General features: G+C 37.4%; 2 protein-coding genes across 2 annotated transcripts; both read left to right on the top strand.

Moving 5' to 3' along the window:
* The first annotated feature begins 13582 nt into the window (after window positions 1-13582).
* Window positions 13583-14377, top strand: LOC141648515 (uncharacterized). Its single transcript, XM_074457242.1, has one exon. The coding sequence runs from the start codon at window positions 13583-13585 to the stop codon at window positions 14375-14377; it is 795 nt and encodes a 264-aa protein (XP_074313343.1).
* A 48163-nt stretch (window positions 14378-62540) lies between these two features.
* Window positions 62541-87283, top strand: LOC141648506 (uncharacterized). The gene is made up of 9 exons (XM_074457216.1): window positions 62541-62952; window positions 82983-83057; window positions 83166-83362; window positions 83417-83989; window positions 84331-84866; window positions 84993-85542; window positions 85741-86505; window positions 86591-87099; window positions 87253-87283. The coding sequence occupies exons 1-9, from the start codon at window positions 62541-62543 to the stop codon at window positions 87281-87283; spliced, it is 3648 nt and encodes a 1215-aa protein (XP_074313317.1).
* Window positions 87284-144179: the final 56896 nt, after the last annotated feature.

Genomic DNA, 144179 nt, shown 5'->3' with positions numbered 1-144179 from the left:
TTTAAATGATGTGCCTACTAACTCTTTTACGTGCATGAAAGTTACTCTTGATGATCCATGTTTGTGGCACAAACGGTTCGGCCACATTAGCTCACTAACCTTGAACAAACTCAAAAAGTGGGACTTGGTTGAAGGGTTACCTAAGATCAAGTTCGACCAAGAAAAAATGTGTGACGCGTGTGCTAGGTGCAAACAAGTGATTTCATCTTTCAAACCTAAAAGAGTAGTGAGCACAAATCAAGCGTTGGAATTGGTACACATGGATCTATGTGGTCCTATGAAGGTAAGGAGTTGAGGAGGATCTAGGTATGTCTTTGTCCTCATAGATGACTACTCAAGGTAAGTATGGCCTATCTTTCTTCATTCAAAAGATGAGACTTTTGATTAATTTGATTGTCTTATGAAACTTGTTCAAAATAAATATAAGACTAACCTTGTGTCTATTCGTACGGATCATGGCACTGAATTTGATAATCAAGCCTTTATAGAATATTGTAGAGTTAATGGTGTAGGACATAACTTTTCCGCACCAAGAACTCCTCAACAAAACGGTGTCGTTGAACGTATGAATAGAACATTAGAAGATATGGCTCGTACAATGCTTTTGTGTAGTGGTCTACCTCGTAACTTTTGGGCTGAAGCCATTAGTACTTCTTGTTATATCCATAATCGTGCTAGGATAAGACCTATTCGTAAGAAAACCCCCTATGAACTCCTAAGAGGTCGTAAACCTAACATCTCCCATCTTCGTTGTTTTGGGAGTATGTGTTTTGTTCACAATATGGTAAAAATAGGTTAAGCAAATTCGACCCTAGGAGTGATGAGGCGATTTTCATAGGATACTCGGATCATAGCAAGGCTTACAAAGTCTTCAACAAAAGAACACTCTGTATTGAAGAAAGTGTTCACGTTATTTTTGATGAAGATAATGTGTTTGATAAGCCCTTACAGGATGAGGAAGAAGACTTGGACGAACCTGACTTTTGTCTTTCTAGAGACGATCCCCCAGAATTAGAATTGGAGGACAATGAGAAGGAATAAGTGATGAACTTGATCATTCTTCAAAGGACAAGAAGGAGAAAACCAAAGTTATAGTTGATGATACTATAACATTGACTCAAAATAAGGATTCCCAATCCAATGTTATAGGTGATGCTACTATAACATTGAATCCAAATCAAGGTACAGAGTCCAAAGTTATAAACGGCTCTACTACAACATCTGGATTGGATTCAGGGGGAACTTCCTCCAATTCTGAGCCAAATGAAGTTGGGTCAAGATCAAATAATGATGAAGAGCCAAGTACTTCAACCAAATGGAAATACAAGAGTCACATCCAATGGACTATATTCTCAGAAATATTAAGAAGGGAGTTCAAACGAGACGAACCTTGAATAATTTCTGCTCATTCTACTCATTCCTATCCAAATCGAACCAACAAATATCAATGAAGCTCTTGCAGAATCGGATTGGATTATAGCCATGCAAGAAGAACTTCAACAGTTCAAACGGAACAAAGTTTGGCACTTAGTTCCTAGACCTAAGGATCGATCTGTTATTGGAACAAGATGGGTATTTAGGATTAAACTAGATGATGCCGGAATCATTGTTCGAAACAAAGCAAGATTGGTGGTCCAAGGTTATAATCAACAAGAAGGAATAGATTATGACGAGACCTTCGCACCTGTTGCACGTCTTGAAGCTATTAGACTCCTAATAGCATTCGCAGCACATAAAGGTATGAAGCTTTTTCAAATGGACGTCAAGACAACATTTTTAAATGGGTATCTACAGGAAGAAGTCTTCATAGAACAACCCCATGGATTTAAGGATAGCAAATTTGAAGACCATGTCTTTAAATTAAACAAAGCCCCGTATGGATTGAAGTAAGCACCTAGGGCTTGGTATGACAGATTGTCAAAATTTCTACTTGACAGTGGATTTAAGAGAGGATTTGTCGATAAAATCCTATTCCTAAAATCCGAGGGTACTGACCTTTTGGTTCAAATCTACGTCGACGATATTATTTTTGGATCTACCAACCGCGGTCTATGCAAGTTTTTTTCGGAGTTGATGACTTCCGAATTCGAGATGAGTATGATAGGAGAATTGAAATTCTTCTTAGGTCTACAAATTCAACAAACTGAGGAAGGCATTAAAATCCATCAACAAAAATATATCAAGGAATTAATTCGAAAGTTCGGTATGGAAAATTCTCATCCTATGCCTACTCCGATGGTTGCAGATAAGCAGTTAACTTTAGATGAAGATGGTAAACCTGTTGATGAAACAACTTACCGTGGGATGATAGGGTCGTTACTATATTTAACTGCAAGTCGACCAGATATCATGTTTAGCGTATGTGTTTGTGCGAGATATCAGTCATCTCCCAAAGAGTCGCAAATGACGGCCGTAAAAAGGATTTTACGATACTTAATTGGAATTGCTAAGCTATATTTATGGTATCCAATGGAGTGTAATTTCGACTTGGTCGGTTATTCTGATACCGACTACGCAAGATGTTCTCTAAACAGAAAAAGTACGTCAGGTGTTGCCACATTCGTTGGACCTTGCATTATTACGTGGGGTTCAAAGAAGCAGAATTCAGTTGCCCTTTCAACTGCTGAAGCCGAGTATATCGCTGCAGGACTGGTATGTACTCAATTATTATGGCTTACGTGTGACACCCTCATTCATTGCGGAAAAGTAAACACGTAATTCTAGAATAAAACTGCATGGATATGTTTGTAATAGGTTCATTTGGGTAAAAACCTGTAATTTTTAAAACCTGAACCTGTTGTAAAGATATCCAAATTGAAAGGTGTCAAAACATACAAGGTCTAAATAGAAGTTTTATAACGTAACCATCGCTAAAGTCGCGAATAGCAAAGTTATACAACCAAATGTAAAGAGGGAGACATATGTCCCTAAAATGTATGTGACATAAAAACTCGTATAAGAGTCTCTACAAACAAAACCAAATCTAAGTAAGTCCCTAGGTTACTTTGCTCGCTAGCTCGTCCATGAACCCCATATAAGCATCACCATACCTGTCGATCGCATCTTACACAAATACGAAAGCCACAGTCAGTGAGGAGTAACTCCGAGTTCTCCCAGCCACGAAATGTCATAATTAATATTACATGTAAACATAAGAATATGAATATGAATAACACATAGCCTTAGCATATAGATGCTAGACAATCGTGCCTATCATGTGAACAACAATATAACAACACATAGTCCTAGCATGTGAATACTAGAGCGACTCATACTACACTATCATGTGAATCACATAACATCCAGGAATCCAAACTCTATCAACCATAGCCGGCTTGCATCTCACCTTCTATGATTCATAGAATCATCAAACAAGAAAGGACAATATATCTAGAGACAGGCATAAGTTCCTAGTACAGTCAATAGTCACTCTGCAACTCGAGTCTATACCACGAGGTAAGGTAAACACCCTAGTCCTAAACCTGCACAGACCTAGCGACATGCGGAAAACTACCGCATCCAAGACCCATGATAACAACACATGAGTACCCCTAAGGAGTCCACCAAAGGGTTGGCTAGTACTTAAGCTGACTACATACATCTAAGAGTACGTCAGGAAGTCATACCCTAACTTGGATATAAACCCACCAAGCTAAGACACAAAGGCCATTAAGCGGTGAACATATACTCGTCAAAGACTATAATGGCCTATCTATGACGAAGGCCGAAATACTCACCTAGGACCTAGTCCCAGCTTGAATACTTTAGCCCACGCCACACAAGACAAGTGGGACACCCAATTAACCATAAGAGGGGCAAAGAGTCCAAACTTGCACACACAACTGATCATACACACCCTAGCATATAAAAGGCTACGCAAGGGCATATTCAGCTGACAATCCAACAATATCTCCAATATCAATAATAACCCAAATTCCAGCTAACCAACAGTACCATAATCCATGAGAACAAGCTAAAATGGCAAAGAGGCAACAAGACTCAAGTATAAGGCAACCAATTCATCCAACAACCAACATATGAAAAGGCAATCGTACTCAAAGACAAATCCTCGACCCTAGTCCCGCGACGGGTCATCGGTCAAATCGAGGCTGACCGGTTTAAACCTAGCTTGACCAAACTCATTTGGTCAAATTGGCCCAGCTCAGAGTCTTGGCCTACTTTGGCCCAAATCACAAAATTTACCACAATGTCATACTCTTGCCATTTTTAATTTCTATCATGTGAAAACTATTGACATAGAGAAAATATGCCAACTCATAAAATAACCAACTCAACGGAAATATTAGCTTAAACAATCTCCTACATGCCAAAATACAACCATACTTCAAAACATGAACCATAGGCCCAAAACATCAAACAATAGACCCAAGACCCGACCCAAAGTGACGGGTCAAAGTCCGGGCCGGACCCACCGGGCCTGCCGGGTTAGCCGCGCCCTTTTCCGGGCTGTTTTGGGCGGTTTTTCCCCCTTTTTCCTTTTTCCCACCAAAGTCCGTTTCAAGTTCAATTTAATACCGTCTCAAGCAACAATCAACAATATTCATTCCGTTTCAACACTTAAACATGTGAAAAACAACATATTTAACAAACTTTAACAACAACAATTCATGTGAAAATTAAAGTTAACATGTTATTAATCACATAAGCATCCAACACATCATAAACAACACTAATGTGACATTAAATCGTCGAGTAACTCGGAATAGTTACCTTAAGCTAGCAAAGAGACAAGTAATAACTTGAGAAAGCTTCTGAAACCCAAAATTACTCTTCATCTTCAACAACATAGGAGTCACCAAACTCGTCTTCAAAATCTTCACCTATAAGAACAACAAATACACAATTATTAAGCTTAAATTCGAAACCCTAGAAAGAAAAGACCCGAAACGAAATTTGGGAAATGAAAATAAAGCTTACTAGTAGATGAGGATTGAAGAGAGGATTCCAAATATATAAGTTTTATGCAAATTGGTGGAGAAATGAAGGAATTGTGAAGGATTTAGGGTTTGTAAGGAGGATTTTTGGTAGGTTTTTGGTGTTGGAGAGAAGGAGGAGATAGATTGAGAATGGAGGAAATGAAAGTTGAAAGAGGAGGCAAATGGGGGGGGGGGGGATAGGGCCGGTCCAAATGGGCATGGGGAGGTGGTCAATTGTTTACGTTTTGGGTTTTTTTCGACGGTAATTAGAAATATTCGTCGAACGCGATTTCCGAGAATATTAAAGTTCTTAAACACGGTTTTACTAAAAGATTAAGTACTCATATGCCCAATATCCAAACTTGTTTAGCCAACGACCGTAAGAAATGGGAAAATCCCAATATTACGACTTTTATCAGAAATCTATTTTATCTAAGTAAAAGGTTTAAATATAGTTTAAATTACATTTAAACATTTCTAAACTATCAAAAGTGATTACATTACTTCAAACTAAAATAAAATTATATTTTATCAAATTATTATTATTTCAAATAAATTAATATTAAATTAAAATGGATTAAAATATTACTTTTAAAATATAATAAAGGCCTTCAAATTTACGAGGTGTTACAATCATTCCTCCTTTTAAGAAGTTTCGTCCCCGAAACTTAGAAGAAGGAACATTGTATATATGTAGGTCTTTCTCTTTAAATCAATTAATCAACATCTTCAAAACATGAACTTATGAAAATATACGTGTCCTTTCAATGGAACGGAAATATCCTCGTCGGTCGCCTGAGAACACCAACATTCCAAATAAGAACAAAAATACATTTTTACGCCAACAACTGAGAAAACTAATTATCGGACGTCTCCAATAACGAGCCTTAACACTCATTGACGTTAAAACCAGTGGGAAAACATTAAAACATTTTCAATAACCTTTAGTTCGAAACTCTTCAATAAGGATAATGACTCCACTAATCATGACTAAACTCTAACTACGGCTCTTATACAACTGAGCAATGACTACTAACGCGGAGAATATTCCAGGGAAGGAGAGGAACACTCAAAGGATAGCTGAAACTCACAAGGATTAGCTAAAGGAACGAAAAGTACCTCACGAGAAGAGTTCGGGATATTTAGCTAACATAGAAGATTCAGGCTCCCAAGTTTCTTCTTCGACATTTCCACAACGCCAAAGGATACGAACTAGGGGCATGATGTGACCATAATTGGCGCATATTTAGCCCCCGAATTAGCCTTGTTTCCATGCTTTTTAGTGCTTATTTGGGTCATTTCTTATCTTTAGTTCTTTGTTTTGCATATTCTTTGAGATTTTGATCCCTTGGTAGGAAAGGAGTAAGAATCTTGCATTTTCATGGCAAAACAAGACTAAATTGATCGAATTCAATGACCAAGCATCAAGGAGAGACAAGATTAGAAGGCCTTTGTACATATCATAGTAGAAGAGCAATGTTGAGGAAAGATCCTTGAGTCCCCAGGGAAATCCCCAAGGAATTTATGAAGAAAAGGGAAGAAAAGAAGAAGTTACTATGCTGACTGACAATCCGCCCGTCCAGCCTCTGCACAATCCGAGCGTCCCGTGCCAGAATCCGCTCGGATTCCCCCTCAACAATCCGACCGGATTCCCCAGAATCCGCTCGGATTCCACCGCCCAAATCCGGCCGTCCCGACCTTATTCCGCCCGTATTTCTTCACAGCACGGATTGTCTTCTTCAAGCTACGAAAAGAGAAGCCCTTCTATCAGAAAATACCGGGTCCTCCTTGCTCAACTTAAAAAGTGTAATTACTAGTTTAGCCCTTAGTTAACCCTAATGCATCCTCCCTAATTTTCACTATAAATACCCCATTAGGCTAATTAGAGGAGCATGTTCTTCTTATCAATAATTAGTGTAGTTAATATCAATCAAATCTCTCTTCAATATTGTAATCAAGTATTAATCAAGTTTTAATCCAAGTTTTAGTTCTTTAATCTCTCTTTTGTTCATCCTTTATTTTGGGTAATTGAAGATTATTTGGGTTATTATTGGGAGATTGACAACCTCTCAATCTAGCATTCAAGTACTTCTATTATTATTGCTTTATTATTGAAATCATTAGTAGGTATAATCTCTTAATCTCTTTTTAATTATTGTTAATTACTTTCATTTATTCATCATGTTTCATATTGTTGGTATGATTGACAACCTTGCTAGCATGATCAACATGATAATGAGTGAGTAGTCTCTTAGCTAGGTTTAATGGGTGATTAGGGGAAACCAACATGGGGAATGATTCATGCTTAAATTAATATGCTTTCATGTTTTATTTGCTTGCTTGTTTTGATCTCAACTCATGCACATGTTATATTTGATGAAATGCTAAGCCTATGAATCCTTGCATTTACTATCATCTCCTATCTTTTCAATGAGACTTGTAAGACATAACCCAACCCGAGTCTCATTAGACCATGCATGTTGTTGAGTAGGGAAGATTAAGTCGACTTGTAGGTGTTGTACAATCTAATCGATTCGGCTCCGGGACCCAAACTTTCCTAGGATTGAAAGATATAACCCAACTCAATCCATCACAACAATAATTGCTTGCTTATAATTTGAGAACATGTTTGTATGATCATATCCCATGATTCCCCTATGATCCCATGACACCCTAGTGCCTTTAATCAATTGTTTACACCCCTTTTTATTCATCTTGCTTGTTTATTTACATTGTTATTCTAGTTTAGTAACCTTCTAAATCAACCCAATTTGTGACACCCCTTAGACACCACTAGTTACAATGGAAATCTCATTTCAACTCCCGTCCCTTGGGATCCAACCTTTACTTGCCTCTTTACTAATTGTAGAGTTGCTTGTTAAGCTATAAATTGTGTTTTGATTCGACCGTGACCAACGACCACATCTTAATTTGTGACCACCTAGCGGGATCGCATCAGGGCACCACTTTGTTTCTAAGTTGCTTGTTTGCCCTTTCGAGGATTCAGATCGGCCTTTCTTCCAAAGCCAAGTTAGGTTCCAAATCTGGGATTTCTTCTTGAATAACATGGCTCGGATCACTAATGTACTTCCTCAAGTGAGATACATGGAAGACATAATGAACCTTGCTCAAATTCGGGGGCACTCTAAACGGTAAGTAACGGGACCAATCTTCTCAAGCACACGGAAAGGTCCAATGTATTTGGGACTCAGCTTTCCTTTCACACCAAAACGTTTCACCCCTTTCATAAGTGACACCTTAAGGAATACTCGATCATCAACCTCAAAGGCAAGTGGTCGACGACGGGCATCAGCATACGGTTTCTGTCGGTCTTGAGCGACTTTCATACGCTCTCGAATGATCTGAACCAGATTGATGGTCTCAGTCACCAAATCGGGTCCCAACACGTGAGCATCTTGGACTTGATCCCAACAGACCGGACTACGGCACTTCCTACCATACAAAGCTTCATAAGGTGACATCTTGATAGAAGTATGATAGCTATTGTTGTAGGAGAATTCAACAAGAGGTAAGCACTTCTCCCAAGAAGTGTGGAAGTCTAAAGCACAAGCACGGAGGAGGTCCTCTAAAGTCTGGATAGTCCTCTCAGTCTGTCCATCTGTAGCGGCATGAAAAGCGGTACTCATCAGTAGCTTACTACCCATGGCTTCTTGCAAAGCAGTCCAGAAACGGGAATAGAATCTCGGGTCACGATCTGAAACTATATCCTTAGGCACTCCATGGTAGCGTACTATCTCCTTCACGTAGGCACCGGCTAGGACATCTAATCTCCATGTCTCCTTGATAGGTATAAACCTAGCACATTTGGTCAATCGATCTACAACCACCCAAACCGCATCTTTTCTGCTAGCAGTCTTAGGTAAAGCCATCACAAAGTCCATGGAGATGGACTCCCATTTCCAAAGGGGAACATCCAAAGGTTGTAGCAAACCCCGGGTTTCGATGCTCAATCTTCACTTTCTGACAGGTAAGACACTTGCTAACATACTCTAGGACATCAATCTTCATCCTAGGCCACCAAAACTGTAATCTCAAGTCTTTATACATCTTGTCACCACCAGGATGAATAGAGTAAGGAGAAAGGTGAGCTTCATCAAGTATCTTCTTCCTCAACTCGGCTACTCTCGGAACATACATCCTACCTTGGTAACGAAGATATCCATCACTATCCACCACACAATCCTTAGCTTGCCCAAGTTGGATTTTTGCTTGAATGGACTTGAAAGTAGCATCCTCAGGTAGGCAAGTACGGATCTCACGGTAAAAGTCGGGTTCTGCACTCACGGCACTAAGATAGTCAAAGCCCTTCCCAACAAGGCTTATCCCTAACTTTTGAAATTTCGTGGTAAGTTCATCAGGTAACACACGGATAGTGCTCAAAGAGTGACTAGTCTTCCTACTCAAAGCATCGGCCACCACATTTGCTTTCCCTTCATGATAAATCAACTCGGCATCATAATCATTCACCAACTCTAGCCATCTTCTTTGCCTCATATTCAATTCTTTCTGGGTAAAGATACACCTCAAACTCTTATGATCGGTATAAATGCGGAAATGAAATCCAATAAGGTAATGCCTCCATGTCTTCAAGGCATGTACCACGGCGGCTAATTCAAGATCATGAGTCGGATAGTTCACCTCGTGAACCCTCAGATGTCGAGAAGCATAAGCAATAACCCTTCGGTTTTGCATCAAGACACAACCTAGGCCATGCTTTGAGGCATCACAATAAACATCGTAGTCTACACCATCCTCAGGTAACGTCAACACCGGAGCGGTAGTCAACCTAGTCTTCAACTCTAAGAAGGCATTCTCACACTCATCGGTCCACACATACTTAGACTCCTTCTTCAACAATTGAGTCATCGGTCTAGCTAACTTAGAGAAATCTTTCACGAATCGACGGTAATAACCCGCCAAACCGAGAAAGCTTCGAATCTCAGTCACATTTTTCGGACTCTTCCAATCAACAACGGCCTCAATCTTAGAAGGATCTACCATAACACCATCTTTGGATATGACATGTCCAAGAAAAGTTACTTGATGCAATCAAAATTCACATTTCAAGAACTTAGCATACCAATTTTGACGATGTAGAATGTCTAAGATGATACGGAGGTGTAGGGCATGTTCTTCATCATTCTTTGAGAAAAATCAAGATATCATCAATGAACACCACCACAAACTTATCGAGGTACTCACTAAAGGTACGATTCATTTGATCCATGAAGATAGCCGGAGCATTAGTCAATCCGAAAGGCATCACTTTAAATTCGAAATGACCATATCTCGTGCTGAAAGCAGTCTTAGGAATATCGGACTCACGCACCGGAATTTGATGATAAATCGATCGGAGGTCAATCTTGGAAAAAGTAGAAGCACCACGTAATTGGTCAAAGAGCTCATCAATTCGTGGAAGAGGATACTTGTTCTTGATTGTCACACGATTGAGTTCACGATAATCAATGCAAAGTCGCATAGATCCATCCTTTTTCCTCACAAAGAGGACGGGGGAACCCCAAGGAGAAGCACTAGGCCTAATAAAGCCTTTCTCAATCAAGTCATCAAGTTGAACTCTCAACTCCTTCAATTCGGAAGGTGCCATACGATAAGGAGCTTTAGCAATAGGACCGGTTCCGGGAACTAGGTCAATAGAAAATTCAACATCTCTTTCAGGAGGAATCCCGGGTAATTCATCGGGAAATACATCCAGAAATTCACAAACAATGGGAACATCCTTCAAGGGAGGAAGAGAAGGAGAATTAGAAGTAGTCACTACACATAGGAATGCTTGATGACCCTTCTTCAAAGCATTCACCATCCTCATAGCTGAGATCAACTTCACAACTGTTTGCTTTTTAACCCCTTGATAAGATACGCGAGTACCCAAAGGGATTTTAAGAACAATCTTTTGATCTCGACATTCAAATCGAGCATGATAAGTAGATAACCAATCCATGCCGAAAATAACATCAAACTCCTCAAGTGGAAATCGAAGGAGATTAGCCGGGAAAATAGATTCCGCTATCGATATAGGGACATCCGAATAAAAATAAGAACAAGAGAAGATGTCACCGGAGGGTAAAGATATTGATGTACTATCTCCTAGTGAAGGTTCAAGAGGTAACTTGTCGGAGAATTTCATCGATATAAATGACAAAGAAGCACCGGTATCAAATAAAACCAAACAAGGGACATCAAATATTAAGAACGTACCAGTGACTATGTCTGGGTGTGCCTCAGCCTCAGCACGGCTCATCACAAAGATGCGACCTCTCGGCCTCTCAGGAACAACAGGAGTAGTAGTAGTCTTCCTCTCAGGACACTCATTAGCCTTGTGTCCAGGCTTGTTGCAGGAGAAACACACAAATTGCTTATCAAAGCAACCAATTCCGGGATGCAAAGGCTTCTTACAATGATAGCACATACGACCCTTAGGATTTTTGTCGTTGCTAGGAGATAGAACACGAGCACCTTGATTTGCTTGTGCACTCGGAACAAACCTCTTCTTGTTAGGATAAGAGGGGGAATAAGTAGGCACAAAGGGTCTAGAAGGAGCAACATAAGGCCTAGAAGTGGAGTAGAGTGGCCTCTTGCCAAGGGAAGTACGAGAAGCACGAGCCTCTTCATCAATAGCCCGAATAGAGCTCTCGGCCCATAATGCATCATCATAGATTGAGACAAAGGAAGTAGAATCCCTACGGATCAAGCTCTTAAGCTTTGGAGTAAGCTTGTCAAGGTAAAAGAAAGCCTTTTCTTCTTCATTTTTGACAAGTCTAGAAGCATAGTGAGCAAGTTCATTGAACTTGTCGGTAAAGGCTTGGACAGAAAGGCTTCCTTGCTTCAAATTCATAAACTCTTTAAGCCTTTGTTGTTTCAGCTCTTTAGGATAGAACCTAGTCTCAACTAGATCCTTAAAGTGATCCCAACCAAAACCAGGCTCAAGAGTGGAAGTAGGACTAGTCATGGTCCACCATCTATCAGCTTCTTTCACAAGGAAGTGAGAAGCCAATTTCACCTTGTCCTCTTCACGAACATCATACAAGACAAAGCGCTTCTCCAATTCCCGAAACCACTCGGTGAGTGCCACCGGGTCTACTTCACCACCATAAGTTTGAGTCTTGTTTCGAGTCAATTGACTTGCCACTCAAATGTAAGAACCGGGTCTATCACCTTCTGGAAACTGAGGAGGGGGAGGAGGAGCTGGTTGGTTTTGCTGATTCTGAAGAATCTGAGTAAGAGCTAGCAAGATTGCATTATCTACGGATCTCGGAGGAGCCATCTTGCAAAAGAGAACATTGATTAGCACCTAACAAATAGCAATCACAAAGAGACTACAACATAAGGTCCTAAATCTACCCATCCTACCCATCTCTCAAGTTTATTATTTTAAGGTCAAGTTATTTATATTGGGGGTGCACAAACGTGCGTCGGGAGCAAATATGCTCTGATACCAACTGTGACACCCTCATTCATTGCGGAAAAGTAAACACGTAATTCTAGAATAAAACTGCATGGATATGTTTGTAATAGGTTCATTTGGGTAAAAAAACCCGTAATTTTAAAACCGAACTCGTTATAAAGATATCCAAATTGAAAGGTGTCAAAACATACAAGGTCTAAATAGAAGTTTCATAACGTAACCATCGCTAAAGTCGCGAATAGCAAAGTTATACAACCAAATGTAAAGAGGGAGATGTTGGAATATGTGTCCTCCGACAATAATGCGATCACAACTGTCGATCATGATGATCACATGTTTAAGTCGCATTTTAAAGAATACAATTGGGAAGTAATATTTTACTGTCAACTGGTTCACACATATCGGTAATGATTGGTTGACTAGAGTTTGACATTACTGTCGTGCGATGGTGGTGATCAGTTGATCCCCTTAGGTCATACCTAAAGGGTAACACTCTTAATTGATTATTTAATTGATCGTATGACGATACGGGTTAATTAAATTACTTAAAATTGACGGACGATTTTGGAAGTAATATTTACGTATCTCATTATAATTTGATTAAATAAGATACGGTCTAAGTGATCGAATTGTTTTATTACTTAGATGAAATTATTGTTTAAGAAAACAATTGCATTTGAATGAATAATTTATTATAAATGCAAGATGTAGTGATTTATAATTGGTAAAATATTTTGGTACAAGTAATTATGAATTACTAAGTCAATTTTGTATATGACGTATCTTTATTAATGCATTGATTTTTAATATGTTAAAAATACATAACAATTTTACATGACATGTGACATGTGACAAATTGACAAATTGACAAAGATAAAATGGAATCCATTTTATCTTAATATGGACCGAAATTAGTGGGAGTATTAGGAAAATATTATGTTAATTAACTAAGTGGTAAACATAATCATTTTTTTTTAAAAAACAACAAACGCAGAGAGAGATGAGAGACAAAATAGAGAGAGAAAATCCTCCAATTTTCTAGGGATTCACCTGATTACGCAGCAATGGCTCGATCAAGGAAATCTAATAAAAATCTTTCATAAATTTAGGAGAAAAATCACAAAAAACTCAAAAAAATGGTTCGTCGTCGTCATTCAAAGGTAAAGGAAAAGCTGTTGCGAGGCATATCAAATTTTCATCGATGGAGTTTGAGTCTGATTTGGATTCCATCCTAGAGGAAGAAGAGGAACAGGAACTACCTATCCAGGAACCGGAGGAACCAGTTGTTTCTGCTCCAACAATCCGTCTTATGAAAGAGGATGTTGCTGGTGAGATTTCATACTGGTCTTCTTCAATCTATTGTTTTATATTAGGTGCAAACCCTCCTAGAAATGTGATCAATGGCTTTGTTAAGAGGGTATGGGCGGCTAATGGGGTTGATAGGGTTTATTTTCTCCCGAATGGGATTTTCCTGGTTAGATTCAAAACAAAAGAGCAACAGAAAGCTGTGCTACAGAATGGTCACTTGTTGTTTGATAATAAGCCCGTAATCATAAATGAATGGACTCCTGATTCAGAATTGCATAAGCATGATGTGTCGAAGATTCCATTATGGATGAAAGTATATGGGCTAGACATCAAATTCTGGAGTGAAAAGAGTTTGAGGAAAATTTGTGGGTCTGTGGGTCAATTCATTAAATGTGATGAGGCTACATGCAATAGAACTTATCTGGGCTTTGCAAGGGTAATGGTAGAAGTCACTATAGGTCAACAGTTCCCTAATGCTGTTCAATTCATTGATAAAAATGGACATAATCAGAGGGCTAGAATTGTATATGACTGGCTGCCTACTACTTGTACTAGCTGTAAGGGCATGGGGCATACTACTGAAGTATGTTGGAAAGGGACTGGTGTTCAGAAAGTGTGGAAACCAAAGGCTCCCGCACAGAAAGTTCAACAAACTAGACCTGCTCCTCCAAAACAGCAGCAGCCTTAGAAGAAGAGAATGGAGAAACCTCCACAGGCTAATCCACCAGTTACTCCTGCTCAGCAGCTCCTTCCAAGGGTTACCTCTCCAGTACCTGAGCAGGATGCATCAGTGGTGACTCAGTCAATGCCTAGGAGATTTATCTCTAAACTGCTGAAAGGTGATAATGGAAAGAAGAAGGTGTTTACTCCTGGTAGCATCTCTTTCATGGAAGCTCTAACTCTGTCTATCCAAAAATCTAAGGCTGGACTGATTGAGAGGGTTCTGTATGAGAAAGGGGAGACTTGCAGACAGACACCTGATAATGGTTAACTGTGGGTTTTGGAACATCCGTGGTATGAATAATGTTGATAAACAAAATGAAATAAAGTGGTTTTTAAACCAGAATAAAGTAGGTTTATTTAGGTTATTAGAAACTAAAATTAGGAGTAGCACGTGGCTCAAGGTGAAGAATAATATTTGTGAGCAATGGTCCATCTGTACTAACTCTAGTACGCATAAAGGAGGGAGGATATGGGTGATTTGGGACCCCAACTCTTTCTGGGTGGATGTGCAGGATATTACTTCTCAGTGTATTCATGTGAAAGTGTTTGATAAAGGAAGGAGGGTTACTTTTTGGATGACTGTGGTTTATGGGTTGAATAAAGCAGCTGAGAGAGAGAGATACTTTGGCAGAAATTGAGACTCTATTGCAGGACCTGCCAGGGGCCTTGGGTAGTGTTTGGAGATTTCAATGCAATCATGGCACCTATTGAGAGAATTGGTGGGGCTGCAGTTTCAAATGCTGATATACAGCCCATGTCACAAATGGTTAAGGCTTGTGATCTCCATGAATTGAAAAGTTGTGGTTCATACTACACTTGGAATAACAAGCATGAAGTTGATGGAAAAGTTTATAGCAAAATTGATAGGGTGTTACATAATGAGGATTGGCTAGCCCAATTTCCTTCTAGCTATGCTAATATCCTTCCTGAAGGCCTGTTTGATCATTGCCCATGCCTTCTGCACTTTGAGGAGACTAGGGAGAGGAGTAAAGCTCCTTTTAAATATTTTAACATGTGGTCAATGGCTGAAGGTTTTATGGACACTGTCATGAGGGGTTGGGAAAAGAATGTACCAGGGACACCTATGTTCAATGTGGTCTCTAAATTAAAGGGCTTGAAGAAGGAGTTGAGGCAGCTGAATAATGATCAATTTAGTGATATTGAAAATCTCACCAGAATCACTGAGTTATCGTTGCAGCACTTCCAGACCAAGCTGAGGGAGGATCCTCTTAATGAGGCTATGTGCCATGCTGAGAATGTTTGTTCAGAGGAGCTTGAGTTTTTATCAAAAGCAAAAATGAAGTTTCTGAGGCAAAAGTCCAAAGAAGCTTGGTTAAAAGAGGGAGATGACAATACTTCTTTTTTCCATGCTAGCATCAAAAGGAGAAGAGCTCATAATAAGGTGTACCAGGTGACTGATGTAAGGGGTAAGCTTTGCACCCAGGTTGATGATATCAAAGCTGCTTTTGTGGAATACTATGAATCTCTTCTAGGTTCCTCAAAACCTGTTGAACATGTCAAGGTTAATGTGATGAGGCAAGGACCTTGGTTGAATAATTCCCATGTTCTGAGTTTAATGGCTCCTGTTACTGCTGCAGAAATCAGGGAAGCTATGTTTTCTATCCCTGGTACTAAGGCACCTGGCCCTGATGGTTTCCGCAGTCAATTCTTTAAGGACAGTTGGAACATTGTGGGCCAGGAGGTGGTTGAGGCCATCCAGTCAGTGTTCAAGAGTGGGCAGCTGCTTAAGCAATGTAACAATACTGTCATAACTATGGTTCCTAAGATTGCTATGCCTGACAATGTGATGCAGTTCAGGCCTATAGCATGCTGCAACACACTCTATAAATGCTTGTCTAAAGTTATCTGCAATAGATTGAGTAATATTCTGCCTGATGTCATCAACCCATCTCAGAGTGCATTCATCAAAGGTAGAGATATTGTAGGGAACATATTAATCTGTCAGGATTTGATACGACTTTATAAAAGAAAATCATGCTCCCCCAGAATGTTGATGAAACTGGATATGCAAAAAGCATATGATTCCATAGAGTGGACTTTTGTGGAAGAAGTTTTAAGAGCTCTGAGGTTTCATGATAAGATGGTGCAAATACTTAAGCAATGTATTAGTACACCTTCTTATTCCATTGCTCTAAATGGAGAGGTATTTGGTTTTTTTAAGGGACAAAGGGGCCTTAGACAGGGGGACCCCCTCTCCCCTCTCATCTTCACCCTTTGTCTTGAATATCTCAGTAGAATACTACAAACTGTTCAGAAACATCCTAAGTTCAGATTCCACCCTTTATGCAAGAGGATTGGCCTTTCCCATCTCTGTTTTGCTGATGATCTGATCCTGTTCTGCAAAGGAGACAGAGCTTCAATTGAGCTAATGGTGAATGCTTTCAATTTTTTCTCCAAAGCTTCAGGGTTGCAGCTGAATAGAGGTAAATCCAATTTTTACTATAATGGTGTTGATGAAGGACTGGTAAAGGAAGTTGAGAGAGCTACGGGCATGTGTAGGGGTAATGTTCCTTTTAGGTATCTTGGGGTTAGTGTCTCTCCCAAGAGGCTATCTATTTTGGATTGCACTTGCCTTGTGGATAAAGTTGTTGACAGAATACGGGGTCTGGGTTCAAAGCAGCTTTCATATGCTGGGAGGGTGATACTTATACAATCTGTACTTAGTACCCTTCACAACTATTGGGCACGAATTTTTATCCTCCCAAAAACGGTGATCAAACAGATTGAAGCCATTTGCAGAGATTTTCTTTGGCAAGGCAAGGATTCTGGGAGTAGACCTGCCATGGTGGCTTGGGATAAGGTTTGCAGAGCTGATAAACAAGGAGGATTAGGCATCAAGAATCTTCAAATCTGGAACTGTGCTGCCATAGCTAAGTATGTGTGGTGGATTGAGAAGAAAGAAGATCACCTTTGGGTGAAATGGGTGCATGCAATTTATATTAAGGGTGATCTTTGGAAAAATTATTAACCACCTATAAATTCCAGCTGGGCATGGCGAAAAATTTGTCAAATTAAGACTCTGATGAAGGATTGCCTTTGGGCTCAGAATGTTCAATACTCTATTAATTATGGTTACAGATGGCTGCTACCAGATACTGAAACTGTTGAATGGCATTCATGGCATCTGAACAGATGGGTTTTACATAAGCACAGATTTATTTGTTGGTTGATTGTTCAAAATAGGCTTCTCACTCAAGACAGACTGGTGACTATGGGGATTGCTCAACAGAATGTTTGCTATCTTTGTGGAATTCTGCCTGAGGATCACAAACATCTTTTCTTTGAGTGTGTCTACAGTGCTATTTGTTGCAGGATGGTTTCTGACTGGTGTTCGTTTCAGATACCACTGGCAAATTGTATACAGTGGTGGATAGGGTTGCGGTCTAGGACCCTTACTCAGAAGAAGGCACTTGGAATCATTGTATCCTCACTGATGTATCATATCTGGATGGGCCGTAACAAGAGTAGGGTGGATTTGTTTTTGTTACGACCTGAAACACTGGTGGAGCAGGTGAAGTGTGATGTTGTTCATAGGTTAAAGAATTGTCGAATTAAGTGTCAAAATGTTCGTACCTTAGCATGGTTGAATGTAATTAGGGGTCATTAAGGAACAAAGGTCCATTGGACTTTGCCTTGAAAGAAGTTTGTATGGAGATTATGATTTTAATGATAAGACTAACATTTTCCCAAAAAAAAAAAACATAATCATTTTTACCTAAACCTAGCCATGCAAACCTAGAGCCTCTTGTGAGAGCACCTTGCTCATGCATTGGCCCTAAGAACTCCTCCCTCTACCCGGTTTTGTGAAAGAGAAAACCATGGGTTTTTCCTCTAATTTTTACCTAATACACTACTAAAAAGATTAGTGGATTATTCATTCATTCATCCACCTAAAATAAGAGTTTTAGAGAGATAAAATCCTTCCTCTTTCTCCCTTCTCTTAGCCGAAAATTAAGAGAACAAAATAATATTTTTGTCAATTTTATTCAAGTTAATATTGTTCTAGTATCAATAATATTAATTTTATTTAGAGGTTACCTTGGGTATTAATCCTTGGGAGGGATTCTACACTTGAATCCTTGTTCATCCAATATTTGGAGAGCTCAAGAATAAGTGAGTAGGAGAACTCACTTGTGCCCAATAATCCGAAATATCAATGTAAGGGTTGATGATTTCTTCCTTATTCTTATTATTGTTTGCATGCATAAGATCAACATTTAATTTTATGACCAAATTAATTTGAAACATATATGAATATGTTAAGTTATGAGATATAGATTTCCAACAAGCGGTATCATGAGCCTTAGGTTGTTTGCATGCAAATCGGTTATAGTTTTTCCGAGTTATACGATTAACATATAAAACTTATAAATTTGTGTTATTATGATATATCACGAAATAAATTATGCATGTTAAAGTTTCTTGCCCTAAAATGTATTTAGGATATTTTGGTTAATTTATGGATTTTTATTGTTCATCTTATAAAATAATGGCATTAAAAATGTGATTTTATGATAAAAATGTCATTTTCGGACTAAAATTAGCTAAACTTCGAATTTTCCAGTGGTTTTTTGATATGTTATCACATGTATTAATTTTAGATGACCTGTAAATTTTCAGAATTTTTGGAGTTTTTATGCTCGAAATATCGATTTTTCATGATAAAAATCGAATTTAAATGAAAAATAGGTTAATATGAGAAATATTTCGAATCTGGTCATATAAATTTAGTATGTTGTCACATGAAATTTTACAAGATGTGTGTAAAATAATAGGCTATAATGAAGTCTTTATGCATTATTTATGAATTTTTGATTAAAACTAGCATAAATAGTGACTTTAATTAGTGAATAATTGCTAAAACATACTTCATGACTAAGGAAAAACTTCACATGTTGCATTTTATTACCCATTTCAGATCTAAAATTGAGAAGTTGATAAATATAATTTTTCTCATATTTTTATGATAATATTTGATAAATCCTATAAACCGCAACATTGTTTTTCCCGATAAATTTCGAAATTTTTAACCTATGTTTTTGGACATTATGAGTGTCATGGTATTTTTTCCGAATGTTCATGAGTTTAAATTTCAAAATTTGAATTTATTTGAAATTTTTGTGATTTATTTGAAGTTTATAGCATTTTATTGTAATTTTTAGTCCATTAATGAACAATTTAAGAAATATAAGTTAATTATCGTCAAATAGTTAGTGGAGACTAATTTTGAGTCCTAAGTTGGTTAGGGTAATTAGCTTGTGCATAAATATGATTTTATGTAATTTATTGTGATTTTAAAAGGTTGAATCACGCAAATCCGTAAAAACCGATTAATATACGATATTGGCTCCTTAAAGGCGATTTAGCATAAAATTTGGGCATTTTCATACATATTATAATGCTGCATTTTATTTATGATTGTCATAATTTTATTTTATGTAATTTTTGAATTATGTAATTTTTACTTAGTATGGCCTTAGTTTTTAATTGGTATTTCCCGAAATGTATGGGAATATCGATTCGGTTGTAATTTATTGTGATCTCGTATCACCGTTTTGTAATTTAATAGATTTATTTTATTTTAATTACAAATGTATAATAGGAAATTATGTAATTTGTTATGTAATTTATTTATTTCGGAGTTCCTTGAAGACGGTGTCACTCAAGAAGGCGAAACATAAAGACGGTGTTACCTCGAGATGCGTGACAAAACCGAAGTTCAAGGGACCAATGGAGTTGGTTTCCGAATATGTAATAGTTAATTAGATTTTCTATTTTAGGAAGGCCATACTAAGATTTAATTTATGCTTTGCATTTTATTCATATGTTGCATGCATCGCTAAATCGCCATAACTAAAACATGCATTGTCATTTTAATCGAGTTTATCGACCGTGTCAATTAAAATTATCATAGTTCACCGCTTTAGTTCACTTAAAACGTGATAGATAATAAATTGACATGACCTCTCGCTAAAAATAATCAATTGAGACATAGCCTTACCAAAAAGTAGAAACCATGAAAACCTATTTCGTGAGGGAGTGCACTCAGCCACACCGGGGTACAAACCTTGTTACGTAGGGGAAGTGGGTGATAAATGTCTATCCACCGAATTCATGTTGATGAGGGTTTCATCGGCCACACCGTGCCCAAGTTAATGTGGGTTTGGATCATGGACACATTTATTCGAAATTTGGATTGAACTCAACAAAAGTTTTTGATAAGGGTTTTATCGGCCACACCGTGCCCTTGTCGGATGTGTTTTGGGCTAAAGATAAATGTTAATGTAATTTTATCGACCAAGAGTTCTAAAAGTAGAATCAATTAAAGAGTTAATCCACCGAGTTATGTTGATAAGGGTTTCATCGGCCACACCGTGCCCAAGTTAATATGAATTTGGGTCTTGCAATCATTTATCTAAGTTGGGTAGAGGTCACTAGATAAATGCAATAAAACTTGTTTAAATTAAAATTTTACGAGTATTATTATTTTGAAAACGACATATGTTTTATTCTTTCTATATTTTGTTTTGTAGACCGCTTTTATTTCTCATAACAAATGGCCACTCCAAACACCAACGCCACACCTCTCACTAATACTTCATGGGTCCGATCCTTTATGGATCGATGTAAACTTGAAAAGAATGAGTCAAATTTCTCCGATTGGGATGTCCAACTCAAACTAGCCGCCCAAGGTGACGACAAGCTTCGTTACCTCACCGAGGCCTCTCCACCCGAACCTAATGCTAGGTCGAGTGCCGCTACTAGGGAAGCATATGAGGCTTACCACAAGGAGTCCGCCGCAATGAAAAATGTGTTGATCTTTGCGATGGAGGCGGATCTCCAAAGGAGAGCCTTTAAGATGGGCACCGCTAATGAAATCTATTCCAAGCTTGTGACAATGTTTTCACAAACTCCGCGGATCGTCCAATATGAGGCGGCCGCGGCATTCTTTGATCTCGACTTCAAAGAGGGCCAAAAGGTTAGCCCTCACGTGCTCAAGTTAATGGAGCTCGTCGAGACCTTGAAGATTCAAAATGTTAAAATCCCCAAAGAACTCATTGTAGATAGGATTCTACACTCCTTATCCAAAGTCAAAGCGTATGTTCAATTCCGGGTGAATTTTAACATGCAAGACAAGGACGTGTCTCTTGAAGAGTTGCACAAGTTACTTGTGCAAGCCGAAAGAGACATGGGGTTAAATGTTAACCCACCTAAGGATGTGCTTAACATAAGCACCAAAAGCAAGGGGAAGTTCAAGAAGAATGTGAAGAAGGGTAAGAAGCAAGCTCCCACTTTCACCAAAGCTAAGACTTATGAAGCTAGCACTTCCAAGATCAAGAAGGGTCCTCTTGATAAATGCCATTATTGTAATGGTGTTGGACATTGGAAAAGAAATTGTTCCAAATATCTTGGTGACATTAAAGTTGGAAAGATCAATCCAGTAGGTAAATGACTATCCTTTCTTTTATGTTTCTAATTCAACTATGGTATTGTGATACAAAGTTGTGATAATGTATCCCCTTTTTATTGTAAATAGAGCCTCCACCAAGAAAGGACATGGGAAAAGAAAAACAAGCTTGAGAAACCATCAAGAAGCTAAGAGTAGCTTCCATGAAGCTTGGCTTTTTATTGTCTTATTTTAATTTATGTTTCGGATTTTTAGAACCTTTTGATTTCCGTGTTCGACATGGAAATGTTTAATCCTTTCTAAACAATTGTTGTATTTTGGATTATGGTGACTTGGTTTGCAACCCAAGTCCCCGTTTTATCGTATTTTATCCTTGTTCTAAAATTCGTCTTTATATGCTTGCTCATAGAAACATATGATCATTCACTTAAAGTGATATAATAGACAACTATAATGATGGGATTCATTGTATGTCCACAAGCTTAAAGCTTGTGTATGATCAATTATAAAGTGATATTGAGTTGATGAACTCTCTTAAAGGAATGTCAATCACCAAGTACACTTATCAAATTTAAAACAATTAGTCAACCTATGACATAGTCCTCCTTATACTTCAAAATCATTATTTGTGTCTCATAAGCTATCTTTGAATCCCTAGTGTATTTATTCTAAAGATAGAGTGGGAGAAAAATGAAGACACAAAGAACACCAAGCAAAATTTGTGTACTTGTGTAAATGAGATCTACGCAAGCAAAATTTGTGTACTTGTGTAAATGAGATCTACGCAAGAAAGAATGATTAAAGAATGATTTGTATACCTATTTATATAGTATACTCGAATAGATGAGATCTATGGTCTCAAATAGATGATATCTACATGACAAAAGAGACCAAGTGAAGTAATCAAAAGAATATCTTCTCAAGATAACTACACGAGGAGACGAAAAGAAAGTTTTGGAATAAGAATGACTAATGTAAAGTCTTAACAAGAGTTTTGACTAGTTTATGAACAACATTTGACCAATAGTTTCAATATTTGATATTTACTTAAGAGCCTAAATGAATCAAAGTTGCATCCTAGAAAATAAATGAGATTTATGACTACAAGTTGCAAAGAATGATATGCCGATATCTACAAAAGCTAAATTAATTGTTAACCAGGCCAGTGTCATTACTTAACCTCATTATGAAAATGAAATGGTTAAACTTCCTTCCGAAAAGGGTATTTTGAGAAGGACGTATAATAAATGAAATTCACATTTGAATAATGACATTGCTACGCATCATTATAAAATGAATGAGTTAGAGATTAAAAATCTCTTTCCATAAGTTTAAGATTGAAACCTTTTCTAAATAAGTATTTTGAAATGATATGTTGGGAACATATATGGTTTGAATCTTAATAACTTGGCAAAGCAAATTGTATTGTTTCGATTGAGTGGTCAACTACGAAACATGTGGAATTAAGTGGGAGATTGAAATTATCATGTGAAGACATGGAATTTAGTGGGAGCAATCATCTTGTAAAAAGTTTATAACTCATTACTCATTGAGAATGACGAGCTAATACTTTCTTTGAAGTATTTGAGTTTTCAATTCTGGATGAAAATGGACTATGATGAATCCAATCACATCATGAGATGTTGGATAGGTATTGAGATATACACATCGAATCAACGAGAAACATAGGTTATTCATGTCAATGAAAATGGAATTGCCATTAGCAGTCATGGTCATTCATTGAACCTAAGAATGGTTGATCACATGATTGTTAAGTTTCTAATGTTTCCGCCATTAGAATAGTCATGCACATGTCCAATAATGAATCATATGCATAAGAGCATGATGAATCATTGGCAAGCCATAGAAGAATCGTCATGAATTCTCGACGAGAATCCGATGAGCAATTTCAGTGTTGGACATAACACTCTGTTATGTGTCAAGAGGTTGCACATATTAAAGTTCGAACAAGCGTAAGGATTTATGAAAATCCTAAGCTTTTCAAGCTAAAAGGAGAAATAAGAAGTTTGGAAAGATACTTAGTTGAAGTAAGAAGTTACTCAGAACTAATATTTTCTAATATGCTAGGACTTATGAGAAGTGCTAGGTTAATAATCTTGACAATTGTTGCAAGACCCTACAAAACGTATACCTAGTGCATTGTGAGATGACAGAAAACTTGACCAGTGCAAGTTATATCATCCACCACAAATTCATTGGCTATGTGATAAACAACCAGAAAGTTTTTTCAAGATAAAGAACCCAAACCGAGGTTGGGAACCTATATGTGTACTTGGTGAGGTTAATGCAATGAGAGATAACATGAATGTAAAAGAAAATGCGATAAAAGAAGTTTGAACACATGGACACATGGTATGTTAAACTTCTATTGCAATCGACTAGTGTTTACACACTTACGATATGCATCACAAGGTTGTAATACGGTATTGACTACCCAATGTGATGTCGACATTTGTTGTTTGAGTTATTATTAACTCACCTTATACTTTGTTACATCCAAACGGGTTGTAGAGACAATTGGACCCCGTTAAAGTGAACACGAATTAGCATTGTATTCGCCCATAGTTACTTACATGAGGTGACGTCTCGAAGTGACTAGAGTGTGATGCGATTGATGGCGAGTTCAAGTGCTATAGAGTCATATAAGAATGACTGGTCGATCACATAGGCAGACTGTTAGGAACACTCTGTCGGGCCTTATGACCACTTATAGAGTTCTGGCAAATTTATATAGCCAGGTCGTGGCGAGAGCTACTATAGTATTCTAATGAGTCGATTCTTTTGACTAAAGACTATTCGCCTAAGATGGCACAGTTTCAGATTAACTTTGATTTGTGTTACTACGACCTTCGTAAATAGGGTCAAATGGGCATATTTTGGGTTATGATGGCTCTGGCTAGTCGAAGGGAATGAGTGCGATAAGAATTGTCCACCCCTAGTCAGGGTTATAAAAATATCTCAGGGCCACTCGAGGAGCAATGAACTGGAAATGCGTGGCCACGCTCGGAAGATATCTATGGTAGATAAATCCGGTCAATCAGTTATTCTCCAGATCGAGAAAACCACTCTCGATATGATCACTTGCAAGTACGACCTGAAAGACACCTTGCATTGAGTGGGAGATAGTAATAGGACAAGAGAATTGGTGACGCACACTTGTCGAGGACAAGTGGGAGATTGTTGGAATATGTGTCCTTCGACAATAATGCGATCACAACTGTCGATCATGATGATCACATGTTTAAGTCTCATTTTAAAGAATACAATTGGGAAGTAATATTTTACTGTCAACTGGTCCACACATATCGGTAATGATTTGCTGACTAGAGTTTGACATTACTGTCGTGCAACGGTGGTGACCAGTTGATCCCCTTAGGACATACCTAATGGGGAACACTGTAATACTCCGTATTTATGGTCTTGGGGGTACTCTATCGAGTAGGCCTTACTCTGTCGAGTAAGGGTAAGTGGCGAAGCAAAATAGTTTCTGACCTGTTGGGCACTCGATCGAGTAGCTGGGGCACTCGATCGAGTAGGGGGGTACTCGATCGAGTACCTTGGGTACTCGATCGAGTGTCCGGTTTTACGAGGGAGTTTTCTCGGGTTTTGTTAATTACGCGATTTAGGTATTTAAACATATTCGTAATTGTTTTAAATCACTTTTTACAAAACCTAAAACCTGTTTAAGAGAGAAAGCAACTAGTCTTCTTCCTAATCGCGTTCTTGACAATTCCCGGAGTTCAGACGGTCTGTTCGTAGCGTAGTTCGTGTCGTTGGATTCCTTGCGTCGAGGGTAAGCTTTTAATATAATTTCTATAATGTTTTGTTAAGATTGATGAAACCCTAATTTGGGAATTTGGGGGTTTTTATGAGTAGTATTTGAATGGTAGCATCTATGTGTTGTATGATAGGAGGAGAATTCGTAGAGGAGCCGTTTTGATACTGTTTGTAGATACCGTCTGCGTGTTGTGCTTTCCAGGTAGGATTTCCTACTCAGTATTAGTCCCATAATGGGATATTGGTGATGTGCTGTAGTTAGTTGTTTGATATGATGATTGTGATTGTGATTGTGATTGTGATTGTGATTGGTTTCTATGGCTCTCGAGATGCATTCTCGGCTGAGTGGGGTCACTTGCGGGAGTGATCTCACGCCCTAGTTTCGCCCTTCGTGGAACCCGCCACGAAAGGGGATGTGCACATTAATGGACAGGGTTATCGCTCGTACGATGAGCGGGGCTTAGGTGGGAACGGCTGCGGTCCCCCATCGGGCGTGGTGGGTCCAAAGTGGACGTACCAAGATTGAGATGATGGGAGTTGGTGGTGTGTGTGTGTGTGTGTGATTCATTTGTATGATTGCCTTATTATTGTTATCTATATTGGTTGTGTGATTAGTACTGACCCCGGTGTTGTTTTGTAAAACCTGCGGTGATCCATTCGGGGATGGTGAGCAGATATTGAGCAGGTATAGAGATGAGTACGGGGATAGCTGGGATGGCCACGACATGACGATAGAGTCTTCCGCTGTAGTTTAGCATTTATTTATATTTCAGTTGAGAACAGATAGTTTGGAATAATGTATTGTACTTTCAGTTTGGTTTCGAGGATTGTACTTATTCATTAAATTACTTATAATAAATGTTGTTTCTGTTTTGTCTATTTGATTATCATACCTCGGGCGACCGAGATGGTGATGTCTTCATACCTGAGTGGTCCTGGTAACGCACTCGGAGTATGGGGGTGTTACAAATGGTATCAGAGAGACGATCCTGAAACCTGTAACCAATGAACTTAATGAACATAGGGAGTCAATTAAAATGAACCCGGGGTAGAAGTTGTAGGAGCTAGTGCAAAGGCTTGGGAGACGTCCTAAAGTCGCGGGGGTCGCCCTACAACTTTGAACCGGTCACATGGGGGAAATGTGTGTGTTGAGTTATGTGTGTGCTTAGTAACTTGCGTAACAATGTGATGAATGTGTTGATGGTTGTATGCTCGAATTGGAAGTTGATGAGATAAAAAGAAAAGTGATGTTGTATATATAGACATTGTTGATGAAATGATAGCATGATGGAATGTTTTACAACGTGGCAATTAATAGCATGATTGTTATGATATAATGTGATTTATAAAGTTAGCATGTTAGCATATGACGTAATATGCGGGTAGCTCTTACGTATTAGTGGTACTTGATCGAGTGAGGCTGACTCGATCGGGTAGGTTTTTGGCGATTTTGAGTCCAGAATCGCGTTTTGGGGCACTCGATCGAATAACTAGGGGTACTCGATCGAGTAGGGGGTCACTCGATCGAGTAGCCCAGATACTCGATCGAGTGGGTTAGAGATCAGAAGGTCTGTTTGGTTCTGGAGTTTGGGTACTCGATCGAGTACATAGGGGCACTCGATCGAGTAGCCCGTTACTCGATCGAGTGGGTATGGATACTCGATCGAGTAGGTTCTGGGCAGCGCGTTTTCGTGTTTTGAGGTCTAGTACGTGTGTTTATGTTTACCCTTTCTTATATAGCTTCAAGATGCCGCCCAAGAGAAATGCTTTGTATGCGAGAGCTGAGCTTATGACTACGGACGACATCGTCAAGATGTTAGAGCACCAGGATGCTCTTACTGAGACCCTGAAGAGAGTGAATGAGGACAAGGATAAGAGTAAGGAGAAGGAGGTTGACCATGCTAAAGTCAGCCTCTATATTGCGAGGTTTAACCCGAAGGAGTACAAGGGAGTTGAGGAGCCTAACCTTCTTGATAGTTGGCTGAGGGAGATGGAGAACATACTAGATTTAGTTCGCTGTCCTGATGAGATGAGGGTGGATCAGGCTGCATTCTATCTGAGGGAGGCAGCTGGTAAGTGGTGGGATTCAGTGAAAGTGAGTGCCAAGGAGATATATACCAACCAGGGGTTACCTGCTATACCTTGGGAGGAGTTTCGTAGGGCTGTGAGGAAGGAGTTCGTACCAGAACATGTGAGGAGTAAGTTGAGAGAGGAGTTCGACAAGTTTAAGATGATTTGAGATGTCGTGTGGCCGAGTGCTACGGGCGGTTCAATGAGAAATCTAGATATCTTTGAGGATATGGGTTTGAGTGAGGAGAATCTGGCTTTGAGGTTTGAGAGAGGGCTAACCACGAAAATTATGGATAAGTTACCCGTGGGAGTCCTTACTGATGTAAAGGAAGCGTATGAGAGGGCTGGGAGAGCTGAGAGACTAGTGGAGATGGCTCAGGAGAGGTCAGGTGGAGAGAAGAGGAAGTCTGAGAGCGAGGGTGGTGGCCAATCTAATTTCAAGAAAGGCAACCACAATCAATCTAAGGGATTTTCTTCTGGGTCTGGGTTTAGTGCTGGAACTCCCTTTGGGCGAGGCCGTGGGAGTGTGAGCAATAGCTGGGGAGTGACCTGCTTTGGTTGTGGTGGCGTAGGCCACAAGAGACATGAGTGCACGAGTGCACCGGGAACCTTCCAGAGACCTGTGCAGAGCTTCGCGAGCAACAGACCGGCGGGATCATGGCCAAACCGGGGAGGCCAGAGCTACCAGAGTGGAGGCAACCGCAACGGCGGTAATTATTATCAGAAGACACAGACGAACAACAACAACAATCAAGGGTCGGGTGCTAAGCCGACCGCATCAACCAAGATCTTGTCCGGGAGGTGGGCGGAAGACCGATGGCAAGTTGTTCATGATGGACAAGAAGGCAAACTGAGGAGGATGCGCACGTTATCACCGGTACATTCCTTGTTAATGGTATTCCTACGTTTGTTTTGTTTGATTCGGGGCTTCTCGATCGTTTGTGTCTTCGAGTCATGTAAAACAGTTGGGTTTGAGAGTATATGAGTCTGTTAGGGAGCAAGTTTTCATACCTTCGGGTGAGTCTGTATCGTGTGGGAGGTTGTTTAGAGATGTATCTTTGATAGTTGGGCAAGTCGATTTCCCTGTAGACTTGCTAGAGTTTCCTTTTAATGGTTTTGAGATGATAGTTGGGATGGATTGGTTAGGAAAGTATAAAGCTAAGATAGACTGTCATCAAAATAAAGTGTCCCTAAGAGGACCTAAGGGTGTTAGTGTGTCTTACCGTGGGTTTCTAGTCAAACCCAAAGTTAAGTTGATTGCAGCTGTTACCTTGAAGTCGTATCTGAGGAAGGGATGTCCTCTGATTTTGTGCCATGTGAGAGATGACCGGAGAGAGAGCCCGGCAGTTGACGAGATACCAGTGGTGGGAGAGTTTGCAGATGTTTTTCCAGAGGAGATTCCGGGGTTGCCACCGAAGAGGGAGATAGATTTCACCGTTGAGTTAAAGCCAGGGACGGGGCCAATCTCTAAGGCACCGTACCGTATGGGTCCTAAGGAGATGGAGGAACTTAGGAAGCAGTTGGATGATTTGATAGAGAAGGGATACATTAGACCAAGTGTATCGCCTTGGGGAGCACCAGTTCTTTTCGTGAAGAAGAAAGATGGGAGTTTGAGGCTGTGCATAGATTACCGGGAGCTGAACCGTGTGACGATAAAGAACAAGTATCCTTTGCCAAGGATAGATGACCTGTTTGATCAGTTGAGCGGTGCAACAGTCTTTTCTAAGATTGATTTGAGGTCGGGGTACCATCAGGTGAAGATTAGAGATGTGGACATACCAAAGACAGCTTTCACATCGAGGTATGGCCATTATGAGTATGTGGTGATGCCGTTTGGGTTGTCTAATGCGCCGACAGTGTTTATGGATTTGATGAATAGAATCTTCAGACAGTTCTTGGACCAGTTCGTGGTGGTGTTTATCGATGATATCTTAGTCTACTCTAAGACTAAGGAGGAGCATGAGGAGCATCTGAGGATCGTGTTGCAGACTTTGAGGGATCATGAGTTGTATGCTAAGCTGTCCAATCGTGAGTTCTGGTTAGAGAAAGTTGCCTTTCTGGGGCATGTAATCTCTAAAGATGGGGTAGCTGTGGATCCGGCGAAGATTGAGGCAGTGACAAAGTGGGAAGCACCAAAGAATGTTGCTGAGGTGAGAAGTTTCTTGGGTCTAGCTGGATACTACAGACGGTTCGTGAAAGATTTCTCCAAGATAGCTAGACCGATGACAGCGTTGATGAGGGAAGAGAACAGGTTTCGTTGGGATGAGAGTTGTGAGACGGCGTTCCAAACATTAAAGGAGCGTTTGACCACAGCTCCTGTCCTAGCATTGCCTGAAGGGAGCGAGAATTTCGAGGTTTATACAGATGCCTCGAAGAATGGGTTGGGATGTGTGTTGATGCAGAATGGTAAAGTGATTGCCTATGCTTCTAGGCAGTTGAAGCCTTATGAGGAGAATTACCCTACTCATGATCTGGAGTTGGGTGCAGTGGTGTTTGCTCTCAAGATTTGGAGACATTACCTTTATGGAGAAATCTTTAAGGTATTTTCTGATCACAAGAGTCTCAAGTACATCTTCACGCAGAAGGAGTTGAACATGAGACAGAGGAGGTGGATGGAGGTTATTTGCGATTATGACATGGAAATCATCTACCATGAAGGAAAAGCCAATGTTGTTGCTGATGCTTTGAGTAGGAAGAGTATACATTCCTTGTGTACAGCTCTATCTTTGATGAGGCTGAGAGATGAGGTAGCGAGCTTTGGGATACATAAGATGCAGAAAGGAGATGCCATGGGTGATATGACAGTACAGCTTGAGTTTTATGATAACATTCGGGATAAGCAGGCTTTGGATCCTAAGATAGTAGAGTGGAGAGCTGGAGTAGAGAAAGGGACAGTGTCCCGCTTTTCTATTCATACAGATGGTAGTTTGAGGTTTGATGGTAGGTGGTGTGTTCCTAATGACGAGGAGTTGAAAAAGACAATCATGACAGAAGCGCATTGCACACCATATTCAGTTCATCCAGGTGGAGACAAGTTATACAAGGATTTGAAGCAAACGTTTTGGTGGCCTGGGATGAAGAAAGAGACAGCTGAGTTTGTGTCCCGTTGTTTGACATGCCAGAGAGTTAAAGGGGAACAGAGAAGACCACAAGGTAAGGTTCAGTCTTTAGAGGTGCCTGAGTGGAAGTGGGAATCCATTTCCATGGATTTCATTGTGGGTTTGCCTAAGAGTCAACAAGGTAACAATATGATTTGGGTGATAGTGGATCGTCTGACCAAGTCAGCTCACTTTGTTCCAATGAAAGATACATGGACTAAGGCACAATTGGCTATGGCCTATCGAAAGAACGTGCTGAAGTTGCATGGAGTCCCTAAGGACATAGTGTCTGACAGAGATGCGAGGTTTATATCGAGGTTTTGGAAGGAGTTGCAGGAATCGTTGGGAACAGCTCTGAAGATGAGTACAGCTTTTCATCCTGCGACAGATGGGCAGACTGAGAGAACAATCAAGACCCTTGAGGATATGTTGCAAGCTTGTGTGATGGATTTTGGTGGTAGCTGGGAGCAGAGGTTGGACTTGATAGAGTTTTCTTACAACAACAGCTATCACACCAGTATTGGTATGGCACCGTTTGAGGCTTTGTATGGGAGGAGATGTAGGAGCCCAATCTGTTCGGACGATAGCGCTGAGGCAGTGGTTTTAGGACCTGAGATGGTGCATGAGATGGTGGAACAGATTAAGATGATCAGGGAACGGATGAGAGCAGCCCAGGATCGACAGAAGAGTTATGCAGATCTACATCGTCGGGACATAGAGTTTCAGGTTGGGGACAAGGTTCTTCTGAAAGTGTCTCCTATGCGTGGGGTTATGAGATTTGGGAAGAAAGGCAAGCTAAGTCAGAAGTTTATAGGGCCTTATGAGATCTTAGAGCGAGTTGGGGAAGTTGCTTATCGTCTGGCATTACCAGCTGCATTAGAGAGAGTGCATAATATATTTCATGTATCGCAGCTGCGGAAGTATGTGAGTGACCCGTCACATGTGTTGGAGGCAGAGAGCTTAGAGCTGGATGAGTCTTTATCATATCTGGAGGTGCCTAAGCAGATCCTAGGCCGAAAGGTTAGAAAGACCAGGAGTGGTGAGACAGTTTTGCTTAAGATCCTTTGGTCTAACCACGAGACCGAGGAAGCTACATGGGAGGCAGAGGATATCATGAAAGAGCGTTACCCCTTCCTTTTTGATCAGGTATGTATGGTTACGGGGACGTAACCTTGTTTCTTTTAGGGGGGTAGGAGATGATCGCGAGCAGATTCTAAGAGTTTTATACACCTTTTTTGTATGTTGCGTCGGTAGGTTGTCGGGATGAGTTGGGTAAGTAGCGTGTTTTATGTTGAGTTTTGTTTTGGTTGTTGAGTCGGGAATGTTTTGGAGTACCTTTGTTTTAGTAGTGGTTTGAACTTCGGGGACGAAGTTCCTTTTAAGGAGGGAAGACTGTAATACTCCGTATTTATGGTCTTGGGGGTACTCTATCGAGTAGGCCTTACTCTGTCGAGTAAGGGTAAGTGGCGAAGCAAAATAGTTTCTGACCTGTTGGGCACTCGATCGAGTAGCTGGGGCACTCGATCGAGTAGGGGGGTACTCGATCGAGTACCTTGGGTACTCGATCGAGTGTCCGGTTTTTCGAGGGAGTTTTCTCGGGTTTTGTTAATTACGCGATTTAGGTATTTAAACATATTCGTAATTGTTTTAAATCACTTTTTACAAAACCTAAAACCTGTTTAAGAGAGAAAGCAACTAGTCTTCTTCCTAATCGCGTTCTTGACAATTCCCGGAGTTCAGACGGTCGGTTCGTAGCGTAGTTCGTGTCGTTGGATTCCTTGCGTCGAGGGTAAGCTTTTAATATAATTTCTATAATGTTTTGTTAAGATTGATGAAACCCTAATTTGGGAATTTGGGGGTTTTTATGAGTAGTATTTGAATGGTAGCATCTATGTGTTGTATGATAGGAGGAGAATTCGTAGAGGAGCCGCTTTGATACAGCTGTAGATACCGTCTGCGTGTTGTGCTTTCCAGGTAGGATTTCCTACTCAGTATTAGTCCCATAATGGGATATTGGTGATGTGCTGTAGTTAGTTGTTTGATATGATGATTGTGATTGGTTTCTATGGCTCTCGAGATGCGTTCTCGGCTGAGTGGGGTCACTTGCGGGAGTGATCTCACGCCCTAGTTTCGCCCTTCGTGGAACCCGCCACGAAAGGGGATGTGCACATTAATGGACAGGGTTATCGCTCGTACAATGAGCGGGGCTTAGGTGGGAACGGCTGCGGTCCCCCATCGCGTAATGGGTCCAGTGGACAGTCAGTATTGAGATGATGGGAGTTGGTGGTGTGTGTGTGTGTGTGACAGTTCAGCTGTATGATTGCCTTATTATTGTTATCTATATTGGTTGTGTGATTAGTACTGACCCCGGTGTTGTTTTGTAAAACCTGCGGTGATCCATTCGGGGATGGTGAGCAGATATTGAGCAGGTATAGAGATGAGTACGGGGATAGCTGGGATGGCCACGACATGACGATAGAGTCTTCCGCTGTAGTTTAGCATTTATTTATATTTCAGTTGAGAACAGATAGTTTGGAATAATGTATTGTACTTTCAGTTTGGTTTCGAGGATTGTACTTATTCATTAAATTACTTATAATAAATGTTGTTTCTGTTTTGTCTATTTGATTATCATACCTCGGGCGACCGAGATGGTGATGTCTTCATACCTGAGTGGTCCTGGTAAGGCACTCGGAGTATGGGGGTGTTACAAACACTCTTAATTGATTATTTAATTGATCGTATGACGATACGGGTTAATTAAATTACTTAAAATTGACGGACGATTTTGGAAGTAATATTTACGTATCTCATTATAATTTGATTAAATAAGATACGGTCTAAGTGATCGAATTGTTTTATTACTTAGATGAAATTATTGTTTAAGGAAACAATTGCATTTGAATGAATAATTTATTATAAATGCAAGATGTTGTGATTTATAATTGGTAAAATATTTTGGTACAAGTAATTATGAATTACTAAGTCAATTTTGGTATATGACGTATCTTTATTAATGCGTTGATTTTTAATATGTTAAAAATACATAACAATTTTACATGACATGTGACATGTGACAAATTGACAAATTGACAAAGATAAAATGGAATCCATTTTATGTTAATATGGACCGAAATTAGTGGGAGTATTAGGAAAATATTATGTTAATTAACTAAGTGGTAAACATAATCATTTTTACCTAAACCTAGCCATGCAAACCTAGTGCCTCTTGTGAAGAGCACCTTGCTCATGCATTGGCCCTAAGAACCCCTCCCTCTACCCGGTTTTGTGAAAGAGAAAACCATGGGTTTTTCCTCTAATTTTTACCTAATACACTACTAAAAAGATTAGTGGATTATTCATTCATTTATCCACCTAAAATAACAGTTTTAGAGAGATAAAATCCTTCCTCTTTCTCCCTTCTCTTAGCCGAAAATTAAGAGAACAAAATAATATTTTTGTCAATTTTATTCAAGTTAATATTGTTCTAGTATCAATAATATTAATTTTAATTTGAGGTTACCTTGGGTATTAATCCTTGGGAGGGATTCTACACTTGAATCCTTGTTCATCCAATATTTGGAGAGCTCAAGAACAAGTGAGTAAGAGAACTCACTTGTGCCCAATAATCCGAAATATCAATGTAAGGGTTGATGATTTCTTTCTTATTCTTATTATTGTTTGCATGCATAAGATCAACATTTAATTTTATGACCAAATTAATTTGAAACATATATGAATATGTTAAGTTATGAGATATAGATTTCAAACAGGAGACATATATCCCTAAAATGTATGTGACATAAAAACTCGTATAAGAGTCTCTACAAATAAAACCAAATCTAAGTAAGTCCCAAGGTTACTTTGCTCGCAGCTCGTCCATGAACCCCATATAAGCATCACCATACCTGTCGATCGCATTTTATACAAATACGAAAACCACAGTCAGTGGGGAGTAACTCCGAGTTCTCCCAGCCACGAAATGTCATAATTAATATAACATGTAAACATAAGAATATGAATATGAATAACACATAGCCTTAGCATATAGATGCTAGACAATCGTGCCTATCATGTGAACAACAATATAAGAACACATAGTGCTAGCATGTGAATACTAGACCGACTCATACTACACTATCATGTGAATCACATAACATCCAGGAATCCAAACTCTAGCAACCATAGTCGGCTTGCATCTCACCTTCTATGATTCATAGAATCATCAAACAAGAAAGGACAATATATCTAGAGACATGCATAAGTTCCTAGTACAGTCAATAGTCACTCTATAACTCGAGTCTATACCACGAGGTAAGGTAAACACCCTAGTCCTAAACCTGCGCAGACCTAGCGACATGCGGAAAACTACCGCATCCAAGACCCATGATAACAACACATGAGTACCCCTAAGGAGTCCACCAAAGGGTTGGCTAGTACTTAAGCTGACTACATACTTCTTAGAGTACGTCAGGAAGTCATACCCTAACTTGGATATAAACCCACCAAGCTAAGACACAAAGGCTATTAAGCGGTGAACATATACTCGTCAAAGACTATAATGGCCTATCTATGACGAAGGCCGAAATACTCACCTAGGACCTAGTCCCAGCTTGAATATCTTAACCCACGCCACACAAGACAAGTGGGACACCCAATTAACCATAAGAGGGGCAAAGAGTCCAAACTTGCACACACAAATGATCATACACACCCTAGCATATGAAAGGCTACGCAAGGGCATATTCAGCTGACAATCCAACAATATCTCCAATATCAATAATAACCCAAATTCCAGCTAACTAACAGTACCATAATCCATGAGAACAAGCTAAAATGGCAAAGAGGCAACAAGACTCAAGTATAAGGCAACCAATTCATCCAACAACCAACATATGAAAAGGCAATCGTACTCAAAGACAAATCCTCGACCCTAGTCCCGCGACGGGTCATCGGTCAAATTGAGGCTGACCGGTTTAAACCTAGCTTGACCAAACTCATTTGGTCAAATTGGCCCAGCTCAGAGTCTTCGCCTACTTTGGCCCAAATCACAAAATTAACCACAATGTCATACTCTTGCCATTTTTAATTTCTATCATGTGAAAACTATTGACATAGAGAAAATATGCCAACTTATAAAATAACCAACTCAACGGAAATATTAGCTTAAACAATCTCCTACATGCCAAAATACCAACATACTTCAAAACATGAACCATAGGCCCAAAACATCAAACAATAGACCCAAGACCCGACCCAAAGTGACGGGTCAAAGTCCGGGCCGGACCCACCGGTCCTGCCGGGTCAGCCGCGCCCTTTTCCGGGCTGTTTTGGGCGGTTTTTCCCCCTTTTTCCTTTTTCCCACCAAAATCCGTTTCAAGTTCAATTTAATACCGTCTCAAGCAACAATCCTACAATATTCATTCTGTTTCAACACTTAAACATGTGAAAAACAACATATTTAACAAACTTTAACAACAACAATTCATGTGAAAATTAAAGTTAACATGTTATTAATCAAATCACCATCCAACACATCATAAACAACATTAATGTGACATTAAATCGTCGAGTAACTCGGAATAGTTACCTTAAGCTAGCAAAGAGACAAGTAATAACTTGAGAAAGCTTCTAAAACCCAAAATTACTCTTCATCTTCAACAACATATGAGTCACCTAACTCGTCTTCAACTTCTTCACCTATAAGAACAACAAAAACACAATTATTAAGCTTAAATTCGAAACCCTAGAAAGAGAAGACCCGAAACGAAATTGGGGGAAATGAAAATAAAGTTTACTAGTAGATGAGGATTGAAGAGAGGATTCCAAATATATAAGTTTTATGCAAATTGGTGGAGAAATGAAGGAATTATGAAGGATTTAGGGTTTGTAAGGAGGATTTTTGGTAGGTTTTTGGTGTTTGAGAGAAGGGGGAGATAGATTGAGAATGGAGGAAATGAAAGTTGAAAGAGGAGGCAAATGGGGGGGATAAGGCCGGTCCAAATGGGCATGGGGAGGTGGTCAATTGTTTACGTGTTGGGTTTGCTTCGACGGTAATTAGAAATATTCGTCGAACGCGATTTACGAGAATATTAAAGTTCTTAAACACGATTTTACTAAAAGATTAAGTACTCATATGCCCAATATCCAAACTCGTTTAGCCAACGACCGTAAGAAATGGGAAAATTCCAATATTACGACTTTTATCAGAAATCTATTTTATCAAAGTAAAAGGTTTAAATATAGTTTAAATTACTTTTAAACATTTCTAAACTATCAAAAGTGATTACATTACTTCAAACTAAAATAAAATTATATTTTATCAAATTATTATTATTTCAAATAAATTAATATTCAATTAAAATGGATTAAAATATTACTTTTAAAATATAATAAAGGCCTTCAAATTTACGGGGTGTTACATTAAGCAACAATTACGTGATTATGGTGTTGACGTAGGATGCATTCCCATTTTATTTGATAATACGAATGCGATCATTTTTTCTAAAAACCCTGCACAACATTCACGTACCAAACATATTGAAATTAGACACCATTTTATTCGAGGCCATATTGAGAAATGGATTATAAAACTTGAATTTTGTAGTACTGAGAACTAATGGGCAGACATTTGGACAAAATCATTAGCTAGAGAACGTTTTGAGACTTTACGATTGGAAATTGGTTTAATTAGTGGTACCTAAGCTTCCATATGTGTTTAATCTCTTAATGACTGACTAGTAAATATTAAGATTATATGACTGTGTCCGTATATTGCGTTGCATGAATATTTACGTTTATAGAAATTTATTTATCGTATGTATTCTATTTGTATCTTAGAATTATATTGGCATACAAACTTTATCTTGTTCCAAAAATTAATATACACCATATTTATTTTACTTTCCAACTTTTATAAAAGTCTTTCCTATATAGCTATACATATCTCGTCCAACATCCTATTCCTACTCTTATATTACTTACCAAATTTAATTCATTCACTACCACCCACATACCTAAAACTAGACTCATTCTAGACCCTATAATTACCCTAGCCGTATAACTCTTACCTTATAACCCCACTTGGTCTACTTTTTCTCTTATCAAAAGATTTCACAAATCCTTCACCCATCACCATCATCATCATACTCAACCATCATCTTCACCATGAATCCATCCCATGCAAAAACACAGTCTACCACCCGAAATCCACACCACCGAAATCCAAATAATCAACCATCACAACAACCATACAATAATCCTAATTCCTCTATTTTTCCTTCACCACACCCACAACCGTCTCCTCCTCTGTTTCACGGTCGAGATGATGCGGTGTCCGAGGGAAAGAACAAGGTTATTCTAGATGAATTTAATGAGGTTGATGAACCCGAATTCGTTGTTAGGAATGGTATTTTGAGAACTCTGTTTCGAGAAGCCTCGAAAAGTGCGACAAGAGAAGGGTTGAACCGAGTTCGGTTGACAAAAGATAAAAGTGTTCTTGTGTCTCGGGTCTTGTCGTATTCAATCCATGGAGGAAGGTATTACCCTAAGTCTTGGTTGGCAACTATTCCATCTCTTAAATTTTTTGTCGACTTTCTTGATTTTCAAGATTGGGGTCATATTAGTCAATTTTCGGATCCTATATATCCGGTGGAGGTTGTTCAATTTTTCGCTACAGTCAAAGTTAGGAAAGGGTTGTTGCATGCGACCGTCAATGGTGTTGATGCGCCATCTTTTCAAGGGAAAGAACAAGGTTATTGTAGATGAAGTTAATGAGGTTGATGAACCCGAAGTCGTTGTTAGGAATGGTATTTCGAGAACTCTGTTTCGAGAAGCCTCGAAAACCGTGACAAGAGAAGGGTTGAACCGAGTTCGGTTTACAAAAGATAAAAGTGATCTTGTGTCTCGGGTCTTGCCGTATTCAATCCATGGAGGAAGGTATTACTCTAAGTCTTGGTTGACAACTATTCCATCTCTTAAATTTTTTGTCGACTTTCTTGATTTTCAAGATTGGGGTCATATTAGTCAGTTTTCGAGTCCTATATATCCGGTAGAGGTTGTTCAATTTTTCGCTACAGTCAAAGTTAGGAAAGGGTTGTTGCATGCGACCGTCAATGGTGTTGATGTGACGGTCTCTATTGATGATTTTTGCTCTGCTTTTTCGGTTCCTCATGATGGAATCGATGTTAACCCGAGTCTTGAATGGTCTAATGTTGATAATGAGAAACAATTAGCTATTAGACAGTATTTTGAGGAGGTTGGGTGGGATGGTGGAAACATTATAGTCCGTCCTCTTTCGGCAAAAATCTAATTTCTTTTAAATTTCTTGTGGAACACGATTGTGCCGAGAAGGGGATGAAGGGATAAGGTATCGAGTTATGAGGCGATTATTGTTTATTCTTGGTTGGAGGGTCAGAAGGTTAATTTGGCAAGTCTTGTGCTAAGCCGTATTGTTCAAACAAGTCTCACTGTCACAAAAGAAAAATTTTGCACTACCATTGATCTTCCATATTGGATGTGGATTTCAAGGTTGTTGGAAATCAAACAAGTTGTGGGACGGGATAGATACGGTGTGAGTGCTAAGGATTGCATGTGTGACCGGGTAATCCAGTTGATGGTTCTCGGGTTTGATGGATCCGAATTGGTGTTTTTAAAGGATGTTGAAAAGGTTGTTAGTGATGCGGTGCTAAAATGGAAAGTTTTATGGGTTCTTTAATGGAAAAAATCGAGGAGGAATCCACGACCTTAGCCACGGCTTTGTCACAGGTTGGGACCTCTCGGTCGTCGGATGGAGGTTTGGATTGTGCTCGGGTATATGCTTGGATGGACGGGATTGACAAAAGGTTATCGGGTTTTGAGAGGGAGTTGGAGGCAATTCGTGGGGAAGTGTTCCCTCATGGAGATCGTCTCTCCTTCCTCACTAGTCAAGGAGGTGCGTTAGTGATGCACGGGAAAGCTATGGCGGTCGATCAATCGCTTACTTTGGAGGCAACGAAGGCGTTGTCGTTGAAAGTTCTTAACTTTGAACGAAGTCTTCAACATCTCGCTACTCTTGTGAGGAGTTCATTTGACTGCCTTGATGCTTTGGAACATTGCACTCGTCCCGACTATGTTAACACGTGTAAGACCCGCAACATTTGACCTTGCCTTGCCTTTTGCCTAATTTAGCACTTACCATTATTAGCTTTCTTTTATTTTCATTCTCTAATGGTGTATTTTGCAAAACTCTCTAATTCGGCCCATTTTGGCATATTACTTGTGGTTATGGCCCAAGTAATTCTAAAACATGTTGTTATTCGGCCCATTGGCTTTAGACATGTTTTTCTTTTAAGGTTGTATGCTAATTACAATTCTAGATGCTTATGGTTATATGTGGTCTATTTGCTTCTTAATTATATCGTTCTTATTTCTTGTCTCATCTTATATTATTCTAGTCATTTCAAGTTTGTTCTTAACTTTTCGATGATGTCAAGAGGGGGAAAGAACGTCTATGGTAAAGGTTCTACCTAAGCTTGCTCCTTGTCAAGACCAATTGTCTCTTAAAGTCCTTAAGTTTCGATTATATGTTAATTGTCTTGATCTTGCATTGATCTTTATTATAAAGATAACGGTATTATTTTGAGGGGGAACTTTATACTTATCCACAATCTTAGGAGACTTGCTGTGACACCCCTCGTTGAGGCAACTAAATATAACTAGTAAATCGTGGCGGAAACACGAGATTTTTAGAACTTTTAAGGCTTCTAGTGAAGTCCAACGCGAGGTATCACCAACACGATAGATAAGTTTAGATAGTTAAGTTTAAGTTTACAATACAAGTCTATTTATTGGGGAAAAGATATCCCACGAATGAACATGAATCTAAAAGTAGGTGAGTCTATTAAAGTAATAGCTAAATAAGGTCCAAGGTAAGAACTCGCTAGCTCACACGGTCTTCCCAACTTAAGCTTCATCACCAACCTGTCATTCATAATAAATATGAAAGCCACAGTCAGTGGGGAGTAACTCAGGGTTCTCCCAGCCACAATATGTCAAAATACAAGTAATTAGGAATGTAATTAAACAAACAAGCATAAGAATAAATACTTACGGTAACAAGAGAATCATGATTAGTATACAAAATGCAATAAGAGTAGTTATGCATAAATGAGAGAAGAATAACTAGGTCAAACGGTCACCAATTGACTCGACTCAAATGTAAGACAAATTACAAAGTATAGACTCAAACAAGACAACCCTCTAGACTCCAACCTCTTGGTAGGACGACGATCATAATACGGTCCTAGTCTAAACCTGGCCAGACTCTCGGGATGGACGACACCCGATTCGACAAACGATACCAAATCGTATCCAAACTCGAAATATGGTACACCTAACCGTGCCCGAAAGTCGAGTAACCTCAAACGGAACCTTGTCACCTAACCGTGACCCCCGGTCCGAAGAGGCGGAAGGAAAAATAGCCCAACTCGGAAACAATGGCACCTAACCGTGACCCAATGGACGAGGGCAAATAAATAAGGAATGTCGAGTAGTCTCACAATGTAAAACGTCACACTCGGGTCACAAATACGAGTGGAAAAGATTGCACAAACATAACGTAAACAATTCATGTGAAGCATGCATAAGTATAAAGGCATGAGATACATCAGGTACTCTCTGCCGGTGTGGGCACCGGCTGCCGGCCCACCGGCAGAGGATTCATGCTATGGTGAACAATGTCAAATTAGGTGAGGGTGTATTCTCTCGTAGGGTGGGCGCCCCCACCGGCAAGGGATACAAGCTAAAGGAAACAAGGTCAAAAACATTCAATGTGTATCCTCTGCCGGGTGATCGGCTGCCGGCCCACCGGCAGGGAATACCTACTATAGTCAATTAACTTCAACATTTCACATTGTGTATTCTCTGCCGGTTGACCGGCTGCCGGCCCACCGGCAGGGGATACACCCTATTATAAAAGACACCAAAATTTCATGTACGCGCTGCCGGTTGGGTAGGTCGGCTGCCGGCCCACCGGCAGGGGATTACAAAGGCTTAATTCCTCATTTTTATATCTCAGAAATGCAATGACGCGCTGCCGGTTGGGTAGGCCGGCTGCCGGCCCACCGGCAGAGGATCACTGTACACGAAAACTAATCAAACATCCATCTAAAGTCTTCCAATTTCAACTATCTTTCATTTAATCATTTCATACTTCTTTAACATGATGAATACTCATAAAATTACCACTTTCAAGATGTAATTAACATATGAGGTTGTTTAATAATCATTAAAAATGAGGTTTAATCATGTAATTATGAGAGAATTCCTTTAAGACAATCTCATGTTTTACCATATTACAACAAGACATGAATTTACTCCTTAAACATATGAGAATCATCAAACAAGTAATCTACTCAACACCAAATCACCACAAAGCATGAAAGACAGCAAATTTAACATTCATATGAGTCTAATACTACATAATTCACACAATTTTAACATAAAAGTCGAGTAACCCATCACCGTTACCTTTTTTCACTTCAATCTTCTAAAGACTCGTCAATGATGTAGCTATCCTCCTCCGGGTTGTCCAAGTTCTCCCCTAAACACAAAAACAAAGGTATTAAGTCAAGAATCCACATCCTTGTAAGATGAGAATTTCGAAATAGAGGAAAAGATGGCAACTTTCTTACTTAGAAAGAAGGGAAATGAAAAAAGGAAGAGAATGGCGCGAAAAGGAACGAGATTGGTGAAGAATTGAGTGAGATATGTTTATTTTAGGGTTAGTAAGGGAAGGTTCAACAATGGTGATGTGGTTGTTGGGAAATTTCAGAAATTAGAAGTGAGGGAGATGAAGTTGTGAGGGTTTAGTTGAGGTTTTGTGTAGAGAAAAGAGGGGGAAAAAGGCCCATGAGTCAAGTTAAGCCCAATAACTCAAAATGAGTCGGTATCTACTAGAATTTTCGTCCCAGGTCTACTATAACTCGAGTCGGAGAATAATATTATTAAAATCTACACTATTATCACCGTTACACGGCTAAGACAATATTTTATGAAAATAAGCTTTAAATAATAATTATTTAATAAAAATTACTTAAAAGTTCATTTAAAATATAAGGAAAGCGCGGGGTGTTACAATCATCCCTCCTTTTAAAAAGTTTCGCCCTCGAAACTTGAAGCGAAAGACATTACCTTACTAAAACAAACTAGGGTACTTGTCACGCATGGAAGCCTCCGGCTCCCAAGTCTCTTTTTCTACATCACCACACTTCCACAAAACCTTCACCAAGGGCACCACTTTGCTCCTTAGCTTCTTCTCCTTCTTATTCAAGATACGAATCGGTCTCTCCTCGAAAGAAAGACTAGGCTCAAGCTCGGGAATTTCATTTTGCAACACATGACTAGGGTCGCTAATGTATTTCCTAAGTTGAGACACGTGGAAAACATCATGAACCTTACCCAAACTCGGGGGCAAATCCAATCTATAAGCCACGGCACCAATCCTTTTTATCACTTCATAAGGTCCAATGTACTTCGGACTCAACTTCCCTTTAACTCCGAACCTCTTTACTCCTTTCATCGGGGACACTTTCAAGAACACTTTATCTCCAACTTCAAACTCTAAGGGTCGACGGCGAACATCGGCATAAGATTTCTGTCGATCTTGGGCGGCTTTCATTTTTTCACGGATGAGCTTCACTTGATCAATCGTCTCGGCTAACTTGTCAGGTCCTAGATCACGAACATCACTTGCTTGATCCCAACAAATCGGACTACGGCATTTCCTTCCATAAAGGGCTTCATAAGGGGCCATCTTGATAGAAGCATGATAACTATTGTTGTAAGAAAATTCCACCAAAGGTAAGCTCTTCTCCCAACTAGAATGGAAATCAAGGGCACAAGAACGCAACAAGTCTTCTAGAGTTTGAATCGTCCTCTCGGATTGTCCATCGGTAGCGGCATGAAAAGCGGTACTCATCAACAACTTACTACCCATTGCGTCTTGCAAAGCTTTCCAAAATCTTGAACAAAAACGCAGGTCACGAGCCGACACGATCTCCTTAGGAACACCATGGTAACGAACGATCTCCTCAACATAAGCATTAGCAAGACGGTCTAAACTCCAAGTCTCTTTGATAGGGATGAACCTAGCACACTTGGTCAACCTATCCACAACAACCCATACGACATCCTTTCCACCAACGGTCTTAGGCAAAGCCATCACAAAATCCATGGAAATGGACTCCCACTTCCATAAAGGAACATCCAACGGTTGTAGCAAACCACCGGGTCTCTTATGCTCAATCTTCACTTGTTGACAAGTAAGACACCTTCCAACGTATGACACAATGTCATTCTTCATGTTAGGCCACCAAAACTGAAGCTTCAAATCTTTATACATCTTGTCTCCTCCGGGGTGAATCGAATAAGGGGATAGATGAGCTTCATCTAAGACTCTCTTCCTCAAATCAACGGCATCGGGTACGTACATGCGTCCTCGGTAACGAAGGTAACCTCTAGCATCAATCTCACAATCCTTTGCTTTCCCTTCAAGAAGCTTGGCTTGAAAACTTTTAAAGGTAGCATCGTCCACAAGGCTATCAAGGATCTCACGGTGAAGAACGGGCTCGGCAACCATAGCACCAAGATAATCAAAACCACTCTCCACAAGTTGCAAACTTAGCTCGTAACTCGGCACAAAGGGTCGGGAGCACACGAATGGCACTCAAGGAATGAGTAGACTTCCTACTAAGGGCATCGGCAACCACATTTGCCTTTCCTTCATGATACAACATCTCTACGTCATAATCATTCACCAATTCCAACCATCGTCGTTGTCTCATGTTTAAATCTTTTTGGGTGAAGATATACTTCAAACTCTTATGGTCGGTGTAGATACGGCAATGAACTCCGATGAGATAGTGTCTCCACATCTTCAAAGCATGAACAATGGCGGCTAATTCCAAATCATGAGTGGGATAGTTCACCTCATGAACTCTCAATTGTCGCGAAGCATAGGCAACAACTCTCCTATTTTGCATAAGAACACAACCCAAACCCATCTTAGAAGCATCACAAAACACATCAAAGTCAACTCCATCCTCGGGCAAGGTCAACACGGGAGCGGTAGTCAACCTCTTCTTCAACTCTTGGAATGCACCTTCACAAGCTTCGGTCCACGCAAACTTGGTCTCTTTCTTTAAAAGTTGAGTCATCCGTCTAGCAAGCTTGGAAAAATCCTTCACAAAGCGACGGTAATAACCCGCCAAACCCAAGAAACTACGGATCTCACCAACATCGGTTGGACTCTTCCACTCAATCACGGCTTCAATCTTCGAAGGGTCTACCATGACACCATCCTTAGATATAACATGGCCTAGAAAAGATACCTTAGACAACCAAAATTCACACTTGGAGAATTTGGCAAACCACTTTTGTCGACGGAGGATTTCCAAAATGATACGAAGGTGATCGGCATGCTCTTCTTTGGACTTGGAATAGATGAGGATATCGTCAATGAAGACCACAATACACTTGTCTAAGAACTCACTAAAGGTCCGGTTCATTTGGTCCATGAAGATGGAGGGGGCATTTGTTAAACCAAAGGGCATCACCTTAAACTCAAAGTGTCCATACCTTGTGCTAAAGGCGGTCTTAGGGATATCGGACTCACGAACGGGAATTTGATGATAACCGGATCTCAAATCAATCTTGGAAAAGGTAGAAGCACCCTTGAGTTGATCAAACAAATCTTCAATTCTTGGTAGAGGATACTTGTTCTTGATGGTAACACGGTTAAGCTCGCGGTAGTCAATGCAAAGTCTCATGGATCCATCTTTCTTCTTCACAAAGAGAACGGGAGCACCCCAAGGTGAGGCACTAGGTCTAATGAATCCTTTCTCAATCATCTCATCAAGTTGCTTTCTCAACTCCTTCAACTCGGTTGGCGCCATACGGTACGGGGCTTTAGCAATCGGTCTGGTTGCGGGTACAAGGTCGATAGAAAATTCTACATCACGCTCGGGAGGGATTCCGGGCAATTCTTCGGGAAAGACATCGGGAAACCCACAAACCACGGGCACTTCTTCGATCTTTGGTAAGGAAGGGGAGGTAGAAGTCACCACGCATAGAAAGATTTGGTAACCTTTCCTCTTCATGCTCATCAACTTCAAAGCGGAAATAAATTTCACACCTTCTTGGGAACGAACTCCTTTATAGGATACGCGAGTGCCTAGCGGACTCTTGAGGCAAATCTTTTGGTCTCGACACTCGAATCTTGCATCATACTTTGACAACCAATCCATACCCAAAATTACGTCGAATTCCTCAAGGGGAAAACGAAGTAGGTTAGCGGGAAACAAGGTTTCCGTAATAGAAATAGGAATGTCGGAGAAAATGAGGGGGCAAGAGAATATTTCTCCGGAAGGTAAGGATATAGAAGTTTCCTCACTAGGAATGGGCTCAAGAGCTAGTTTTTCCGAAAACTTGGAAGATATAAAAGATAAAGATGCGCCGGTATCAAATAAAATGAGGCAAGGTTGATCAAAAATTGAGAACATACCCGTAATGATATCGGGATGAGCGGCGGCTTCGGCTCGACTCATGACAAAGATAGTTCCTCTTGGCCTGGCATTTGAAGTAGGAGCATTCTTCTTCTCGGGGCAATCGGCAACACGATGTCCGAGCTTCTTACAATGGAAGCAAGTCAAGGGCTTGCCATAGCATCCAATTCCGGGGTGTGCAGCTTGCCTACAATGGTAGCACTTACGGTCCTTCTCAAGTTCATTAGTTGATGTGGGAGCTTGTCCTCTAGGTTCTTGAACTCTTGGTCCTTGTCTTCCATGGTCTTGCATCCTTGGCACAAACCTCCTCTTGTTGGCATAGTTTGGAGTAGAAGGCACAAATGGTCTCTTGCCATGAAAGTTAGAACAACCGTAAGAATGAGAAGAGGAGTGGGGCTTGGCTTCTTCTTCAATGGCCTTCAAAGAGCTTTCGGCCCAAATGGCATCATCATAGACTTCCACAAAGGTAGTTGAATTTCTTCTCACCATGCTTTCCACTTTAGGATTCAACTTGTTCTTATAGAAGTAGACACGATCCTCTTCATCTTTCACGAACTTGGAGGCATAATGAGCAAGTTCATTAAACTTGTCGGTGTAAGCTTGAATTGATAGCTTCCCTTGCTTGAAGTCCATGAACTCCTTCAATCTTTGTTGTTTGAGCTCCTTAGGGTAGAAGCGAGTCTCCACAAGTGACTTGAAGCGGTTCCAATCAAAGTTGGGGTCTTGAGTAGCGGTAGGACCGGTCAAAGTCCACCACCTATCGGCTTCCTTCACAAGAAAGTGAGAGGCTAATCTCACCTTGTCCTCCTCTCGGGCATCAAAGAGAGAGAAGTTCTTCTCCATATCACGAAACCACTCCGAGAGAGCAACGGGATCCACTTCACAACCATAGGTCCTAGCCTTGTTCCTTGCTAGTTGACTTGCAATCCAAGCATAGCTTCCTTGACGGTTAGCTTCGGGTGGAGGGGGAGCGGGTTGAGCATTTTGTTGATTAGCAAGCACTTGCGTGAGGGCTTGCATGACAGCATTCTCCACATTGGTTGGTCGTACCAACTTTTGCACAAGAGGAAACAAGTTAGAACCTATCACAAAACATACACAAAAAGGCTACCAACTTAGGTCCTTAATTCTACCCATCTCTCATTCATTATTCAAGGTCAAGTAAGAATTTTAAGTTGGGGTACACGTGTGTGCGTCGGGAGCAATATATGCTCTGATACCAACTGTGACACCCCTCGTTGAGGCAACTAAATATAACTAGTAAATCGTGGCGGAAACACGAGATTTTTAGAACTTTTAAGGCTTCTAGTGAAGTCCAACGCGAGGTATCACCAACACGATAGATAAGTTTAGATAGTTAAGTTTAAGTTTACAATACAAGTCTATTAATTGGGGAAAAGATATCCCACGAATGAACATGAATCTAAAAGTAGGTGAGTCTATTAAAGTAATAGCTAAATAAGGTCCAAGGTAAGAACTCGCTAGCTCACACGGTCTTCCCCACTTAAGCTTCATCACCAACCTGTCATTCATAATAAATATGAAAGCCACAGTCAGTGGGGAGTAACTCAGGGTTCTCCCAGCCACAATATGTCAAAATACAAGTAATTAGGAATGTAATTAAACAAACAAGCATAAGAATAAATACTTACGGTAACAAGAGAATCATGATTAGTATACAAAATGCAATAAGAGTAGTTATGCATAAATGAGAGAAGAATAACTAGGTCAAACGGTCACCAATTGACTCGACTCAAATGTAAGGCAAATTACAAAGTATAGACTCAAACAAGACAACCCTCTAGACTCCAACCTCTTGGTAGGACGACGATCATAATACGGTCCTAGTCTAAACCTGGCCAGACTCTCGGGATGGACGACACCCGATTCGACAAACGATACCAAATCGTATCCAAGACTCGAAATATGGTACACCTAACCGTGCCCGAAAGTCGAGTAACCTCAAACGGAACCTTGTCACCTAACCGTGATCCCCGGTCCGAAGAGGCGGAAGGAAAAATAGCCCAACTCGGAAACAAGGGCACCTAACCGTGACCCAATGTCCGAGGGCAAATAAATAAAGAATGTCGAGTAGTCTCACAATGTAAAACGTCACACTCAGGTCACAACTACGAGTGGAAAATATTGCACAAACATAACGTAAACAATTCATGTGAAGCATGCATAAGTATAAAGGCATGAGATACATCAGGTACTCTCTGCCGGTGTGGGCACCGGCTGCCGGCCCACCGGCAGAGGATTCATGCTATGGTGAACAATGTCAAATTAGGTGAGGGTGTATTCTCTGCCGGGTGGCCGGCTGCCGGCCCACCGGCAGGGGATACAAGTTAAAGGAAACAAGGTCAAAAACATTCAATGTGTATCCTCTGCCGGGTGACCGGCTGCCGGCCCACCGGCAGGGGATACACCCTATTATAAATAACACCAAAATTTCATGTACGCGCTGCCGATTGGGTAGGCCGGCTGCCGGCCCACCGGCAGGGGATTGCAAAGGCTTAATTCCTCATTTTTATAACTCAGAAATTCAATGACGCGCTGCCGGTTGGGTAGGCCGGCTGCCGGCCCACCGGCAGAGGATCACTGTACACGAAAACTCATCAAACATCCATCTAAAGTCTTCCAATTTCAACTATCTTTCATTTAATCATTTCATACTTCATTAACATGATGAATACTCAGAAAATTACCACTTTCAAGATGTAATTAACATATGAGGTTGTTTAATAATCATTAAAAATGAGGTTTAATCATGTAATTATGAGAGAATTCCTTTAAGACAATCTCATGTTTTACCATATTACAACAAGACATGAATTTACTCCTTAAACATATGAGAATCATCATACAAGTAATCTACTCAACACCAAATCACCACAAAGCATGAAAGACACCAAATTTAACATTCATATGAGTCTAATACTACATAATTCACACAATTTTAACATAAAAGTCGAGTATTCCATCACCGTTACCTTTTTGCACTTCAATCTTCTAAAGACTCGTCAATGATGTAGCTATCCTCCTCCGGGTTGTCCAAGTTCTCCCCTAAACACAAAAACAAAGGTATTAAGTCAAGAATCCACATCCTTGTAAGATGAGAATTTCGAAATAGAGAAAAAGATGGCAACTTTCTTACTTAGAAAGAAGGGAAATGAGAAAAGGAATAGAATGGCGCGAAAAGGAACGAGATTGGTGAAGAATTGAGTGAGATATGGTGATTTTAGGGTTAGTAAGGGAAGGTTCAACAATGGTGATGTGGTTGTTGGGAAATTTCAGAAATTAGAAGTGAGGGAGATGAAGTTGTGAGGGTTTAGTTGAGGTTTTGTGTAGAGAAAAGAGGGGGAAAAAGGCCCATGAGTCAAGTTAAGCCCAATAACTCAAAATGAGTCGGTATCTACTAGAATTTTCGTCCCAAGTCTACTATAACTCGAGTCGGAGAATAATATTATTAAAATCTACACTATTATCACCGTTACACGGCTAAGACAATATTTTATGAAAATAAGCTTTAAATAATAAATATTTAATAAAAATTACTTAAAAGTTCATTTAAAATATAAGGAAAGTGCGGGGTGTTACACTTGCCATCATCAAAAAGGGGGAATTTGTTGAACCATATAGTATATATGTTTATGTTTTGATGATGTCAAAAGTGCTTTATATTCTATATACTCGTTGCGCATAATTGTTTGTTTAGTCTTTTAGATTGGACTTATTCATTACGATCATAAAGAAGAATTGTGATGGAAGTATATCGTGATCAAGCCTCAATCAAAGATCAAGATTATCTAAGAGTTATTCAAGCATTATGAGAAGACGAAGTCCGTCTAAAGATTAATCAAGCTTGGATGATGAAGTAGCCTATGCTCAAAGATCTTCCTGAAGATTAGAATAGTATATGTGATTATCTTGGAATGATAACATAAGAACTGATTTCTTATACTGGTAAAGTTATAGCTTGACAGCTATAACATTACTTGTGAAAGAGCTCAATGTTATAGCTCTTCTACTATAACATTGAGATGCTGAGTTTATACTACACGACCTAAAATATTTTCAAAATTGTTTTTGAAAAATGATTTTGTCTTTTTTAAATGTTCTAGCAAAAGTATTTATTAGATAAGCCCGGTTTAATACGGAGTTTGTTTTTATGTTAAACGTGTAATTAGTAATCATGTTGGATCAACTTATGAGTTAAGCCATATTACTCATTAGGGTTTTAATATAGCATACTTCATAACCCTAAAAATCTAAACCTAATTTCAAGCTAGGGTTTGTCACGAAAAACGAGGCTTATGGGTTGTTGTTGTTTCGTGCAACCTAAAGTATAAAAGATTACTTTTGATAAGATCTTATTCTCTATTATTATCTTATCATATCTTTTATATTTAACTTGATATGGTTATTTGTGGTAAAGGTATTTCCATTATGGAAATCTTATCATATCTTAAGATTTATGGAAAAGATAATAGAAAGATAATTTATATTCTATCTTTTGGAACATCCTTTATTATCTCTTAGGGTTTTAAGGAAAGAAATATTAAAAGATATGATTTGTTTACATATCTTTATTTCGGCCAATAGGGTTTTCGACTAAACCGTGAGGCATGCTTCATTCTTCACTATAAATACTTTACATCTTGCAACATTTGAAAGTAAGACCTATAAGCATAAAATTGATTTTATTTTTAAGAGCAAAACCGTGTGTTTTAAAAGCAAGAAAACCGATTTGCTATTTTCGGAAAAGGTCATGTGTTTTTAAACTTGTATGTTCGTTCATTAGTTATCGTTATAAGATAATAGTGCTCAAGAGATTTCTTACTTGTTCATTAACGTGAACCTTTGCAAGAATCATTAGTGCTTTCTTGTCAGCGTAAGTTAGTCACTCGAGTATTTAACGGTACTCATTGAGTTACAACTAGAGTTAGTTGTACGAGTTGGGTTAGTTAATTTTTAATCCGTAGAAAGGTACTAAATTTATTAATCGAGAATAGTGAACGTAGGTTTCGATTTGTGAAACTGAACCAAACCGTGTGTCTCTTTCTCTTTCGTTCTTTTGTTTATTTTGTTCTTGATCATTTATTATTTAATTAGTTAAAGTTTAACCAATAAACATAAATAATTAATTATATTCATACAATCAAAAAGGTAGTAAAAGTTTTAAATCCTCAATTCAGCCCCCCGCCCCTTTTGAGTATTTTGGATCGACAGACTCTTCAAAGCTTAACCCATTGAAGCTTCTTACGTCGTGCGGGACGTTAAACCAGCGCTTCTCGGGAGGCAACCCGTGTTTTATTTTTGTTTTTATTTTTAAATTCCGAACAATTTAATGTTTTTGTAGAATTAGGAATAATTTCTAGACTAGACGGTGTTTTGTTTTGTGATTTGTAGGTGATGAAGAAGAGAAGAAGGCTCTAAGAGGAAATGCACGCTTCCCCATGCAAGAAATCCCGTTGGGGGTCGTAACTTTCAAGAACAGAGCAAGGAAAAGGAATAAGGAGCAAGAAAGTCAAACCCGTGTAGACTTGGTCAACCCGATCGGGTTGGGCTATCCCCGATCGGGTACGTAAGTTTCTAAAACTCTTGGCTTTTATTTGAAACACGGGTAAGGCAAAATTTATTCATATGTTCATAAAAAATCCCGACGGTACCTTTCTCTCCTTTACTCCCTTTTCTTCCTCATTCTTCACCTTAAATCACATTCAAACACCATTTCCATCATCAAGATTCTAGGTTTGTTCATCAACAATCATCAACAAAAATTTCATAGCTCCTAAGAAAGCTACTACATAAGGTCCTTCAAAGAGGAGGAGAGGAGAAGCGGAGGCATCCCATGCTGCGGAGGATGTCGAGATGCAAGAAAAACCAGCATGGCATGATCCAACTTTTCCCAAGTTATCTTCACTAGTAAGAGGCAATGAGATAATTGGGTTATCTTGAGAGCCAAAGGTATGAACGCCACCAAATTTATTAATCATGATTCTTTAAAGCATATTGGTATTGAAAAACATGTTAAAGCTTTGTCTAAGAATCTTGACATGAAACATGCTTAATTATACTATGAATTATAAAACCTTCCCCGAACTCACCCTTGAGTTCATTTGAATTTCACAATTCTAAAAGGAAGGATTTTATTTATGGTGTAAGTTTCCGGTTATTTAATCATGATTATAGGATGTTTCTTGGTGAATTTGCTGAAATTTTTCAATTGAAGCATGAGAAATTGCATATTGAGTCCCACGAGTCTTATAACCCAAAGATTACATGGCAAGCCATTTCTCATTACCGCTTTGTTGATTGGGGTCATGTCCCCCATCACTACATTTATTATCCCGAAATTCGTATTTGGCAAAGATTTATGGGATGGACATTTTTGGGTAGAAATGAGCCTCACTCGGTGAGGAAATTGGAGGTTGAAATTTTAGGTGCATTTTTTAATGTTAATGGTGATGAAAAATGGGGGATTAATTGATAGATCATAGATCCTAATTAGACTCTCTAATTAAAAATAAATTATCTCATAATTTTATGTTTTGGTGATCAATGTAACATGCATGCAAATATAAAAGCATATTAATTAAAGATTAAGGAAATATAATTTCCTTACATTGATTTGATGGTGAATATGGGCACAATCAAGATCTCCTACCTTGATTGTTCTTGTGCTAATGAAAGATGGAAGATCCTCCTTTACCAAATCTCCAAATTAGAAGATCTACTTCAAGAAGAACCCAAGAACAAAATACCCAATAATCTAACAAGTATAAACTAGATACTTGTTAAATTAAACCCTTGATAATATGTAAATAATACTAATACACTTAGTATTATTAATATTTATTACTTACTAGTCTTAGTAAAATGATATTATTAATTTTTAGAGTGATAAGAAATTTTGTTACACTTTCTATCACATGCAAAGGTTCAAGTGAGTAAAATGAACAAATGATAGAGTGTATATGGAGGGGGTGGCCGGTTAGGGTGAGAGGGAGTGGAGTGTTTTTGGCTCTTTTTTATGTCCAATACTTTATCACATAGAATAGAACAAAAGGAAATCTTAGGGTAAAGCATAAAGCAAAAGTGAAATGATTATGTTTATAATCATCCACTTACACTCTATTTACATGGTCCAATGTCCCATTTCCGAGTCCATTTTGGTTCTAATATTTGTCGCACAAATACGTGTAATTTTACTTTAAACATCGTTTTATGTTTAAATGCTTCCCGATTAATTTTGTCCAAAACACTCTGTAAATATACGTGTACCGCTACACATATTATTTACGTACTAATATTAATCACATTAATCAATTAGTACAATTTTAGTAAATTAACAATTAATTAACTAAAACCCGTCTCATAAAATTTATTATTCAATTATCTGCATAATTAAATAATAACTTCCACGCCTCAAGTTCGCAACTCGAAATCTCTCTAAAGAATCGACTAACCTTTTAGTCAATAAATCAAGGGGCTAAATAAATTGTATCTCATACAATTAATTAGTTGTCAATTGGGGTTTGTTACTTTAGGTGTGACCGAAAGGGGTCAGTTGATCACCGCCGTCTCACGACAGTAACGTCAAACTCTAGTCAGCCAACCGTTATCGATTTACGTTAATCAACTGACGAGGATCATAAAATAAATATCCTTATGATATTCCTTTAATGAGATTTATGATGTAAACGCACTATTGTGGAGGACACTAACTCCAACAATCTCCCACTTGTCCGACACAAGGTGTGCGGTACCAATTCTCTTGTCCGTTTTAATCTCCCACTCAATGCAAGGTGTTTTTCAGGTCGCACTTGTACATGAACATATCACGAGTGGTTTTCTCGATCGGGAGTGTGACTACAAGACCGGAATAATCTCCCACAGATTACTTCCGAGTGTGGCCACGCATTTATAGTCACAACTCCTCGAGTGGCCTTGAGATATAGAAACCCAACGTGGGTGGACAATTCATGTATGCCCTATCTATCTTCGCTCAATACAGATCATCATTACTCAGAAGATGCCCTTTGGCCTCCTTTCACGGTACGACATAGGACAAAAACCAAAGTCACTCGGAAACTGCACTAACTTGGATAATAGTCTCCAGTCAAATGAATCGACTCATAGGAACATCTTAGAGATCCCTGCCACGACCAGGCGTCTATAATAGAACTAAGGGACTCTCTAAATGGTCACTGTCCGACAAAGTGTCACACACTCTGCCTATTTAATCGACTAGTCATCAGGTATGACCTCATGGTGTTGAGCAATCATCAATCGACTTACAATCTAGTCACTCCGAGAGGTCACCTCATAAAGTGACTAGGGACAAATACAATGTTCATCTTATTCACTTGAATAGTGTTCAACATTGTCTGCACAACTTATCCAGATAAACAAGGTATTATAAATTTAGTCACACTAAATAAAAGAATTCATAAAAGAATGCTTAAACAATGAATGCGATTATCATATATATAAAAAGTGATATACTCTCTAATTATTACATATCCATAATCTAAAGAAAATATGGTACTCGTCTCAATCCCATTGCGACGACATGACCATCATGCTTAGCCTTTGATAAAGGCTTGGTTAAAGGATCAGCAATATTATCGTCTGTCCCAACCTTACAAATGTCTATTTCCTTCCTTTTCACATAATCTTTAATTACATGGTATTTCCTTTCAATGTGTCTAGATTTGTTACTAGACTTCGGCTCTTTGACTTGAAAAATAGCCCCAATTTTATCACAATATAGAGTGATCGGATCTTTGGCGGAATGGACTACTCCTAGTCCCTCCATAAATTGTCGAATCCAAACAGCTTCCTTTGCAGCCTCAGACGTTGCTAGGTACTCAGCTTCTGTTGTAGAATCCGCGGTAACGCTTTGCTTGAAGCTCTTCCAGCAAACAGCTCCTCCATTTAACATAAACACATAGCCGGATTGGGATTTCATATCATCCCGATCGGTTTGGAAACTTACGTCCGTGTAACCTCTTACACGCAACTCAGTTTCTCCTCCAAACACTAAGAACGAATCCTTAGTCCTTCTCAAGTACTTAAGGATGTTGTTTACGGCTATCCAGTTACTCTCACCAGGCTTTCCTTGATAACGACTTGTCATGCTCAAGGAATACGTGACGTCGGGACGAGTGAAAATAATAGCATACACGATAGACCCAACAGCGAAAGCATAAGGGACGGTCTTCATGTGTTCAATCTCCTTAGGGGTAGAGGGAGACTGTGACTTGCTCAAAGTAATCCCTTGGCCCATAGGTAGAAATCCTCTTTTAGAGTCTTTCATATTGAACTGGTCAAGAACTTTGTCAATATAAGCTTCTTGACTCAATGCTAGTAGCCTCTTAGACCTATCTCTATAGATCCGGATACCCAAGATTGGTTGTGCCTCTCGGAAGTCCTTCATCTGGAAGTGATTCCCTAGCCACTCCTTAACGGAAGTGAGCGATGGAATGTCGTTCCCGATGACCAATATATCATCCACATATAGGACAAGGAAAGAAACCTTACTCCCACTAAACTTCATGTACAAACACCGTTCTTCAACACTTCTAGTGAAACCGTATTGTTTAATAACATGATCAAAGCGATGATTCCAACTCCGAGATGCTTGCTTAAGACCATAGATGGACTTTTTGAGCTTACATACCTTCTTAGGGTTAGATGTATCCACAAAACCTTCAGGTTGTGTCATGTACACTTCCTCTTCCAGAATCCCATTCAAGAAGGCGGTTTTGACATCCATTTGCCAAATCTCATAATCATGAAACGCGGCAACCGCTAAGATTATCCTAATAGACCGAAGCATAGCGACAGGAGCGAAGGTTTCGTCATAGTGTAAACCATGAACTTGGGTGAAACCTTTTGCCACCAATCTATCTTTGTAAACATCTATATGTTTATCCACGCTGAGCTTAATTTTGTATATCCATTTACACTGAAGGGGTCGTACTTCCTCAGGTAAATCCACCAAGTCCCATACTTGGTTCTCGTACATGGAATCTATTTCGGACTGCATGGATTCTAGCAATGCGAGGAGTCGGGACTAGGCATGGCCGATTTGTAGGTAGTGGGTTCATTACTTTCCAAAAGTAATAAAACACCATCCTCTTCGATGTTGCCAAGGTAGCGGTCAGGTGGTATAGAAATCCGACTTGACTTTCTAGGAACAATTACCGTTTCAGAGGAGGAGGGAACGTTATCCTCCACGTTCTCCTTTACCTCATTCTCGGTTTGTGGCTCTCGAACTTCGTCAAGTTCAAATTTTCTCCCACTCTGTCTCCTAGAAATAAACTATTTTTGTAGGAAGACAGCATCACGAGCCACAAACACTTTGTTCTCGTTTTTATTGTAGAAGTAATAGCCACGTGTTTCCTTTGGATAACCTACAAAAAGACATTTGTCAGACCTGGGTGCAAATTTATTGTCAGACTTGATCTTGACATACACTTCACAACCCCAAATTTGCATGAATGACAAATGAGGGAGTTTCCCTTTCCATATCTCATATGGAGTCTTGTCGGCCACTTTAATCGGCCTTCGATTTAGTGAAAATATTGCAGAAAAGATGGCAAAACCCAAAATGAATCAGGAAGCTCGGTTAGACTCATCATAGACCGAACCATGTCTAATAAAGTTCGGTTTCTCCTTTCGGCTACACCATTTAATTGTGGTGTGCCAGGAGGAGTCCATTGTGATACTATACCATAATCTTTTAGGTGTGAATCAAATTAAGAAATTAGGTATTCACCACCACGATCGGATCGTAGGGTCTTAATTTTTTTTATCCAATTGGTTCTCTACTTCATTCTGAAACTCTTTGAACTTGTCAAAAGCTTCACTTTTGTTCTTCATCAAGTAGATATACCCATATCTACTCAAATCATCAGTAAAAGTAATGAAGTAGTGAAAACCTCCTCTAGCGGTGATTGTTAATGCTCCACACACATCCGTATGTATGAGAGCCAAAACCTCACTAGCTTGTGTCCCTTTTCACGCCAAAGGCGCACGAGTCATCATGCCTAAAAGGCAAGACTCGCATATACCATAAGATTCGAATCAAATGGTTTGAGCACTTTTGATGAAGCAAGTCTCTTAATGCGTCTTTCGTTTATGTGACCTAAACGACAATGCCAAAGGTAGTATTCATTTGGATCACCCGTTTTCAGCTTTTTAGTTTCCACATGATAAACGTCATTAACATCATTTAAAACATAAATACCTCCAATTGAAATGGCCTTGCCATAAACCAAATCATTCAACGAAAAAGTACAACAATTGTCCTTAATCATAAAACAAAAGCCTTCTGCGTCTAACGCGGAAATGGAGATGATGTTCTTGGTTAAAGTTGGTACAAAATAACACTTATTTAAAAACAACTCTAAACTATTAGCTAAAATGAGCACATAGGTCCCCACGGAAACGGCCGCTACTCTTGCTCCATTGCCCATGCGGAGATCCACATCACCTTTTTCTAGAGCTTGCACGTCCCTTAAACCCTGTAAATGATTACAAAGGTGAGAGCCACATCCGGTATCTAGTACCTAAGTGGAAGTGCAAGCATAGTTAACTTCTATCACATAGAGAGAGGAAAGAATACCAATAGGCGTCACACGCCCTTCCTTGAGGTCCTCCAAGTATTTGGGGCAACTCCTCCTATAATGCCCTTTCCCATTACAATGGAAACATTCGGCCTCAGAGAGTTTGACATTCTTTGCCTTGGGTTTGCCATTCTCAACGGCTTTCCCCTTTTCCTTGTCTTGTTTCTTTGATGATTTCTTGAATTGGGACTTCTCTTTCCCTTTCCCTTCCTTACCCCAAGGGACATGTTCTTTAACTTCATGGTTAGAAAATCCCCTTTCTCACTCCCACTAGCTTCCATATCCCTCTCCGCTTGGGTGAGGAGTGCATGAATTTCATGATAATCCTTTTCCATGTCATTCATGTTATAGTTTACCCTAAAGTAGGCAAACTTGGTAGGAGGTGAGTGGAGGATGCGACCCACCACAAGAGTTGTAGGAATTTTACACCCTAGATGCTCTAGGATGTCAACATATTCGACCATTTTGAGTACATGGGGATCAACCTTTTGGCCCCTCTCAAGCTTTGCTTCAAAGAAGTGTGTCGCCGCTTCATATTGGCGGACTTTAGGTGTTTGTGAAAACATAGTAGTCATACGAGTGAATATCTCGTACGCATTCAAAGAAATGCATGAAAGCTTGAGATTTGGGGACATCGACCGTATCAACACATTTTTTATATCATTGGACATCCTCATGTAGTCATCATAGGCGGTCCGCACCGCCAATGAAGCCCTTGCACCGGGCTCGATGGGAGGGGCATCGGTCAAGTAAGCGAGCACGTTGTCGGACAACGCGGCACTTTTGATGTTGAATTCTCATTCAAGAAAGTTACTACCGTCATCTTTTAAGGTATATTTGTCCATTACGGACCTTAGCCATGAATCTTTGCCTAGTGGAGTAGTCGATGGAGTTGATGAAGTTGTCATTGAGAATTAAAATGCTACAACAAACAAGGAAATATTAACATTCATTGTTTTTAAAAATTACTTGTGAAACATTTTTAACAAGTTTTAACAGTCATATAACAATCTCCCACTAAATTATATAAATGATTCCAAGATCTGTTTTTAAACAAAAATGAGCATCGCTTGGGCGAAACATCCCATAATCGTGTAAATTCGGTAAATCAACGTTTGACTAATTCTACCTCTAGAACTCTTGGTCGACGAATTTCCTTAAATCCATCTACTAGCCCCGGAACACAAGACCGTCTTATTTCCCGTTGAGTCCAACCAAATTTGGCGCGCGATAACCTTTTATCACCCTTTTTACCCGAGGTAAAAAGAGAACACCCTGCTTGGGCGAGCGTGGCTCTAATGAACAAGGGATTCATAGGTGTTACTAATTGGTAAGGCTAATCTCAATTTTAGTTATGTGAGAGATCTTGTCAATTTAGTCATAAATTCCCTATAAGTGAACTAAGTCGGTGAATGTAAATGACGTGAATTGATAACCGCGGAAATAAAATGCATGTGAATGGCGATTTTGGCATGCGCGAAAAAATAAAAGCAAGCAAGCAAATGAATAATCCTAGTATGGCATCCTAGTTAAAAATAACTAGACTATTACATATCGGTAACCAACTCCTTGGTCCCTTGCCTCTTCATTCCAAAAGTGGCTCCTTCTTGTGGGATTTGGAACACCTTTCCAAAAATAGACTTCGACTTGATCTAAATTCGTCTTTTGGAAACGCCGTTAAAAGTAACTATTATAATCAAATTACATAGCTATTCCTTTATAAATTAATTAATAAAATAAATAAAACTATTAATTAATTACAAACCGACGATATGAGATCGTATTTAAATTACAAACAAATCGCTTTTCCCATTCATTTCGGGTAATAACGATTAAAAATAACTAGGCCATACTAGGTACAACAAAATAAATACTTTAAATAAATGACATTCATTCATTCAACATAAATAAATATGCTTAAAAATGCTTTAAAATGATGCCAAAATCGCCCTATCTTACAATCGTTTGGATCTGGCTCGGTTTGTGGATTTAATCGATTTTTAACTTGTTAAAAATCAATAATTAACACTTAAATCTCATTTAAGTCTAAACTAATCATTCAAACTGTTTTAAACCTCAAAAATTAGTCCTCACTAATTTGATGATGAATAATTAGTTTGATTTGGTGTTATTTACTAATTTAATCGGTAAAATCATAACTTTTAAGTAATAAATCCAAAATAATTGAAAATATCACCAAAAATTGAAACAAAAAATTTTGGGTATTCTGGAACACTCTCAAGAACACCAAAAATTCAAAAAAATTGCCCAAAAATTTCGGATAAATTTTATGGAGAAATGGATCGATATTTATCGGTTTTTGACCACTAAAACCAATAAACATCAAAACAAGGTGAAATCACATTTTAAATTTCGCTTTTAACTTTTAAAATATATTATTGAATGTATATAAATTTATCAAGGGCAGAAACATTCATTTGAAATATATGATTAAAATAATTCACTTTTATCGATTTTTATCTCATAAAATCAATAAACATGCAAAACTTCAAATCAACCTTCGAAATTTTACATACAATCTGTAGAAAATATGCATGAAACAATATAAAATTTCATCACCCGAATCAACTTTTAACTATTTTTAGTTAACTTTTAACCAAAATACGACAATTTTGAATCGGTTTTCCACAAAAAACATTAAAAATAACAAAATAACTTCACAAGTCACCAAATTTTACCACAAACCTTTTGAGATCAGTAGGTATTCATGCCCAAAAGTTTTCCTGCTAAAACCTCTTTTAACACCATTTTCGATTTTTCCAAATTATCTCATAATTTGTTTAATATGCTAAAAATCAACATGTAAATTACAAGCCTATCTCTTATACCACTTGATAGATCATAGATCCTAATTATACTCTCTAATTAAAAACAAATTATCTCATAATTTTATGTTTTGGTGATCTATGTAACATGCATGCAAATATAAAAGCATATTAATTAAAGATTAAGGAAATACAATTTTCTTACATTGATTTGATTGTGAATATGGGCACAATCAAGATCTCCTACCTTGATTGTTCTTGTGCTAATGAAAGATGGAAGATCCTCCATTACCAAATCTCCAAATGTCCAAATAAAAAGATTTCCTTCAAGAAGCACCCAAGAACAAAATACCCAATAATTTAACAAGTATAAACTAGATACTTGTTAAATTAAACCCTTGATAATATGTAAATAATACTAATACACTTAGTATTATTAATATTTATTACTAACTAGTCTTAGTAAAATGATATTATTAATTTTTTGAGAGAGAATAAATTTTCTTACACTTTTATCACATGCAAAATTTCAAGTGAGTAAAATCAACAAATGATAGAGTATATATGGAGGGGGTGGCCGGTTAGGGTGAGAGGGAGTGGAGTGTTTTTGGCTCTTTTTTATGTCCAATACTTTATCAGATAGAATAGAACAAAAGGTAATCTTAGGGAAGAGCATAAAGCAAAAGTGAAATTATTATGTTTATAATCATCCACTTACACTCTATTTACATGGTCCAATGTCCCATTTTCGGGTCCATTATGGTTCTAATATTTGTCGCACAAATACGTGTCATTTTACTTTAAACATCATTTTATGTTTAAATGCTTCCCGATTAATTTTGTCCAAAACACTCCGTAAATATATGTGTATCGCTACACATATTATTTACTTACTAATATTAATCACATTAATCAATTAGTACAATTTTAGTGAATTAACAATTAATTAACTAAAACCCGTCTCATAAAATTTATTATTCAATTATCGCATAGTTAAATAATAACTGCCGTGCCTCGAGTTCGCAACTCGAAATCTCTCTAAAAGAATCGACTTACCTTTTAGTCAATAAATCAAGGGACTAAATAAATTGTATCTCATACAATTAATTAGTTGCCAATTGGGGTTTGTTCCTTTAGGTGTGACCGAAAGGGGTCAGTTGATCACCATCGTCTCACGACAATAACGTCAAACTCTAGTCAGCCAACCGTTATCGATTTATGTTAATCAACTGACGAGGATCATAAAATAAATATTCTTATGATATTCCTTTAATGAGATTTATGATGTAAACGCACTATTGTGGAGGAAACTAACTCCAACATTAATCTCCCTTACCACTTTGCAACTCACTTGACCAAACAATGTCGCAAAACCACTAGTTCTATTGTCTTGGGTGGGTTGGAACAAAAAATGCTCATAATTTAAGCTATGCCGATTCAACAATGAAACCACACACTTGGAACCTTTGCTTTCCTTAAGGGAGGCGGGTGATGGACTTGATTATACATATTTTCTATCTTTGAATTGGTTTAGAAACTCTCATCTGCATATGATTTGGAAAATTGGTAAAATTGACTCAATTAGTCTACCTGATGAGGTTTCCGAACTAAAAGCACTAGTTCACACTAAACCCCGTCGTGCCGGTGCCCCCTTTGAACCGGTTACCTATCACTTGCCTCTAACAGAAGAGACACCCTCCACTATTGAGTGACTTGAGAGAGGTCAATCCTGTCAAGCTCGCCATTCTACCTCTAGCATTGACATGATGGATATGATGAGAGACCTTAGCCTTAATGTGAATGACATTCTTGATGACCAAAGACTTGCCTTATACCCCATTTATGATCACTTTGTTAGGCGAGGGGTTATCCAACCTGAGGGCCCTCACCCATCATTCTACAACTATCCCTCGGGTGGGTTCCCTTCTTCTTCTTCTGGTTATAATGCAGGTACTTATGGTCCCGGTGCGGATTATTGTGGTTCGGATTATGGAGTGGAAGCTTTTAATGGTAGCTATGGAGGATATGGTGGTTATGGAGGCTATGGTAGCTATGGAGGAGGACTAGGTAGTGGAAGAAATATTGGTGAGTATGTGACTCCTTTCCAAAGTGGTGAACCAAGTTGTAGTGGTCACCAAGATGGTGCATCGGGATCCAGTGGAGGTCAAGCACCAAAAGGTAGGAAGGGCTTTAATTTTTGGCCCTTTTCTTGAATTGATGATGATTGGAAGAGTCCCCCGTATACATACTAGCTTGGGGGAGCCTAGCTAGTCTAGTAAGTACGCTTTCCTATGCATTTTAGTTTTATTTCCCACAACCCATTAGATATAACAACTTGTATTACTTGTTTATGTGCTTTGATCCGTTTTTATGGTTCGATTGGATGCTTTAAATGTTGGCACATTGAGGACAATGTTGTGTTTAGGGGGGGAGGGGGGGGGGGGGGGGGGAGAGGGAGATTGCATTTGCATTTTAGTGTATCTTGCATAGTAAAAAATCTGAAAATTTGAGAAAATTGTGTTGCTTTTTGCATTGCTTCTTATGCTTCATTTAGCTTACTTTTGTCATTAAAAATGTGTTTATGCCCTCTTGCTTATCCTAATAATAGCTTATTAGCTAATGATTCTTTATTATTTGATGGGATAATTGCTTCATGGGAATGTCTTTACATAGTAGGTGGATGATGAAAATTGAGCCAATTAGGCTTGATATTGACTTTGGCAAGCCAAAAAATGGTAAGGTAGAGCCTCCTTGGACCGGTACATGTTTTTCCGGTCTCACTTAGGTGAGTGTAGGTCTCCTTATGGTGTGTGTTATATCAAAAATGCACAAGTATGGTTTTTATTTCCTCTTTTATGAGCATTATTTTCATAATATGCTTACATTTCAAGCCCTTCACATTGACATTGTTGCCCATTTCTAGCCCCTTCTTACACATATTTATATTTATCTAGCTACATTCTATACTTTCCTACCTTGTTAAGCTAGTAGCTATGTCATTGGTGTTAGGGTGCTCATTTGGGATATGCTTAATTTTTAGTCTTTGTGAGTTTGGTTATGCCGGAATTGCTATTTTCCGGAATTGATTTATGAAACAAAGAAGTGAAAAAGAAAGTTGCAAAAAAAAGAGTGAAAAAAAAATGATGAAAGAAAGAAAGAAAAAATGATTTGAAAGAGAATGGAAGAATGAAAAAAAAAAGCATGATTTGAATTGAAAAAAAGAAGAAGATGGATTAAGAAACTCTCATGTTTTATTCATTGAATATTTGGAGAGTATTCTTGTGATTTGTATTGAAATATTGGGTTTACTTTTGGGATTGAGCATCCTTACATTTGGTTGTTGCTAGCTTGAGTTAGCTCCACATACCATAATTCATATGTCCCCCTTTCTTACCCATTACATATTGCCTTCTTCTTACCCATTGGCTTCTTTTATATGCTTGCATTTTGATTGTTTTTGGCTTGTGATTTGAAATGAGTACCATATTAGATTGCGGGCACACTCTCATGAGTCGAGGATAGGTGAGTGCTACTCACATAAAAATTCTTTCACATATAATGAGTATTGAGTGAATCGTGAGAGTCCAAAGTCAAAAAGAGCATGCAACGGCCAAAAAAGTTCATTTGAAGTCATTCATGCTACGCCGCCACGTAAATCTCATCCTTGTTTTTGCATTATCCTTATGCCCATGTTGTTTCGGGTTTTGAATCATGATGCTTATAGCTTGTTTTGGAAGTATGCAATTGATGGGATATGTTTGCTTGCTTGAGGGTAAGCAAGGGTTTAGCTTGGGAGAGTTTGATGTGTCCATTCTATATATGATTTTACCCCTTATTTTAGCTCGGTTTTGATTAAAGATCACACTTTTATTAGTGTATTTGTGAGCTAATTCCGTGTTCTAGTGTCTTTGCTTGTTTTTAGTGTATTTTGTAGGAAATGAAGCATTTGTAGCTTTTTCCTGCCAAAAGAGAAAGCACTAAAGTTCACTAGGCTAAATTTAACAAGACATGCAAATGGAAGGGCGTTTTGAGCAAAAAAATCCCGAGCATGAAGAAATGAGCATGGGTTGATACAAGTAAAGAAATGAAAAGAAGCCCAAAATTTTATCAACATACAATGTGTCAGGATAGTGATAGAGAGAGAAATGAGAGGATTTTTCAAAAAATAGCAATATCTGCATAAAATTCCGTAACCTAACTTTCAACAATGACGGCGCTCAAACCTTCATCATCTTCAATCATAAAAAGTCAAAAAAATTGCAATAAAAAGCGTCTTAATTCTTTGGATTTCTCAGTTCTAGGATCTTCTTCAGTAGTTAAACTTGCTTCAAATCCAGTTGAAATTGAACCGTTGGACCTTGATGACCTTATCGCTGATGAAGAAACTGTTGGAATATGTGTCCTCCGACAATGATGCGATCACAACTTTTGATCATGAGGATCACATGTTTAAGTCTCATTATAAAGAATACAATTGGGAAGTAATATTTTACTGTCAACTGGTCCACACATATCGGTAATGATTGGCTGACTAGAGTTTGACATTACTGTCGTGCGATGGTGGTGATCAGTTGATCCCCTAGGTCATACCTAAAGGGCAACACTCTTAATTGATCATTTAATTGATCGTATAACGTTACGAGTCAATTAAATTATTTAAAATTGACGGATGATTTTGGAAGTAATATTTACGTGTCTCATTGAAATTTGATTAAATGAGATACGGTCTGAGTAATCGAATTGTTTCATTACTCAGATGAAATTATTGTTTAAAGAAACAATTGAAATTGAATGAATTATTATAAATACAAATTATTGTGATTTATAATTTGTAAAATATTTTGGTACAAGTAATTATGAATTACAAAGTCGATTTTTGTATATGACGTATTTTTATTAGTACGTTGATTTTTAATATGTTAAAAATGCATAACAAATTTATGTAACATATGACATGTGACATAAAACAAATTGACATTTTGACAAAGATAATATGGAGTCCATATTATCTAAGTGTACCGAAATTAAGGGTGGATTTAGGATAATATTGTGTTTATTATTTGAGTGGTAAACATAATGATTACCCTAATTGTCTAGCCATGCACACCTAGTTGTCATTGTGAAAACCAACTCTTGCATGCATTGGCTCCCTCTAATCCCCCTTCCACCCGGTTTTTTGAGAGGAAAAACCACTTTGGTTTTTCCTCTTATTTTACCTAATATACACAAAATGTAGTGGTTGTAGAATTCATTCATTCATCAAAATATTTTAGAGAGATAAAAAAACATTTCTCCTTCCTTCCGCACCTTCTCCTAACCACTTTTAGGAGATAAAAACCAAATATTTTTGGGTCAATTTTTCTACAAAATTAATATTGTACTAGTATTCATAATATTAATTTTATTAAGAGTGTGCTTTGGGTATTAAACTTTGGGAGAGATCCTATACTTGGATCTTTGTTCATCCATTGAGGAAAGCACAAGAACAAGAGAGAAGGAGATCTCTCTTGTGCCCTAATAAACCAATATTCCAATGTAAGATAAAGATTTCTTCTTTATATTGTTTAATAGTTTGCATGCATAAGATCACCAATTAATTTTATGACAAATTAGCTTAAAACATATATGAATATGTTAGTATATAGATCTATTTTTTCCTTCAATCGGTATCAAGAGCCATGGTTGTTTGCATGCAAATCATTTAAAAGTTTTTCCGAGTTATACGATTAACATATAAAACTTGTTAAATTTGTGTTATTATGATATATCACGAAAATCATTATGCATGTTAAAATTTCTGGTCCTAAAATGTTTTTAGGATATTTTGGTTAATTTATGGATTTTTATTTTTCATATTATATAATAATGGCATTAAAAATATGATTTTATGAATAAAATGTCATTTTCGGGCTAAAATTAGCTAAGCTTCGAATTTTGCAGTGATTTTTGGATATGTTGTCACATATATTATTTTGAGATGAACTGTAAATTTTCATAATTTTTGGACTTCTTATGCTCGAAAAATGGATTTTTCATTATTAAAATCGGATTTAAGTGAAAAATAGGTTAATATGAGATAAATTTCGAATCTGGTCATAGAAATTTAGTATGTTGTCACATGCAATTTTACAAGATGTTTGTAAAATAATAGGCTATATTGAAGTCTTTATGCATGATTTATGAGTTTTTGAAGAAAAATAGCATAAATAGTGACTTAATTAGTAAAATATTAATAAAACATAGTCCATGACTAAGGAAAAACATCACATGTTGCATTTTATTATCCTTTTCAGATCTAAAATTGAAAAGTTGATGAATATAATTTTTCTTATGTTTTTATGATTATTTTGTTAAAACCGATAAACCGCAACATTGTTTTTCCGGATAAATTTCGAAATTTTTAACCTAAGTTTTTGAACATTATGAGTGTCATGGTATTTTTCTAGAATGTTCATGAGTTTAAATTTTGAATTTTGAATTTATTTGAAGTTTATAGCTTATTTTTATAATTTTAGGTCCATTAATGAACAAATTTTAGAAATATGAGTTAATTATGGTCAAATAATTAGTGAAGACTAAATTTTGAGTCCTAAGAGGTTAGGGTAATTAACTTATGCATAAATATGAATTTATGTAATTTTTGTGATTATAAAATGTTGAATCACGCAAACAAGAAAAAAACCGAGTAATATACGATATTGGCTATTTAAAGGCGATTTAGCATAAAATTGGGCATGTTCATACATATTATAATGCTGCATTTTCTTTATGATTGTCATAATTTTATTTATGTAATTTTGAATTATGTAATTTTTACTTAGTATGGCCTTAGTTTTTTAATTGGTATTACCCGAAATGTATGGGAATATCGATTCGGTTGTACTTTATTGTGATCTCGTATCACCGTTTTGTAATTTAATAGATTTATTTTATTTTAGTTACAAATGTATAATAGGAAATTATGTTATTTGTTATGTAATTTTATTTATTTCGGAGTTCCCAAAGACGGATTTCTTCAAGATGGTGATACATAAAGACTGTGTTACCTCGAGATGCGTGCCACAACCGAAGTTCAAAGGACCAATGGAGTTGGTTTCCGAATATGTAATAGTTAAATAGTTTTTCTATTTTAGGAAGGCCATACTAGGATTTATTTTATGTTTCTATTTTATTTATATGTCGCATGCATCGCTAAATCGCCATAACTAAAACATGCATTGTCATTTTATCGAGTTTATCGACCGTGTCAATTAAAATTATCGTAGTTCACCGCTTTAGTTCACTTAAAACGTTATAGATAATAAATTAACATGACCTCTCGCTAAAATAATAAATTGAGACATAGCCTTACCAAATAGTAGAAACCATGAAAACCTATTTCGTGAGGGAGTGCACTCGGCCACACCGGGGTACAAACCTTGTTACGTAGGGGAAGTGGGTGATAATTGTCTATCCACCGAATTCATGTTGATGAGGGTTTTATCGGCCACACCGTGCCCAAGTTAATGTGGGTTTGGATCATGGACACATTTATTCGAAGTTTGGATTGAACTCAACAAAAGTTTTTCGATAAGGGTTTTATTGGCCACACCGTGCCCTTGTTGAATGTGTTTTGGGCTAAAGATAAATGTTAATGTAATATTATCGACCAAGAGTTCTAAAAGTAGAATCGATTAAAGCGTTAATCCACCGAGTTATATTGATAAGGGTTTTATCGGCCACACCGTGCCCAAGTTAATATGAATTTGGGTCTTGGAATCATTTATCTAGTTGGGTAGAGGTCACTAGAAAAATGCATATAACTTGTTTAAATTATAAATTTTTACGAGTATTATTATTAAAACGACATTTGTTTTACTCCTTCTATTTTGTTTTGTAGACCACTTCTTTTCTCATAACAAATGGCAACACCAACCCCTAACGCCACGCCTCTCGCTAATTCATCATGGCTCCGATCCTTCATGGATCGATGTAAACTTGAAAAGAATGGGTCAAATTTCTCCGATTGGGATGCCCAACTCAAATTAGTCGCCCAAGGTGACGACAAGCTTCGTTACCTAACCGAGGCCTCTCCACCCGAACCTAATACTAGGTCGACCGCCGCTACTAGGGAAGCATATGAGGCTTACCATAAGGAGTCCGCCACAATGAAAAACGTGTTGATATTTGCGATGGAAGCGGATCTCCAAAGGAGAGCCTTTAAAATGGGCACCGCTAATGAGATTTACTCCAAGCTTGTGACAATGTTTTCACAAACTCCGCGGATCGTCCAATATGAGGCGGCCGCGGCATTCATTGATCTCGACTTCAAAGAGGGGCAAAAGGTTAGCCCTCATGTGCTCAAACTTATGGAGCTAGTCGAGACCTTGAAGATTCAAAAGGTTGAAATTGTTGGGAAATGTGTCCTCAACAATAGTGCGATCATATGATTTAAATATCATTATTAAATCTCATTTTAAAGAATACAATTGGGAAGTATTTTTACTGTCAACTGGTCAACATATATCGGTAATGATTGGCTGACTAGAGTTTGACATTACTGTCATGTGACGGTGGTGATCAGTTGACCCCCTAGGTCATACCTATAGGGCAATACTCTTAATTGATCATTTAATTAATCGTATAATGTTACGAGTTAATTAAATTACTTGAAAAATTGACGGACGATTTTGGAAGTAAAATTTACGTATCAAATTGAAATGTGATTAAATGAGATACGGTCTGAGTAATCGAATTGTATTATTACTCGGATGAAATTATTGTTTAAAGAAACGATTGGATTTGAATGAATCATTATAAATGCGATTTATAAATTGGTAAAATTTTGGTACAAGTACTTATGATATTACTAAGTCGATTTTTTGTATGTGACGTATTTTTGATAATACGTTGATTTTTAATATGTTAAAAATACATAACAAATTTATGTGACATGTAACATGTGACATATTGACAATTGACAAAAATAATATGGAATCCATATTATACATGTGCCGAAAATTTGGAGGAGGATTAGGATTAATATTGTGTTTACAATTAGTGGTAAACATAATGATTAAAATAGGAGAGTAGCCATGCAACCCTATTTACCTTGTGAAGGCAAACTAATGCATGCATTGGGTCTTTTTCTTCCCCTCTCCTCTCCTCTTACACGGTTCACAAAAGAAAAGAAAAAGAGTTTTGTCTTTTATTTTTGAATATACACTACATGCAAGATTGTAGATATTCATTCATTTACTTCAAAATATTTTTAGAAAGAGAAAAACCTCTAAAATCCCTCTCCTCTAACCGGTTTTAGAGAGTAAAAACCAAACAATTTTGGTTCAATTTTTCACTAAGATTAATATTATACTAGCTCAAATAATATTAATTAGATTAAGAGTTAGCTTTGGGTATTAGTCCTAAGGAGAGATCCTACACTTGGATCTTGTTCTTCCATTAAGGAAAGCTCAAGAACAAAAGAAAAGGAGATTTCTTTTGTGCCCATTTGAACCGAAATTTCAATGTAAGGATATGATTTCTTCTCTTTTATTATATTGTTTGCATGCATAAAATCCACATTTAATTTTATGACAAATTAATTTCGACATATATGAGTATGTTAGTATGTATATGAATCTACATTTCCTTCAATCGGTATCAAGAGCCACGGTTGTTTGCATGCAAATTGGTTAAAAGTTTTTCCGAGTTATAAGAATAACAAATAAAACTTGTAAAATTAGTGTTATTATGAGATATCACGAAATTAATCCATGCATGTTAATATTTCTGGTCCTAAAATGTTTTAGGATATTTTGGTTAATTTTTTGGATTTTTATTGTTCATATTTCACTATAATGACATTTAAATGGGATTTTATGAGTAAAAATGTCATTTTTGGTCTAAAATTAGCTATACTTCGAATTTTCAGTTGGTTTTTGGATATGTTGTTACATATATTATTTTGAGATAACCTGTAAATTTTCATAATTTTTGGACTTGTTATGCTCGAAATATGAATTTCTCATTATTAAATTCGGATTTAAGTGAAAAATAGGTTAATATGAGTTAAATTTCGAATCTGGTCATAGAAAATTAATATGTTGTCACATGCAATTTTACAAGATGTGTGTAAAATAATTGGCTATAAAGAAGTCTTTTTGCATGATTTATGAATTTTTCAAGAAAAATAGCATAAATAGTGACATTATTAGTGAAAAATTAATAAAACATAATCTATGACTTAGGAAAAACGTATAATGTTGCATTTTATTATTTTTTTCAGATCTAAAATTGAAAAGTTAGTGAGAATATTTTTTTCCGTGTTTTTATGATTATTTTATTAAAAATCGATAAACCGCAACATTGTTTTTCCGGAAAAATTTCGAAATTTTTAACCTAAAATTTTGAACATTATGAGTGTCATGGAATTTTTCCAGAATTTTCATGAGTTTAAATTTCAAATTTCAAATTTATTTGAAATTTTGTGATTTATTTGAAGTTTAATAGCTTATTTTTGTAATTTTGGACCATTTATGAACAATTTTATAAAATATTGGTTAATTATGGTCAAATTATTAGTGAAGACTAAATTTTGAGTCATAAGAGGTTAGGGTAATTAACGTATGCATAAATATGAGTTTATGTATTTTTGTGATTATAAAATGTTGAAATCACGCAAATCCGTAAAAACCGAGTAATATACGATATTGGCTAATTAAAGGCGATTTAGCATAAAATTGAGCATGTTCATACATATTATAATGCTGCATTTTCTTTATGATTGTCATAATTTTAATTTATGTAATTTTTGAATTATGTAATTTTACTTAGTATGGCCTTAGATTTTAATTGGTATTTCCCGAAATGTATGGGAATATCGATTCGGTTGTAATTTTTATGGTGATCTCGTATCACCGTTTTGTAATTTAATAGATTTATTTTATTTTAGTTACAAATGTATAATAGGAAATTATGTAATTGATTATGTAATTTTATTCATTCCGGAGTACCCAAAGACGGATTTCTTCAAGAATGGCGATACATAAAGACGGTGTTACCTCGAGATGCGTGCCACAACCGAAGTTCAAGGGACCAATGGAGTTGGTTTCCGAATATGTAATAGTTAAATAAGTTTTTCTATTTTAGGAAAGGCCATACTAGGATTTATTTATCTTTATGCTTGCATTTTATTTTATGTCACATGCATTGCTAAATCGCCATAACTAAAATATGCATCCTTATTTTATCGAGTTTATCGACCGTGTCAATTAAAATTATCGTAGTTCACCGCTTTAGTTCACTTAAAACGTGATAGATAATAAATTGACTTGACCTCTCGCTAAAACAATTAATTGAGACATAGCCTTACCAAATAGTAGAAACCATGAAAACCTATTTCGCGAGGGAGTGCACTCGGCTACCCCGGGGTACAAACCTTGTTACGTAGGGGAAGTGGGTGATAAATGTCTAATCCACCAAATTCATGTTGATGAGGGTTTCATCGGCTACCCCGTGCCTAAGTTAATGTGAGTTTGGACAATGGACACATTTATTCGAAATTTGGATTGAACTCAACAAAAGTAATTGATAAGGGTTTCATCGGCTACCCCGTGCCCTTGTTGATGTGTTTTGGGCTATAGATAAATATTAGAGTAATTTTATCGACCAAGAGTTCTAAAAGTAGAATCGATTAAAAGGTTAATCCACCGAGTTATATTGATGAGGGTTTCATCGGCTACCCCGTGCCTAAGTTGATATGAATTTGGGTCTTGGAATCATTTATTATAGTTGGGTAGAGGTCACTATATAAATGTTCATATCTTGCTAATTTACAAGTATGATTTAAAAAGACAAATGTTAATATTTCCTTTTCCTCCATATTTGTAGTTTTTTACAATGAATCCATCAAATGCTACCGCACCTATAACCATTGAGTCATATCACAATGTTCTTGACGACGTTTGCTCCAACAACAAATTCGATACAACTAGAGAACTTCATTTTGGGATAGGTTCGGATGGAAACCTCAACTTCATCACTTCTTCTAAACCACCCACAACTACTAGACCTCGTGTGAGTCCGTCTCAGGAAGACTACCTCATACAATCTATAGGGTCTTTGTCTCTGGAAGATAAAGATGCCAAAGCTAGTGGGAGCTCTAGCAATCAAGTTCTTGCTTCAAAGGGCAAGAGGTTCAAGAAGAAAGGAAAGAAAATCAAAAACTTCAAGCAAGTTAATGATGAGTGCCATTATTGCTATGGCATGGGACATTGGCTTAGGAATTGTCCCATGTATTTGCGAAATATAAGGGAAGGACTCATTGCTCCAAAAGGTACAATTCCTAAAGAAATTTATGTTATTGATATAAATTATACTTCCACTACGACATGGGTACTAGATACCGGTTGTGGTTCTCACCTTTGTAATCATTTACAGGGTTTAAGAGATGTGGAGAGGCTTAGCAAGGGAGATGTGGATCTACGCCTTGGAAATGGAGCTCGGGTAGCGGCCGAATCCAAGGGAACTTATGTTTTAGCTTTGCCAAATGGATTTGAGTTGTATTTGCATAATTGTTTTTATGTACCTACACTCTCTAAAAACATTATTTCAATCGCCATGCTAGACATGGACGGTTTTTGTTTTGTCATTAAGAACAATCGTTGTACTATTTCTAGGAATGATTTGGTTATTGGCCAAGCTTCTTCCATTAATGGCATTTACATTTTAGAGACCTTAAATCCAACGAATGATATTTATAACATTCAATCAAAGAAACTCAAATCAAGTGACCCAAGTGAAGCGTTCATTTGGCATTGTCGATTAGGTCACATAAACGAGAATCGCATCAAAAGATTAATTTCAACTAATGTGATTACACCATTTGATTATCAATCATTTGGTACATGCGAATATTGCCTACTTGGCAAAATGACTCGTAATCCTTTTAGTGGTAAAGGGACACGAGCTAGTGAGCTATTGGGACTCATACACACCGATGTATGCGGACCAATGAGTATCACCGCTCGTGGTAATTATGACTACTTTATAACCTTCACCGATGACTTGAGTAGATATGGGTATATCTATTTAATGAAACACAAGAGTGAAGCATTTGAGAAATTCAAGGAATTCCAAAACGAAGTAGAGAACCAATTGAACAAAAGGATTAAGGCACTACGATCCGATCGTGGTGGTGAATACCTTAGTCATGAATTTGATTCACACTTGAAAGGTTGTGGTATTATATCACAACTTCTCCCCCAGAACGCCACAACTGAATGGTGTTGCCGAAGGAGAAATCGAACCCTACTTGATATGGTTCGATCCATGATGAGTCAAACCGAGTTACCGAACTCGTTTTGGGGATTTGCAATCCAAACGCAATTCTATCTTTAAATAATAGTCCCACTAAAGCCACCGAAAAGACTCCATTTGAGACATGGAAAGGAAGAGTTCCTAATCTATCCTATATGAAAATTTGGGGATGTGATGCTTACGTCAAGGCTAAACCCGACAATAAGCTTGCCCCAAGATCCGAAAAATGCATCTTTGTAGGTTATCCTTTGACCTCTCGAGGTTACTACTTCTACAAACCTCAAGATAACAAAGTGTTTGTGTCTTCCGAGGCTGTCTTCTTAGAAAGCCAGTTTATTTCTAAGAGACAGAATGGGAGAAATTTTGAACTTGATGAAGTTCAAGAGCCACAAACCGAGGTAGAGACGCAAGAAGATGTTCCTTCGTCGTCTAACGCGGTTGTACCTCCTCCACTAAGAAGGACGGGTCGAGTAATTCGCCATCCCGATCGATATGTGGGACTTATCGAGGAAGATGGAACACTCGATGTGTTGCTTATAGAAAGTGACGAGCCCGCCACCTACAAGGCCGCAATCTCTAGTCCAAATTTGTCCTTATGGCATGAAGCCATGAAGTCCGAAATGGATTCTATGCATGAAAACCAAGTTTGGGACTTGGTAGATTTGCCTAAAGGGGCAAGACCCCTCCAATGCAAATGGATATTCAAGATCAAAAATGGCATAGAAGGACATGACGATGTCTATAAGGCTAGGCTAGTGGCAAAGGGATTTACCCAAGTCCAAGGTCTCCATTATGATGAGACCTTCGCCCCCGTAGCCATGCTAAGATCCATACGGATTTTGTTAGCGATCGCCGCATTTTATGATTATGAAATATGGCAAATGGATGTCAAAACCGCTTTTCTAAATGGGCATTTAGAAGAGGAGGTGTACATGATACAACCCGAAGGTTTTGTTGATTCTAAAAATCCTAACAAAGTGTGCAAGCTTAAGAGATCCATTTATGGTCTTAAGCAAGCATCTAAAAGTTGGAATCATCGATTCAATCAAGTTATAAAGGAAAATGGTTTCACTCGAAATATTGAGGAACCATGTTTATACATGAAATTTAGTGGGAGCAATGTTGTGTTCCTAATTTTGTATGTCGATGACATACTACTCATTGGAAATGATATTCCAATGTTGTCTTCTGTTAAGAAGTGGTTAGGTAACCACTTCCAAATTAAGGATTTAGGAGAGGCACAACGCATATTAGGTATCCGGATCTATAGAGATAGATCCAAGAGGATATTGGCACTAAGTCAAGAGTCTTATGTCGATAAGATTCTACGACGGTTCAGCATGGACAAATCCAAAAGGGGTTTGGTACCTATGGTAACCGGGACGATATTGAGCAAGACTCAATGTCCCTCCGAACCCCATGATGTTGAACGCATGAAGTTGATCCCTTATGCTTCCGCTGTTGGATCAATCATGTATGCCATGATATGCACACGCCCTGATGTCTCGTATGCCTTGAGCATGACGAGTAGATATCAAGGAAATCCAGGTGAGAGTCACTGGATTACTGTCAAGAACATCCTTAAGTACTTGAGAAGAACTAAGGATTCTATCCTTGTGTTTGGAGGAGACACTAAATTGCGTGTTAATGGATACACGGACTCAAGTTTTCAAACAGATAGAGATGACATGAAATCACAAGCTGGTTTTGTTTTCATGCTCAATGGTGGTGCCGTAAGCTGGAGAAGCTTCAAGGAAGTCAGAATCGCGGATTCGACAACGGAGGTGAGTACATAGCAAGCATCGAAGCTCGCCAAGGAAGCTATGTGGATCAAGCAATTCACGGAAGGTCTAAAAGTAGTACCTACTGCCAATGATCCCATCACTCTCTATTGTGATAATAGTGGGACGATCTTCCAAGCTAAGGAGCCAAAGTCTAGTAATAGATCTAGACATGTACTTAGAAAGTATCTTGTAATAAGAGATTTCATTGAAAGAAAGGAAATTGCGATTTGTAAGGTTGGGACGGATGACAACATAGCCGATCCGCTCACCAAGCCTTTATCGCAGGCTAAGCATGATGGGCATGTTACGTCCATGGGACTTAAACGTGTACCAAGTTTTTGTTAGATTTTGAAATGAAATAAAAGTGTTGTTTTTGTTCATGTTCATAATCACATTTGTCTTTTATCTTTAATTTATACTTTGTTACATCCAAACGGGTTGTAGAGACAATTGAACCCCGTTAAAGTGAACACGGATTAACATAGTATTTGCCCATGGTCGCTTGTATGAGGTGACGTCTCGAAGTGACTAGAGTGTGAGGCGATTGATGGCAAGTTCAAGTGCCATAGAGTCATATGAGATGACTAGTCGATCACATAGGCAGACTGTTAGGAATATTTTGTCGGGCCTTATGACCGCTTATAGAGTTCTGGCAAATTTATATAGCCTGGTCGTGGCGAGAGCTACTATAGTATTCGAATGAGTCGATTCTTTTGACTAAAGACTATTCGCCTAAGATGGCACAGTTTCAGATTAACTTTGATTTGTGTTACTACGACCTTCGTAAATGGGGTCAAATGGGCACATTTTGGGTTATGATGGCTGTGGCTAGTCGAAGGGAATGAGTGCGAAAGGAATTGTCCACCCCTAGTCAGGGTTATAACAATATCTCAGGGCCACTCGAGGAGTAATGAACTGGAAATGCGTGGCCACGCTCGGAAAGTATCTATGATAGATAAGTCCGGTCAATCAGTTATTCTCCAGATCGAGGAAACCACTCTCGATATGATCACTTGCAAGTACGACCTGAAAGACACCTTGCATTGAGTGGGAGATAGTAATAGGACAAGAGAATTGGTGACGCACACTTGTCGAGGACAAGTGGGAGATTGTTGGGAAATGTGTCCTCAACAATAGTGCGATCATATGATTTAAATATCATTATTAAATCTCATTTTAAAGAATACAATTGGGAAGTATTTTACTTGTCAATGGTCAACATATATCGGTAATGATTGGTGACTAGAGTTTGACATTACGTCGCCGTGTGACGGTGGTGATCGATTGACCCCCTAGGTCATACCTATAGGGCAATACTCTTAATTGATCATTTAATTAATCGTATAATGTTACGAGTTAATTAAATTACTTGAAAAATTGACGGACGATTTTGGAAGTAAAATTTACGTATCAAATTGAAATGTGATTAAATGAGATACGGTCTGAGTAATCGAATTGTATTATTACTCGGATGAAATTATTGTTTAAAGAAACGATTGGATTTGAATGAATCATTATAAATGCGATTTATAAATTGGTAAAATTTTGGTACAAGTAATTATGATATTACTAAGTCGATTTTTTGTATGTGACATATTTTTGATAATACGTTGATTTTTAATATGTTAAAAATACATAACAAATTTATGTGACATGTAACATGTGACATATTGACAATTGACAAAAATAATATGGAATCCATATTATACATGTGCCGAAAATTTGGAGGAGGATTAGGATTAATATTGTGTTTACAATTAGTGGTAAACATAATGATTAAAATAGGAGAGTAGCCATGCAACCCTATTTACCTTGTGAAGGCAAACTAATGCATGCATTGGGTCTTTTTCTTCCCCTCTCCTCTCCTCTTACACGGTTCACAAAAGAAAAGAAAAAGAGTTTTGTCTTTTATTTTTGAATATACACTACATGCAAGATTGTAGATATTCATTCATTTACTTCAAAATATTTTTAGAAAGAGAAAAACCTCTAAAATCCCTCTCCTCTAACCGGTTTTAGAGAGTAAAAACCAAACAATTTTGGTTCAATTTTTCACTAAGATTAATATTATACTAGCTCAAATAATATTAATTAGATTAAGAGTTAGCTTTAGGTATTATTCCTAAGGAGAGATCCTACACTTGGATATTGTTCTTCCATTAAGGAAAGCTCAAGAACAAAAGAAAAGGAGATTTCTTTTGTGCCCATTTGAACCGAAATTTCAATGTAAGGATATGATTTCTTCTCTTTTATTATATTGTTTGCATGCATAAAATCCACATTTAATTTTATGACAAATTAATTTCGACATATATGAGTATGTTAGTATGTATATGAATCTACATTTCCTTCAGAAATCCCCAAAGAACTCATTGTAGATAGGATTCTACACTCCTTATCAAAAGTCAAAGCGTATGTTCAGTTCCGGGTGAATTTTAACATGCAAGAAAAGGATGTGTCTCTTGAAGAATTGCGCAAGTTACTTGTGTAAGCCGAGAGGGACATGGGGTTAAATGTGAACCCACCAAAGGATGTGCTTAACATAAGCACTAAGAGCAAGGGGAAGTTCAAGAAGAATGGGAGGAAGGGTAAGAAACAAGCTCCCACTTTCACCAAGACTAAGACTAATGAAGCTAGCACTTCAAAAATCAAGAAGGGTCCTCTTGATAAATGCCATTATTGTAATGGTATTGGACATTGGAAAAGAAATTGTTCCAAATACCTTGTTGATATTAAGGCTGGAAAGATCACTCCAGTAGGTAAATGACTATCCTTTCTTTTATGTTTCTAATTCAACTATGGTATTGTGATACAAAGTTGTGATAATGTATCTCCCTTTTTATTGTAAATAGGGCCTCCACCAAGCAAAGACAAGGGAAAAGAAAAGCAAGCATGAAAAACCATCAAGAAGCTAGGAATAACTTTCATGGAGCTTTGCTTTTTATTGTCTTATTTTATTCATGTTTTGGATTTTAGAACCTTTAAGTTTCCGTGTTCGACATGGAAAGGTATTTTGGATAATTGGTTGTATTTTGGATAATGGTGGCTTGGTTTGCAACCCAAGTCACCCGTTTTATCATTTTATCCTTTGTTCTAAAATTCGTATTTAAATGCTTGCTCTTAGAAACATATGATTATTCACTTAAAGTGATCTAATAGACAAATATAATGACGGGATTCATTATATGTCCACATGCTTAAGGCTTGTGTATGATCATTTACAAAGTGATTTTGAGTCTATGAACTCATTTAAAGGAATGTCAATCACCAAGTACACTTACGAAATCTAAAACTATTAGTCAACCTATGAGATAGTTCTCCTTATACTTCAAATTCATTATTTGTGTCTCATATGCTATCTTTGAATCTATAGTGTATTTATTCTAAAGATAGAGTGGGAGAAAATGAGAATAAAACACACGAGGCAAGATAAATTTGTGTACTTGTGTAAATGAAATCTACGCAAGGTAGAATGATTTGAATGAAGGTATATCTATTTATATAGTATACCCAATAGATGAGATCTATGGTCTCAAGTAAGTTCTATATGACTAAAGAGACCAAGTGAAGTAATCATAAGAGTATGTTCTCAAGATAACTACACGAGGAGACCAAAAGAAAGTTTTGGAACAAGAATGACTAATGTAAAGTCTTAATTGACTAGTTTATGATAAAATTTTGACCAATAGTTTCAAACTTTACTTAAGAGCCTAAATGAATCAAAGTAACATACTAGTAATAAACTAGTTGCAAGGATTGATATACCGATATCTTCAATAGCTAAGTTTTTAACCTCGCAAAAGTCATTACTTAACCAGATTATGAAAATGAATTGGTTAAACCTCCTTCTGAAAGGGATATTTTGAAGGACGTGTATTAGATATTATTTATATTTAAACAATGACATTGCTACGTATCATTATGACATGAACGAATTAGAAATTAAAATCTCTTTCCATAAGGTTAAGATGAGACCTCTTCAAAATAGGAATTTTGAAAGGATATGATGGGAACATATATGGCTTCATCTTAATAACTTTGCAAAGCAACATACATTCCAATTTTGAAATGTTTTTGATTGAGTAATCAATTTCGAAACATGTGGAATTAAGTGGGAGTTTAGAAATTATCATGTGAAGACATGGAATTTAGTGGGAGCTATCATCCTTTGAATGTTTACAACTCATTACTCATTAGGAATGACGGGCTATTATCTTCTTTCACAAAGAAGTATTTGAGTTTTCAATTCTGGATGAATATGGACTATGATGAATCCAATTACATCAAGAAATATTGGATTAGTATTAAGAAATACACATCGTATCAACATACACATAGGTTATTCATGTAAATGAAAATGGAATTGCCATTAGTAGTCATGGTCGTTCATTGAACCTAAGAACGGTTGATCTCATGATCATAAGTAACTAATGTTTCCGCCATTAGAATAATCATGCACATGTCCAATGGTGAATCATATGCATAAGAACATGATGATTCATTGGTAAGCCATAATAGAAACGTCATGAATTCTCGAGTAGAATCCGATGAGCGATTTCGGTGTTTGATAGAATGCTCTGTTATGTGACAAGAGGTTGCACATATTAATGAAAATCCGAGCACATGTAAGGATTTATGAGAATCCTAAGCCTTTCAAGATAAAAGGAGAAATAAAAAGTTTGGAAAGATACTTAGTTGAATAAGAAGTTGCTCAAAACTAATCCTTCCTAATATGCTAGGACTTGTGAGAAGTGCTAGACTAATCATCTTGACAAATTGTTGCAAGACTCTACAAAACATATACCTAGTGCATTGTGTGTGGATGGAGCACTTGATCAGTACAAGTTATATCATTCACCACAAATTCGTTCGTTATGTGATAATCAATAAGGAAGTTCTTTCAAGATAAAGAACCGAAACCAAGGTCGGGAACCTTGATGTGTACTTGGTAAGGTTCATGCTATGAGTGATGACATGAATGTAAAGGATAATACGATTAAGAAGTTTGAACACATGGACACGTAACATGTTAAACTTCTATTGAAATCAACAAGTGTTTACACACTTACGATTTGCATCACAAGGTTGTAATCTTGTATTGACTTCCCGAGTGTGATGTCGACATTTGTCGTTTGAGTTATTATTAACTCACCTTATACTTTGTTACATCCAACGGGTTGTAGAGACAATTGAACCCCGTTTAAGTGAACACGGATTAGCATTGTATTTGCCCATAGTTACTTACATGAGGTGACGTCTCGAAGTGACTAGAGTGTGATGCGATTGATGGCAAGTTCAAGTGCCATAAAGTCATATGAGAATGACTAGTCGATCACATAGGTGGACTGTTAGGAACATTTTGTCTGGCCTTATGACCGCTTATAGAGTTCTGGCAAATTAATATAGCCTGGTCGTGGCGAGAGCTACTATAGTATTCAAATGAGTCGATTCTTTTGACTAAAGACTATTCGCCTAAGATGGCACAGTTTCAGATTAACTTTGATTTATGTTACTACGACCTTCGTAAATGGGGTCAAATGGGCATATTTTGGGTTATGATGTCTGTGGCTAGTTGAAGGGAATGAGTGCGATAGGAATTGTCCACCCCTATTCAGGGTTATAACAATATCTCAGGGCCACTCGAGGAGTAATGAACTTGAAATGCGTGGCCACGCTCGGAATGTATCCATGGTGGATAAATCCGGTCAATCAGTTATTCTCCAGATCGAGGAAACAACTCTCGATATGATCAATTGCAAGTACGACCTGGAAGACACCTTGCATTGAGTGGGAGATAGTAATAGGACAAGAGAATTGGTGACGCACACTTGTCGAGGACAAGTGGGAGATTGTTGGAATATGTGTCCTCCGACAATGATGCGATCACAACTGTTGATCATGATGATCACATGTTTAAGTCTCATTATAAAGAATACAATTGGGAAGTAATATTTTACTGTCAACTGGTCCACACATATCGGTAATGATTGGCTGACTAGAGTTTGACATTACTATCGTGCGACGGTGGTGATCAGTTGATCCTCTAGGTCATACCTAAAGGGCAACACTCTTAATTGATCATTTATTTGATCGTATAACGTTACGAGTCAATTAGATTATTTAAAATTGACGGACGATTTTGGAAGTAATATTTACGTGTCTCATTGAAATTTGATTAAATGAGATACGGTCTGAGTAATCGAATTGTTTCATTACTCAGATGAAATTATTGTTTAAAGAAACAATTGAAATTGAATGAATTATTATAAATACAAATTATTGTTATTTATAATTGGTAAAATATTTTGGTACAAGTAATTATGAATTACTAAGTCGATTTTTGTATATGACGTATTTTTATTAGTACGTTGATTTTTAATATGTTAAAAATGCATAACAAATTTATGTAACATATGACATGTGACATAAGACAAATTGACATTTTGACAAAGATAATATGGAGTCCATATTATCTAAGTGTACCGAAATTAAGGGTGGATTTAGGATAATATTGTGTTTATTATTTGAGTGGTAAACATAATGATTACCCTAATTGTCTAGCCATGCACACCTAGTTGTCATTGTGAAGACCAACTCTTGCATGCATTGGCTCCCTCTAATCCCCCTTCCACCCGGTTTTTTGAGAGGAAAAACCACTTTGGTTTTTCCTCTTATTTTACCTAATATACACAAAATGTAGTGGTTGTAGAATTCATTCATTCATCAAAATATTTTAGAGAGATAAAAAACATTTCTCCTTCCTTCCTCACCTTCTCCTAACCACTTTTAGGAGATAAAAACCAAATATTTTTGGGTCAATTTTTCTACAAAATTAATATTGTACTAGTATATTCATAATATTAATTTTATTAAGAGTGTGCTTTGGGTATTAAACTTTGGGAGAGATCCTATACTTGGATCTTTGTTCATCCATTGAGGAAAGCACAAGAACAAGAGAGAAGGAGATCTCTCTTGTGCCCTAATAAACCAATATTCCAATGTAAGATAAAGATTTCTTCTTTATATTGTTTAATAGTTTGCATGCATAAGATCACCAATTAATTTTATGACAAATTAGCTTAAAACATATATGAATATGTTAGTATATAGATCTATTTTTACCTTCAGAAACAAAGGCATGGGTTGTTCAAGGAAGGAAGAAGGGAACCCCGAAGCTGACGACCATAGTTGAGGAACCTGAAGGTATGTTATAATTCTCTGAATCTGAGGTGCAAAAGGAGTTGTATTTTTGGAAGAATTCAGTGATTTGTTTCATACTTGGTGCTAACCCTCCCTGGGACGTTGTGGAAGAGTTTATTTTCGGAATTTGGGATGAGTATGAAGTTGATAGAATTTCTTTCCTGCTTTCTGGTGTTTTTATTGTTAGATTTAAGAACTCAAAGGATCAGGAAGCTGTCTTACAACATGGTCACTTTTTATTTGAGAATAAGCCATTGATTGTTCGTCCTTGGAATTCTCAGGATCCTTTAACAAAATCTGAGGTTAAGGTAGTCCATGTATGGGTTAGATTGTTGAATCTGCCTTTAAATTTTTGGGGGCAGGGTATTCCTAAAATTTCAGGTTTAATTGGAGACTATGTTAAAAGTGATGAACCAACAGAGGCTAGAACGAGGCTTGGATATGCTAGAGTGTTGATTGATGTACCCTTTGATCAACCACCCCCGAAAGAGGTTAAGTTCCTAGATGAAGCAGGGAAAATGGTTGTTATTAATGTTGAGTTTGAATGGATTACAATCCTTTGTAAAGCTTTTGGTGGCATAGGGCACATTGATAATGCATGTAAAAAACCCAAACCCATCCATAAGCCTAAGCAAAGGGTTGTTCAGAGGTGGCAACCAAAGGTTCCAGTGGCCAAACCCATGCCTAAGGTGCCTGTGGCAAAAGTTCCTTCTCCTAAGGCTCTTGTGCATAGGGCGTCCACTAGTTCAAGGACTGTCACTCATTATGTCTCTACGCCTAGAGTTCCAGGGACCAGTACTGGGAATAGTCAGTTGGCCACACCTGCTAGAGCTATTATCAGATTAAGTAGACAAGAATTATTGGACCAGGGTAGTAATGCTTCTATGTTTGGACAGTATACTTTCATGGATGCTCTCAACAATGCTACCCCTAAAGTTGGTATTAGGACTGGTCATATACCCCCTCCAGGGAGGGGGGGGGGGGAGTCACAATGATAGGCTTTTGGAATGTGAGGGGGTTGAATAGTCCAGCAAAGCAGAAATATATTAAATGGTTCTTACATCATCATCAAGTTGGATTATTTGGCCTTCTTGAGACGAAGGTTAAGCCTTCATCTCTAAATAAAATTAGCTCTAATATTTGTACTGGATGGTGCCTTTCTACTAATTCTTCTTATCATAAAGGTGGAAGGGTATGGTTATTATGGAAGCCTAACCTTTTTAGTCTACAATTTATTGAATATAGTGCTTAGTTCATACATGTTCTTGTGCATGAGCTGGCCACTGGATCTTACTTCTATCTTACAATGGTGTATGCTTTTAATGGTGTGCATGAGAGGAAAGTTTTATGGAGTAGACTTCAGGATATGTGTGGAAAAATTCAGTGTCCCTGGCTCATTTGTGGGGACTTTAATACTGTTTTGGCTCCTTGTGAATTGTTAAGAGGGAATACCACTGAGGAAGAAATGGAGGATTTTCAAAGATGTATTGATTACTGCCATATGGTTGATATGCCAGCTACTGGATCATTGTTCACTTGGAATAACAAACAAGAAGCTGCTACCACGGTATTTAGTAGGCTTGATAGAGCTCTTGTTAATCATGAGTGGCTTGATCAGAGGAAGGAGTTTTATGCCCATTTTCATGTGGAGGGATGTTTTGATCACACTCCATGCCTCATTCAGAGAGTGTGTGATATGGGGCAGAGGAAGGGAAGCTTCAAATACTTCAATATGTGGACTGCTGCTGAACAATTTCTTCCCTGTGTTACTCAGGCTTGGGGGAGCAGAGTTGCTGGCACTCCCATGTTTAGGTTTGTGAGAAAGCTTAAACAACTTAAGCAACCTCTTAAGCAGCTGAATAGAGAGCTCTATGCTGATGTGGAGAACAATGCTATGAGAGCATGAAAGCACTTAGAATTCATTCAGTCTCAACTCAGGTCTGATCCTACTAATCCAGACTTGATTGGGACTGAAATCGCAGCTGCTAAGGATTATCAGGAGCTTCAGAAGGCCTGTGACAGCTTTCTGTTACAGAAATCTAAGGCAACTTGGATTAGTGAAGGGGACAATAACTCTAAAGTTTTTCATAGTTATATGAAGAATAGACAGGCTAGAAACAAAGTACTGAGGATTGGTACTGAGCAGGGGATGTGGCTTACTGATCCTAGGCAAATTCAACAAGCTTTCTTATCCTTTTACCAAACTCTGTTGGGGGAGACACAGATTATGAAAGCTGTTAATGCAAAAGTTGTACAAAGAGGGTCAATTTGCACTGAGGAGCACTGGGCTTGGTTAAGTATGCCTGTAACTAATGATGAAATTAAAGAGGCATTGTTCCAAATCCCTAACCATAAAGCTCCTGGCCTTGATGGGTACTCTAGTGCCTTCTTTAAAGATGCCTGGAGTGTGGTGGGAGAGGAGCTATGTGAGGTGGGGAAGGACTTTTTCATTCATGGAAGATTACTAAAGCAGATTAATCACACCCTGGTCACTCTTGTTCCAAAAGTGGACTTGCCATAGAATGTGACTCAATTTAGACCAATATCCTGTTGTAATGTGATATACAAGATAATTTCTAAGTTACTCTGTTCCAGATTGACCAAGGTTCTCCCTCATATTATCAGCTCTACTCAAGGGGGATTTATTAAAGGACGAAATATTATTGAAAACATTCTGGTTTGCCAGGATGTAATCAGACTCTACAATAGAGCTGTTGTGTTCCCTCGTTGTTTGATCAAGGTTGATCTTAAAAAGGCATATGACTCAGTGAACTGGTTATTTTTGAAGCATATGTTGGAAGCACTTTGTTTCCCTGATCATTTCAAGCACCTTATTATGGAGTGTGTCTCCACTGCTTCTTACTCTTTGGTGTTAAATGGTGAGACATTTGGACATTTCCATGGGAAGAAGGGGCTAAGGCAGGGGGACCCTTTGTCCCCTCTTTTGTTCACTATTGCTATGGAGTACCTTACTAGGGTACTTAACTTCACCACTAAAGTAATGGATTTTAGATATCATTCCCTCTGTGGGAAACTGAAGCTGCATCATCTAATATTTGCAGATGATTTACTTATGTTTTCCAGAGGGGATCAACAGTCTGTGATGCTACTCTTAAGGTCCTTTGCTTCTTTTTCTGCTGCATCAGGCCTGGAAATGAATAAGAGTAAATCAAATATTTACTTTAATGGGAATCCTAAAGGGGTGAAGGATCAAATCATTGCTAAATCTGGTTGTGTTGAAGGACAGCTTCCCTTCAAGTATCTTGGTGTTCCTATAACTGCAGGCAAGCTGGGGAAGAAGGAGTGTCAGGTGTTAGTGGAGGAAATTGTTGAGAGGATCAGAATGTTTGGAGCTAGGAAATGTTCATATGCAGGAAGATTAATATTGGTTCAGTCTGTCCTAACTTCACTTTACTCCTACTGGGCAAATATTTTCTTACTTCCTAAAGGGGTGCTGCAAAAAAATTGATAGTATTTGTCATAACTACTTGTGGGATGGGACGAGTACTTATGTTAGAGTGCCTCTGGTTGGCTAGGATCAGATCTGTACCCCAAAAGTTGAAGGTGGCTTGGGTATTAGGAACAGTTTTCATTGGAATTTAGCCACCATAGGTAAATTGGTTTGGTGGATTTATAGCAAGACTGACAGTCCTTGGGTGAAGTTGGTGCACCAGCTATACTTAAAAGGGAGTCCCTGGTCTACCTATCTTCCTAAATCCCATTTAAGTGGTAATTGGAAGGCAATTTGTAGGACTAGGGATACTCTCTCTAAGGGTTACATCAATGGAACTTCTCTTGCTGACCCTTATGGATATAATGTTCATTCTGGTTATCAATGGATTCGTCATAAAGAACCTAAAGTAGGTTGGGCTAAGCTAGTTTGGAGTAACTGGGCTATACCTAAGCACTGTTTCCTAAACTGGCTGCTCATGAGGAATGCTCTTAATACTAAAGATCGATTGTACAAGATTGGCATCGCCCGGATGAGCTCGATGTATTTGTGGTGCTTGATAAGGAAACAGTCATTCATATGTTCCAAAGCATTGTAAGTATGTTCTTTGAAGTTCGAACTCCCCCGCACACTGGCTGAATATTCCAATTCCTCGTGGGAATGGGCTCATCTGGCTAGGAAGGAGGAAGTGGTCGCCTGTTATGAAGTCTATCTGTGTAGCTGTATTCATGTGTGTCTACTATGCAGTTTGGCAACAACGAAATGCTGCAAGGATTGAAGGAGTTATTTTGAGACCTACAATTCTGTTCTCTCAATGTAAAGCTCGATGAAAATCGATTATTAGGCGATTGGGTAGGGCAAAAAGATTAGTGATAGAGAATGGATTAAACACCTCTTGATGTAATATGGTTTAACTTATGATGTAACTTCTAACATTGGTTTGTGCTTAATGAGAAGACTTACATTTCACCAAAAAAAAAGAAAAGAAACCTAAAACAAAGTCCAAAAGACCAAGTCAAACTTGCAAACTTAGGATGCCAAATGATGTTCTAACTCGGGTTATTAACAAGCTTAATGACAGAGCATAGGATACCTTGTGCTTATTAATCGAGGAATTAAGGCCATAAATCAGAAATCACACGACTCCGATCGGCCTGGCCTGTCCCCGATCGGGGTTACCATGGTCTATGATCGGGGATATCTTTTTACACTTTTTTACATCCTTCATATACTCTAAGCACACAATTCTCTTAGTTTTCATTAGTTTACATTTTGTTAAGCAATCTTTCCTTTGTTATAAACAATTTCCATAAAGCATTTGTGTAACACCTCCATTTATTTAAGAGCCTTTAGCTAGACATTTCCAAATAAATAAAGGTGTCACCATCTCAGTTGCCTGAGGTAGTAAGTATAAATGACAAACAATACAAAAGTACTTTAAGACGAAATATTATTAAAGTGCCTCAAAAGAGTTTATTACAAATATCCAACTTGATAAATAATTATTATAGAGTACTTAAACAACTCGCAGCGGAATTAAAATAAATAGTGTCTGAATATTAATAAGGCGATCTCTAGACTCGAGTGATCTCGTCCCAAAGCTCCCCTCTAAGCATCCAGCAGTTCTCACAAGCTAACCTGAAATCAATCTGCTCCCCATTATGGTTAATCACAAGTGTTCACGAATACACAGTCAACCACGAGGTTGAGTAGGATAACCAAACAACAATAACAATAATGATAATACGTTAGCCTCCAACACAATCAACGAACCAAACCAAGGGCATCGTGCTCATACACGCACGACTCACACACGACACACACACACACCGCACACCCACGGCTTGACCGTGCCACACACACGCACCATACGGTGAATTCTAATTTGACATCACACATGGTGTACTGCTCAGGTCCATGGCTCACTCCTCACGCCACCATGTATGACCGACCATCATACGTACAGGACCACGGCACTTACACATCCCAGTGCCTGACCGACCAAACAATCTCACCAACAATGTCATTCTCAATGCCAATCTCTTTCACAATCAATCAACAACAACTATCCAACCAACAAGATAATAATAATATGATCATAAGACAACAATGATATCAATATGCTTAAGACAACAATTACGACGATGTGCTCAAGACAACAATTTCAACAATAATTCATCTTCCAACAATTCTCCAATTACCAATATAGTAAAGTTGAGTAGTTAACCTACCTCTTAGCAAATCTTCTTAATTAAGCAAATAAATCAAAAAGCCTCTTTAATAAATTCACCACCTAACAATAATTGAATTATGTATAAGTATTAACTAATCATATTAATAAATTTAAGAAGTAAACTACTCGAAACAAATCTCGCAAAATGCCACAAACAACCCCCAATCACACGGCCAAACAGACGGTGGTCAACCCGTCGGTCAACAGCCACACGGCCTCGTTCCTCACGGTCAATGGTCACGGTCAACGACCTTAATACGGGTCAAGGTCAAACGTAAACAACTGATATTAGATGATTAGGTATCTTACCGAAATTAATTATCGCAAGGTGCAAAGCTCCGTCTTAAAGTTGTCTCACAAAAGCTCTCCTCACAATTGTATTTGAGTTTTTGATGAATAATAATTATAATTGTGAGGCATATGGTTGGTATTTGTATAAGTTGATAGGAGAAGTAGGAAGGTTCTAAGAAAGTCCCTTTAATAATAAAATAATGAAAATATCTTAGAGCATAGGTAATACCCAAACTAAATACCACCTTCCTTCCTCTTGGTTCCCCACTGTTGCCCTACACGGCTCACCACACGGTCCAATGTGGTCCCCACTCCGTCTTATTTGCTTATTTTATTTTACTTCTTTTCTATTACGACTACAACTTATTATTTATTATTCCACTTAATATTTATTCATCGTATTATTTATTTACGACTACCCACATAAATATAAATATAAACATAAACTATTAATTAAAATACGGAGTATTACAGTCTTCCCTCCTTAAAAAGAACTTCGTCCCGAAGTTCACGCTTCTACTACTCAACCAACCAATAAATTTATGATCGAGCACACATTTAGATAAATTACTAACAGAAATGATCACAAACTAACGCGGTGTTATATCCTACTCTCGTAAAAAACAGTTACGTCCTAGTAACTAGCATACCTTATACGAACAAAAGAGGATACTTCTCCTTCATCTCATCTTCAACCTCCCATGTAGCTTCCTCAACATTATGATTAGACCATTAAACTTTCACCAAAACGACCTCACTATTTCTAGTTTTCCGCACCTTTTTGTCTAAAATCTCCTTAGCCACCTCCTCATAAGACAAATTCTCATCCAATTCGACTGTCTCAACTTCTAACACATGAGTAGGATAACTTACATATTTCCTTAACTGTGAAACATGAAAAACGTTATGAACTCTTGCCAATGATGGTGGAAGTGCAAGACGATAAGCCACTTCACCAATTCTATCTAAAATCTCATAAGATACAATGTACTTCTGACTCGACTTCCCACTCTTACCAAACCTCATCACCCCCTTCATCGGTGATACTTTTAACAACACCTTGTCTCCTACAGCAAACTCAATCTCACTCCTCTTCAAGTCAGCATATTCTTTTATCGATCTTGTGCAGCTCTCATCTTTTCTCTAATCACATGCACTTGCTCAATCATCTGCTGAATCAATTCAGGTCCCAATGTCATAGCTTCAATGACATCGTCCCAACAAACTAGACTCCTATACTTCCTCCTATACAAAGCTTCAAACAGTGCCATACCAATACTAGCGTGACAACTATTGTTATAAGAAAATTCTATTAGATCCAACCTTTCTTCCCATGATCCTCCAAATTCCGAAACACAAGCTCTTGACATGTCTTCTAAAGTCTAAATAGTTCTTTCCGTCTGTCCATCCAGAATTTGGATAAAATGCAGTGCTCATTTTCAAAGTCTTACCCATACACTCCTGCAATTCTTGCCAAAACTTAGAGATAAACCTCGAATCACGATCAGAAACAATATCCTTAGGAATTCCGTGTAACCTCACGACATTCTTAACATATGCTCTAGCTAACTCAGCCTTACTCTAAGTATCCTTCATTGGAATAAAGTGCGATGTCTTAGTCAAACGATCTACTATTACCTAAATCATATAATTCCCTTTCTGAGTACGAGGTAAACCAACGATAAAATCCATAGAAATACTCTCCCACTTCCATTCAGGTACATCCAAAGACTGTATTTTCCCTTGTGGTCTCTTATGTTCACCTTTCACCCTTTGGCAAACCAAACATCTAGAAACAAACTCAGCAATTTCCTTTTTCATTCCTGGCCACCAAAACGTCTTCTTTAAATCCTTGTACAACTTATCTCCTCTAGGATGCACAGAATATGGTGTAGAATGTGCTTCAGCTAAAATCTTTCTTTTCAATTCCTCGTCATCAGGTACGCAACATCTTCTATCGAATCTCAGACCTCCATCTACTCCTACAACAAATCATGACGAAATGCCTTCCTTCACGGCCGCACGCCACCTCTCCAACTTCGGATCTCCTTTCTGTTTCTCTCGGATTTCCGCATACAGTTCTGGTTCAATCGTCAGATCTCCAACTGAATCCCTTTTCCTTATTACACAAATTCCCATTTTCTTTAATTCATCTTGCAACCTAACCCGCGACATAGCTAAACATAAGGCATGAACCGACTTCCTACTCAAAGCATCTTCTACTACATTAGCCTTTCCCTCATGGTAAATTATCTCCATATCATAATCCCAAATCAATTCTATCCACCTCCTTTGTCTCATATTAAGCTCCTTTTGAGTGTAAATATACTTAAGGCTCTTATGGACCGAAAATACCTTTAAAGTAGCTCCATATAAATAATGCCTCCATAACTTAAGAGCAAACACGACCGCCCCTAACTCCAGATCGTGCGTTGGGTAATTTTCTTCATATGGTCTCAGCTGTTTCGATGCATAGGCGATTACTCACCCTCTTTGAATTAGCACACATCCCAATCCATTTTTCGAAGCATCGGTATACACCTCAAAAACCTCACTCCCTTCTGGTAAAGTTAATATAGGTGCTGTGGTCAAACGCTCCTTCAAGGTTAGAAAAGCTGTTTCACAACTCTCATCCCACTTAAACCGATTCTCCTTCCTCATCAACGCAGTCAAAGGCTTAGCTAACTTAGAGAAATCCTTCACAAACCTCTTGTCATAGCCAGCCAGTCCTAGAAAACTTCGCACATCCGCCACATTCTTTGGTTTCTCCCACTTAGTTACCACTTCGGTCTTACTTGGATCAACTGACACTCCCTCCTTTGAAATTACGTGTCCCAAAAATGCTACTTTATCCAACCAAAACTCACACTTACTCAACTTAGCATATAAATCATTCTCCCTCAAGGTTAGCAAAATGATTCTTAAATGCTTCTCATGCTCCTCAATATTCTGAGAGTACACCAATATGTCACCAATAAAGACTACTACCAACTGATCAAGATAAGGACTAAACACTCTATTCATCAAATCCATAAATACTGCGGGTGCATTAGTCAAACCAAAAGGCATAACTACAAACTCGTAATGCCCATACCTCGTCCTAAAAGCAGTCTTAGGTACATATTCCTCCTTAACTCTCAACTGATGGTATCCCGACCTTAGATCAATTTTAGAGAAAACTCTTGCTCCACTCAACTGATCAAATAAATCATCAATCCTAGGCAAAGGATATCTATTCTTAATTGTTACATTGTTCAGTTCCCTGTAGTCTATGCACAATCTCATGCTCCAATCCTTCTTCTTAACAAATAAAACTGGCGCTCCCAAGGGCGACATACTTGGTCTTATATAACCCTTCTCTAGCAATTCCTCAGGTCGGATTCACTCGGAGATTTAGTTTTCGATTACTTGTCGTTAGGAGCACCTAGACCAAAACAATATTTATAACTTCACAAACAACTCTACTATTAGTAAAGAGGCAAGTAAAGGTCGGATCCCAAGGGACGGGTATTGATGTAGGACTTTCGATTGCAAGTAGCGGTGTCTAGGGGTGTCACGATTGGGGTTGAGATGAGAAGATCACTAAACTAAATAGAAATTAAAGTAAACAAGCAAGATGATTAAAATGAGATGTAAACAATTGATAAAAAGCACTAGGGTGTCATGGGGTCATAGGGGATTCATGGGATTTGATCATACAAATATATTTTCAACTAGATGTAAGCAATTATTGTTGTGATGGATCGAATTGGTTTATATCTTACAATCCTAGGAAGGTTTGGGTCCCGGAGCCGAATCGATTAGATTGTACAACACCTACAAGTCGACTTAATCCTCCCTACTCAACTATATGCATGGTCTAATGAGACTCGAGTTGGTTTATGTCTTACAAGTCTCATTGAAAAGGTAAGTGATGGGTAAAAAATGCAAGGATTCATAGGCTCGCATTTCATCAAACATAACATGTGCATAAGTTGAGATCACAACAAGCAAGCAAATAAACTATGAAAACATATTAAATTAAGCATGAATCATTCCCCATGTTGGTTTCCCTTAATTACCCATTAACCCTTGTAAATGAAACTACTCACTCATTATCAAGTTTGACATGTTAACAAGGTTGTCAATCATATTAACAAAGCAAAACATGATGAATAAATGAAGATGATTAACAATAATTAAAAAGGAATTAAGAGGATTATACCTAATAATGATTCCAAAATAAAGCAAAGAATAGTAGAAGTACTTGATGATTGATTGGAAGGATGTCAATCTCCCAATAATAACCCAAATAATCTTCAATTACCCAAAATAAAAGATGAACAAAAGAGAGATTAAGGAAATGAGATTTGTATTAAGACTTGATTAGAAGTTGATTACAGGATTAAAAAGAGATTAGAATGATATAAACTACACTAAGGATTGATAAGAAGAACATGATGGGGTATTTATAGTGGGGATTAGGTACACAAATTAGGGTTTACTAAGGGCTTAAATGACGATTAAGTCCTTGAGGAATCGCTCCTCTCAAAGGAGATGCCGGTCTCCTTTTTGCCGGTCTTTCATAAATATGCGCATCTTTCATGGAGGGAAGAAAAGGTCGTGTAGGCCTGTAAGGGAATCCGAGCGTCCAAGGTGTCGGGACGGGCAGATTTCCTGGTGGATGGACGGGCGGATTGATGGGCTGGACGAGCGGATTGTGGTGCAGTTGGACAGGCGTCTTGATGGCAAAGACGGTCGGATTCCTCACGCGTTGGACAGGCGTCTTTCCTAGTTGGACGGGCGGATTGTGTCACAGCTTTCTTTCCTTCTTTTCTTCTTCCAATAATCCTCCGGGATTTAGTCGGGTATGCAAGGATTTCTTCATCATTGCCTATCTACTATAATATGTACAAAGGCCTTCTAGTCTTGTATTCTCTTTGATGCTTCGTCATTAGATTCGATCAAATTAGCTCCATTTTGCCATGAAAATGCAAGGTTTGCACTCCTCTCCTACCAAGGGAACAAAACCTCAAAGAATATGCAAAACAAAGGACTAAAGATAGTAAATGACCCAAATATGCACTAAAAAGCATAGGAACGAGGCTAATTCGGGGACTAAATATGCTCAAATAATGGTCACATCAAATATCCTCAAACCGAACCTTTGCTCGTTCCGAGTAAAGAGGTGATAAAACTAGGACCGTTATTTAAACTAACCTAATAACATACCCGATATGAGACATTTAGCGGGTCTCACTCCGCCCCTTCAACTTACAACAAGACAACCATGAGGTAGGATGCCTTCTTGCAAGGCAAGGTGGGTCCTGCCAAAATGGCGAAACATCCAATCATTAAAGCACACAAAATCAAGTAATGGATGCATCTACAAAAGAATAGCCACTTTCCTCATCTAAGTGGCGGAAATTGTCTAAAAGGGAAGCAATTCAAGGGTACATACTCCTTCATAGATGCAATTTCTTCAAACTACTAAGCCTAGAAGGATACCAATAAATCACCTCCAAATTGTGTCAAGCTAGGGTACCTTTGTCCTCAATCGTTAAATGCTTTTGTCAAGAATAGACTCCCTATGGTGTTAGAAACACTGGAGGATTGCGGAATTCCCCCTTTTGCCTAGACAAGAAGAAGGGTCGTCCCCTCTCTACCATGCACAAAAGTGGATACGATGGATAAAGGGATCAATAGAATTTGAGTTTCATTTGGGAGTTTGCTTTGTTGTTGTTTTTCCCCCCAATTTCTTGTGGCATATAACATTTGAGAACACTTTCTTTTGCCATTTCTTTTGATTTTTGGCATTTCAATACTTGACAACTTTTCAACTTTTTGCATTTTCTTGTTGAACATTTTCAAAGTCACCCCATATGTAGTGAGGGTGCCTTATATTTGAACCATATGAGTTCTATTTTTGCTTCTCTTTTCTTTTGATGCATTTTGCAAACTTTTTCTTTTCTTTTCTTTTCATTTCTTGAACTCAAATTTGAACAGTTTCTTTTTGTGCCCATTCCCTTTGATGACAAAATTGTGGTAGAACATGGATGAATGATGGTTGCATGGTTTCAAGGGTCACCTTGGAATAAACGGTAGCCAAGGAGTTATCACACCACATGGTACTCTTGACTAGGTCTTAATCCATGGGTCAAAGGATACTAGCATGACACATCCTAGTGTGTTTTACAAGTATTCTAACAAGCAAAGTCTTAAGAAGAAAAAGCATCTACTAGGGCCTTATATACACTTGTCAAGCTTCCCATGTAACACCCGCGAATTTTCCATTTTGGCAAATATAATTTAATTAACCGTTCTATTGTCTTATTTATATTTTAATTATTTAATTTAATTAATTTCATTATTAAACATGATTTTTATAAATATTATATTTTTAAAGCTTAAGTTATACAAAATAAATATTTTGGTCGGACAATAATAATAATAATAATAATATTTCCCGTCTTGAGTTGTAGTGGGCTTGAGACGTCATTTCTAGTAGAAACCGACTCAATTTGAGTTGTTGGGCTTGTTACAACTTATGGGCCTTTTCTCCTTCTCTTTTCTTTTCATAAAACCCTCACCTAACACCTCACAACTTCATCTCCCTCATTCTAATTTCTGAAATTTCCCCCAACAACCTCTCCACCATTGTTAACCCTTTTCTCTCAACCCTAAAATCACCATAACTTGCTCAATTCTTATCCAAACTAAGTGATTTTCGCGCCTATCTCTTCCTCTCATCGCCCTCCTTCTTTCTAGGTAAGAAAAGATCCGACTTTCCTCCATTATTGGGGGCTGTCGAGCCATCCTCTCTATGGTAACCTTTTTCTAGTTTCGATTTTTAGTCTTATTTTGTGTTTTCTTATGTTTAGGAGAAAGGTTAGTTGGCCCGGAAGTGGATTCTTGCTTGTGAGACGATTACATTAGAGATTAAGAGCAAAAAGGTAACGGTGATGGGTTACTCGACTTTTATGTTAAAATTGTGTGGTTTTTGTAGTTATAATCTCACATGAATGTTAAAAGTTGTATCTTTCATGATTGGTGCTAATTTGGATGTTGAATATCATGCTTGTTTGCAATTCTCACATGTTTGGATGAAATTCTCATGCTACATCTCTTGAATCCGAAATTACCCATTCACATGCTCAAATATGTTGTTTTTCCGAGTTAGAATCATGATAGGATACGTAAACAATTGATGGGAAACGATTTTTGTTGGTTTCAAATGGTTTAGAAGTGTTTTGCATTGAATCCGCGTGTTTGTAGTCCCAGTAGGGTGGCCGTGGCCCTCTTGACCGGTGGGAGATTCTGTAAGTTTTGGACATATTTTAGTAAGCTGTAGTCCCAGCCGGGTGATCGGCGGCCGGTCTCTTGACCACTGGGAGTACACCGAGGGTTTTAGGTGATTTTGAGTTTTGGGCGTATTTCAGTAGGGTGGCCATGAGATCGGGTGAATTTGGGAGTACATGAAGGTTTTATGTGTTTTTGGAAATTTGTTGTATTCCCAGGGTGACCTACTGGGAGTGCATCAAGGTTTTATGTGTTTTTGGAAATTTGGTGTAGTCCCAGTAGGGTGACGGCGGCGGCGGTCTCTTGACCGGCCGGGAGTGCACTTTGTAAGTTTTATTTAAATTTTGATTTTGGCTTGTTGTCCCAGTAGGTGGGCAGCGTGGCCCAGTCTCTTGACCTACCGGGAGTCCCCTGTGTGTTCCTTTTCACTTGTAACCTCTAATGATCAATGGTTTATGCATGTATCTTCTTCCTTATCGGTAATTGGTTAATTTAAGACTTATTGACGTTATAATCATGCAACTATTGTTACTCGTATTTGTGACCGGAGTGTGACGGTTTACATTGTGTGACTACTCGACATTCCTCATTTATTTGCCCTCGGACATTGGGTCACGATTAGGTGCCATTGTTTCCGAGTTGGGCTATCTTCCTTCCGCCTCTTCGGACCTTGGGGTACGGCTAGGTACCATTGTTCCGATTTGGGGTTACTCGACCTTGGGGCACGGCTAGGTGTCATGGATCGAGTCTTGGATATGATTTGGGATTGTATGTCGAATCGGGTGTCGTCCATCCCGAGAGTCCGGCGATTTAGACTAGGACCGTATTATGATCGTCGTCCTACCAGGAGGTTGGAGTCTAGGGGTTGTCTTGTTTTGAGTCAATCCTTTGTAAATGTCTTGCTTGTTACGGTCATTGGTGTGTTCTTATATACGAGAGTGCACGTCTTCTATAACTATTTGTGAGAGTCTTGGTCCTATCGGATACTAGTGGTGAGATGCAAGCCCCTAGTTGCGATATGATCGCCGGGATTGATGTTCCCATCCGTTCTTATGGTGAGATGTAAGCCATAAGTATGAATGTGACATTAGTAGCCACGTCCCGTGCTATGGTTGTTAAGAGGTTTTCAAAGGAATGGCTATTGGTTTCCATCCATGTATTTTCTATTCAATTGATCCGTTGTTTACCTTCTTCATATGATTCGATGCCTAATCTCATATCCATGTTTTGGTTACCTTGAATGCATGTTTAATATAATGTACCATGCCTATCTCATTAAGAATGCAATATGCATATCTCGTTATGATTATCGTTATATTCCCTTGTCCATATCATTCAAGTATGATGCATGATCAATATGTTTAATTAAGTTCTTGCTTATGTGCATTTTGACATATTGTGGCTGGGAGAACCCTGAGTTACTCCCCACTGACTGTGGCGTTCATGTTTACATGAATGACAGGTTTTGTGATGCAGATTATGGGGAAGACGTGTGAGCTAGCGAGAACGTTGACCCTTGGACCTTAGTTATAGGTTGCTTAGACTCACCTATCGTTAGACTTGTGTTTATTCGTGGGATATCTTTTCCCCAACGCACTTGTTTTAAATTGTAAAACTTAATTACCATTCTTTTCATTTTTGTTTGATCGCTTATGGTGGATTTCGCACTTTAAGCTTTTAAAAAGGTTTTAAAAATCTCGTATTTTCCGCTTCAATTTTGATGCCCTATCGAGGGGTGTCACAGTTGGTATCAGAGCATAAGTTGCTCCCGACGCACACACGTGTACCCCGAATTTAAATTAAACTTCACCTTGAATAATGAATGAGAGATGGGTAGACTTAAGGACCTAAGTTGGTAGTCTGTAGTGTGGTTGCTCTTTGTTAGGTTCTAACATGTTTGTTGATTGTCCTTTAATAATTTTTGTGCCCTTGGATCAATGACCGTGAGCTTACCTACGTGGAGATCAAGACTTGACGCCTTTTTGTCGAGAATTGAAGAATTGTTGGACTTTTGAAGAATGCTTCTTCTTCCTTGAAGATATTCCTCATTCGTGTGTACCTTGCCTTGTTCTTTCATTTCTTGATGCTTATTTCCTCTTCTAAACTTTCTTTTCTCTTTTCCTTGGAAGCTACTCTTGTACCCTCCTAACTTGTCCTTTGTTCCTTGCTTATCCTCCCTTAACGCCCTTTTGATAGTACTCTTTCTTTTGCTTTACCTTGGAAGCTAGTTAGTACTCACCCGACCTATCTTTCGTTTTTGTTTCTCCTTCCATAACATCTCGCATATAGATCTCCTTCTCTTGAAGAGTATCTCTACCTTCTCTGAGATTCCTTCCTCCCTTAGAATGCCTTGTCATATTCCCTTGTCTTTGTGCTATATACCTATCGTAACTCTTCTCATATATCTTGAGAGTTGTCTTTGTACCTTTTCTTCTTATAATACCCCTCATGGATACCTTCATCTTTGTCTTATGGAATGTTAACCTTGGTTGAGAATTTTGGCTTTGTGGAGTTAGTTTGTGATGGATTCCTAACCCTCGCCTTGAAGTTTGTTTTGTTAGAGAGGCTTTGCCAATGTGGTAAGACATACCTTGAGGTTTCTTAGACCTAGTTGCTTGTCATGAACTGAGTGTGGTCGATTAGTTGAATTATTTGGGTCGTAAAGTGTGAGTTGCATGTGTTACTAAGGTTATAGAACTTGGCTTTGTTGTTTATGGTTGAGATTTGAAAGGCTTGGGAAGTGTAGTGAGACATGTCTTGGGATACTAGTGCCTAGTACTTGACTTAGAATGGCTGAAATTGAGTGGTGGAATTGGAGAGGTAAGATTGAATGAGTAGGTCGAGTTAGGATAGGCTTTCGTAATCACTTGGATATGAGGGTTTGATAATGTACACGGGACCATGAGAAATGCTAATTGTGGGATTATTGGTTTGTCTAAGTGAGTGATCTTGATTACTACTTGAGGTTGGTATGAGAGTGAGACTAAGCTACATTATTGGGGAGTCTTAGCGCTTGTTTTAGTAGCTAGAAATGATAATAGTATGGTTGATGCCAAATGTTAAGTTGAGGAACATAGTTTCAATTTATGGAGTTAGAATGTGGGAACATAAGGTGGTAAAGTGTTGTTACAACTAAAACCTTGTTTCTTGAGAACTCGATGGTAGGTTTTGTTCTATGATACTGGATTTGAAAGAAAATACTTTGGGATCTTTGATGACCGTAACGGATTGGTAATGTGAATTCGATAGTAGTTGGCTCATGAGAGTTCTTGAGTTGAGAGAGACTTAGCATTGAGAAGTATTTGTTACCCCTATGGTTTTATACTTTGAGGTTGTGTCAAGTACTTGAGATAAAGAGATGCTATTATACTTGAGTAGTAGATTTACCTTAGGAAATTCTATTATGTGATAGGATAGGTGAACAATGAATCTAACCAATTTATCAACCCTTAAGCGAGCATTTATTTTTACCTTGATCAGACATAGAGGTGTAATCCTTTAAGAGAGACTTTCATATAAGGAATGAGATGAATTGCCTTGACCCATGTTTTGGAAATTGGTTGTTTTGTTATGATGGTACAATACCCTAATAGGCGTGACCTTGTTAGAGAGAACATTAAGTCTTAGAAAGCGTATGGTGTAAGCCCTAAAATCCCCCTCGTGCCTTTAAGCATCTTCCTTCCCTTCATTCATACCTGGATTAGATTTATTCCTCAAGTGTAAAGGTTACTTGTCTTTTCCTTGCCTTGAATAGCTCCCTGATTCTTATACCTCTTACTATTGTTATCTAGTTACCGTCATTATTCGACTCTTTTAATCTCACACCTTGACATGTTCATGTATCCCATTGAAATTTCCTATCATTTCTTGACCTAGTTATTGCCCTTGTTTCTTTAGTGGAGTGATGGCATTGTTGGCTACGTTGTAGAGTGAGTGAGATGCCCTTGAGGATTCTTTGCAAACCTTGATTTCGTCAAAATTGGATTAGTGGCACTTGAGTTGAGTTGGGTAGGAAAAATTGTATGACAATCTATTTACTTTTGGTTGGTGGTCTTTAAGATTTGGGGAATGTGATCATTTAGGCTTGTGAATTCGGGTGTGAATAAGATTTTGGTTTGGAGTGTTAGAAGGTATAAAGACCTGGAGATTTTGACCTTTGATTTAGGATTTTACCATAGTGAGAACTCCTAGTAGTCGATAGTTGGTTATGTGTGTAACTCTTTTAGTAGTTTTGATATTTCATGGAAATCGTTTATAGATGATTTATATTTGAGAGTTTTGGAATCACAATTGTGATGGAGTGACTTGACCCACGGGGTAGCATAGGAGTAAATTGTGAGTATTTTGAGGAAATTTTTGGGAGTTATGTGGTTATGAGTTTAGTGGTTAGGAAGTTTTCGGAACAGTTTCAGGGTGACTTTGTTGTTCGAGATTTAAGTATCTAGTGTTTCCTTGTTGCCTAACTTCCCGTCCTCTTTGACCATAAGTGTTTCCGTTCATACCTCTCTTCCTCGTTCATGCTTGCTCCTCCTTTAGAATTTGATGTTAACCTATGAAATTCAATCTTTGATAGCCTGGTAGATTCGATTTCAACTCTTCTCCTAGGAAGTTCATCATATCTCTTTGTTGGTTAAGTTTGAACCCTCTTAGCGTATCTTGTTTTCATGATATCTAAGTTACTTTTCAATTCATAAAATTTCTAAACATTTCAAGCTACCATTTTTGGTTCGTCGTTAAAAGTTTATGTTACTTTTACTAAACCCTACCTATTTTAAGAGTTCAAAAATGAAAATTTGATTTAGTTATCCTTTTGTCCTACGAGTATAACTTCATTTTATTGATTTTTAATTGCTAAACCCGAGCTACTTTTAACTGTGCTCAATTTCTAACTAGCTTTGACCTACTTATGATTTCGTTGTCAAGAGTATAATATTATATTTTCAGGAATTTGACTTCCTTTTGAATTTAGAAATGAAACCTTTATTTCTATTTTGACCCTTGCAAAAGAAAATTTGAGTGAATTGCCTTTTCTTTTGATTTTGACGTTGATCGGATGTTAGAACACGTTATTTGAAACGTTTAATAACTTGTTCTGCGCTCGTCGGCGAATGATTTTTGCTTTAAATTTGTCTTAGACTTGGAAAGTTAGCGTTCTTGTGTGCACGACAAGAGCAATTTCGTTCCATGAATGAGACTTATACTTTTGAAAATTCTTTGTTAATGTTTTTGAAAGTATTTTGATTTTCGATTTATACAAATGATTTGCTTTTGACCATATCTTCGATTTGGAATGTGATGTTCTTGAATGCGCAACGAGAGCATTTTCGTTCCTTTGATGAGAATTTGGTTATGTCGGAAAATTTTATTTGGGATCTTTGAAAGGATTTCGATTCTTACGATAAGTAACCTTTTGATGTTTTGTTTACCGATTTCAAAATTTCGGTTTTATTTTTATATCACTTTCCCTTTCTATTTTCAAGTTTCGAGGACGAAACTTTTTAAAAGTTGGGGTGATTGTAACACCCGCGAATTTTCCATTTTGGCAAATATAATTTAATTAACCGTTCTATTGTCTTATTTATATTTTAATTATTTAATTTAATTAATTTCATTATTAAACATGATTTTTATAAATATTATATTTTTAAAGCTTAAGTTATACAAAATAAATATTTTGGTCGGACAATAATAATAATAATAATAATATTTCCCGTCTTGAGTTGTAGTGGGCTTGAGACGTCATTTCTAGTAGAAACCGACTCAATTTGAGTTGTTGGGCTTGTTACAACTTATGGGCCTTTTCTCCTTCTCTTTTCTTTTCATAAAACCCTCACCTAACACCTCACAACTTCATCTCCCTCATTCTAATTTCTGAAATTTCCCCCAACAACCTCTCCACCATTGTTAACCCTTTTCTCTCAACCCTAAAATCACCATAACTTGCTCAATTCTTATCCAAACTAAGTGATTTTCGCGCCTATCTCTTCCTCTCATCGCCCTCCTTCTTTCTAGGTAAGAAAAGATCCGACTTTCCTCCATTATTGGGGCTGTCGAGCCATCCTCTCTATGGTACCCTTTTTCTAGTTTCGATTTTTAGTCTTATTTTGTGTTTTCTTATGTTTAGGAGAAAGGTTAGTTGGCCCGGAAGTGGATTCTTGCTTGTGAGACGATTACATTAGAGATTAAGAGCAAAAAGGTAACGGTGATGGGTTACTCGACTTTTATGTTAAAATTGTGTGGTTTTTGTAGTTATAATCTCACATGAATGTTAAAAGTTGTATCTTTCATGATTGGTGCTAATTTGGATGTTGAATATCATGCTTGTTTGCAATTCTCACATGTTTGGATGAAATTCTCATGCTACATCTCTTGAATCCGAAATTACCCATTCACATGCTCAAATATGTTGTTTTTCCGAGTTAGAATCATGATAGGATACGTAAACAATTGATGGGAAACGATTTTTGTTGGTTTCAAATGGTTTAGAAGTGTTTTGCATTGAATCCGCGTGTTTGTAGTCCCAGCCGGGTGACCGGCGGCCGGTCTACTGACCGGCTGGGAGATTCCTGTAAGTTTTGGACATATTTTAGTAAGCCTGTAGTCCCAGTAGGTGTGGGCGTGGCGGTCTCTTCTCGACCGGTGGGAGTACACCGAGGGTTTTAGGTGATTTTGAGTTTTGGCGTATTTCAGTAGGGTGGACCTGGCAATGGGTGACCGGGTGGGAGTACATGAAGGTTTTATGTGTTTTTGGAAATTTGGTGTATTCAGTAGGGTGTGGCAGCCAGGGGTGGACCGGCGAAAAGGGTGACCTACTGGGAGTGCATCAAGGTTTTATGTGTTTTTGGAAATTTGGTCGTAGTCCCAGTAAGGTGTGACCGTGCCGGTCTCTTGACCGGCCGGGAGTGCTGCTTGTAAGTTTTATTTAAATTTTGATTTTGGCTTGTTGTCCCCGGTGGTGGGGTGGGCCGTGGGTCTCTTTGGCTATTTGGGAGTCCCTGTGTGTTCCTTTTCACTTGTAACCTCTAATGATCAATGGTTTATGCATGTATCTTCTTCCTTATCGGTAATTGGTTAATTTAAGACTTATTGACGTTATAATCATGCAACTATTGTTACTCGTATTTGTGACCGGAGTGTGACGGTTTACATTGTGTGACTACTCGACATTCCTCATTTATTTGCCCTCGGACATTGGGTCACGATTAGGTGCCATTGTTTCCGAGTTGGGCTATCTTCCTTCCGCCTCTTCGGACCTTGGGGTACGGCTAGGTACCATTGTTCCGATTTGGGGTTACTCGACCTTGGGGCACGGCTAGGTGTCATGGATCGAGTCTTGGATACGATTTGGGATTGTATGTCGAATCGGGTGTCGTCCATCCCGAGAGTCTGGCCAGATTTAGACTAGGACCGTATTATGATCGTCGTCCTACCAGGAGGTTGGAGTCTAGGGGTTGTCTTGTTTTGAGTCAATCCTTTGTAAATGTCTTGCTTGTTACGGTCATTGGTGTGTTCTTATATACGAGAGTGCACGTCTTCTATAACTATTTGTGAGAGTCTTGGTCCTATCGGATACTAGTGGTGAGATGCAAGCCCCTAGTTGCGATATGATCGCCGGGATTGATGTTCCCATCCGTTCTTATGGTGAGATGTAAGCCATAAGTATGAATGTGACATTAGTAGCCACGTCCCGTGCTATGGTTGTTAAGAGGTTTTCAAAGGAATGGCTATTGGTTTCCATCCATGTATTTTCTATTCAATTGATCCGTTGTTTACCTTCTTCATATGATTCGATGCCTAATCTCATATCCATGTTTTGGTTACCTTGAATGCATGTTTAATATAATGTACCATGCCTATCTCATTAAGAATGCAATATGCCTATCTCGTTATGATTATCGTTATATTCCCTTGTCCATATCATTCAAGTATGATGCATGATCAATATGTTTAATTAAGTTCTTGCTTATGTGCATTTTGACATATTGTGGCTGGGAGAACCCTGAGTTACTCCCCACTGACTGTGGCGTTCATGTTTACATGAATGACAGGTTTTGTGATGCAGATTATGGGGAAGACGTGTGAGCTAGCGAGAACGTTGACCCTTGGACCTTAGTTATAGGTTGCTTAGACTCACCTATCGTTAGACTTGTGTTTATTCGTGGGATATCTTTTCCCCAACGCACTTGTTTTAAATTGTAAAACTTAATTACCATTCTTTTCATTTTTGTTGATCGCTTATGGTGGATTTCGCACTTTAAGCTTTTAAAAAGGTTTTAAAAATCTCGTATTTTCCGCTTCAATTTTGATGCCCTATCGAGGGGTGTCACATCCCAAGTAGATGGTTTCACAAAATTTTTCCTAAATGCAACTATATGCCATGATGCAACTAACATTTATACATCCTAATGCATATGATTCTACCAACTAGTATGTCAAATAAACTAATTGCAATCCTAAATTCACATTGTTTATTCCGCATCAATCAAAATAAAGCCACATAGTCATTAACATAAAGAGGAAAAAGGAGATTGGAAAGATCATACCATGCGGTCTTCAATATCCTCATGTCTCGAATGTGGCGTAGTCGATCAATGTGAACAAGGATGAACAAACACAATATATACAAAACAATATATACAAGACTACACTACAAAGGAAATGAACATGTTTTTGATTTTTCAATTTTTCAATTTATATGTTTTTTTCGAAATTTTTAATTCTTTTTTTTTGGATTTTTGAATAAAAGTCAAGTTAGAATTTCCCATCCCCACACTAGTATGGGCATTGTCCTCAATGGCCAATACGATAGGAAATTATGCAAGCATGATGCTTGATTTCTATACTAAATACAAACTATACTAAGCTACACTACATGATGCATGGGTTTTTGTTATGGCGGAGAGCGTAATTTAGATTACCTCCCGATGCGTATGCATGGACTTCCCCAAACCAAAATAGACATTATTTCTAACGTCTTGAATTTTGGGGTAGTTCATGCACACGGAATGCAATGCATGAAACTACAAATTGTCATTTTGGATTTTACATGTGGGAACAATAAAAAGAACACCTTAATGGAGCCAAGGTGTTAGTCCTCCATGTTGCTAGGACTCCTCAAAATGAAAACAAATATGGTACAAGTTATCAAAACATCAAATTCTTTTCATGAAAATTGAAAATAAAGAGAGGGGATAAGGAAACTTCACTTAAGCTTTTGATGGGTGCCTCATACCCGCTCCATCTAGCTATGAAGAGACCTCTAGAGATCGCCATCATCCCCCTCTAGGTCACTATCCCAAACTTCCTTGGATGCATCACTTGCATTAAAGTCCATGAACTCATCTTCCCCGCTATTGAGCTCCACCGTATCCCCACCATAAGATCTATCACTCCCTTCTCCTTCTTGCCCATTTGCTCCTTCATTTGCTTTTTCCGAGTTTGGGAAGAGAATGTCCATTTGGGCCCAAGAGGGGAACATTACCTCCTCACTAACCTTCCCTTGTTGAACCAAATTGTGGAATTGAGGGTAAAGAGCATAATAGCTATCCACGGCGGCTTTATATTGACGCAAATGCATGGCTTGGAGAATCCCCGTCACAAAGTCATCTCGGGGGAGAATAAAGGGGTTAGGGTGGTTGTATGGTTGGTATTGAAAAGGGTAGGGAGGTGTCTTGATTTTCTCATTATGTGGCTCTTGTTGTTGTTGGGGATTTGGTGGTGGTGCTTGACTTGCTTGGGTTGGGTTTGCGGGGATGAGGTATGACGGGATCGGTGATAGAGGACCCCTCCTTGGTGAGATTCTTGGTAGACCGGTCATTGGTAAGTAGATTGGCTCACTCCCCTTTGTTATCCATTTGATTCTCTTATCAACCCCCTCGAGGGTTATCCAATGATGTTGCACAAGAAGGAGTTCTTCATTTATCCTTGTATTCCCGAAAAGAGGAGTGTACTCATTGTTCTTATTGAATTTTGGATTGAAATGTTTTGCAATCCTTGTAATGAGCCCTCCATTGACGATATGTTTCATTCCATCGTCATATCCGTTTCTAAACTTAGCCCGCTTCTCAAGTAGTACGAGAGGCGCATTAAAATGGTATCCACCCGTTCCTTGGATATTGAGATACGACTCTATGAACACAAGATCGAGTTCGTTCACAATTGCCGGGTCCCGGCGTGCAAGGATGGTGCCGGAAAGGAACCGGTAGGTGAGTCTCAAGATAGGGTTTTGAATGTGGAAAGCTAGACACTCCTTAATGTACATGAAATCTCGGCCGGTCATGGCTCTCCATAGGGGTGCAACACTATATTTCTTCGGTTTTGATGTCCGGGTAGGCGAGACATCAAGGCCAAGCACATTATCAAATTCCACTAGAGTCATCATACTCGAAACACTTTCCAACCTAAATTCTATACAAATCGTTTTGTTCAAGGTTGTGATTTTCAAGAAGCTTAAAAATTCAAGAACAAGGGATCGGTAGGTTTGCTCGTGCATGTGGAATAGGGTAGAGAGACCAAACAATTCAAAAAGGGCTTCCATTTGATGGTAAATCCCAAGCTTCCTTAAAGTTCTATGGCATAAAAACTTTGTAGGGAGAATGTTCTTACCAAGAAGTCGGTGAAAAACGAGCCTTTGCACATCATTTACGAATTCAACATTAGAGAAGTCATCAAGCTTGGTAAGATCCACAATTTCTTCATGTTCCCTCCTTAGAGTGTTGATGTGAGAAGTATAAGAACTTCCTCTCACTCTTAGTCTTCTTCTATCCCTAAATAGAGATCCTCTTAGTCCCATTCTTTGATTGTAGAGTTGGAATTTTTGATTTGTTGAAGTATGGAGATGCTCTTTGTGGATTGAATCTTGCTTTTGAAACCCTAGAAGTTGGGGGTTTTTGTTTTTGGGGAATGAAAGAGTGTTTGGGATATGTTTTGGAGTCATAGGAGAGTGGGTTTTTATAATACAAGTGGAAGGAAGGATGATATGTCACAAATTGTGTGGTGGGGGAGAAATAAAATCGAGAAAATTGGGAATAAAGGCCGCAGGGAGACGAGCGGATTCGGGCTTGGGACGCTTGGATTCCCTCTATTTGGGACGAGCGGATTCCTGGGAAGACGCTCGGATTCTCTAACAGCGGATTTTTCCAAAATTTGAAGCAGCCAAGACGAGCGGATTCTTGGTTAGGACAGGCGTCTTTGCTGAAGTTGGACGAGCGTCTTGTCTGAGGGATGCTAGGATTTCCTTACAGGAAAGTATCCTAAAGTCATGTAGCAAAAAGACGAGCGGAATTTCGGAGAGACGGGCGTCTGAAAGAAGACGAGCGGATTGCCTCCCGAGACGCTCGGATTCTGGATCAGGATAAAATATCTGCATGTCAGCTACTCTGGACGAGCGGATTCTCCTCGTTTTTCCTTTACTCCGATATAAAGCTTCCCCACACTTGAAAACTATTTCCTTCCTTCATCAAAAATAATTAGTGACCTTCCCTCACTTACTCTCATGGAAAGAATTATGTTTATGATAAAAGGAATGCAACAAAGTTAAAAATACAAGTTAGAAGGGTTAGTATATTTACAAGTGGTGGTTTAGGGAGGACTCCACCATGAAAGAAATGTAGATTCATATACATACTAACATACTCATATATGTTATAAATTAATTTGTCATAAATTAAAACGGATTTTATGCATGCAAACAATATAATAAAAGAGAAGAAATCATGTTCTTACAATGGTAGATTTCGGTTATGTTGGGCACAAGAGAGATCACCTTTCTCTCTTGTTCTTGAGCTTATCCTTATGGAAGAACAAAGATCTAAGTATAAGATCTCTCCCAAAGCTATATACCCAAGGCTTTCACTTAATCTAATTAATATTATAAGTACTAGTATAATATTAATGTAGTGAAAATTGAACCAAAAATATTTTGGTTTTAAGCTCCTAAAACCGTGTAGAGGAGAAGGAATTTTGGGAGTATTTTATCTCTCTAATTTTAGCATTGAAAGTAGAGAGTAAATTATCTTTCTAACACTAGAAAATATGAATGTGAATGTGAATGAATAATTTTAGAGGAGAAAAACTCCCTAAATCCTTTGGTAAAACCGGTGGGGAGAGGGCTTTTTGGGGAGCCAATGCATGCCCATATTTGTCTTCACAAGGTGAGTAGGCTTGCATGGCTACTTTTAGCTTTTCATCATTATGTTTTCTATTTAAAATATAAACACAATTTAACCCTAAAACTCCTCTAATATTTCGGCACTTATAGCTAATATGGAGTCCATATTATTTTTGTCAATTGTCAATATGTCACATGTCACATGTCACATAAATTTGTTATGTATTTTTAACACATTAAAAATCAACGTATTAATAAAAAATACGTCACATACAAAAATCGACTTAGTAATTTCATAATTACTTGTGCCAAAATATTTTACCGTTTATAAATCGCATTTATAATAATTCATTCAAATCTAATTGTTTCTTTAAACAATAATTTCATCCGAGTAATGACACAATTCAATTACTCAGACCGTATCTCATTTAATCACATTTCAATTTGATACGTAAATATTACTTCCAAAATCGTCCGTCAATTTTCAAGTAATTTAATTAACTCGTAACATTATACGATTAATTAAATAATCAACTAAGAGTATTGCCCTTTAGGTATGACCTAGGGGGTCAACTGATCACCACCGTCACACGACAGTAATGTCAAACTCTAGTCAGCCAATCATTACCGATATATGTTGACCAGTTGACAGTAACAAAATTACTTCCCAATTGTATTCTTTAAAATGAGATTTAATAATGATATTTAAATCATGTGATCGCACTATTGTTGAGGACACATTTCCCAACAATCTCCCACTTGTCCTCGACAAGTGTGCGTCACCAATTTTCTTGTCCTATTACTATCTCCCACTCAATGCAAGGTGTCTTTCAGGTCGTACTTGCAAGTGATCATATCAAGAATGGTTTCCTCGATCCGGAGAATAAGCGATTGACCGGATTTATCCACACTGGATACCTTCCGAGCATGGCCACGCATTTCAGTTCATTACTCCTCGAGTGGCCCCGAGATATTGTTATAACCCCGACAAGGGGATGGACAATTCCTATCGCACTCATTCCCTTCGACTAGCCACACCATCATAACCCAAAATATGCCCATTTGACCCCATTTACGAAGGTCGTAGTAACACAAATCAAAGTTAATCAAACTGTGCCATCTTAGGTGAATAGTCTTTAGTCAAAAAAATCGACTCATTAGAATACTATAGCAGCTCTCGCCACGACCAGGCTATATAAATTTGCCAGAACTCTATAAGCGGTCATTAGGCCCGACAAGGTGTTCCTAACATCTGCCTATGTGATCGACTAGTCATCTCACATGACTGTATGGCACTTGAACTTGCCATCAATCGCATCACACTCTAGTCACTTCGAGACGTCACCTCATACAAGTGACTATGGGCGAATACAATGTTAATCCGTGTTCACTTTAACGGGGTTCAATTGTCTCCACAACCCGTTTGGATGTAACAAAGTATAATAAAAGAGTTTTAAAATATAAAACTCGAACGACAAATGTGATTATCACATATGAATAGTCAATGCTTGATTACTATTTCATATTCTATAATCTAATTTGATCTTGTACGTAGTTGTTCATTTCAATTCAATTGAAATGACATGACTCATCATGTTTAGCCTTTGAGAAGGCTTTGGTTAGTAGGTTTTATCAACTTCTTGTACCTTACTCAACCTCACTACATACTCGTTTTCCTTTGTAATGTATACATTTGCATTACAAAACTTTCTGAGTACGTGTCGAGATCCAATCAAGACATAGGCCCTCTAGCCTTAGAATAACTCCCACTGTTTTCACGGTGTGCGGGACTCATCATTCTTGCACATCTCATGATTGCAAGTGCACTCAATTTCCGTTATAAATATCTCTCATTGTTCTTTATTGCCTAGAACGATTCTAGAAAATCTACTTCTTAATAAACATTTCCACAATGGTATCTTAACCATCCTAATGTGTTTTGATTATGGTTTTGTCGGAAACCATGCGCAATCTCAATTGTCAATTGTCACTTGTGTAACACCCTTACACAATATTGCATCATAAACACTTTGCATCATAGCCTTAATGCTTCTGCAAGCACTTAAGGGTAATCTTTACATGCCAGGTAAAGATTACTTAAATTCGATTTTGAAAATAATTCATCATACTCCAAGTATATGAAGTGCTTTACATCATTTCCTATTTAATTGATTCGGCAGCGGAAGCAAATGGAATCAATCAAATATGTTCAATTTTAATTGAACTAGTCATGAATCTTATCAACATAAGACTTCTTACTGACGCTAATATCATGTGGATTTATCTTCATAAATCCGGATATTCAAGATGTATTAAAATACTCCAAAAGTCTTAAATCATTCTCAATGATCAATATGTCATCCACATATCGGACTAATTAAAAATTCCGTAACTCCCACTAAACTTCATGTATAAACACAACTTCTCGACTTATCGAGAAATGTTTTATCACATGATCAAAATGTTGATTCCAACTCATTGATGTCCTACTTAAGACCCTCTCTTAAGTTTCACATTATCTTAGGATTGCAAGAATCTACAAAACTCATGACATGTATTGAATACATTCCTTCTTTTGAAGAAGTGGGTTTTAGATTCACTTGCTACGTATTTCATAACCTCATAATGAAACACAATCCCTAAGAAGACCCAAATAGACTTAAGCATTTCAATTAGTGCAAAACCCTTTGTCACTAATCAACCAATCTTGCTTTGAAATATCTCTTTATTAGTGCAAAACCCTTTGTCACTAATCAAGCCTTTTATTTCGGATTCTCATGACTCTAAGCCTTGTATTGAGTTGTGACTTAAACACTCTTATGTAAGTCATATGTTCATTACTTTCTAGAAGTAATCAACTTGAATCAAACAATTTCTTTTGTAAGTTATAAGCTCTTTACTTTCTTAAAAGTAGCATGAATTCATCATTTTTAACAAGTGACGAATTTAACCTCCTAGGTTTTGAAGAAACAACGTCTTACACAAAACGTCTCATGTAGCCAAGAAAGACCAGTTTCTTGCGACATAATATTCTTTGTGGCATTCTTTGTGACTCTTGAAAAATTTCTCCCACTCTGTCTTCTAGAAATAAACTTGTATTTTAGAAAGACAGCTTCATGACCCGCAAACCCGTCATGCTCGTGATAATTGAAAAGGGGAAAAATGAGCATTTGTTTCTTGTGAAAACTTACAACCATGGTACCCTTACCATTTCATATCTCATATGATTCGATTTAGTGGAAAAATAATTTAGACAAAAATGATAAAATCCCCAAAAGGATCAAGTAACTCAAAGTAACTTGATTGAAGTTCAAACCATATCGAATAGCGTTTGATTTCTTATCCAATCACACATTATTCCATGATGCGTGCTAAGAGAGATTAACTTGTAATACTATATCACATTTCCTTTGGCTTATATCAAAGTCTTCACTTTGATAATCCCATCACGACTAAATCGTGATTCCTTGAACTCTTTGAAATTCTTCAAAGATTTCTCTATTTACCTTATTAAGTGAACATATTAGCGTCAACTTAAATCGTTGGTAAAAGAAAATGATCAACCTATTTTGGATTGATGATTTACAAACTCGATCTCCTTTTCAACCAAAAGGCACGAGACATCTTGCTTTGAATACAAGATACGCATATACCATTAACAATCTAATGGTTTCAAGAGTACTCGATAACTCTTTGCGTTCATCATTCCAAAATTTAAGGTTTAATCTTGGGTTACCAATTTGAATCTTACATCATCTACATGATATATCATTCTAGTTTGTTTTAGAATATAATCACCTTGATAATGGGCTAGCCATACATCAAATCGTGGTGTATAGGGTCACAAAAGTGAAAACCTCTTTTGTATCTTAACAAGTTTACATTCTTATTTAGAGTTTATGCACTTAATAGTCACAATTAAGTACAACTTTAAATCCAAAAACTAGATTGAGTACACAATTACTCTATCTCTCAACATTATTGTTGCTAGTCGTCATATTCTAATCATCTTATGTGTCGAATACAATGATGAAAACCTCCACTGGTTTCTAATATTGACGAAGTGGCACTAGCAAAATTTATGTTTAATCAAATAAACACTTTTAAAGAAGAAGGTCCCATTAGATGTCCCACAACTAACTTGCGTATTCTTCAATAATTTGGGGTAGTTTCCTTTCTCGTGTCCAACATTTAAGACAATGGAAACTTTATCGGTTGGGATTGATAGGTTTAGTATCGTCATTCTCAACAACTTTACCTTTAACATTACCTTGTATCAATTCCATTATAATCTTTACTTCTTGAACCTCGTCCTCATCTTAACGGTTTAAGAGAATGCTCCCACTTATTTCAATGAGTCTTTGCTTTGAGAAGCAAAATTGAATTTATGAAGATTACTCTTCATTTGTTCGTTTTAGTCTTAAAAACTTTCATTGAAGTGGTTGCGTTATTTTGGTCAATTACGAATTCTTGACAAAACTAATTACCAAAACAATTTATCATTTCAAGGTACTTAATTCAATTAAGTATATGAAACATAACAATCCATTGTAAGTAGATGTGTTAGTCAAGAATCAAAAACCTGTTTGATAATGAATAACCTTTATCTATACTCTTTACAAGAGATCCTTAGCAATGGTTCATTTGAGGTTTTAGAAGCAAACTCATATTTGTCTTTAGTTACGATATTTTAATGGAGATTTGAATCAAAAACGAAATGATATCGTATATGAATTGTGGTTAAGAAATAGAACAATATAATAACGGAATAGTGAAAACAAAACATTTATCGTTATATTAATACTTGTAAATAACAAGTAAAGCATTTACATAGTGACCTCTACCCAACTATGATAAATGATTCCAAGACCCAAATTCATATCAACTTAGGCACAGGGTAGCCGATTCAACCTTTATCAATATAACTCGGTGGATTAACCTTTTAATCGATTCTACTTTTAGAACTCTTGGTCGATAAAATTACTCTAATGTTTATCTATAGCCCAAAACACATCAACAAGGGCACGGGGTAGCCGATACATCCCTTATCAATAACTTTTGTTGAGTTCAATCCAAATTTCGAATAAATGTGTCCATTATCCAAACCCACATCAACTTGGGCACGGGGTAGCCGATACATCCCTTATCAACATGAATTCGGTGGATTAACATTCATCACCCACTTCCCCTACGTAACAAGGTTTGTACCCCGGGGTAGCCGAGCGCACTCCCTCGCGAAATAGGTTTTCATGGTTTCTACTATTTGGTAAGGCTATGTCTCAATTAATTGTTTTAGCGAGAGGTCATGCCAATTTATTATCTATCACGTTTTAAGTGAACTAAAGCGGTGAACTACGATAATTATAATTGACACGGTCGATAAACTCGATAAAATAACAATGCATGTTTTAGTTATGGCGATTTAGCGATGCATGTGACATAAAATAAAATGCAAGCATAAAAGTAAATAAATCCTAGTATGGCCTTCCCTAAAATAGAAAAACTATTAATCTATTACATATTCGGAAACCAACTCCATTGGTCCCTTGAACTTCGGTTGTGGCACGCATCTCGAGGTAACACCGTCTTTATGTAACGCCATTCTTGAAGTAATCCGTCTTTTGGAACTCCGGAATGAATAAAATTACATAATAAATTACATAATTTCCTATTATACATTTGTAACTAAAATAAAATAAATCTATTAAATTACAAAACGGTGATACGAGATCACAAAAAAATTACAACCGAATCGATATTCCCATACATTTCGGGAAATACCAATTAAAAACTAAGGCCATACTAAGTAAAATTACATAATTCAAAATTACATAAATTAAAATTATGACAATCATAAAGAAAATGCAGCATTATAATATGTATGAACATGCTCAATTTTATGCTAAATCGCCTTTAATTAGCCAATATCGTACATTACTCGGTTTTTACGGATTTGCGTGATTTCGACATTTTATAATCACAAAAATACATAAACTCATATTTATGCATAAGTTAATTACCCTAACCTCTTAGGACTCAAAATATAGTCTTCACTAATAATTTGACCATAATTAACTTTTATTTACAAAATTGTTCATAAAAGGGCCAAAAAAAACAAAATTAAGCTATTAAACTTCAAATAAATCCAAAAATTCCAAATAAATTCAAAATTTGAAATTTAAATTCATGAACATTCTGGAAAAATTCCATGACACTCATAATGTTCAAAATCTTAGGTTAAAAATTTGAAAATTTTAGGAAAAACAATGTTGCGGTTTATCGATATTTAATAAAATAATCATAAAAACATGGAAAAATTATTTTCATTAACTTTTCAATTTTAGATCTGAAAAATATAATAAAATGCAACATTAGACGTTTTTCCTAAGTCATAGATTATATTTTATTAATTTTCATTAATAATGTCACTATTTATGCCATTTTTCTTCAAAAATTCATAAATCATGCTAAAAGACTTCTTTATAGCCAATTATTTTACACACATCTTGTAAAATTGCATGTGACAACATATAAATTTTCTATGACCAGATTCGAAATTTAACTCTTATTAACCTATTTTTCTCTTAAATCCGAATTTAATAATGAAAAATTCATTTTTCGAGCATAACAAGTGCAAAAATTATGAAAATTTACAGGTTATCTCAAAATAATATATGTAACAACATATCCAAAAACCAACTTAAAATTCGAAGTATAGCTAATTTTCGACCAAAAATGACATTTTTACTCATAAAATCACATTTAAATGTCATTATTGTAAATTATGAACAATAAAAATCCGAAAAATTAACCAAAAAATCCTAAAACACTTTAGGACCAGAAATATTAATATGCATGTAATTATTTCGTGATATATCATAATAACACAAATTTTACAAGTTTTATTTTGTTATTCATATAACTCGGAAAAACGTTTAACCAATTTGCATGCAAACAACCGTGGCTCTGATACCGATTGAAAGAAATGTAGATTCATATACATACTAACATACTCATATATGTTATAAATTAATTTGTCATAAATTAAAACGGATTTTATGCATGCAAACAATATAATAAAAGAGAAGAAATCATGTTCTTACAATGGTAGATTTCGGTTATGTTGGGCACAAGAGAGATCACCTTTCTCTCTTGTTCTTGAGCTTATCCTTATGGAAGAACAAAGATCTAAGTATAAGATCTCTCCCAAAGCTATATACCCAAGGCTTTCACTTAATCTAATTAATATTATAAGTACTAGTATAATATTAATGTAGTGAAAATTGAACCAAAAATATTTTGGTTTTAAGCTCCTAAAACCGTGTAGAGGAGAAGGAATTTTGGGAGTATTTTATCTCTCTAATTTTAGCATTGAAAGTAGAGAGTAAATTATCTTTCTAACACTAGAAAATGTGAATGTGAATGTGAATGAATAATTTTAGAGGAGAAAAACTCCCTAAATCCTTTGGTAAAACCGGTGGGGAGAGGGCTTTTTGGGGAGCCAATGCATGCCCATATTTGTCTTCACAAGGTGAGTAGGCTTGCATGGCTACTTTTAGCTTTTCATCATTATGTTTTCTATTTAAAATATAAACACAATTTAACCCTAAAACTCCTCTAATATTTCGGCACTTATAGCTAATATGGAGTCCATATTATTTTTGTCAATTGTCAATATGTCACATGTCACATGTCACATAAATTTGTTATGTATTTTTAACACATTAAAAATCAACGTATTAATAAAAAATACGTCACATACAAAAATCGACTTAGTAATTTCATAATTACTTGTGCCAAAATATTTTACCGTTTATAAATCGCATTTATAATAATTCATTCAAATCTAATTGTTTCTTTAAACAATAATTTCATCCGAGTAATGACACAATTCAATTACTCAGACCGTATCTCATTTAATCACATTTCAATTTGATACGTAAATATTACTTCCAAAATCGTCCGTCAATTTTCAAGTAATTTAATTAACTCGTAACATTATACGATTAATTAAATAATCAACTAAGAGTATTACCCTTTAGGTATGAGCTAGGGGGTCAACTGATCACCACCGTCACACGACAGTAATGTCAAACTCTAGTCAGCCAATCATTACCGATATATGTTGACCAGTTGACAGTAACAAAATTACTTCCCAATTGTATTCTTTAAAATGAGATTTAATAATGATATTTAAATCATGTGATCGCACTATTGTTGAGGACACATTTCCCAACACACCAAACTCTCCCTTTGATGATTTCTTCAAGGATGAGGAGGCCCGAGGTAGGTGACCTCGACCTCTCCAATAAATTCTCCCTCATAATATGGCTTCAATCTTTGGCCATTGACCTTGAATGTGCTTCCATCTTCCGCTTTGATTTCAAAGTCTCCATACTTTCCAACCTCGGTGATCACATAGGGACCCATCTATCTAGAGTTCAACTTCCCGGGAAAGAGTCGATATCGGGAATTGAATAGAAGGACTTTATCTCCTTTGTGCAAGGCTTTTTGCTTGATCCTCTTGTCATGAAGCAACTTTGTCCTTTCCTTGTAGATCTTGGCATTCTCATAAGATTGTAGTCGAAATTTTTCCAACTCTTGAATTTGTATCATCCTCCTTTGACCACATAATTTGAGATCAAGGTTAAGAACTCTGATTGCCCAAAAAGCTTTGTACTCTAATTCGATTGGCAAGTGGCATGCTTTTCCATAAACAACCTTGTAAGGAGACGCTCCTATGGGAGTCTTATAAGCCGTCCTATAAGCCCAAAGAGCGTCATCAAGCTTTGTACTCCAATCCTTTCGGGTCTTGTTCACAACTTTCTCAAGAATTTGCTTGATCTCTCTATTTGAAACTTCAACTTGACCGCTTGTTTGAGGATGGTATCCTAAACCTGTTCTATGTTGAACACCGTATTTGGTCAAAAGTGATGCGAGCTTCTTCTTGTGAAAATGCGTTCCTCCATCACTTATGATTGCTCTAGGGACTCCGAACCTTGAGAAGATTATTTTCATGAAGAGCTTGGTGACCGTCTTTGCATCATCGTTTGGGGTGGCAATTTCCTCCACCCATTTTGAGACGTAGTCTACGGCCACAAGGATATATTTGTTCCCATTGGATGTCACAAACGGCCCTTGGTAGTCGATCCCCCAAACGTCGAAGACCTCCACCTCTAGTATGCCCCTTTGTGGCATTTCATTCCTCCAAGAGATATTCCCCGTCCTTTGACAAGCATCACAATGAATGATGAACTCCCTTGTATCTTGGAACATCGTAGGCCAATAGAAGCCTGATTGAAGAATTTTTGCAATGGTTCTCCTTGCTCCATGGTGTCCCCGTAAGGTGATGAGTGGCATCCTTCCAAGATTCCTTGAACTTCCCATTGAGGGATGCACCTCCGGTAGAGCCCATCACTACACTCCTTGTAAAGATTTGGGTCATCCCAAAAGTACCTTTTTACTTCGAATAAGAACCTCTTCCTTTGGTTGTAGTTCAAATTTGGCGGGAGTACTCTTCCAACAATATAGTTGGCATAATCGGCAAACCATGGGGTGATGTGCCTTTCGAGTTGTGTTTGAATGGCCATCAAGATATCGTCGGGAAATGAGTCATTGATCGGTGTTTCTCCTTGTTCATCGTGAAACCGGATCCCTGACAAGTGATCCGCCACTACATTTTCGGCTCCTTTCTTGTCTCTTATTTCCAAGTCGAATTCTTAAAGAAGCAAAATCCATCTCAACAACCTTGGTTTTGCCTCTTTCTTTATTAAGAGATGTCGAAGAGCACGGTGATCCGAAAAGACAATCACCTTGGATCCAAGTAAGTAGGAACGGAATTTGTCCAAAGCATAGACAATGGCAAGAAGCTCTTTCTCGGTGGTATCATAGTTCACTTGGGAGGGATCAAGAGTCTTACTTATATAGTAGATAGCATGTAGAGCTATCCCTACCCGTTGGCCAAGAACCGCTCCAACGGCGTAGTTACTAGCATCACACATAATCTCGAATGGTAATTCCTAATTTGGAGGTTGAATGATCAGTGCCGAGATTAGTGCTTCCTTGATTCTATTAAAGGCTTCAACACACTCATCAGTGAAGTGGAATTGGGCATCTTTAAATAAGATTTGAGTGAGGGGTTTTGCTATTTTCGAGAAATCTTTTATGAAACGGCGATAGAAACCCGCGTGACCGAGAAAACTTCTCACCCCTCTAACATTCACGGGAGGTGGGAGTTTCTTTATCACCTTAACCTTAGCTTTATCGACTTCGATGCCCTTTTCCGAGATTAAATGACCCAAAACAATTCCTTCATTGACCATGAAGTGACACTTTTCCCAATTTAAAACAAGACTAACATCTTCACACTTTTGCAATACAAGAGAGAGATTATGCAAACATGAGTCAAAGTCTTTTCCGTAATTGCTAAAATCATCCATAAAAACTTCCATTATGGTCTCTAGGTAATCGGAGAAGACACTCATCATGCATCTTTGAAAAGTGGCGGGGGCATTACACAAGCCAAAAGGCATTCTCCTATATGCAAAAGTACCATAAGGGCATGTGAAGGTGGTCTTGTGTTGGTCATCCGGGTGTATAGGGATTTGAAAGAATCCCGAATACCCGTCAAGGTAGCAAAAGAACTTGTTGGAGGCTAACCTCTCAAGCATTTGGTCAATGAATGGTAGGGGGAAATTGTTGGGAAATGTGTCCTCAACAATAGTGCGATCATATGATTTAAATATCATTATTAAATATCATTTTAAAGAATACAATTGGGAAGTATTTATACTGTCAACTGGTCAACATATATCGGTAATGATTGGCTGACTTGAGTTTGACATTACTGTCGTGTGACGGTGGTGATCAGTTGACCCCCTAGGTCATACCTATAGGGCAACACTCTTAATTGATCATTTAATTAATCGTATAATGTTACGAATTAATTAAATTACTTGAAAAATTGACGGACGATTTTGGAAGTAAAATTTACGTATCAAATTGAAATGTGATACGGTCTGAGTAATCGAATTGTATCATTACTCGGATGAAATTATTGTTTAAAGAAACAATTGAATTTGAATGAATTATTATAAATATGATTTATAAATTGGTAAAATATTTTGGCACAAGTAATTATGAATTATTAAGTCGATTTTTGTATATGACGTATTTTTATATAATACGTTGATTTTTAATATGTTAAAAATACATAACAAATTTATGTTACATATGACATGTGACATATTTACATTTGACAAAAATAAAATGGATTTCATGTCATCCATTTGGGCCGAAATATTGGGTGGAATTAACATATATAATATGTTGGTTAAAGTTAATGGAAAGCATAATGATGATTACCCTAATACTAGCCATGCACCCTACACATTCTTGTGTAAAGAACAAATTGTGCATGCATTGGCCTTTTATCCTCCACCCTACCCGGTTTTCCCTTGAAAAGAACAAGGGTTCTTTTGCTTATTTTATTATCATTCACCATATGAATGGGTGTGTGATATTTATTTATTCATTCACTTCAAAAAAATTAATTTTAGTGAGACAAAAATAATTCTCTTCCTCTCCTCTTCTCCTACCCGGTTTTAGGAGCCAAAACCAAACATTTTTGGTTCAAGTTTTCTTAAAAATTAATATTGTACTAGTTCATATAATATTAATTTTATTAAGAGTTAGCTTTGGGTATAATTCCAATGGAGAGATCCTACACTTGGATCTTGTTTCTTCCATTAAAGGAAAGCTCAAGAACAAAAGAAAAGGATATTTCTTTTGTGCCTATAAAACCGAAATACCCATTGTAAGAATAATGTTTCTTTCTCATTTCTTTAATTAGTTTGCATGCATAAGTTCCACCTTTAATTTTATGACAAATTAATTTATAACATATATGAGTATGTTAGTATGTATATAGATCTACATTTCCATCAATTGGTATCAGAGCCATGGTTGTTTGCATGCAAATCGGTTAAAAGTTTTTCCGAGTTATAAGAATAACATATAAAACTTGTAAAATTTGTGTTATTATGATATATCACGAAATTAATTCATGCATGTTAATATTTCTGGTCCTAAAATGTTTTAGGATTTTTTGGTTAATTTTACGGATTTTTATTGTTCATATTATTCAATAATGGCATTTAAATATGATTTTATGAGTAAAAATGTCATTTTCGGTCTAAAATTAGCTATACTTCGAATATGCAGTTGATTTTTGGATATGTTGTCACATATATTATTTTTAGATAACCTGTAAATTTTCATAATTTTTGGACTTGTTATGCTCGAAAAATGGATTTTTCATTATTAAATTCGGATTTAAGTGAAAAATAGGTTAATATGAGTTAAATTTCGAATCTGGTCATAGAAATTTAATATGTTGTCACATGAAATTTTACAAGATGTGTGTAAAATAATTGGCTGTAAAGAAGTCTCTTTGCATGATTTATGGATTTTTGAAGAAAAATAGCATAAATAGTGACATTATTAGTGAAAAAATAATAAAACATAATCTATGACTTAGGAAAAACGTCTAATGTTGCTTTTTATTATCTTTTTCAGATCTAAAATTGAAAAGTTAATGAATATAATTTTTCCATGTTTTTATGATTATTTTAGTTAAAACCGATAAACCGCAACATTGTTTTTCCGGAAAAATTTCGAAATTTTTAACCTAAGATTTTGAACCTTATGAGTGTCATGGTATTTTTCCAGAATGTTCATGAGTTTAAATTTCAAATTTTGAATTTATTTGAAATTTTGTGATTTATTTGAAGTTTAATAGCTTATTTTTGTAATTTTGGACCATTAAGGAACAATTTTGTAAATATGAGTTAATTATGGTCAAATTATTAGTGAAGACTATATTTTGAGTCCTAAGAGGTTAGGGTAATTAACTTATGCATAAATATGAATTTATGTAATTTTTGTGATTGTAAAATGTTGAAATCACGCAAATCCGTAAAAACCGAGTAATATACGATATTGGCTAATTAAAGGCGATTTAGCATAAAATTGAGCATGTCCATACATATTATAATGCTGCATTTTCTTTATGATTGTCATAATTTTAATTTATGTAATTTTTGAATTATGTAATTTTACTTAGTATGGCCTTAGATTTAATTGGTATTTCCCGAAATGTATGGGAATATCGATTCGGTTGTAATTTTATTGTGATCTCGTATCACCGTTTTGTAATTTAATAGATTCATTTTATTTTACTTACAAATGTATAATACGAAATTATGTAATTTATTATGTAATTTTATTCATTCCGGAGTTCCCAAAGACGGATTTCTTCAAGAATGGCGATACATAAAGACGGTGCTACCTCGAGATGCGTGCCACAACCGAAGTTCAAGGGACCAATGGAGTTGGTTTCCGAATATGTAATAGTTAAATTGTTTTTCTATTTTAGGAAAGGCCATACTAGGATTTATTTATCTTTATGCTTGCATTTTATTTTATGTCGCATGCATCGCTAAATCGCCATAACTAAATCATGCATCCTTATTTTATCGAGCTTATCGACCGTGTCAATTAAAATTATCGTAGTTCACCGCTTTAGTTCACTTAAAACGTGATAGATAATAAATTGACATGACCTCTCGCTAAAACAAAACAATTGAGACATAGCCTTACCAAATAGTAGAAACCATGAAAACCTATTTCGCGAGGGAGTGCACTAGGCCCTACCGGGGTACAAACCTTGTTACGTAGGGGAAGTGGGTGATGAGTATTAATCCACCGAGTTCATGTTAATGAGGGTTTCATCGGCCATACCGTGCCCAAGTTGATGTGGATTTGGATCATGGACACATTTATTCGAAATTTGGATTGAGCTCAACAGAAGTATTCGCGACCGTAGTTGCATGTGTTCCGGGCTATAGATAAATATTAGAGTAATTTTATCGACCAAGAGTTCTAAAAGTAGAATCGATTAAAACGTTAATCCACCGAGTTATATTGATAAGGGTTTCATCGGCCATACCGTGCCCAAGTTAATATGAATTTGGGTCTTGGAATCATTTATTATAGTTGGGTAGAGGTCACTATATAAATGTTCATATCTTGTTAATATTTTACAAGTATGATTTAAAAAGACAAATGTTAATATTTCCTTTTCCTCCATATTTGTAGTTCATTACAATGAATCCCTCAAACGCTACCGCACCGATAACCATTGAATCTTATCACAATGTTTTTGACGACGTTTGCTCCAACTATGATTTCGACACCACTAGAGAACTTCATTTCGGGATAGGTTCGGATGGAAATCTTAATTTCATCACTTCTTCTAAACCACCTACTACTACTAGACCTCGTGTGAGTCCGTCTCAGGAATACTACCTCATACAATCTATAGGGTCTTTGTCTCTGGAAGATAAAGATGCCAAAGCTAGTGGGAGCTCTAGCAATCAAGTTCTTGCTTCAAAGGGCAAGAGGTTCAAGAAGAAGGGAAAGAAAATCAAAAACTTCAAGCAAGTTAATGATGAGTGCCATTATTGCTATGGCATGGGACATTGGCTTAGGAATTGTCCCGTATATTTGCGAAATATAAGGGAAGGAATCATCACTCCGAAAGGTAAAATTCCTAAAGAAATTTATGTTATTGATATAAATTATAATTCCACTACGACATGGGTACTAGATACCGGTTGTGGTTCTCACCTTTGTAATCATTTACAGGGTTTAAGAGATGTGGAGAGGCTTAGCAAGGGAGATGTGGATCTACGCCTTGGAAATGGAGCTCGAGTAGCGGCCGAATCCAAAGGAACTTATGTTCTAGCTTTGCCAAATGGATTTGAGTTGTATTTACATAATTGTTTTTATGTGCCTACGCTCTCTAAAAACATTATTTCAATCGTCATGCTAGACATGGACGGTTTTTGTTTTGTCATTAAGAACAATCGTTGTACTATCTCTAGGAATGATTTGGTTATTGGCCAAGCTTCTTCCATTAATGGAATTTACATTTTAGAGACCTCAAATCCGACAAATGATATTTATAACATTCAATCAAAGAAACTCAAAACAAGTGACCCAAGTGAAGCGTTCATTTGGCATTGTCGATTAGGTCACATAAACGAGAAACGCATCAAAAGATTAATTTCAACTAATGTGATTACACCATTTGATTATCAATCATTTGGTACATGCGAATATTGCCTACTTGGCAAAATTACTCGTAATCCTTTTAGTGGTAAAGGGACACGAGCTAGTGAGCTATTGGGACTCATACACACCGATGTATGTGGACCAATGAGTATCACCGCTCGTGGTAATTATGACTACTTTATAACCTTCACCGATGATTTGAGTAGACATGGGTATGTCTATTTAATGAAACATAAGAGTGAAGCGTTTTAGAAATTCAAGGAATTTCAAAACAAAGTAGAGAACCAATTGAACAAAAAAGGTAAAAGCACTACGTTCCGATCGTGGTGGGGAATACCTTAGTCTTGAATTCGATTCACACTTGAAAGGTTGCGGTATTATATCACAACTTTCTCCATCCGGAACACCACAACTCAATGGTGTTGCCGAAAGGAGGAATCGAACCCTACTTGATATGGTTCGATCCATGATGAGTCAAACCGAGTTACTGAACTCGTTTTGGGGATTTGCGATTCAAACCGCAATTAGATCTTTGAACAATAGTCCCACTAAATCCACCGAAAAGACTCCATATGAGATGTGGACGGGAAAGGTTCCCAATATATCCTATATGAGGATTTGGGGATGTGATGCTTACGTCAAGACTAAACCCGACAATAAGCTTGCCCCAAGATCCGAAAAATGCACCTTTGTAGGTTACCCCTCGCATTGTCGAGGATACTACTTCTACAAACCTCAAGAAAACAAAGTGTTTGTGTCTAGCGAGGCTGTCTTCTTAGAAAGTCAATTCATTTCTAAGAGACAGAGTGGGAAAAATTTTGAACTTGACGAAGTTCAAGAGCCACAAACCGAGGAAGAGACGCAAGAAGATGTTCCTTCGTCGTCTAACGCGGTTGTACCTCCTCCACTAAGAAGGACGGTCCGAGTAATTCACCATCCCGATCGATATGTGGGACTTATCGAGGAAGATGGAACACTCGATGTGTTGCTTATAGAAAGTGACGAGCCCGCCACCTACAAGACCGCAATCTCTAGTCCTAATTCCTCCTTACGGCTTGAAGCCATGAAGTCCGAAATGGATTCTATGCATGAAAACCAAGTTTGGGACTTGGTAGATTTGCCTAAAGGGGCAAGACCCCTTCATTGCAAATGGATATTCAAAATCAAGAATGGCATATAAGGACATGACGATGTCTACAAAGCTAGGCTAGTGGCAAAAGGATTTACCCAAGTCCAAGGTCTCCATTATGATGAGCCCTTCGCCCCCATAGCCATGCTAAGATCCATACGGATTTTGTTAGCGATTGCCGCATTTCATGACTATGAAATATGGCAAATGGATGTCAAAACCGCTTTTCTAAATGGGCATTTAGAAGAGGAGGTGTACATGATACAACCCGAAGGTTTTGTTGATTCTAAAAATCCTAACAAAGTGTGCAAGCTTAAGAGATCCATTTATGGTCTTAAGCAAGCATCTAGAAGTTGGAATCATCTATTCAATCATGTTATAAAGGAAAATGGTTTCACTCGAAGTGTTGAGGAACCATGTTTATACATGAAATTCAGTGGGAGCAATGTTGTGTTCCTAATCTTTTATGTCGATGACATACTACTCATTGGAAATTATATTCCAATGTTGTCTTCTGTTAAGAAGTGGTTAGGTAACCACTTCCAAATGAAGGATTTAGGAGAGGCACAACGCATATTAGGTATCCGGATCTATAGAGATAGATCCAAGAGGATATTGGCACTAAGTCAAGAGTCTTATGTTGATAAGATTCTTCGACGGTTCAGCATGGACAAATCCAAAAGGGGTTTGGTACCTATGGTAACCGGGACGATATTGAGCAAGACTCAATCTCCCTCCAAACCCCATGATGTTGAACGCATGAAGGAGATCCCTTACGCTTCCGCTGTCGGATCAATCATGTATGCCATGATATGCACACGTCCTGATGTCTCGTATGCCTTGAGCATGACGAGTAGATATCAAGGAAATCCAGGTGAGAGTCACTGGATTGCAGTCAAGAACATCCTTAAGTACTTAAAAAGAACTAAGGATTCTATCCTAGTGTTTGGAGGAGACACTGAGTTGCGTGTTAATAGATACACGGACTCAAGTTTTCAAACAGATAGAGATGACTTGAAATCACAAGCTGGTTTCGTTTTTATGCTCAATGGTGGTGCCGTAAGCTGGAGAAGCTTCAAGGAAGTCAGAATCCGGATTCTACAACGGAGGTGAGTACATCGCAAAGATCGAAGCTGCTAAGGAATTTGTTTGGATCGGCAATTCACGGAAGGTCTAAAAGTAGTACCTACCGCCAATGATCCCATCACTCTCTATTGTGATAATAGTGGGACGATCTTCCAAGCTAAGGAGGCGAAGTCTAGTAATAGATCTAGACATGTACTTAGAAAATATCATGTGATAAGAGATTTCATTGAAAGAAAGGAAATTGCGATTTGTAAGGTTGGGACGGATGACAACATAGCCGATCCGCTCACCAAGCCTTTATCGCAGGCTAAGCATGATGGACATGTTACGTCCATGGGACTTAAACGTGTTCCAAGTTTTTGTTAGATTTTGAAATGAAATAAAAGTGTTGTTTTTGTTCATGTTCACAATCACATTTGTCTTTTATCTTTAATTTATACATTGTTACATCCAAACGGGTTGTAGTGACAATTGAACCCCGTTAAAGTGAACACGGATTAACATAGTATTTGCCCATAGTCACTTGTATGAGGTGACGTCTCGAAGTGACTAGAGTGTGAGGCGATTGATGGCAAGTTCAAGTGCCATAGAGTCATGTGAGATGACTAGTCGATCACATAGGCATTTGTTAGGAACATTTTGTCGGGCCTTATGACCGCTTATAGAGTTCTGGCAAATTTATATAGCCTGGTCGTGGCGAGAGCTACTATAGTATTCAAATGAGTCGATTCTTTTGACTAAAGACTATTCGCCTAAGATAGCACAGTTTCAGATTAACTTTGATTTGTGTTACTACGACCTTCGTAAATGGGGTCAAATGGGCATATTTTGGGTTATGATGGCTGTGGCTAGTCAAAGGGAATGAGTGCGATAGGAATTGTCCACCCCTAGTCAGGGTTATAACAATATCTCAGGGCCACTCGAGGAGTAATGAACTGGAAATACGTGGCCACGCTCGGAAGGTATCTATGATAGATAAGTCCGGTCAATCAGTTATTCTCTAGATCGAGGAAACCACTCTCGATATGATCACTTGCAAGTACGACCTGAAAGACACCTTGCATTGAGTGGGAGATAGTAATAGGACAAGAGAATTGGTGACGCACACTTGTCAAGGACAAGTGGGAGATTGTTGGGAAATGTGTCCTCAACAATAGTGCGATCATATGATTTAAATATCATTATTAAATCTCAATTTAAAGAATACAATTGGGAAGTATTTATACTGTCAACTGGTCAACATATATCGGTAATGATTGGCTGACTAGAGTTTGACATTACTGTCGTGTGACGGTGGTGATCAGTTGACCCCCTAGGTAATACCTATAGGGCAACACTCTTAATTGATCATTTAATTAATCGTATAATGTTACGAATTAATTAAATTACTTGAAAAATTGACGGACGATTTTGGAAGTAAAATTTACGTATCAAATTGAAATGTGATACGGTCTGAGTAATCGAATTGTATCATTACTCGGATGAAATTATTGTTTAAAGAAACAATTGAATTTGAATGAATTATTATAAATATGATTTATAAATTGGTAAAATATTTTGGCACAAGTAATTATGAATTACTAAGTCGATTATTGTATATGACGTATTTTTATATAATACGTTGATTTTTAATATGTTAAAAATACATAACAAATTTATGTTACATATGACATGTGACATATTTACATTTGACAAAAATAAAATGGATTTCATGTCATCCATTTGGGCCGAAATATTGGGTGGAATTAACATATATAATATGTTGGTTAAAGTTAATGGAAAGCATAATGATGATTAACCTAATACTAGCCATGCACCCTACACATTCTTGTAAAGAACAAATTGTGCATGCATTGGCCTTTTATCCTCCACCCTACCCGGTTTTCCCTTGAAAAGAACAAGGGTTCTTTTGCTTATTTTATTATCATTCACCATATGAATGGGTGTGTGATATTTATTTATTCATTCACTTCAAAAAAATTAATTTTAGTGAGACAAAAATAATTCTCTTCCTCTCCTCTTCTCCTACCCGGTTTTAGGAGCCAAAACCAAACATTTTTGGTTCAATTTTTCTTAAAAATTAATATTGTACTAGTTCATATAATATTAATTTTATTAAGAGTTAGCTTTGGGTATAATTCCTAAGGAGAGATCCTACACTTGGATCTTGTTTCTTCCATTAAAGGAAAGCTCAAGAACAAAAGAAAAGGAGATTTCTTTTGTGCCCATAAAACCGAAATACCCATTGTAAGAATAATGTTTCTTTCTCATTTCTTTAATTAGTTTGCATGCATAAGTTCCACCTTTAATTTTATGACAAATTAATTTATAACATATATGAGTATGTTAGTATGTATATAGATCTACATTTCCATCAGAAATGATCCTTCCTTGTTGCGGAATTCAATTTTCGATAGTCAATACACATACGCCAACCGGTGATCTTCCTTGTGGGTATTAGTTCATTCTTGTCATTCGTCACCACCGTGGTACCTCCTTTCTTAGGTACCACTTGAACGGGCTAACCCATAAAGAGTCTGATATGGGATATATGATTTCCGCATCAAGTAATTTCATAACTTCTCCTTGGACAACTTCTTGCATGTGGGGGTTTAATCTCCTTTGAGATTGAATGGTAGGTCTATGGTCCTCCTCTAGATGAATTCTATGCATACAAAAGTTGGGACTTATCCCCTTAAGGTCATCTAGACTATAACCTATTGACTTTTCATGTTGTTTCAACACATCAAGCAATTTTCCCAATTGGTTTTCATCAAGTTTGTCATTAAAAATCACGGGTTTGGTCTTAGATTCATCAAGGAAAGCATATTTCAAATTTGGGGGAAGGGGTTTTAAAGTTGGAATTTGTACCTCACTTTCCTCCTTTGAAGGTTGATTGAGAACTTGCTCCATTTCCATTAGACACTCCATTCTCATGGCATGTTCAACTTGTTCTTCAAGCTCATCACTCTCGTCATACTCGAATTCCATGACAAATTCTTCTTGCTCTTCGGCTTGTAAGATGTCGTCTAGGATTGATTGCTCATGTTCTATAGGTTGATATGCTTCCACAAGTATGTTATGTACTAATTCGGATTGCTCATGAGAAAGTTCTTTGTTAGCTAGAGCGGCATCAAAAAGATCTACCTCTAACTCCCAATGCATATTTTTGGCCTCGCTTCCAAGGCTTCCAATGCTTGCATGGGGTCTTTGAAGAAAGGTATACTTAAGTGGTCCTCAACAAAACAATCTATAATATCCATCTTGAAAAATATCGAACAACTTGAAAGCAATTAAAACAAACCTTGAGGGGTTTTACTTCCCCAAGGCAAAGAAAGACACAACTAATAATAATCTAAGAATATCAAATCAAGTTAACACCGTCCCCAGCAACGGCGCCATTTTTGGTCGGACTCACTCGGAGATTTAGTTTTCGGTTACTTGTCGTTAGGAGCACCTAGACCAAAACAATATTTATTAACTTCACAAACAACTCTACTATTAGTAAAGAGGCAAGTAAAGGTCGGATCCCAAGGGACGGGTATTGATGTAGGATTTTCGATTGCAAGTAGCGGTGTCTAGGGGTGTCACGATTGGGGTTGAGATGAGAAGATCACTAAACTAAATAGCAATAAAATTAAACAAGCAAGATGATTAAAATGAGATGTAAACAATTGATAAAAAGCACTAGGGTGTCATGGGGTCATAGGGGATTCATGGGAATTGATCATACAAACATATTCTCAAATTATAAGCAAGCAATTATTGTTGTGATGGATCGAGTTGGTTTATATCTTACAATCCTAGGAAGGTTTGCGTCCCGGAGCCGAATCGATTAGATTGTACAACACCTACAAGTCGACTTAATCCTCCCTACTCAACTATATGCATGGTCTAATGAGACCCGAGTTGGTTTATGTCTTACAAGTCTCATTGAAAAGGTAAGTGATGGGTAAAAAATGCAAGGATTCATAGGCTCGCATTTCATCAAACATAACATGTGCATAAGTTGAGATCATAACAAGCAAGCAAATAAACTATGAAAACATATTAAATTAAGCATGAATCATTCCCCATGTTGGTTTCCCCTAATTACCCATTAACCCTAGTTAAGGAAACTACTCACTCATTCTCAAGTTTGAAATGTTAACAAGGTTGTCAATCACATTAACAAAGCAAAATATGATGAATAAATGAAGATGATTAACAATAATTAAAAAGGGATTAAGAGGATTATACCTACTAATGATTCCAAAATACAGCAAAGAATAGTAGAAGTACTTGATGATTGATTGGAAGGTTGTATAATAACCCAAATAATCTTCAATTACCCAAAATAAAAGATGAACAAAAGAGAGATTAAAGAAATGAGATTTGTATTAAGACTTGATTAGAAGTTAATTACAAGATTAAGAAGAGATTAGAATGATATAAACTAGACTAAGGATTGATAAGAAGAACATGATTATCTAATTAGACTAATGGGGTATTTATAGTGGGGATTAGGTACACAAATTAGGGTTTACTAAGGGCTTAAATTATAACAACCCGACCCACCACGATCGTAACACAACCCCTAAGATGGGATACGTACCTTTGGGCCCATTACTTGTCCTCACTTAAGCCCAAAATCACAAGGCCTTGTTACTAAGTGGTGGTGAAATTCCTTATAAACATATCACAACCTCCTCAATTCCCCGATGTGGGACAACCTTACTCTCAAATACTGTGGTGTTACAATCTCCCCCACTTAAAGAACACAACGTCCTCGTTGTGCCTCCAACTTGACAGCAACCAAGCCCAGAATCCTCCCCCGGTAGGTGTGTGACCCGGGTACTCCCGACCCCAGGTTCACCACACGGTCGCAGGGTCGCTCTAATACCATTTATAACAACCCGACCCACCACGATCGTAACACAACCCAATAAGATGGGATACGTACCTTTGGGCCCATTACTTGTCCTCACTTAAGCCCAAAAGCACAAGGCCTTGTTAATAAGTGGTGCTGAAATTCCTTATAAACATATCACAACCTCCTCGATTCCCCGATGTGGGACAACCTTACTCTCAAATACTGTGGTGTTACATAAATGACGATTAAGTCCTTGAGGAATCGCTCCTCTCAAAGGAGATGCCGGTCTCCTTTTAGCCGGTCTTTCATAAATATGCGCATCTTTCATGGAGGGAAGAAAAGGTCGTGTGGGCCTGTAAGGGAATCCGAGTGTCCAAGGTGTCGGGACGGGCGGATTTCCTGGTGGATGGACGGGGGGATTGATGGGCTGGACGAGCGGATTGTGATGCAGTTGGACGGGCATCTTGATGGCAAAGATGCTCGGATTCCTCACGTGTTGGACGGGCGCCTTTCCTAGTTGGACGGGCGGATTATGTCACAGCTTTCTTTCCTTCTTTTCTTCTTCCAATAATCCTCCGGGATTTAGTCGAGGATGCAAGGATTTCTTCATCATTGCCCATCTACTATAATATGTACAAAGGCCTTCTAGTCTTGTATTCTCTTTGATGCTTGGTCATTATATTCGATCAATTTAGCTCCATTTTGCCATGAAAATGCAAGGTTTGCACTCCTTCCCTACCAAGGGAACAAAACCTCAAAGAATATGCAAAACAAAGGACTAAAGATAGTAAATGACCCAAATATTCACTAAAAAGCATAGGAACGAGGCTAATTCGGGGACTAAATATGCTCAAATAATGGTCACATCATCCTCCAACTGCTTCTTCAACTCCTCCAATTCCTTAGGCCCCATACTATAAGGTGCCTTAGAAATAGATCCAGTCCCTGGTTTAAGCTCAATATTAATGTCCACATCTCTCTTTGGAGGTAAACCCGGAATTTCTTCTGGAAACACAACCCGAAACTCACTTACTACGGGAATTTTGTCCGCGCCTTTTACCACCTCACGCCTGTCCCACACGTGGCACAAAATCAACTCTCCTCTCTTCCTTAAACAAGACTTCAAGGTAACTATTGATATAAGTCTCACTTTTGGGTTCACCACAAATCCCTTATAAGACACTCTTACTCACTTTGGTTCTTCCAAAGATACTTGCTTTTGATAACAATCTATGAAAGCTCTATTTCTACTCAACCAATCCATTCCCAAAATAATCTCAAATCCTCCTAACGGAAATTCTATTAAATCCATAGGAAATAAAACTTCGCCTATAAGGATATTCACATTCCTAAACATTTTGGTGCATATTACCGATTCCCCAGAAGGTATTGTTACTTTATGTTTAATTACTACTGGGTCACCCAATCCCATCACTTTAGCATGGCCACTAGATATAAATGAATGAGTTGCTCCCGAATCAAACAAAACATAAGATGGCTTAGAGTTGGTTAGAAAAGTACCAGAAATCACATGAGCATCTCCCTCAGCTGCCTCTTTTCCTATCATGAACAACTTGCAACTGTTCTTCACACCACCCTACACCGTAGATGTCGACGGCACTCCATGCTTCCCGGTGCCATTCTGGTTCTCTCAATTTCCGTTGCCTTGGCTATTGTTTACGCGATTCCGAAAGTTGTTGCTATTGTTATAGCTCCTTTGATTGTTCCAAGATCCGTTAAAACGATTGCTTCCATAGCTAGGTGATGGTGTTTTAAATCCATTAAAAGTTCCACTACTAAATCCTCCATTCATATTATTCATGCTATTCCTTCTCGCGGTAATCCTACACTCCACAATTTTGTGACCAAACTTTCCGCATCCGTAGCACTGTGGTCTCTTCGTACCACTCGCTCCACTTGTCGTCCTTCCACGGCCGAAACCACCTCCACTCGCGGCTTCACCAAAGAGAAAACGAACGGTGTTGATTGTAATTCTGCTTCTTATTTCCTCCAGTCCCTTCACTTATAGCCTCAACCTTCCTCTTTTCACCCTTGTCTTTCTTTTCCTCCTTCACCATGTCGGCAATTCTCTTGGCATGTCCCGCTCTTTGGTATACTTTCTCTACGGTACTTGGCTCTCCACCGCCAACCTCTTCTTGATACGCGTAGTTAATGTTGGAGCTTGTGTCCTCCACAAATTAGTGTGATAACATTTGTAAATCTCTTATAGGTTCACAAGGGTATACTTCGTATTTTATCAGTTGATTAACGATTACCTAATAACGGTTGGCTTGCTAGAAAGTTTGACGTGATTATCATCGATGGCGGTGATCAATGGTCCCTAAAAGTCACACCTAAAGGATGTGTTTGAGAGATGTGGTTATGGAAATGTAATCACATTGATGCCTTATATAACTAAACAGTTAGTTAATGTGTTGATGAGACGATTATTTAATGCCGATTAAATAATATTAGCTAAGACGAATTAACTGTCAATTCGTAAAATTGAATATAATATGTTATATTTAATTAATGTATATAATGTTAGCTTGTACGAATTAATATGTTAATTCGTAATTAAATGTAATCGGTTATATTTAATCAGCGAATGATAATTATACGATATTGTCATAATAAATTATTATTGACCCATATTAATAAATCTACCGCAAGCTGTTGTGTGTAAACTTGTTAATACGGAATAATATAAATGACAATTTATGTTTAATACATTTTATACATTTTGCATACTACCAAAATAAGTAGATTTAATCTCATTATTTTTGGGTAGGTAGAAAAACCGAAATAAAGAAAAAATAATCTCTTCTAATTTCGGTATTTGGGCCGAAAATTTGGAGAGAAAAGATCTCCCTCATTCACTCTTATTTCGGTTACAATAAGAGGTGAGGATAGATCATTTTTCTAACCTAACCTAATTCTTGCCTCTCATCTCAACACAAAAAAAACCGAAAACCCTAATTAATTTTACATAAAATTTGGGGATCGATTCTAGCAACAAGCAAAGGGCATATCTCATATCATCTTGGGTGCAACTGATAGGTGAATATCATTGCGATATTGTTCTTAGGCCGATTATGCTAGGACCGAAGGTTGTTTCTTCATTCTCTACTTTTGTTTATGCAATTTATTTTATGACATGCTTTCATCATGATAAAGTCGTTATAATCCTTAATAATAAGGGAAGTATACAGATTTATTTCCCACAAGTGGTATAGAGCCAAGGCCACGATTTTATTTTGATGATTTTCATAATTTAATTTAGCAAAAGATGAAAGGAATTTCGAAAAAAAAAGGGTTTCGGCTATAAAAAAAAATTTGCCGAGAAGTTTTTTTTTCTTTTGTTTTGATGATTTATTTCCATTTAGATTTATTCATATTATTGTTTTAATAGGTTAAGATAATAATATAATGAATTTGTAGATGTTAGGTTTAATAAGGATTAAATCATAATGTAAATGGAAATCGTCTAGTTGTTGATGATAAATTATTTTTTGCTATATTGTTTTTGGCATAAATGGTTCTAAATTGTTGTTTAGAATCATGTTTCATAAATTTACATGTTTATATTATAAGATGAATATGCCAATCTTGTTAATAGCAACAATAAACGATTTTGTTCATCAATATTATGTTTTTGCAATTAGGGCATAATGCCGAATTGAAATGAATTTTTAGGGCTGTCTCGTTTTTTCCAGCCGAAGAATTTTTTTTTTATTTGTATTTTTCATTCGGATTTTGCTGAAAAACCGAGAAAATTTTTGGGGGCTGATTCGGTTTTTGCAGAATTACCGAAAGAAAGAAAAAGGTTTTTTTTTATTTCTGTTTTTTTTTTCAACCGAAGCGGGAAAAAAAAAAATTTCTTGTTTTTTTCGTTTTGCCGAGACCAAAAGAAAAAAAAAGGATTTTGCTTGGTTAGTTTTGGCCTAGAAAGATTATACATTATATTTACAATGTATGATAAATTATTGTGAAGCGGTTCATAATTTATAGATACCTAATTATTTTAAAGATGTTTAAAATAATGTTGGATTAAATTCATATTACAAGATTAATGTGAATTAAGATTAAAATTAATGTGATTAATTGAGGAATTGTCACTTAATTTGATCATTTAAATAGGTGGTTTGGGTAAAATTAATCTACATAATTAAAGAATTATGTCTTGTATGTTTAATTTTTTTTTAGTTGATGCATTTTATTTAGTTGAATGAATCGTTGAATGGTTTTATTACATATTTTTGCAATCGGTTGTAATTTGTAATACCTAGTGTGGCCTTAGTCAAATTATGTTTTCGTAATGATGGAAACATAATTTTTAATGTAATTTGAGATCTCGTATCTCCGTTTGGTTTTCTTTATTTATTACGGTTTTGAAATTAGAATGTAAATAGGTTTATTATGTAATTTTAAATTGTAATTTTTGAGAAGACCAAAGATGGAGATTAGAGCTCACTCCCGCTACATGGATCAAGATGGAACATCAAGACAAGCTTCTCCGGTCCAAGGATGGATTCCAAAGTTGTATTTATGTTCATCTTGATAGGATAGGCCACACTAGGACTTTATTTTTGTTTTACGTTTTACCGTTCTTATTGCTTTTCATTCACATGCTAGTTAGTGCATCATTTTCCGCCTAAAACCAAACCACCTACTAAAATGCATGAAAATTGACACATATAGGTTATATGCTAGTTTTCATAGACATACAGATGTCACTCAGTTTAAGCCATCACCTTAGTTTATTCATTCACGCATGCTAGATATTAGTTCACTTAAAATGAATTAAAATGAAGATGATGGGATCTTCCTCTAAAACGGAAATTGAGACTAGTCTTTATAAGAGCAAACAACTATGAATCCCTTCTTCGTCGGTAGGCATAATATGACCCCTTCTACGTTGGGTAAGTAGTTTGTGTTGACTTAGTTTATCTCAACATTATAGTCCGAAGAGTTTCTCGTGATTATGATGGACTAAAGATAGAATTTACAGAAATTTATCGACCAAGAATTCTAACAGTAGAATTAGCCAAAAGGTTGGCTTATCAATTTACAGATAATTGAGTCTTGTGATCATTTATATAATTCTTGAGGAAGGTCAATTGTATAAATGCATGAGTCTTCACGTTATAACAGTATTGCAATTAGACTTAAAATCAAATCGATGCATGTGCTTTTTATTTATTCTTCTTTTCGCAGTGTAGAACACGTTTATATTACTGTTACAACAAATGGCTGGAAATAACGAAATCCCAATGCCGAGTGCCACACTTGGACGCGAGCCCTGGCTTAAATTTTTTATGGACAACATGAATCAGTTCACACGTATGAAAAAATGACGGGTCCAACTTTGCGGACTGGGAGGCCGCAATACGGAATGCTGCCATTGCTGACGGTAAGCTCAAGTACTTAACTGAGCCAATACCGCCAAACCCAGGCCCAAATGCAAGAGTCAACGATACAATTGCTTATAGTGACTTCGTTATGGAAGCGGGTGCGATAAAGAACGTACTCATCTTTGCAATGGAAACAAATTTGCAGAGACGCTTCATTGCCCAAGGTGCAAACAAGATTTTCACCACGCTCACTAATGAGTTCTCAAAAGCACCGAGAATCATTACTTATTAGCATACCTGTCGCTTCTTTGATGCGAAACTCCAGAAGGGCCAACCGGTTAGCCCACACATTCTTCACATGATTGAGAATGTCGAGAAGCTAGAGGCACTTAATTGCAAAATCAGTGAGAGCATAGTCATTGACCGTATGCTTCATTCACTTCATGATGGTTTTGCCCTTTTCAGGGCAAATTACTATATGAATGACATGAAGAAAAGTCCTCATGAGCTCCACTCTCTTCTCGTGCAGACCGAGAAGGATAGGAAATTGAGTGGGAGCATGAAGCAAGATGTTCTCATGATTTCCAATAAAAGTAAGGGTAAGGGCAAGGCTCATAGCGACCTAGCTGTAGGTAAGCCAAAGTTTAAAAAGCCAGGAAATGGTAAGAGTGGGCCTGGTGAGACTAGTGGCTCACAAGGCAAGGCAAAGAGCAAGGGCAGTGACATTGAGTGCCACCATTGTCACAAGACTGGACATTGGAGGAGGAACTATCCCGTGTACCGTGAGGACATCAAAGCAGGCCGCGTCGTTCCTGTTGGTATGTCATCTTATATTCATATGATTGAGATTAACCATGCAAGTTTCGGAACTTGGGTACTTGATACTGGTTGTGGTTCTCATCTGTGTAATCATTTGCAGGGCCTAAAGAACATCATACCTCTCGAAAAAGGTGATGTGGACCTGCGAGTCGGGAATGGAGCACGAGTTGCTGCAGTCTCGAAGGGAACATACGTAATCCAACTCCCTAGTGGTTTTGAGTTATTTTTATATAACTGTTACTATGTACCCAGTTTGTCTAAGAACATTATTTCTGTTTCCGTACTTGCTAAAGACGGTTTTGCATTTTCAATAAAGGATAATAGCTGTATTTTCTCTTTCAATGAAATGATTTATGGCAAAGCAGTTTCCATGAATGGAATTTACATCTTAGATCAAACCACGGAAGTATTACACGTGAATAATAAGAAATTAAAGGTTGGTGACAAAGATCAAACCTATCTATGGCATTGTCGAATGGGACACATAAATGAGAAACGCGTGAAGAAACTCGTCGATAATGGGACTATTCCCGCATTCGATTTTTCTACATATGGCACGTGTGAATCATGTCTCATTGTCAAAATGACTCGAATTTCCTTCAAAGGTGTTGGAATGCGCGCTAGTGACCTATTAGGACTCATACATACTGATGTTTGTGGACCTATGTCAATTACCGCTAGAGATGGCTATAGATATTTTATCACGTTCACGGACGATTTGAGTAGATACGGATATGTCTACTTAATGAAGCATAAACGTGAGTCCTTTGATAAATTCAAGGAATACCAGAACAGGGTTGAGAACCAACTGGGTAGAAAGGTTAAAGCACTCCGTTAAGATCGGGGTGGCGAATATCTTTCAAATGAGTTTGATCAACACCTTAAAGACTGTGGAATCGTTTTGCAGTTAACTCCACCTGGAACACCTCAATTAGATGGTGTGTCTGAACGGAGAAATCGAACCTTACTTGATATGGTTCGATCCATGATGAGTCACACGGTAGTGCCTGATTCATTATGGGGTTTTGCTCTTTTGTCAGCTGCTCTTATACTTAACCGAAGTCCGACTAAAGCTGTCGACAAGACTCTATATGAAATGTGGAAGGGAACGGTCCCTAACTTGTCCTTTATTCGGGTTTGGGGCTGCGAGGCTTATGTCAAGTGGAGAAACGAGGATAAGCTCGGCCCGCGATCGGTCAAGACATACCTTATGTGTTTATGCCCTCTTGTTTATCCTAATAATAGCTTATTAGCTAATGATTCTTTATTATTTGATGGGATAATTGCTTCATGGGAATGTCTTTACATAGTAGGTGGATGATGAAAATTGAGCCAATTAGGCTTGATATTGACTTTGGCAAGCCAAAAAATGGTAAGGTAGAGCCTCCTTGGACCGGTACATGTTTTCCCGGTCTCACTTAGGTGAGTGTAGGTCTCCTTATGGTGTGTGTTATATCAAAAATGCACAAGTATGGTTTTTATTTCCTCTTTTATGAGCATTATTTTCATAATATGCTTACATTTCAAGCCCTTCACATTGACATTGTTGCCCATTTCTAGCCCCTTATTACACATATTTATATTTATCTAGCTACATTCTATACTTTCCTACCTTGTTAAGCTAGTAGCTATGTCATTGGTGTTAGGGTGCTCATTTGGGATATGCTTAATTTTTAGTCTTTGTGAGTTTGGTTATGCCGGAATTGCTATTTTCCGGAATTGATTTATGAAACAAAGAAGTGAAAAAGAAAGTTGCAAAAAAAAGAGTGAAAAAAAAATGATGAAAGAAAGAAAGAAAAAATGATTTGAAAGAGAATGGAAGAATGAAAAAAAAAAAGCATGATTTGAATTGAAAAATAGAAGAAGATGGATTAAGAAACTCTCATGTTTTATTCATTGAATATTTGGAGAGTATTCTTGTGATTTGTATTGAAATATTGGGTTTACTTTTGGGATTGAGCATCCTTACATTTGGTTGTTGCTAGCTTGAGTTAGCTCCACATACCATAATTCATATGTCCCCCTTTCTTACCCATTACATATTGCCTTCTTCTTACCCATTGGCTTCTTTTATATGCTTGCATTTTGATTGTTTTTGGCTTGTGATTTGAAATGAGTACCATATTAGATTGCGGGCACACTCTCATGAGTCGAGGATAGGTGAGTGCTACTCACATAAAAATTCTTTCACATATAATGAGTATTGAGTGAATCGTGAGAGTACAAAGTCAAAAAGAGCATGCAACGGCCAAAAAAGTTCATTTGAAGTCATTCATGCTACGCCGCCACGTAAATCTCATCCTTGTTTTTGCATTATCCTTATGCCCATGTTGTTTCGGGTTTTGAATCATGATGCTTATAGCTTGTTTTGGAAGTATGCAATTGATGGGATATGTTTGCTTGCTTGAGGGTAAGCAAGGGTTTAGCTTGGGAGAGTTTGATGTGCCATTCTATATATGATTTTACCCCTTATTTTAGCTCGGTTTTGATTAAAGATCACACTTTTATTAGTGTATTTGTGAGCTAATTCCGTGTTCTAGTGTCTTTGCTTGTTTTTAGTGTATTTTGTAGGAAATGAAGCATTTGTAGCTTTTTCCTGCCAAAAGAGAAAGCACTAAAGTTCACTAGGCTAAATTTAACAAGACATGCAAATGGAAGGGCGTTTTGAGCAAAGAAATCCCGAGCATGAAGAAATGAGCATGGGTTGATACAAGTAAAGAAATGAAAAGAAGCCCAAAATTTTATCAACATACAATGTGTCAGGATAGTGATAGAGAGAGAAATGAGAGGATTTTTCCAAAAATAGCAATATCTGCATAAAATTCCGTAACCTTACTTTCAACAATGACGGCGCTCAAACCTTCATCATCTTCAATCATAAAAAATCAAAAAAATTGCAATAAAAAGCGTCTTAATTCTTTGGATTTCTCAGTTCTAGGATCTTCTTCAGTAGTTAAACTTGCTTCAAATCCAGTTGAAATTGAACCGTTGGACCTTGATGACCTTATCGCTGATGAAGAAACTGTTGGAATATGTGTCCTCCAACAATGATGCGATCACAACTGTTGATCGTGAGGATCACATGTTTAAGTCTCATTATAAAGAATACAATTGGGAAGTAATATTTTACTGTCAACTGGTCCACACATATCGGTAATGATTGGCTGACTAGAGTTTGACATTACTGTCGTGCGACGGTGGTGATCAGTTGATCCCCTAGGTCATACCTAAAGGGCAACACTCTTAATTGATCATTTAATTGATCGTATAACGTTACGAGTCAATTAAATTATTTAAAATTGACGGACGATTTTGGAAGTAATATTTACGTGTCTCATTGAAATTTGATTAAATGAGATACGGTCTGAGTAATCGAATTGTTTCATTACTCAGATGAAATTATTGTTTAAAGAAACAATTGAAATTGAATGAATTATTATAAATACAAATTATTGTGATTTATAATTGGTAAAATATTTTGGTACAAGTAATTATGAATTACTAAGTCGATTTTTGTATATGACGTATTTTTATTAGTACGTTGATTTTTAATATGTTAAAAATGCATAACAAATTTATGTAACATATGACATGTGACATAAGACAAATTGACATTTTGACAAAGATAATATGGAGTCCATATTATCTAAGTGTACCGAAATTAAGGGTGGATTTAGGATAATATTGTGTTTATTATTTGAGTGGTAAACATAATGATTACCCTAATTGTCTAGCCATGCACACCTAGTTGTCATTGTGAAAACCAACTCTTGCATGCATTGGCTCCCTCTAATCCCCCTTCCACCCGGTTTTTTGAGAGGAAAAACCACTTTGGTTTTTCCTCTTATTTTACCTAATATACACAAAATGTAGTGGTTGTAGAATTCATTCATTCATCAAAATATTTTAGAGAGATAAAAAACATTTCTCCTTCCTTCCTCACCTTCTCCTAACCACTTTTAGGAGAAAAAAACCAAATATTTTTGGGTCAATTTTTCTACAAAATTAATATTGTACTAGTATTCATAATATTAATTTTATTAAGAGTGTGCTTTGGGTATTAAACTTTGGGAGAGATCCTATACTTGGATCTTTGTTCATCCATTGAGGAAAGCACAAGAACAAGAGAGAAGGAGATCTCTCTTGTGCCCTAATAAACCAATATTCCAATGTAAGATAAAGATTTCTTCTTTATATTGTTTAATAGTTTGCATGCATAAGATCACCAATTAATTTTATGACAAATTAGCTTAAAACATATATGAATATGTTAGTATATAGATCTATTTTTTCTTCAATCGGTATCAAGAGCCATGGTTGTTTGCATGCAAATCGGTTAAAAGTTTTTCCGAGTTATACGATTAACATATAAAACTTGTTAAATTTGTGTTATTATGATATATCACGAAAATCATTATGCATGTTAAAATTTCTGGTCCTAAAATGTTTTTAGGATATTTTGGTTAATTTATGGATTTTTATTTTTCATATTATATAATAATGGCATTAAAAATATGATTTTATGAATAAAATGTCATTTTCGGGCTAAAATTAGCTAAGCTTCGAATTTTGCAGTGATTTTTGGATATGTTGTCACATATATTATTTTGAGATGAACTGTAAATTTTCATAATTTTTGGACTTCTTATGCTCGAAAAATGGATTTTTCATTATTAAAATCGGATTTAAGTGAAAAAAAGGTTAATATGAGATAAATTTCGAATCTGGTCATAGAAATTTAGTATGTTGTCACATGCAATTTTACAAGATGTTTGTAAAATAATAGGCTATATTGAAGTCTTTATGCATGATTTATGATTTTTTGAAGAAAAATAGCATAAATAGTGACTTAATTAGTAAAATATTAATAAAACATACTCCATGACTAAGGAAAAACATCACATGTTGCATTTTATTATCTTTTTCAGATCTAAAATTGAAAAGTTGATGAATATAATTTTTCTTATGTTTTTATGATTATTTTGTTAAAACCGATAAACCGCAACATTGTTTTTCCGGATAAATTTCGAAATTTTTAACCTAAGTTTTTGAACATTATGAGTGTCATGGTATTTTTCTAGAATGTTCATGAGTTTAAATTTTGAATTTTGAATTTATTTGAAATTTTGTGATTTATTTGAAGTTTATAGCTTATTTTTATAATTTTAGGTCCATTAATGAACAAATTTTAGAAATATGAGTTAATTATGGTCAAATAATTAGTGAAGACTAAATTTTGAGTCCTAAGAGGTTAGGTTAATTAACTTATGCATAAATATGAATTTATGTAATTTTTGTGATTATAAAATGTTGAATCACGCAAATCCGTAAAAACCGAGTAATATACGATATTGGCTATTTAAAGGCGATTTAGCATAAAATTGGGCATGTTCATACATATTATAATGCTGCATTTTCTTTATGATTGTCATAATTTTATTTATGTAATTTTGAATTATGTAATTTTTACTTAGTATGGCCTTAGTTTTTTAATTGGTATTACCCGAAATGTATGGGAATATCGATTCGGTTGTACTTTATTGTGATCTCGTATCACCGATTTGTAATTTAATAGATTTATTTTATTTTAGTTACAAATGTATAATAGGAAATTATGTAATTTGTTATGTAATTTTATTTATTTCGGAGTTCCCAAAGACGGATTTCTTCAAGATGGTGATACATAAAGACTGTGTTACCTCGAGATGCGTGCCACAACCGAAGTTCAAGGGACCAATGGAGTTGGTTTCCGAATATGTAATAGTTAAATAGTTTTTCTATTTTAGGAAGGCCATACTAGGATTTATTTTATGTTTCTATTTTATTTATATGTCGCATGCATCGCTAAATCTCCATAACTAAAACATGCATTGTCATTTTATCGAGTTTATCGACCGTGTCAATTAAAATTATCGTAGTTCACCGCTTTAGTTCACTTAAAACGTTATAGATAATAAATTGACATGACCTCTCGCTAAAATAATAAATTGAGACATAGCCTTACCAAATAGTAGAAACCATGAAAACCTATTTCGTGAGGGAGTGCACTCGGCCACACCGGGGTACAAACCTTGTTACGTAGGGGAAGTGGGTGATAATTGTCTATCCACCGAATTCATGTTGATGAGGGTTTTATCGGCCACACCGTGCCCAAGTTAATGTGGGTTTGGATCATGGACACATTTATTCGAAGTTTGGATTGAACTCAACAAAAGTTTTTCGATAAGGGTTTTATTGGCCACACCGTGCCCTTGTTGAATGTGTTTTGGGCTAAAGATAAATGTTAATGTAATATTATCGACCAAGAGTTCTAAAAGTAGAATCGATTAAAGCGTTAATCCACCGAGTTATATTGATAAGGGTTTTATCGGCCACACCGTGCCCAAGTTAATATGAATTTGGGTCTTGGAATCATTTATCTAGTTGGGTAGAGGTCACTAGAAAAATGCATATAACTTGTTTAAATTATAAATTTTTACGAGTATTATTATTAAAACGACATTTGTTTTACTCCTTCTATTTTGTTTTGTAGACCACTTCTTTTCTCATAACAAATGGCAACACCAACCCCTAACGCCACGCCTCTCGCTAATTCATCATGGCTCCGATCCTTCATGGATCGATGTAAACTTGAAAAGAATGGGTCAAATTTCTCCGATTGGGATGCCCAACTCAAATTAGTCGCCCAAGGTGACGACAAGCTTCGTTACCTAACCGAGGCCTCTCCACCCGAACCTAATACTAGGTCGACCGCCGCTACTAGGGAAGCATATGAGGCTTACCATAAGGAGTCCGCCGCAATGAAAAACGTGTTGATATTTGCGATGGAAGCGGATCTCCAAAGGAAAGCCTTTAAAATGGGCACCGCTAATGAGATTTACTCCAAGCTTGTGACAATGTTTTCACAAACTCCGCGGATCGTCCAATATGAGGCGGCCGCGGCATTCTTTGATCTCGACTTCAAAGAGGGCCAAAAGGTTAGCCCTCATGTGCTCAAACTTATGGAGCTAGTCGAGACCTTGAAGATTCAAAAGGTTGAAATTGTTGGGAAATGTGTCCTCAACAATAGTGCGATCATATGATTTAAATATCATTATTAAATATCATTTTAAAGAATACAATTGGGAAGTATTTTTACTGTCAACTGGTCAACATATATCGGTAATGATTGGCTGACTAGAGTTTGACATTATTGTCGTGTGACGGTGGTGATCGATTGACCCCTAGGTCATACCTATAGGGCAATACTCTTAATTGATCATTTAATTAATCGTATAATGTTACGAGTTAATTAAATTACTTGAAAAATTGACGGACGATTTTGGAAGTAAAATTTACGTATCAAATTGAAATGTGATTAAATGAGATACGGTCTGAGTAATCGAATT

This window comes from Silene latifolia, chromosome 1 (genome assembly GCF_048544455.1).
Source record: "Silene latifolia isolate original U9 population chromosome 1, ASM4854445v1, whole genome shotgun sequence".
Taxonomy (NCBI): Eukaryota; Viridiplantae; Streptophyta; class Magnoliopsida; order Caryophyllales; family Caryophyllaceae; genus Silene; species Silene latifolia.
This window is presented reverse-complemented; position numbering and strand designations above follow the sequence as displayed.

What these genes read in the sequence shown, in the direction of transcription:
- LOC141648506 (XM_074457216.1), top strand. Translation starts at nt 62,541, where the DNA reads ATGGATATGATGAGAGACCTTAGCCTTAATGTGAATGACATTCTTGAT. An exon ending in TGGAGGTCAAGCACCAAAAG is followed by an intron (nt 62,953 to 82,982) that starts GTAGGAAGGGCT and finishes TTTTACCTTCAG; the next exon opens with AAACAAAGGCATGGGTTGTT. An exon ending in TTTTCTTACTTCCTAAAGGG is followed by an intron (nt 86,506 to 86,590) that starts GTGCTGCAAAAA and finishes CTGGTTGGCTAG; the next exon opens with GATCAGATCTGTACCCCAAA.
- LOC141648515 (XM_074457242.1), top strand. Translation starts at nt 13,583, where the DNA reads ATGGAGTTTGAGTCTGATTTGGATTCCATCCTAGAGGAAGAAGAGGAA.